We start from the raw sequence: 126,013 nt of genomic DNA on the forward strand, positions 1-126,013 counted from the left end.
AAAATTCTCAAACCTTTTGGTAGCGCACACTCATTTTCTATCGTCATGAATCCACGCAAAAAGCAACGACAAAGCAAATTCAACAACCAAAAAAGACTTTGCTGAGTAGCATAGATGTTCTCAATAGCGTGAAGAACGATGCTCTAAAACATACTTACCATACATGCTCATGTGTATTGCTCTACGCAGGAGCTCTCCAATACAAACTTCCCATTTTACAGGCCCGCCACTCTTGAGTTCAAATCGCTATCAGAGAACTCTCTCAATAACCTCGTTTGTATACTCAGCGAGATGACTCAGTGAAACAGTGCATTATCGAGTAGAAATCTTGATCTCGTATTCTATAACCCCCTCACCCATCAACGCAACCAAATCCCCATGAATTTCTCCGCACTTAGGTATGTAAAAGGACAACCAGAGATTGAATTCCCGACATTGCACATGAAAACGGATGGTGGCGATAGTGAAGGATGGCGAGGAATTACAAAACCTGCCACCCATGAATTCTAGGCCGAGTCGTTTATACTAAGCTACCACTTGGCTGAAAGAATGTGAAAAAGTCCATCTTTAAAAGCATACTGACGAGATGAAAAAAAAAACCATCCATATGCGGCCTTTTGAGAGGGCAATAAGGACTGATAAAATTTCATTGCTATAAATAAGTGACACGCCGTGTCTATACACCGGCCACTATACAGCCAGCCCAGACAAACAAATACAAGTCTCTCGATCTCTCCCTTCTTCATATGAAACGCCAACCCTGACAAAATGAAAGTCCTTCAAACTTCTCAATCTTCGATCCTAAGCATACATATCTTCTAGAATTCATACAAATATTTATCTCGTCTTGCCAGAAGAAACACCGGCACCGATAACACCAGGCAATTTTTCATCACCGATGCTATATAGCATGCCAATTCCCCAGGCAACAAGTCCAACGAGGACGGAACTGGAAATGAAGATTAACCAGAATGGTCCACTGATATCTTGTTTTTGACAAGCAGATCCTCCACGTCCCGAATCAACGCCACACATACAGGCGAAACAATCACCAGATTGGGATGTGTATTTCTTGTAGCAAGCGCCCATTGATGAGCAGTTATTGGTAGAAGAGATACAAGAGTCCAAGGAAGCGTGGCAAACGGGAAGAGTCGTCTTGATGACGGTATTGTTGTTGCGGGAAGAATTAGAAGTTGGAGCTTCTTGTACTTGATGATCGACAAATTCAGCCATTGGTTCTTCGAACTGTTGTCTGCTGGAGAGCTTCTTTTGCGAGGGCTTAGTATAAGAACCGTAGGAGCCGCTACCTCTGCGGGATTCAGGCATGAGAACGACGATAACGTTCATTTCTGCCTTTGAGGCGAATTTGGTCAATCTTTCGTAAGATGTGTTGATGAACTCCTTATGCTGTCGCAAACATTAGCCATTAACCTCACGCATAGAACAATTCCCATACCTCTGATTTCTTACTCAAGTCAAGGTGCATAATCTTCGATTTTCCATTCCAGCATGGATCTGCGAATGGATTGATAGCATCGTCGAGGGTACATTCCTTCGCCTTTCCAACTTGCAACTCCAAATCATCTGCCAACTTTTGCGTCGTCCTAGCTGTAGGTGGATTTGAGATTGTGAATGCTGGCTTGATAGAAGATAACGAATTTAGTAGTGATCCAGCCGTCTCTTCGGATACACCCTCAACAATGATAACCAACTCAGCCGCCCTGTCTTTTCGCGCATCGTTGAATAGTGATTTCAGTTGACCTCCAAACTTGTTGATATATTTGATGGCCTCACTGCCAACCGATCCGACATCATGGAATTGCGATACGCCCAATCGTTGTGCGAGGACGAGTCGTGCTTCATTGGGAGAAAGAGTTGGAGGTGATACTAGGTTGTTTGGCTTCTGGTGGCCGTCGAGGATATAGGCAAGAGCGGAATCTGAAGCGGCACAGGCTGTACTGGCCAGTAATGGAAAAAGGAAGCTGGAGGAGAGCTTCATATTTGTTGATGGGTTTTGTTGATTTGACTTGAGAGGCTCATGCTAAAGTGACGCTCTGGGAAGTGTTGACGCTGATAACCTCAAGGTGTTTGTACTTCGTACCAAGCTAAGCATAAGTTAGACGCTAACTGCTTTTGCATTAGGCTGATATCATGGAATATGCATTCACGATGCTTGGCTATATTTTGGGAACCTTTGGAATATGTAATAACATTATGTTTTATTATATGTAACTGTGATTGTGTAGACGCTTACCCGTTGAAGCTATTTATTGTTATAAATTACCGTAACTATTTGTAACCCAAATTTGAGAATTTGGCCATCAAAGACTTTCCTTGTGTTTGGAGGCAGGCAGTTATTTGCTGGATTCGGAGATAAAAGGATACAATGCCGACTCAGTATTTTTAGAATATCTACCTCATCCATCTTGCGCTGTTGTGCTTCACTACCAAATATCTTCAACGTTCACACCGACCCCGACGACTATTGTTTGATTATCGGCACTTCTCTCCCATAAACTCTACTGGATCTTGCATCGCCATCGCATTCGTAGCGCCCGAGAATCTACTTATTTCGCCACAGGTTTTCGCTATCAAGGGCTCGCCAGCTCGAAGGCGGGCCTTGACTTCTACCCCTCACGATGTTCCGATTCATTAAACCCCGGTTGGCGAGTACATGGGCAACGAACGTACGGGCGAGATCGGGACCTGGCAGTTTTGTTGCGAATCCATCCTCTATGCGCAGCAATGTTCAGAGATACGCAGGAACAGCATCAAATCCACATGTGGTTCGCTTCAGGAAACCGCCTGTTAGAATGAGGTATATATGCTTGGAGTCTGTCTGCAGGAAGTATATGTGCTGATGCTACATAGAAAAGTCGCCATCAGTTTTATAGTGGTATATGCTTGCTTTGAAGTTTACACCAGGCTAGTTCTCGGCCCCTTAGACAAGGCTGCTGAGGAGGCATCGAAACACATACCGGAGGAGGAATGGCAAGAGGCCGAACCACCATTATTTATACCATTCCCTGGCACCACGAAACAGCTGCCTACTGTTCCTTACAGAGGAACTGATCCAGAATTCCAAGAGTTCATCAAGATTAGCCAGGATACAAAGCTTATGAATAAACTTAGGGGTTCGTCTACTGCCCAATTCATTTGAACTAATAGTTATGATTACTGACATTCTTTAGTTGACTTGACGGAAATTATGCGGGATTTTGCTTGTAAAAGTCCGATCGTGGTACAAATTGCTGGAAAGAATCTAAAAAGCAGAAGGATTTGGCTCGACATTGACTTTCCTTCAATTCCTCCGCCGTCATTTGAAAGATCAGGGTAGGTTGCTCGCCGTATAAATTACATGGATTGAGACTAATCTATATTAGGATCGAAATTTCTGATGATGCAATATCATGGGTCACACAACCCGTCGATGCCCGAATAGTATACAAAATACGCAGTGTTTTATGGCCAACAGCCCTTTTCCAATCTTCATGGAGTTTTATACAAGTCCTGGCCGCAGAAGAATTCAAGAGCATAGCAGAAATATTTGGCGTGGAAGTTCAAACGAGTCCTGCTCAACAATCATTGGAGCAGATGCTAGCTCGGTCACAAAGAATGATGAAGGAGTTGAAAGGACAACAAAAGGTACCAGGGGGTGTTCAAGGACCATTAGATGCAAAGGACGAGCCATCACAACAGCATCTGGATGACAAAAGTAAAGAAATTAGGGACATTACAAGACCCGGGAAATCAACCGTGATAGAGGAGATTTTTCCTGCACTTGTAAACAGCATCAGGGAAATTCATGCAGGTTTTGAAAAGCCCATCATAGCCGCCAAATTAAAGTACGCCGAGGCCAACAGGAAGTTGCGACCAACCCAAAACCTTCATCCGAGGGGTTCTATCATGGTGTCTGGATTTGTCGAACTGGAATCTGATAGAGCTTTCCTGGTCTTCGATGTCATTGCGGCTTGGGATCCTAAAAAGAAGGATTTTGACACTGAAAGCATGCAACTCAAATTGAGAAGAATGCAAAGGAAAAAACAAAGACCTATTGGATTACCACGCAGCCCAGTCAGCTGATAGTACTGTACTTAGTGGATATCGGGTTCTGTTTTGAGGCGTTCATAGTGGGCATCAAGATACGCATGGATATTGTGATAAGGCGTTTGGGTGAGTGGAACAATAGAGTCCCATACTCTACTAACGGAGTTGGATTTTTATGAGTGTTTCACCTTGGACTAGTCTAGAAAGGCAAGGTTTGGGGTAAGGAAGCGATGTTCAGGGGTGGATGAAAGTATTTAATGTACTGCACCCATTTGATTAATTAGCAAAATAGCGAGTCAAAGTAGAATTGATATGCCCTTTGTTGCAATTCTTCTCTAAATCTTCATTCATATACATGCGCATTCTTTCAGTTTGCGTATTGCAATATTATGACATCATTGTGAAAAGTTCCAGCCGGAGTCAATGCGTTTTATTTCGTTTCCCCAAGTGGCCTCCTTCTTCTCCCTCCTTTCAGGATCTCGCAGCGGGCTATTGCGTCTATAAAATGCTCTTTTTCCATCTTTCGCTGCTTTCATTATGAATATGAACTATTTTATTGACTTCTTATTTTGATTGATATATACTTACACAACTTTTCACATACTCCTTCGTGTGCTTTTCAGTGATCCGACTGCAGATGATGATAGATTGAATCTTTCGAAAAGGAATGATTGTGCATTTGTATACAATGCTGCTTGATCAGTGTTGCCGAATAATCATCACACTAACAAGAACTGTGAGTTTTAATAAGAAATGGTAATTAGTCCATTACTTCGTATTGGTGAACATGAAAGAGCCAATTATGATGTCTCTCTGGCCCGAAATTCTTGCTCAAGAGATACTCGACGCGCTCAAAAATGGAACGTGCTAATTGATTTGCTATATGCATGACGAACCTTAGAAATAACAGATTGGCGACAAGACGAAGAAGCATAATGTGAAATTTTACAAAAGAGGGATATTGACTTACTTTCACAGCAAATTTGATTGACGCGAGAGAGAGAAAAAAAGAGACTTACGCTTCAAATCCGGGACATAATTTGTGGCAAAAAAAGATCACTTGACCAAAAAAAATATAGCAAAAGTGTATAGCAAAGGTGTATAGCAAAGAGAAAAGGCCACTCAAAGTATCCATCGACTTGGTAGATTCCGAAGAAACACTCAAAGTAGCGATTGACTCGGTAGGGAATTTTCGATGTGTCGCACAAAAGATCACTCGAAGTAACGATGGACTTGGTAGTTTCGAAAGAAAGACTCAAAGTAGCTATCGATTTGGTATATCTGATGTGTGATGAAGAGAAAAGAAGAAGGAAAAGGAAAAGGAAAATGGGCGTGGGGGATCAAGTTTATATAGGGACTTTGGAAAGAAGTGATCGGCATTGTTGAATTTAGTATGGTTGTGATATGAGTGAATATGTACACGTGAGGTGACTGCGCTAGTGCGCTAGCGCAAGAGCGTATTACATATAGTTCTTGTAGCTCTGAGACTAGAATAGATGGACATGATACAATACGTTGAACAGTGCCCATTGTGAAGACGCCATAATCATCGCCGGGGTGATACCAACAAGTGTAGAGCTATTGGGTGGTTGGGAGATACCCGAAAGTATACGTGAAGAACATCGATTGATGTGGGACTTTTATTAGTGGTGAATTGTGATGTTAGAACGTGATAGTTATGCTACTAATGAGGGCTGGGTTCAATAAATTAGTCGGATACTGTAGTCAATTTTGATTGACCTGATTATATCTTTATTAACGAAACGTGGAGGAATGCGTATTATTGTCTTTACAAAATTTCAGTGTAGCAGGATTATAGTGATTCATCAAAAGGTCTATCTATTCATACGATTGGAAGATCCTATTGTCAAGTGTTTGCGTGTTGGCACATAGCTACGGCATCTAAAATACATTGAAAGGCACTACTAGGTCAGCTTGCTAACAAGTCCTTTGTAATTCGAAGATGTCCGACGAGCAATGGATCTTTCCAGTTACGAATTTAGAGTTACAGGTTTGTACAGGTCAACTGAAGTTGAAAGCGATCGCACTTGCCTCCAATGAGCTAGCATTTCAATCCCGATTATAAATTTAGATCATGCCAGCTTCACACCCTTGACATTTGGTACTAGACCACATTGGCCTATTGCAAATCTGGATCTAAAATCCCAACTAGAGATCTGAATTTGGACCTTAAGGGTATGATATTGGCAGTTACAAGGACACGCCCATCTAGGAAGGAAATAGCGTACGCTGCCAGCTTTATTATCGATGCTAGGTTTTCATTCGGCAACTGCGTATTCCCAAACTATGGGAAGGAACGGGTCTGTGTCATGAACGTTTTATGGCCGAGGTCCTGTGGAGCAGTTGGAAGTGCAAATTGAGAAATACGGTAAAAGGTACTGGTCCCTATCATACTTGATAGATCAGTGATACAACTGGAATGGATCATTTAGACGCATTTCACTGCTTCTATACTGCTTGTGGAGTTGCAGTGAAGCAATCAAGAGATAGATATATAAATACAGCTTGAATGCTCGCACTGAGCAGTTTATCTGACGTTGATGATAACTTCAAGCCAAACAAATTCACTGCCTGCCACCTAGAACAAGGTAACTCTAACACAAAAAGGTACTCAGATTTACGAAAATGCCACCGATCCTTGTTGACAATATTACCTACGTGACCAAGCTTGATCATAGCTACGATGTGAAGGACCAATTCTTTATGTGGCGGGTGTACAAATGTCGTTGAGAAATTCTGGTGACCTTTCGTCGTATTTCGAGTTGCAACTGACTACTATTTATAGTTTAGAAGAATTCCCCTCGTGGGTCCTGTGATATTTTTCCACCTGACCGAGAAAATGTTAGACGTGCAACAAAATCTATTTTACCGCGTCACGGAATAATCATATGCTGGTATTATGATTGGCCAAAACTCTGCCCCAAGTGATATTTGATGACACATGCGACACAGCCAATTAGAGCACAGTGCTTAAAAGTGTATCACATGATCTTTCTGTTCCGAATTTCGATCTTCTCTTGTCGGCAGTGTGCCCAAGTAGACCAATACCTCTGAAGCATGCGAACGAACTCGAACATAGCAAGCTTCATATTGAAGAAATCCAAATATCTACATAGAGATCATGTCATTTATTATAAATGTGGCGACACTTCACGATCTTTGAGGCGCAATGGGATACATGCCTCTGCTGTCCCTCGGTTGAGAGGATGATACCCCCTCTTTCAGTCCAAAGAGATGATATGGCACTCAGTCAGTCGATCTCAGGTATGAAGTCTGAGAAGACACGAAACGGACGACGGAATGACTTTTGCCCATGGTCATTGGATCACCTTCAACCTTCTCCTACAATCAAATCTAATGGGAATCTTGCAGCGCTGTGCTGAAGTCTAACGTTACAGCTTCGATTATTGTCTGGATTACTTCCCAAGCTTTCAATGCCTATGGAATCTATCGATCAAGAATATATGCGAATGTTCAGATAAAACTGTAGGCTGGCCTTGTTCATGGTAGTAGCATGATCCTACCGCTTCCCCTCCCAACAGCTCAGGGGCAGAGGCTACAACACTTGGTTGCTACTTGACGTCTTTTCTTCAACGACTGCTTATTTTTGAACGATTAGCCTAGATGTCCATTGCCCCTTGGACACAGAGACTATTAAAACCATGGACCTGACGCTACATCGCTCTTTTCTGCAGTGTGCCGTTCTTTCGCTCGATACAACTGGATAAGATGGTTCCATTGCTAGATCCTCGTTCTTCGCAGGCCTTCTCTTTGGTTGTATCTAATAAGTTTAGACATCACACTGTCTCATAATGTAAGTAACGATAATGGGTATAGATAGTGATAAAGCCAGTGTTAGGAAGAACTACCCTAGAATGACAGAACCATGTGGACTTATCTCACTCCAATCAATCCGGACTAAAGACCTAGAATTCGATCACTATCTAACCCTTGTGCTTTGTTTGGCATTCTTACTACAATGTATAAAGTTGAATATGCTATGCTTCAAAGACAATATAGAGTGCTGCCATGAGCAGAGCCCAAACATCAAGCTAGTGTTCTTGTGTAATAAAATCACTCGACTGTCTCCCCTCCAGTCAATTTGGAGAGTAGTTTGCAAGACTTCTTTCCCGCCTAGTAATTTGATTTCCCTGTTGTTCCTGCGGTCTCCAGTAATATTGGCCATCATATTATTCCATTTTACGAGAGACAATAGCGTAGACGCCATTGTCCAAAAAAGAAAAGTGAATCTCCCTTCCCAACGATGTTCACTTTCAAGTTTAACAATATTGTAGTCATGGCCAAACGAATCGTTTCTATTAGACGATTGTGTCAGCCATATTCACCACAATAGAACGAATTATTTACTAGTGTATGTAAATGATACAGTCGAGCTGTAACGCAAAATTATATCAGTAGAAATTTTGGTCGTTCTCTCAATCCTCTATTCTTCATCTTTTCTTCACACTAAAGCGATTCAACGAAGTTTTTCATATCAATTCTTGTTGTTTACCAGCAATTTACCTGCTACAATACAACTTCTCGAAGCTTTCTCGTTCTCTCATTTCACAATGAGTCCTGATCTTCCACCCAACGCTGCATGGGCAGCTAATGCTTTTGCTCCAGGAAAGAAGAAGTCCACCATGTCTACTACCACCAAGAACGGACATTCTCCTTTCGGCACTCCAGCTCCAGTCCTCCCTCCTCCCGCCAATCTTCCTCCAGCGGTCGCTCCACCAAAACGCAATAATGGCACCCCATTCTCAATGGCAGGTAGCCAATTTAGCCAACCAGCAACCTCTTCTCTGGCATCAACTCCTCCCGCTAATCCTCCTCCAGCAGTCGCTCCACCAAAACGCAATAATGGCACCCCATTCTCAATGGCAGGTAGCCAATTTAGCCAACCACCAACCTCCTCTCCGGCACCAGCTCCTCACCTTCCACCACCATACGTTCCATCATCCTTTCTTCCAACAACAGCGGCGGCTGCTCCAATTCCATACGGAAATCTTCCTCCTTATACCCCGTCTACCAACCCATCTGCCCTCGTACCAGCTTTCCCGCCTTTCCTTCCCCAGGTCTCTTCGGCACCAGTATCAGCGCCAGCTTTCTCGGCTTCTTCTCCGTTGACCTCTCTTCCGCCTCCACAAATGCCTTCCGCTGTCGCACCCCCAGCGGCAGCGGTAATGTTTGGCTCGACCCCTTTCTCCTTCTCCTTCGCTACTCCCGTACCAGCAACAGCGCCAGCACCGAATCCTGTCGCTTCGAACCTCTTCTCTTCTGTTTTTGGCCAACCCGCGCTGCCATCATCTGTACCTTCGCCAATGCCTCTTCCTCCTTCCTCCCTTCCTTTTTATGCGCAGCAACAACCTCCCTCGCCGTTTTTCTCACCGATTTCGGCTCCTGTTCAGTTTTGTCCTCATCGACCCGCTGCTTCATTGCCCGCTGAGCCTGCCTCTCCTGAACTTCTCTTTGATTCGGAGAACCAGAGAATCACAGAAGAAATGGATTGTAAGTGCCTGACGTCTCCCTCAAACCCATTTCGGAAACTAGCTCCCTCAGTGCGATTCTTTTGGGAAGGTGCAGTCGAGTGTTCCCTTGCGACTTTGTGGCCTCGATTGCGACTCGCCCTTATTAAAGTCAGAGTGTGACGATCGGAAGCCAAATTAGCCAATATTGATGACTACTGCCCTCGAGTTCTAGTGAACTCTCAATTGTTTTGCTACAAGATGGCCTCTCGACTTCTCACCACTTCATCCCCAGTCGACTCTTCACAGACGCCATGATTTGCTACACTTTCTCGATCAAAACCCCCGAATCTCATCTCACAATCTACCTAGCTCTCAATTTGCTTCTCACACTCTTGAACAAAAGTATTCTTTGTCAAGCACGTTCTTTCATCTCTCAAAACAAGTACCTCCACTAACAAACCACAGTATCCATACCCATGGCTTCTCACAGCCTGGCACGCACTATGTTCCTCAATGGGCACATATTTTTCTCGACGACTTGATTCTCGAAATCTCGAATATCGAAATCAAAGAAAGAATTACTGCATACTCTTGTTTTCAATTCTATACACAGTTAATATTGCGGTCAGCAATGTCTCACTGTAAGTCTCCGGCGTTCCATCTTCTCATTACCCATCCATTCAAATCCCAACTAATCCCTCAATAGTGGAATAATGACTATCCCCGACCACCTAGTAATACGCTCCACCATCCCCATTTTCGTCCTCATCCTCTCTCTTCTTTTCCATGTACATACCAAACCCTACTCGCCTCTCACCATCTCCTCTCTCCTCCCTCTCACTCTCGGCGTCCTCCTCGTCTCCCACGACTCCCTCACCCTCACCCTCGACACCACGATACTTTGTCTTCTCGGCGCCCTCCTCTCCGCCTGCAAAACCCTCTCAACCAACTCCCTCCAAACCCACCTCTCCATCCCCGCCCTAACAATTATCCGCCACGTCGCCCCCCTCGCCGGCATCCAAGCCACAATCTGGTCCTACATGAACGGCGAAATCGACGAATTTCTCGTAAAACAGATATCCTCCACTTCTTCTCCCCTCTCGACCTCTTCTTCCGGCATCTGTCTCATCCTCACAAACGGCCTCGTAGCATTCCTATTAAACTGGTCGAGCTTCACCACAAACAAAACGGCAGGCGCGCTTACCATGGCCGTGTTGGGGAATATTAAACAGGTCATCTCGATTGCCATTTCGATTGTGGTTTTTAAAGATGCGAATGCATCGTTCACAGGATTCGCTCATATATTCGGGATAATATTGGCGCTGGGAGGGGGACTTCTTTATAGCTTGGTGGAAGTTGGGACGTTTGAGCATTCGAAGAAAAACATATTTGGCCATTCAAAGGATGGCTTCTGCAGAAATGCGGAGAAAGACATAGGGAATCGAAAGGCGGTATCTATGTTACATGGACTGAAACCTTGTCACTTTTGGGAAGTGAAAAGATGGTGTATCGGGTTTTCTCGGCTCACTATTATTATCTGTTGTAGTTTGGCTTTTGCTTTTACTGTTCTATTATTTTGGGTTTCTTTTTCGTAGGTTTAGTTATTTTGATTTTTGCTTTTGATTTGAACAGAATTCATTTGGTTCAGTATGGATTTGGGTTGGGATTCGGGTTCGGTTTGGGTTTAGATTCAATACTATCTCGCAGCTTTGCAGCTTTTCTCATTTTCAACTCGTATGTGTCTTTATGATTCGCATACATATATGTACATGTGCAGCTCTTTCTGATCCCGCTCACTAAACTCTTACCACGCCCCCCGTATGAAAGCAACCAAAAGATATGATAAGTCTTCATCCATCAGAGGCCCAAGTACACCGTTGAAATAAATACATAAGATGCACCCACCAGTGTATGACAACATAATAATATACCAAGCATACAAGTCATTCCATTCCCTACCGTGTGCTAGGGCACTTCCTGCGGCAGAATACAACATTAACACATCATCTCTCCAGTCTAACACATTTTTCTGCTTCTTTTTTCATATCCCCCATCTCATCATTATACCAATGTCAACTTTTCAAGATCTCCAAGCAACACATCGATTATCTTGGACAATGCCAAACACTTTTCCAGCCATTCAAAAACCGATGTTACGCCCAGTTGCTCCCTCTTCATCCCGCTTTCAAGCTAATCCAGCGACCCTGCCCAGTGTATGACTCCCCATCTGATGAATCCGGCCCTTTCCTCCCGTGCTCCTCGAAATTGTGTATGAAAATTTATTTATGTACTCATTTGATAATTTCTTAACCCAAATTATGAAAATCCGATATAGTGCAAAAATTTACCCTGAATATCAATGGAAATCGTGACGCGTCGGTCGACCCAAGACGTATGTATACCCAAAATTAGATCTATCGAATCTATCGAACCGTCCGCACGAAGTGTAAACTAGACAATTAATCTCTAGGCCAAAATGAATTGTGCGTATGAGGTGTATATGGACTTGGTTATTTTAACATCGAAATAGATTGCCGTTCATTAATCGTACGTATTCGTACCTACAGCCCTTCACCTTTCACCAGATCGAGATGATCAACCTCTTCGCTTTGCGATTGGATTTACCATCTCATTTGGATCTGAGTAATCCCAATGTCGTTTGATTCCGCTTTCATACACATTCGCGACCGATTCTTGCCACATACTTGGGCTCACAAACGAGGGGATGGGCGCTCCAGAATATTGTTGTGGAGGCATAGGTTGTGAGCCTGGTGGTAAGCTCACATTGGGGAGAATTTGCATTTCTGGGAGTGTCGGAAGTTCTTGTGCACCTGAAGAGGGAGTTTTTAGAGGAGGGGTCGTTTCAGAAGCAGAGCTGCTCGAAGCGGGAGGCGTACCGAAAGTGCTGTTCCATTGGCTAGGGTGACACGATTAACGCTTATACTTTCGAGGTACGGATCAGGAATGAACTTACTCAAAAATTCTTGACGGGTTCCATGTCGAGTTATCTGCCATTGGAAGCCCGTTTGTAATTGGAACTGGAGGTCTTTGACCAGTGGCCATCATGACCAGAGACTGTACAGCGGGAGAGTCACTTTTCGTGTCTACGCCCCCAGCTGAAATGGGTGGTGATATGGGGTGGCTTGTGTAACTGACTTGCTGTTGGGCATTTTGATGTCCCAAATTTTGACTCTCCAAAGAGGTGCTTCCTTGACGATACTGTTGAATATTTCCCCTTGCAGGACTAGTATTGGGCGGTGCGGCTGGGCTCCCATAAGGAAAAGATGGTTTCAGAACGAAAGGTTTCCTAATGTCAGCTGAAAATGCCAGCCTGAGTGACTCAATCTGTTGTTGCATATCTGGCATGGGCCATGAGCTAGTACATTTTTCCAGTATTCTCATATGTCTGGTAAAATATTCCCGGGCGTCTGAGTTCAAGTCTGGATCCGGGGATGTGATCGCAACCTATAGGATTGTCAACATATCCCTGAAGAAAAGTCAGTATAATGGCTTTTGTACATACCAAGTGAAGAACTGTGCAAGTCAGAACACAATAGATAGTGAAGTTGATTCCCCGTTGCATGCATAATAGACCAGTCAAGCCAAAAGACTGTAAGACACTTTCTTGGAGTCTGCATAAGAGTTTCGCAGAATTATAACATATGAGCATATGGTGTTTCCACCCGTCCATTCCTGGTTCCATGAAAGTGAGTTGTGGGCGATGAAGCATGATAATACTTAGATAATAATAGGAGTGAAGATTGCCGATGAAATGAGTAGGTATCCATGGAGGGGATCCATCCGTGGGAAAATCAATCTGCAAGTTTTCGGGAAGATCATTCATCCAAGTTTCAAAGGAAGGATTCAGATGTACGAAATCTGGATCGATGCCCCACTCCTTTCTCTTCTTGACTTTTGCATAAACGTTATTCATTCTCCGAACATTGCGAACAACACGCGTGAACCAAGTGAAATTGCGCGTAATAGCGAGCTCTCCGCTGTCGATCCCAGTTCTGGGAACACTTAGATCAAGTGTTTCCATGTCGACCGCGAGATCTGTCCGGCCTTGTGGAGAACCGATCATCAATTCACAAACGAATATGGTTTGCCATATTCGAGTTTTGGTAATGCAATCAGCAAGATCAGAATTGCATGATCGACCTGCTTTGTGATCTTCATAGTGCTCATCTAGACCTAGATCCTTGGCCATTTGAACGCATGCTACTACAGTCATCCATGAACGATAATAATACCCACGCTTTGGAGCGGATTCTCTTGCTTTGAGTATTATGAGATTTGCTTGAAGGGTGCTCAATCGTGGAACATCCATAAAAGCATCGGCATGTTCTATATAAAGTCAGTGGAATGATTCGTTTAGCTGCAAGATGAAGTCTTACTAGAAGCCAGGGCGAGCCACTGGTGGCCCTGCGCTGGTTCATCATCAAGTCTTCCAGCGATTGCAAAGATGGCTTCCAGTATTAGAGGTGAGATAGCATCTCGATTCGTATGCCATTGTTGGTAAAATAAAGTTTTGTTAAGGACAGGTACGTATGGATGTACGTTGGTGAAGTACATCTCAAAATAATGAAGGATAGTCTGTTCATCTGGAAGCAACTCGGGAGGTATTCTGATCTTCATGTCTGCGCTCAATGTGATTGGGGGTAAAGCGTTTTTGTATTCATCAATATCTTCAAAGGCTGGTTCTTCTACCAGCCCTCTGGTCCGGTTCTTGTTGTTCAAGTATGGAGCTGCTTCTTGATCAGAACTGCAACTTAAATTGACGAGCAAAACGCTTACCTGTGCCTGCGGGGTTCATCTTAAGTTCTCCTAGCAAGTCGGCCAAATCCTCCCCGCTGTATTCACTATGGGTATAATTTTCCGGTGAATCATGTGTTTGCTGCTGGAGAGGGGCCGTGGGATATACCGCTTGTGGTGAATATTCCGTGTGTTGGCTGAGTGCGCTAACTGGAGTTTGAAGACTATTATAGTGCATGCTCTGGTGACTATGTGCACTCGAAGGTCCTCCGTATGGAATAGATTGATACATGTTATTCGGATCGGGATATGGAGGTTGTTGTGTATAAATTGGAGGTACCACCTTTGAGGGGCCTGTCATTTGCTGCTGTACTGGAACTTGCTGATGGTAACTACCGCTGGGATTTCCACCATTATCATATTGTGGCGCTTCTGCTTCGAAAGTCTGATTACTCTGCTGGAAATCGCGATCGTAGTTCACTGTTGGGGGGACACATCCCAACTTGAGCCTTGTGCAAGCGGAGCATGGCCAAGTGTTCGTTGTTGCAGCATCACACTTAATTTTTCTTCTTCGACACCCCTCACAAGCTCGCATCACTGCGCTGTGTTAGTAGAGAAATGCGCATAGACTGAGGATATCTCATACCCTTCAAACGCTTATGGCGATTATGTTCGTCAACAAAGACATAATCTAAGATATATCAGCCCATGTCATCTCCAAGATGCCCCAACGAAAGCAAGACCGCGCACTTTTTTGATTCTCTCTTGGGCCAAAGTTTGTTGGCGCAAATGAAAAGTTCTGCATTTGTGAGCTTTGGGGGAGTAGTCTCCTTGTTCCAAGGTCTTGGGACATATCCTATTCTAAAATGAAATTTCGGCTTCCTATACGATGTCGTACCGCGGTTATAGGCGCCTGTTTTTCGAGTATGTGAAGGGGAAAAAAAACCTCTTTCAGTGAGGATCGTCGATATATTGAGAATGGATCTGAGGAAACGGAGTGTCGTGAACCCAGAATTCAATCACTTGGCCACATCCGGATGAGGGGGCGCGTTCTAAGTCCAGAAATAAGCACCAACTGGATTTTGATCGGACTGATTCGAGGGGCCACGAAGCTGAGGGTTTGGAATTGAATGGCGGAGTATCGGAGGTTCAAGGATATCGAAGAATGAAACTGTGAAAGCAGATCAGGGTCAGCTAATCATCTATAAATTGAAGGCATCATGAGTAGCACAACATGCGCCTATTTCTCTCACATACCAATTGCTGAAGGTTGGGGTACACTACTAATGTTGTCTCATAAAACGAAGAAAGCGATGCCCCATGGAAAAAGAAAGAAGATTGGCTACTTTTGACAGATGGTACGATTTCTTTTGATGTGGTATTTGATCAAAATCGATTGAAGATGGTAGTTGTATGTACAGATACTAAGAGAGAGTACTCCGCACTCGATAGAAGCTTGAATTGATCTAGGGTCGCGCCACAACAAAAAAGTATAAATTAGTGCAAGTGATGCCAGAGAAGGATGAACACCCTTCCAGACCAGAATCTATAAAGCATTAGGTATTAGATGGGCAATAGTAATGGGTTGGCCTGTAAATTTGCTGTGGGTATGGATATAGATAGGTGGGTTAGATAGATGTGTAAGGGTATAGACGCAATTCCCAATAAATCCCAAATCTCTCTTACCGAAGGACTAGGTGTGAGGGTGTTTACCTCATGCAGGTGTGGAAGGAGGGATGATGGGTGATAATGGATTTATGGGACCATGGATGGTGTTGTATGGGGTGTCGAGGACTCAGACAAGCTAAGGTCTGACAAGAAAAGACCCGCAAGTAGGTATGCCGGGAGGTGATAGCAGGGAACTCGAAACGGCTGGTTTCCAAAATCCCGGTCAAACATACAGGAGTGATAGGTACCTGTTGCTACAAGTTGAGAAGGCCAGTACGTGTTGTCTAGGCAAAACGAGGGAGAGATGGTTCTGTCTAGAACCGGGAGCTTCCAAAGGGCTTGGAGGACAACTTTTGGAAAAGCGAAATGGAAAATTCAAGGAATCGTGATAGAAGAGACGGACTTATGAATCATGATATAGCATCCTTCTAGTCTCTAAGAGGCAAAAAACATTGTCGTAACTCACTTCCCTGTCGACGCAAGAAAAAACGAGTTGGGAGACTTGAAGACCGAATTTAAAATGATGTTTATATTTGGTAATGATCCAATAAGGTTGGCCCCTCTTTGCCTCTTTCCAATATATTAGTGAAATCATCAAATTATTATCAATACAGGAAAGAACGGGGGGGCCAAGAAAGAATACGGCAGGTCCCCTTACTCCTCACTCATAATCTCGATAAAACTGCCTGACACCTCCGTCTCGACGCGGATACTGCCGAAGACATGGACTCTTGGAATCTTGATTGTGATTCCTGTTATCACATGCATTCATTCATCTTATCTTCATTCGTAATGCTATTGAAATGGTAATTGGTACGGGTACAGACAGGTACAGGCACCCGGTGCTACTGTGAGTTCCCGGGAAGAAGGCTTTCTTGGTGGTTACAAAATAGGGCCTAAATTTACCGAGGCGTCTAAGCCATTCAATCATCATTCGTGTAGGTGTACGGGCTAAAGTCTTGAAGGGAGCCATGGGATCGCAGATGCACAAACACGATTGATCGAAAGGACCATTAGGGTCCCAAGTTGCGCATCTTTCAGCAGGTAAAAGATCCCGTAAAATGTAGCCTTCGGACCGGTGATGCATGGTAAACCACTTTGGGTTGTGTGAAACGGTGATCAGTGGGAAGGATGTGATGCTTCCTCAGTCTGGTACCCACAATAGCCTCCTGGATGATAGGAACCACATTTAGCATGTCAAAATGCAAGATGTTGAATACATTTCACACATTTGTCATGTTCACACATACCGATCCATGAGAAAGCAAGAGAGAAGTACAGAATAGCTCGACAGTGTGGGGCAAAGAAAGCAGGCATTGTACTTGGAATTGACTTTGTGCTACGGTAGCTCGAGAGCAGGCGTAGAAGGCTGTAAGCACTTCACAACGGCACCTACCGACAGATCACAGGTACTTGGATTTGGGGTTCAAATTCAGAAGCATCATGGAACTTCAGGTCTATGCCCATGGTCCGAGGTTGCTTTCATACGGTTAGGCGTTCGTTCTTAGGGTGCTTTAGGGCCTGACGAGGGGTAACCGCGGCAAATAGATACTATCCTTTTCTTTTCTACTGCCTGCACTAGAAAAGAAAGAGGGAAAAAGTATTAATCATCAGTCCGTCGTACTCGCACATAGCAATGGGATATCACTTCTGACCCTAAGCTCGTTTTCATTTGATTGATAACGATGCCGTTGTATCCCCGAAAAGTCCTAGCAATTTAGGACTTAAGGCACACATCACCTCTGTCACGAACTTACAATACAATTAAAGTACTGTATGTCAAGTGAATTTTATACAACAACAAACAGATTGTCTGTTCCAAGACGTCTATAATGATTTCGTGGCGTCGGCGGTGTGCGAAAAGCACTTCCATGCCGAAGTGCTGAGAAGCATGGGCAGGTAAATACGAAAGTACTTGAAGGAAGAACCATTCAATATTGAAAGTCTGGCTGTGCATGGTACATCTGTCTAATGTATTTTTGCATATTTTCAACACATTCTCAGAAAGTTGCCCCATTAATAATACTTCCTTTAGATGATGAGTGGATTCAAGCATCTTTAGACAAATACTGGTGCCCCGCAAACATTGTACTGGCCTCTAAATCGCCCCAGAAAAGGTCGCCAGGTATCAGTTCTCAGGCGATATGGGACGCAGTTGCCAGCAAATGCAGCGAACAATGCACATGCGATACGGCTCTGACAAGGAATATCGGGATTTCAGAACAGGCCAAAGGATTGGATATTTGGACCTCATGATTCCGTGCCACAAAGCCGCAGCCACTCGACAAGCAGAGACGAACCCGGCATTATGGTTCGGTGGTTCAAAGATATCTCATGGCCATTGAAGGTTGTTCACAAGGGAGGAAATGTATGCAGGTTTTGTTATGGGCCAGTAGTTTTTGGTGGAAGTAAAGAAAGGGATTTGATGGCTTTGGGCGCCGATGGACAAACATCCTGCAGATGGCTCGACAATCTCTCCACACCCTCCCCCCTTGCAGTTCCTCGAGCCAGCGATCCTTCGCATAGAAGAATACATCAAAAAGGTAGATATCATGGCCGCCATAAGCTGATTTCAGTATTTGTTTTGCCGACAACGGCGTAGTAGCCATTGGCAATTCGTGAGACGCGCAGGCAGTGGCAGTCTAATTTACCTGGAACGTTCATTAAATCTGGTGTCTTGGAAAGCAAAGCAATAAAAGTCCGAATTCCAGAAGCTACACCGTTCATCACGGACTTTCGGATCATAGCTTGTCTGATCTGATCAGATCATCTGAAGCTACACAGAGGGTCCAGCTTGCCGACGAGTTCCATTTGTCTCGCAATTTGAAATGTGAAGAGACCAGGTTTAAAGATCTTCCGGGACGGAAACGTGTATAGCACGGAACCTTTAACCTTGGAAGCGCAGGATCGCCACGAGATGCAGATGGCTCGTGCTCGTTGATCCTTCATGAATCTTTTTGGACCTGAGGTGAGTTTCTGATACATCCTTGACCTTTCAAGTTCTGGCCATGGGTTTGTGTGCTCCCTCGAGGCAGCCAATATGAAAGTTAGTTTCCATGGGACTCGGAACTTTGTACAAGATGGAGATAGACACTTTATGAAGTAGGACTACTATACAACAACAAAAAGCAGGGCTAAACAGGAAGCTGCATGGGGATGCAATAAGGGACAGTATAAACTCAGAGGTTCTCAATGTTTTCTAGCGAATCTATGATTTACCGTCGTATTTACAATTCCAAGTTCAATACTTGTGTTTTGAACTTTGGCACAGCTTCGATTATCGGCTGATTAGTCATAAACCAATGTGATGCCTCAGGTTTTAGATACATCCCACTTCGCTTTATCGATCGATAAAAGGGAATTTGATAAACTTCTTCGTCATTATCAAACTTACACTCAGGAATTCAAGACACCACAGCGCAAGCTTTTGCATCTCGAACCTGCAATCTATCCCACAACCTGCGGTCTATCGATTCGCAAGTTCAGCTGAATACATCTGCCCCGAGTCACAACGCTGAATTCGTCAGCCATTCAACTAACACAGGAAAGCCATTCTTTTTGGCCAGCAGAGCCCCAAGTGGCCCCCAAACCAGCTCAGTATGGCATCGGCAGACAATGCGAATCCCACGATCCTGAATGTGTCCGAGATATCACGTCGAAGAGAAAAACGTAAGGTTCGAGATTATTCGGCCAAGAAACATGGTATACAGAGCATCTTGATGGCAAAACCCAGCGATGCACTGGATCCCTTTTATATGTCAGATTTCTCAGATGAAGACTCAGATGATTCTGGCTTAGAGCCAATAGATGAACAGGAAATCTACGGTAAGCATTTCACGTATTTTTATTCACTTAATACCAGTTATTCTTCGGGGTCGCGATATTTCCTAGCGATATATCACACACATCATACGTGCAATTATCAGTATCTCAGAATCAAATATTCAAACATCCTGATATCTCTCTCCATAATTCATTACTACAACTAGCGCTATCTATAATTCAGAATTGAGATGGTTCAGTCGCTTTCCAAAGTTTGCATAGCTGACATTTTGAAGACTTGATCGCACCAATCTCTGACCCCGAGCACCCTCTTTCATTAGAGTCTCTCGGAGTAGTTAAGCTCGAGGATGTTCACCTTGCTTCGCCTCCTGATCTCACAAACCCCGCAGCACTGTCTCGCGTACTGGTCGAATTGACGCCAACGGTTTCACATTGCTCCCTAGCAACTGTTATTGGGCTTGGCGTCCGAGTACGTTTGGAACAAGCTCTTCCGCCAGGATACCGAGTCGAGGTCAAGATTAAAAAGGACACACACAGTCAGGCCGACGAAGTCAACAAACAACTGGCTGACAAGGAGCGTGTTGCGGCTGCCCTCGAGAATGACAATCTCATGAATTTGCTAAGGAAGATGATGAAAACCTGCCTTGATGGCTGATGATATCATAACCACAGAAACGAGATTCCTATGAAACCGCTGTAGCCAGTGCAGGAAATTCCTCGTTGCGAGGATAATCGAGAAGACCGTTGCCACATACGAGACCACTTCCGCAATACTCTGATACTTTTTGAAGTCACGCAGATCCGTCCCCAATTGATAAACTACGAACATGAAGTATCACAAGAATCTATACCCCAAGTGCTACATCTCCATTTTGGCATGTGCATGTGCGTGTAATACCACGATATAGGTACTGTGCCCATGAAAGAAGAACTCCTGGCGAACCTCTCTGCACCCTGTTGTCTAATTTGTGTCATAATAGTCTCCAAAGTTCACTTGGGGTGTTCCAAAGAACTTTCCCATCGTCGATCTCCACAAGTGTTATAGACTACCACAAACAACCTTCGTAAATGACATTTTAACAGCCAATCAAACTCCCAATCCCTACTGCAAAGGTGCCACCAACCTATATCTCCACATTGCAAAGCTTGTTAGCCTACATACCAAAAGCCAACTTTCCAACAGGGCTCCCATGCGAATTCTACCCCCACAAACACAACAGCGTCTCCACTTGTTCACAGTATTTCCCTCATTCCCAAGCACTCGAGAACATTCGGCCCACTAGACACGTCCTGGCAGATTACAACCTTAGGGCTTCATCAATCATGCCTCGGGGGTGGTAGTGGTAAAAAAGTGTCATGAAGCTTACGTAGACCCTCGTCTTTTCTTTCCTTTAATGAGCAACTCTTATTTTCATCTGAAGCTTTCTCATCACATTCAACAAGACTGCACAACATCTAACGCCGCCCATTTACTTCATGTTCAGGGGCTAGGTTCAAACTTTTGCTTCCTTTTCGCTTGTCGTTAGCTCTCCACACAAGATAAGCATAATTATCAGAATCCCTTGAAAAGAAGGTTTCGGGGACCTCAAAAGTTTGAATCCTTGAAATCTAGAACAATTCCATCACACGTGCTTAATATGTTGAACCCCCGCCTCTTTGCCTCATCGCCTCTTTTAGGTTTCTTGGGCCCGTCATTATCCTCGTCCATACACTGTCGACACGAGATTTTCACGAGGCACAAAGTTTGCGAGAGAGACGTGCGATGATCCCTTGCTGGATAAGTCAACGTTGGGCAAATTTGCGACGTCCTTCCTCTTTTTCCCAGTTTACCCCCACGGAATTCAAACCCTTCCAACCCGCACTTGCCACCCCCAGCTGCATCGAGTTTCTTCATTGAGGAATTGCTATAACCTAATTTCTCATTGATAAGTGTGTTTTCTGGATCAACCATTACACCCTATCAGCATCAATTTCAGCATTCCACACCTCCGTGTCTTCATTGGCACAGAAGTTGTGCGAACTTCAAAGTTTCCTACCCCAGCATTGATACTCAACTGTTCTCTACCTCATTTAGCCCGATTTACCAATATCCTGGTCTTAGTGCATATGATTTTCCGGGCTCGCCCAGTATTTCTACCATTTCGTTCGTTCGTTCATTGATCAGATGAAAATCTGACAACTTCAGATCGGAAACCTCATCATCCATGTTCATTATGATACAAGATCACTCAACAACAAGTATCCGCTTCTATCCATTCACATTTTCGAACATCATGCATAGTACATACATATCGGCATCACCGAGCCGCATAAATGTATTAAACCTCTTGAACATTTGTGCCACTTGTTGAATTATTTGATTGGATTGCATTGCGTGATACAAATGAAGGATGGAAACATAACACGACAGAGGATTCAAGATTCAAGAAGTGGTTACATTTGCGATTTTAAACTTTACTCTAGCTACTTGGGTTTAGGTCCAATCGATAACTGCGTTGAGAGGAAGAGTGTTAGATCTAATCAATCATCTGTGTATATCCGCGCGCGCCGGCGGATAATCTTTCATCCTTTCCCACTTCTCACTTTTGGGGGGCCGGTATTTGTCGCAAAGGGGAACAAACCTGACGAGCTAAATTTCTCTCCTTATTATACCGATGAATAGCGGTAGTTTTTTGTGGTCTTATTAGCCATACATACTGAAGTTGTTTGTGTGTTCTGTTTGAAGGATGATTGGAATTGGAGAGCCCCAGAGAGAAATCGTTTCCGCTTGATTGTAGCCTTACTACAACCCGTCCATCACATTCCTCTCGTACATGCATTCCATATCTATGCAAGTATATGTACAGCGCCTACTATGTATGCAAATGTACTTGTGATCTTACACATAACATAGCAAGAGCAGTGCAATGCCAAATCCCAGGCAGGCACCAACACCAAAACTTGCATGCCATAATCTTTACAAAGCATATCCATGCATCCATTCAATCGTTCTATGAATCGGGTAATTCAGCTTCAGATCAACAGCCGGGATCCATACAGAAACACATGTACCTGTACGCGCAGGATCGTAAATTCCAGGGATATATATGGAGGGAACAATAGTTTTTCCATTCCCATTTAGTTGTGTGATAGAGCCTTCCTGCCTTCTACGATCTACCCAACAAGTGGGTCAATTGATGGATCCATCCATCCAGAAATACAGAGCTCTCAGTATCTCCGTTTCTGTTGGTATTATCGCGACTCGTGAACGAGTAGAGTTATGGTGGGAACAAGTCATGTAAGGTTACTTCGTGTGCACGGCATTCCAAATTTTCGTATTGATGACTTACTCGGTCTGTAATCACTCAGAGGGTGTCAGGCACATGCAGATGGGAAAAAAAAAATGGAGATAAGAATCATGAGATGAAGAGAGCCTTAAATTTATTCAAATGCATACATACATACATACATACATACATACATACGATACGTGCACGCCCACCTGCAGATATTAGTCAAGCGATTCCATGCCCATGCCCATGCCCATTCTCCATCTCCAATCCGATTTCCATTTTCGAAATGATCACCAATGTCTGGTATTCCTTTCAGCCGGATGATCTTCCAGTTGTTCTTGTCTCACCCTGACCAGCTTTTGAGCTTCGAGCTCCAATATAAAAAAAATGCTGAGTGTGCGCAATAAAAATAAATCGACAGCATTCAAACTACTGCTGTCAATATCACAGTGTAGCTGCAGTAGATGAGCATGCACAGAGTGCAGTGGGAGTCTCACAATCTCCAGTCTCATGCAGAAATAGCTCCTGGGGTTCTTGTGATCTAGCTTTCAATATGTGAATTTTACTACGATTTGATTTCACCTTGATGTAATATTATTAATTGTACATAGTACATACACACCAGAAAGCATGCATATACAGATCTTAATTATTTTTCATTTATTTAGCAGTTTCAATTCGCTATGCACGAACCAGCCAAAACGCCCATATCACTTCCCTTCTAGATTTGGAAGTGCGATCACACCTCATGTAGTATGAGATAATCAATCCCCAGGTTCACAGATCTCTGCCAAGCTCTTCCTTCCCATCAGGACGCGCGTTTGATAGATTTCCTCGATAAACCCTACCTACCCGTCCAAAATACCCGTTTCCTTCAAACTGGCAAAGAGTTCTGGTTCTAAAAATTTAGCCACACTTACATCTTCACTGAGACCCTTTCTTCTTCTTGTCTTGAGGACGAAATCTCTCGCTGTGGCTTGTGCGCCTGCTGGTTCGAGAGGTCGAAGAATAACGTCTTTATCTAATGGATCACCAGGGACGATACTCCAGCGATCAAAGACTAAAGAAACGGTTGCTTGACCTTGAGTGTGAATGCGGAGATCGGTTTCGAAACCGAAGGAATCGATGACAGGGATGAGTCCACTGACGCGATAGAGAGGTGTACCAGCAATGGGTCCGTCAGACAAGACGTGACCGCGACGACGGGCAAGTACAGTGTAGAGCGAAGTGACGGAATCTGCAGGTCCGGTCATGGAACAGGAGTAGACGGGTTCCATCAATCTTGGAGAAGCCATTAGGAAGGAAGAATAGCATGCGCGTCGGGAGGTGGGAATGATTTGACCACCACCCCGGAAGATCGCTTCAGGAGCCAATATCACGTCTGTTATCTTGAATTTACTATTGCGGATTGCTACAAGGTATGTTAGCACTAACTCGGATAGATGAACCAATGAAAACTTGTCCAGGGGTAGGGTGATAGGTTGAAGGTCTGTGCAACAGTAGTGGACGGAAGTTTCCATATTAACTCAATACTATTGTGGTTTGAGGTCGTCCACAATTACGATCTATGATGACCTAGGAGCAATAGGGAGAGAGAAGGCGTCTGGGGAAAAGGGTAAATAAAAAATGAGTGGAAACTTACGTTCTTCACATAATGGTCCTTCTCGAGCAGCCCAACTAAATCCTTGTCGAATAGTGTCCCGTACACTAAGTAGTGATTTTTTATCCACCTGTTGTAGATCAGTCAGCATAAGAAGGGCCGAATAATCCCGTTTGTGCAACACAACGGCTATTTAGCCTATGCAGGCACTCACAGTAGTAGCTCTAACCTGGCTAGGAGGCTAGCTACTAACAAGGGGTAAGCGAACAGGTGCTTCCTGGAATGTACTTGCCTCGGATGGAATGGTATCATCTTGTAAGATGTTTGGTCCCAAGTCGTCGGGACCAAATGCCCAAATACTTCTAGAAGCCAATAAATCCCAACCGTAGTTCTCCTCAAAGTATTTGCCAATCACTCGAGCAGGACTCTTGATGCTGACCTTGCCACTTTCAATGTCTTCAGCAATACCCTGGTCGAGAGGTTCTGCCACCATTGTGATCTTGTTCTTCTTGTTTGGTGTCTGGGCATAACATTTGATAGCTGATGTTTCAACGACTGTCTCACAAAAGCGTGTGACAGGATCGGAAACTTTAATTTCCATCTCTGCATATAATCGTCGGAGATCATGCAGGACACAGTCCATATAGAGTTCTCCCGTGCCTAGAATGACGTGTTCGCCAGATTCTTCTACCTTTGTAGTGATAAGAGGGTAGCTTTTGTTGATCTTTCGTAAACCATCCAACATCTTAGGAAGCTCAGAAGGATTGATCGGCTCCACTGCTACCTTGAAGACCGACTCGGTGAAATGGGTAATAGGTCTAAAAATATATGCCTCCTCTTCATTTGGCAAAACAAGGGGTACAATGGTTGCAGATTTGACAATCGAATTATCCACACCCCCAAGCAGAACCCAATTGCCGGCAGGGACTCCGTCTGTGGGGATGTTGTATCTCGTCTCAGCGATCCACACATCTGATATGGTAGCAACACTCATATCCTCTTCATCATCAATTGAATATCCTTCACCAAGGACTCGTACTTGGGTGCCTGCTCGTGCAATACCACTCAACACTCTTCCGAACGAGTAAAATCCTGTAGCATCGATTGTGTTCAATAGCTTTGTTATTTGAATGACCAATGGACCATCTTGATCGCAATTCTTCATAGCCGTTCCAACCGTTGTATCCAATGGACCAGTATAATGGCGTTCCAAGTTTTTCTCAGCAGCTTCTACCGGAGAAGGTATATGCTGTATAACCATATCGACGAACCCGGTCGATGGGCCGAAGAATTGTTCACAGACAAGTTTCAGAAGGACGTTAGCATCCGTCTTGTATTGTGATGGTTTGAGGAATATTCCAAGCGATTCCAGTGTATCTTTCAAATCCTCTGGGCTCTCACTAATGGTATGGGAGTATAATTTGTAGATTGGTTCCAGGATGAAATTCACGAAGGAGCGTTTTGATCTCTCCTCGACACCCTTTCGAGTAAATGACCTCCTTGAGGGATTGTAGAAAATATCGCCCCATAATCTCCTTGCAAATTCGTGCGCATTAATACCACTTTCCTCGTTGTTCAAACCAGGACCTCGGTTTTTCTTTGGGGTGTAACTGTCCGCATACATTTTTGCGAATGATTGTAACGTGAAACACCATCCCATACTGGTACAGGCAAACAGAACATTGCCTTTTTCTGGACTAAGTCGTCTGCTCTCGCCTTGACCTGGCAAAGTAGCCTCAATCACAGTATTAACTTCTTCAATAACATGTTTCAGCTTGAAATAAGCGTCCGTAGGTGGTAGCTTGAGCTCTAAGATTAGACGATCCATTTTATTGACAACAAGAGTCAAGGGCAGACCTTCCAAAACGGCATGCTTGATAATCCGCTCTGTATTGACTTGTACTCCTTCAACAACGTCAACAACCAAAACCACTCCATCCACCAGCCGTAATGAAGATGCAACCTCATCCACAAAATTTACATGGCCAGGAGTATCGAGGATATTGAGGAGATGCGACTTCCCCTTGGTACTCTGAAGCACCAAGCTCATAGGTGCGGATTTTATGGATAGTCCTCGTTCACGCTCAACAACATGGATATCTGTATAACGCAATTGCTCATCCTTCTTCCTTCCGGTCTTCTTTTCTAATCGCTCAGCAATGTCGTGAGTCTCAAGAACCAACATGTCCATAAATGCGGTTTTGCCGTGATGTAGATGCCCAGCAAAAGCAATATTTCTGATTTGTTCGGGGTAATTCATAAGGTCGGACATGAAACTTCGATCGAAATGTACCGGTGGTAAATCCGCTTCTTGGATGTTGAATTTCTTCTGTTCGACCGGAGCTATAATTGGTTGCGTGAGGGGTTGCGCGTCTTCTTCCTGGACCATAGTTTCTACATCCTCTCCGTACACTTGTTGCGCAGTAGGGTAGTACTGCTTGTCTTCATGTAATATTACGGCATTCGAAGGTCCTTCATCTAAATGTAAAGTTGTTAGTTAGTTGGTAGCCTTCTAAGCTCCAGAAAATGGTTATAACCAACCATCGAGGTCCATCAATTCCTGCCCCGTAGGTTCCTCTGGTGCCTCCTCTGGATATTCATCGTATACGTATGCACTCGCATCATTGCCATGTTGAGATTCCTCGTCCGACTCCTCGGCCTCACCAATGAAGTTTCCAAACCTGCAAGAACGTTAGCTATGACCAAGCTTCCCAAAGAGTTTCAGATGTCAAGGTAACTCACTCATCGTAAAGATCATCCATCGCGGCTAAGTGAAATGCAGAAAAATGGTATGAAAATAAAGGGATGTCAAGAAAATGAAGCTACAACTTCACCGGCCTCGCGTCGAAAACTCGAGGTTTCGCGATGGCACTTTTTTGAGATCACGTGATACAGCCTTGTCAAATTGAGAGTGGAGATGAAGAGATTGATTAGATTAGATCATTCACCGACTTCGGAGATTTTCAGTTTAGATTACTAACCTGGCTGCTTTTGTAAGAGTTTTACTTGATGTCCATTGTCCAAAGAACAAACTTTCACATTGTTCCACATCTATACAAAGCATCGATTCAAAAGTGGCATGAGATTCTGAGGCTGTCGGCGTCGCTTATTAGAGTTCTGCCAGCTCATCACCGCCCTCACCATAAATATTTGGCCCAGCTTTGTTGAGGTTTGTTCCCTCTTCCATAATATTATTCACAAACACCAAATCTTTCAACTTCACTCATAGAAATGTCTTCAGTTCCTCCTGTTTATATTGTGTAAGTTTCTATTCCTTCTATTTCCTCAGGATCGATACCATATGTATGGTTTTCCGGGCATATACGTCCTCTCCTTTTCTCGTGATCGCTTCACAGATGAGAAATACTAACCATTCATTGTTTCTAGCTCCGCTGTGAGAACGCCCATTGGTTCCTTCTTGGGTTCCCTCTCTAGCAAGAGTGCTACTGAGCTAGGTGGCATCGCCATCAAGGGTAAGTTCATTACATCTTTATGGAGTGGAAAGTTCTGGGACTAACGAGTATTTAGCTGCCGTTGAGCGTGTACCAGAGATCAAGCCAGAAGATGTTGAGGAGATCTTCTTCGGCAATGTTTTGTCTGCAAAGTAAGCCAATTACTTGTTTGTAAATGACTGAAAACTAATTTGAGTAGCTTGGGCCAAAACCCTGCTCGTCAATGTGCTATTGCTGGAGGACTCACTGAAGGCGTAGTCTGTACTACCGTCAACAAAGTTTGTGCTTCTGGAACCAAGGCGATCATTCTCGCTGCTCAGACAATCATCACAGGCAACGCCGATATTGTTGTAGCTGGTGGTACAGAGTCTATGTCTAATGTTCCTCACTACCTCCCAACCCTCCGAAATGGTGCCAAATATGGCGACCAAACTTTGGTAGATGGTGTTCTCAAGGATGGTCTCACTGATGCCTACAACAAGAAGGAGCACATGGGAATGGCTGCTGAAGAGTGCCACGTTGATCACGACATTAGCAGAGAGCAGCAAGATGAGTATGCTATCAATTCATATCAAAAGGCCCAAAAGGCAACCGAAGCTGGCCTTTTCAAGACCGAGATCGTTCCAGTGGAAGTTAGCGGTGGCCGTGGAAAGCCTAATGTCAAGGTTGAGAGAGATGATGAGGTCAAGAATTTGAACATTGAGAAGCTCAAGGCTATGAGACCAGCTTTCTTGCCAAATGGAGGAACCGTCACCGCACCAAACGCTGCACCACTTAACGATGGTGCTTCAGCTCTTGTTCTCGTCTCGGAAGCTAAGTTGAAGGAACTTGGTCTTAAGCCTTTGGCAAAGATCCTCGGTTGGGGTGATGCAGAAAAAGCTCCAAGCAAATTCACCACCGCACCATCATTGGCTATCCCTAAAGCTTTGAAGCACGCCAAGATCGATGCTTCAGCTGTTGATTATTACGAGATCAACGAGGCTTTCTCCGTTGTTGCTTTGGCAAATATGAAGATCCTCGGATTGGACGAATCCAAGGTCAACATCAACGGAGGTGCTGTCGCTATCGGACATCCTCTTGGTTGTTCCGGAGCTAGAATCGTCACCACATTGGTGAATGTGTTGAGAGAGCAAAAGGCAAAGATTGGTGTTGCCGGTATTTGCAACGGCGGTGGTGGAGCATCTGCTCTTGTCATTGAATCTTTACAGTAAACCATTTATGAGAAATTGCTTGATGATTTGAATTTGGATGGTACATATTGGGAGTATCATAGAGCATAACTGGCGATAAAGCATAGCATAATAGACTTGAGTTTGGCAAATGTCCCTCGAGACAATTCATAATACCCATAAACTTTTTGATACATTACCTTCGATCTGCACTCACGAATCCTTGAAACTGTTTTTTATTCTGTAGTTGTCAGGCACATATTGATTATATATGATCAGCCTCGTAAAAAGTGTTCTTATCCACGTATAGCCTTGCATATAAACTAGACTCTAAACGCTCTAGCGTCCCAAGTCCCTGTCGAAAAAAAGTTCGAGATAAGTGCAATCGCCAAAAAAAAGTTCCCGGCGCATCAATACCTCTATTTGTTGGTGTTTACATCGCCATTGAATAGGTCTTGATCTCTTAGACAATTGGAAATTATGGTCGGCCAACGAAAAGCAGTGTAAGCTTCTAATCGCCACTCTGGGTTGTATTTATCTCGATAACTGACCTGAACATCAACAGTGATCAGCGCATCCCCGCGCTCATTCGCAATGGCATCCAAGAGAAGAAACGAAGCTTCATTGTCGTTGTTGGAGATAGAACGAAGGATGTCATCGTACATCTACACTATATTATGTCCAGTATGGACATGAAACAGAACAAATCAGTCATGTGGGCATATAAAAACAAGCTTCTTGGATTCACGAGGTCAGTAGCGAAGATGCACATTTTCTTGCGAAGCTGCATGCTGATATATTTGCTACCTATAGTCATCGAAAGAAGAGAGAAACTAAAATTAAGAAGGAAATCAAACGTGGAATTAGAGAAGCAAATACTGAAGATCCTTTCGAACTTTTCGTGTCGCTGCACAACATTCGATATGTTTACTACAAGGAAACCGAGAAAATTCTGGGAAACACTTTCGGAATGTGTATATTGCAGGATTTCGAAGCCATCACACCAAACCTTCTAGCCAGAACTATTGAAACAGTTGAAGGTGGAGGGCTTGTGGTTTTATTGCTGAAAGGCATGAACAGTTTGAAGCAATTGTACACATTGTCTATGGATATCCATTCTCGATACCGAACCGAAGCGCATGACGATGTCACTGCCAGATTCAACGAACGATTCATTTTGTCCCTTGGAAAATGCGAGTCCTGCTTAGTAATTGACGACGAGCTGAATGTTCTTCCTATATCTGGAGGAAAGAACGTGAAAGCTTTACCTCCGCCAGATCTGGACGAGCCAAAAAGCGAATCACAGATAGAATTGGATAGTATGAAAGAAGCCCTGCAAGACACACAACCTGTTGGATCTCTCGTCACTTTAGCAAAGACTGTGGACCAAGCCAAAGCTCTCCTCACTTTCGTAGACGCTATCGCTGAAAAAACCTTGAGGAACACTGTCACATTAACTGCCGGTAGAGGACGTGGAAAGTCTGCAGCTCTTGGTGTGGCTGTGGCAGCAGCCGTCGCGCATGGATATAGTAACATTTTCATCACATCCCCAAGTCCAGAGAATTTGAAGACCTTGTTCGAATTTATCTTCAAAGGTTTCGATGCTCTTAACTACATGGATCACGTCGACTACTCGATCATACAATCTACAAACCCCGATTTTAACAAAGCAATTGTTCGAGTTAATATTCATCGTCAACATCGTCAAACTATCCAATATATCAGACCACAGGATGCGCATGTTCTTGGCCAAGCTGAATTATTGGTCATCGATGAAGCTGCTGCAATACCGCTGCCACTCGTGAAGAAGCTTATGGGCCCTTACTTAGTATTTATGGCATCCACCATTAACGGATACGAAGGTACTGGAAGATCTCTATCTTTGAAATTGATCAAACAACTCCGAGAACAATCTAGAGGATCGACAAATGGAACAGAAGATGTTGAGGTAGCTGATCGATCAAGTGGCAAGGCTGCTGCTAAAGGTGCCGACAATAGCTTCTCGGGAGGTCGCTCGCTAAGAGAGATTACCTTGTCTGAGCCTATTCGTTATGCACAAGGTGACGCCGTTGAGAAATGGCTCAATCAATTACTCTGCCTTGACGCCACTTTACCTCGCTCGAGATTAAACACTCTTCAAGGATGCCCAGATCCTTCACAATGTCAACTGCTCAACGTCAATCGTGATACCCTCTTTTCCTTCCATGATGTTTCCGAAAAGTTCTTGCAGCAAATGATTGCTCTTTATGTCGCGAGTCATTACAAAAATACCCCAGATGACCTTCAATTGATGAGCGATGCTCCAGCTCATCAATTATTTGTCCTTGTTCCACCTATTGAAGAGAATAGCAAACACTTACCAGAACCTCTCTGCGTAATTCAAGTCGCCCTCGAAGGAAAGATTAGCAAGCAAAGTGTCATGAACAGCCTGAGTAGAGGTCAGCGAGCAGCTGGTGATCTCATTCCCTGGTTGGTCAGTCAACAATTTCAAGACGATGATTTCGCTGGTCTCTCTGGAGCACGTGTAGTCAGAATAGCAACAAATCCTGATTACATCAAGATGGGTTATGGAAGCAAAGCGCTTGAGCTTCTTACTGCTTTCTACGAAGGTAAATTTACTAACCTTTCAGAAGATATGAATGATTACGCAGAAGAGACAATCACTCGTGTCACGGACGAGGAGTTGACAAGTTCATCTCTTCTTGAGGATAACATCAAGGTTAGGGACATCAGAAAGATGCCACCCCTTTTCTCAAAATTGTCCGAAAAGCGACCCGACAACCTAGATTATATTGGTGTGAGTTACGGCCTTACTCAACCTCTGCACAGATTCTGGAAAAGAGCTTCATTTGTTCCCCTCTATCTTCGTCAAACACCAAACGAACTGACAGGAGAGCACACTTGTGTTATGGTTCGCACCCTGGAGAATAGTGAAGATAGGGAATGGGAGTCTGCGTTCTCTAGAGATTTCCATCGCAGATTCTTGTCCCTTCTTTCATACCAATTCCGTGAATTTCCTTCAGTTTTGGCCTTGAGCATTGACGAATCTGCAAACGCTGGTTCAAAATCTGACTCAGAAGCCGAACCCAAGCCACTTTCAAAAGAAGAATTAGACAAACTTATGTCACCCTTTGATCTCAAACGTCTGGAATCATATGCAAATAACATGCTCGATTATCACGTCATTTTGGATCTCATTCCAACACTTGCGAACTTATATTTCACTGGTCGCTTGAAATCCAACATTAAGCTTACTGGCATTCAATCATCGATATTACTTGCCGTTGGCTTGCAGAGAAAGGATCTGACAGCCATTGAGTCTGAATTATCTCTTCCATCATCTCAACTCTTAGCCATGTTCATCAAGATCATGCGTAAGATGAGTTCACACTTTGGTGACTTGGTTTCCGGTGCTATTGAAGCTGAGATGCCAGGGCGGGAAAATATCGGTGTCAGTAGAGAAGATGCAAATGAAGCTTTGGACGATGAGGTTGTAGATGATAGATTCGTACCTCTAGAACAAGGACTCGAAGAAGAATTGGAGGAGGGTGGAGATGAAGCTATGAAAGCTTTGAAGGAGAAGCAAAGGGAGCTTATTGACGCTCTCCCTTTAGACCAGTGAGCTTTTTGATCCAACCATCTCATATACTACAATACTAATCCGTTAACCAGATATGAAATCGAAGCAGGAGCACCAGGGTGGGCAGAAGCCGAGAAGCAAGTCAAAAATGCTGCTAAATCTGGAAAGAAGGATATAGTGGTTGGTGTAAAGAGTGCGAAATCCAAGAGAAAGGCAGGGGAATCGGCGGCAGAGATCTATGAACAAGAGATGGGTGAAAAGGCGCATAAAAAGGCAAAGAAGGGTGGTAAAAGGGGTCACTAGTTTTCTCGTTTCAAATTGTATAATCCAACATCCTGTATATACCTCTGTATTTAATGAAAGAAATGATATGGAACACATCCTATACACTTGAGCCCCTTGACTAATGAACGTGAATTTGACAATGTCATTGAGTAAACGTGTGCGATTGGCAAGCCACACATGAAAGAAAAGCTGCCTAATTCATGGCACCACCAGATAAAACTTTTCATACTTTTCATACTTTTCATACTCCTCAAACTTTTTACACATCTTTCATCTCATATCAAAACCACCATGACGGATACAAAAGATACAAAGCCAGAAGCTCCATGGTGGAAAGCATTCCCTGAAGCCAGAGCAAAATGCCCAGAGCTCACTGCGGATGATGTGATGAAGCTGTTTGATGATATGGACATCACATCTGAGCCGAGATCTTTCTTGTTGGTGGATGTTAGGAGAGATGATTGGGTGGTATGTATATTTCTCATATATTACATTGGAGATTCAGTTTGCATGTTCTGAGAGCTTTCTCGAGCGGGAATCTCTATGGTAGCATACCATTCTCTACGAAACTCAGTTCGAGGTTGAGGTTGAGGTTGAGGCTGAGGTTGAGGTTGAATATCTCTGATGTATGTGTGCGTAGGGCGGAACCATCAAAACTTCGCTCAATCTTCCCGCTCAGAGTTTCTATCAAACTCGCAAGTCGCTGTATGAGCTCTGTAATAGAGCGGGTATGACCAAGATCATCTTCTATTGTGGTATGTACTTTTCGTGCCCCGGTCTGAGAAATGAGATATGCTGATGAGATGTAGGATCATCGACTGGGAGGGGACCAAGATGTGCAGGCTGGATGCAGGATTATATTGATGATATAGCCAAGTTTGGGAAAAAGAGTAATATTGAGATTGCAGTCCTGAAGGGTGGTATTAAGGGGTGGGTAAAAGAGTTCGAAGGGATGCTTATGGATGGGTTTGAGGAGGGAAAGTGGGAGGAGATCAAGTAAGAGACATAGATGTTGTTTTGAGTCGCATTTCACATAGTAGTAACCCCAAGTCAATGAAATGCAAAGGTTCCTCTGAAAAGAGCATCAGCTCTAGAAATCATGGTTCATCTTGCCAAACAGATTGTTTTATCTCCTCTTCCGTGTTCCTCCATATGCAATTTGTATTTCATATAGCCTGTAAACGCCCTGGTCCAGATATAATTCTTCAATGTCTTTCCCATTCATCTTTCATCCTCAAGATCTCCCACAAATCAAATCCCTTGATAACCCTAATGCTGTTCACGGTTTTCCCTTCCTCCACCTATTCTCTCCAATGCCTCGAGCATAACGACTGAGTTTCCGCGGATAACCTGAAGGGCTTGTTAACTTTCGAGTATGAATCTGCGAGAAATGCAACAACATACAACCATTCCAATCTTTACTTTCTCACCACCCTCTTTCTCCTCAACTGCATCGTCTAGCACAATGTTTAAGAAAACCTGTTTATGCGCGTTAGCTACAATGAATTGGGATGCGCGCAAGAAGGGGAACTCACATCGTAGCCTCTCAAAACACCAATAACCTTTCTGCTACCGTTCAACTGCACAAATAGTCTCTTATCGAGGTACTACATCGTCGCATAACATTAGCCATCAATTTAAATTCTCCCACATTCCTTGACTCTCGCGCAGTAGCTCGAGTTGGTCGATATACTTTCAATCTACCGCCCTGCTCGCGTTGCCGCCAACTCGTAGAGACGGAATACCAGAAATTGTACATACCTTCTTGAGCTCAGGCTGAGCTTGAGGCATCTTGACGATATGTTTTTGTAGAATTCGTCGGGTAGATGGCGTGAAATTGGAAGCTTGATTGCTTGCGACGAATACACACCAAAATTTCGTGGCTGTCTTGAGGTTTCGTGAGGCTGATGTCTAAGGTCACGTGGCGATAAGATGGTGTAACTGGGGGACTTTTATTTATCTGGATGGCGAGGCGGAAGACAGCTTCATTACACAAGACGCGTCTTTGTTCATTGCGACTTGAGGATAGTATTTCTGGTTGATTGGACATTTGAGGAACCTAGTTGATACGCTTGTTTTATGAAAAGAGAAACTCCAGATTTGAAGAGAGACAAGATGTCAGCAGTTCGCAAACCCCTCAAGAAATCTAATTTGCGCCGGAGTATCGCATTCGAAGATCTAACACAAGATGAAGACAATACCTCGAAAACCGAGATTCCCAGCGACGATAGCTCTTCAAACAAACCTCCGAGCGTCAAAACTACCTCTTTCAAGAAGAAAAAGAGACCCGCATCTTCCCGTCTCTCCTTTGGAGTAGGCGATATAATATCTGGCTCTGATGCCGAGAATCTGGAGGACGATGAATCATTCACATTGGTGAAAAAGCCTCTTTCGAGAAAGGTTACAGAGGGAAATGCGAAGAAGATTAATACGAGAGTACCACTGCCGATGAGGACGAGGGATGAAGATGGGGATGGGGATGGGGATTCAGACATGGGAAGACCTAGTTATAGTAAAGATTACTTGAAAGAACTGAAGAGCTCGCAAGCTTCTGCCATGAGAGAATTGGCCGATGTGGAGATTGGGGGAGGAGAAGAACCGTTTCTGGATGCGAGTGAGTTGGAGGGAGCAATGGTTGTGGATTTACATGGGAATGGAGATATAGTTGGAGGACTTGGAGGTAGTGCTGCGATCATACCTACAGAGGCAGAAATTAGGGAAAAGAAAGAAAGGAGGGCGAGAATGGCGAGGGAAAAAGATTTTATCTCCTTAAATGATGATGAACCAGATGGGGGAAGAATTACATCACTTCTTCCCCGACAAAAGAAACCAGAATCAAGATTAGTGCGCGACGATGAAGAAATCATGGAAGGATTCGAAGAATTCGTAGACGATGGACGAATTTCTCTTGGGAAAAAACAAGAACGGGAGGAGAAGCGACGTCGTAAGAAAGAAATGGCAGATCTAATCCAACAAGCCGAAGGCAGCTCGGACGAAGAAAGCGATGATTCAGAAGCGGAAAGGAGAGCCGCTTATGAAGCTGCTCAAACGAAAGCGGGTATGGACGGTCTTCATAAACATGACGATGCGGCTGCTGCGAGGGAAGAAAATCAGATCCCGGCGAGAATCACACCGATTCCGGTACTATCAGAGTGTTTGGAAAGATTACAGAATACGTTGAGTACAATGGAACTCGAACTATCCAAGAGGAAAAAGAAAATCGAAGAAGGAGAAAGGGAAAAATTGGAAATTGGGAAAAGAGAACAGGAAGTTCAGGTATTGTTAACGCAAGCGGGTCAGAGATATGCGGCGCTTAAAGCGGATGCGAGTATCAAGGAATTGGAAATGAGTGATGTGAAGGGTCTCGTGGATGCTTCTAGCGAGATGGCGAGAGAGAAGATTGGAGCTGGTGATAGGGGACTGGAGAGTTTTGGGAATACACCGGTGAGGAGGGACGAGGTTGTTGATGGGTCTTGAGAGGGATGGGATGTTTAAGGTAGATTATTGATACCATTAACTTATCATACTAGATCAAAATTACCTTACTTAGGATAGGTACTTCTGCTCACTCTTGGGGGGTTAAATTACACACCTAGCAGTCTCAAAGTCGTCAAGTAATTATTCAAGGTACTCTGTCCAATAAACATACATACATACATACATACATACATACATACATACATACATACATACATACATACATACATACTACATACTAAAGATAATAAGAATTTGAATAAATTAATACTTCACTACTAGCAATATCTCCTTCATACTATATCATGTCATACATATACATACATATCACTTATATCTCATAACATCATACCTATCACATCACATTTCCATTTTCACAACCACCTCATCTCGTCTGGACTACTTTCCCCCTATTCCATCTCATCCCTTAATAATTGCCGTTTCATCCCATAGTATAACCAATCAATTAATCAATGTTCACAACAATAACCATCATCACGCGATATGAACAGTTTCCTTTCATGCCTCATAATCATGTTATTTATTTCCATTTCCATTTCCATTTCCATCTTCATTTTCAACAGCTACCTACATACCATACTACACAGTAGCTAGCCCATCAACATAACACACAAGCGCTAACTGCAAAAGCAATGCCCTTCTTACTTTCCCTCTTTGTCCTTTCATACCCAATTTTTGAATTCCGGCCTTCCAGCAAGATACGATCCATCCATCCGTCCATCCATCCATCCATAACCCAGACCGAATCAGATCAGCTTATCCCACCATCCACCACCGTATCCCAATGCAACCAATCAACCGCTAGCGACGCAAGCGACGCAGTACGAAGCTTGTTTTTATTTTATAAAGAGAAAAGGCCTGAGCCTGAGCCCATGCTCAAGTACAAGTAGAAGTAAAGGTGAAGGTAGAAAGGATAAAGTATAAAGCACACAAGTAAGTAAGCAAGCAAGCAAGCAGACACGCCTTAGATGCACCACGACCAATACGCCTGCCAAACAGCCAAAAACATGATGAAAACACAACTTAAAGCCTCTCTTCCGATCCCCTCAGTTACCTAGCCACACAACCCCCTAACCAAACCAAGTAAACCACATGAAAACTGCGCCAACCACCCACAACACTCGCCAAACACTACACCCCACCTCCCTTAGTACTCTTCCCATTGTCGTGGCTCTAAATCCGCCCCACCAGGCCACTATCCTCCAAGGTTTATAATTCCTCCTCCTCTCTATTTCCACTTTCCTCTTCCTCTCCCTTTCCATTTCCATCTCAAATTCCCTCTCACTTTCCCACCTAATCCTCCCCTCTAACCCCCCATAATATCCCGCCTTTTCAATCAACGGCTGAGCCTGTTGATACGGAACTCCATTTGAAAACCCCTGTCCCTGTCCCGGTAATCCATATCCATTCGCCGGACTCGAGGTTCTCGTTCGAGAAGTACGACTTGCGACATTATTAACCGTAGCCGTACTCGAAGTTGAGGAATTCCCTTCACTCCTCCGATCCTTTTCCTCTTCATCTTCGCGTTTGAGATCTTTGATGCTAGTTGGCAAAAGCGAGAATTCGGAATCGATTGGACTACCCGGGCCCGAAGAAGATCCTTTTGAATCAAGAGCGAAAGGGGTAAGATTTGTAAAAGGCACGAGAATCGCTCGAATGATCAAGAGAAGAAGTGAGATCCCCACCAAAATGCCATAATTTATGAGAATACCAATTTGGTCCGGCAATAGACAAAGATGCGATTCCATCGTCGTGGAAGTATGTGTGTTCTCAGCCCCGTGACCTGTAGGAACCGAATGTAAAGGTTTTCCATCCGCACCAACTGGATTCCACATACTTAGCATGAGAAACCCGGGTTTTCGAATTCCCATTGCCCAATTCATACTTTTGACTGTGATTTCTCGGGCGTGATTTTTGTCTTCTGGATGTACCAATTCGCAATAATCATGGTCATCGCCTGAGAAGACAGAAACTACATTGCCAATTTTCGAGATTAGTTTTTTAGAGTCATCATCGCCGAGAACATTTTGGTATTGGTATCCTTTGGATACACTAATGGCATTTCTATGATCGGGTATGACTGGCATGGTCTGACCCTTTGGAGGCGGAGTTGGTGGCCAATGTTCTCGAAGAGGACCGCATGGAGTTCCAGGATTTCGATAGAGCGGTACATGAGTAAGGAGAATGGTAGGAAATTCAGCACCATTTGGTCCAGGATCAAGAGTTGGTAAGTGTGCGTAATCTGCCAATTCAACATCCTGAACTGAGTGAGAATATTGTATAGCTCTTTCCTTTCCAGCCTGAAAGTCCAATTCTCTAGCCACGGCTTTTCGTTTGGAGACTTGGACATTGTTTAGAAATTCCTCAACTGGTTTGGTGATAGGTGCAGTTTCACTAATTGGGCGTTCTGATGCTCCAGCACTCAACGATACCGAATCCACAGAAACAAAGGTATGATTTGCAATGACATCCACTCTGTTTACATCTCCAAAGTAAACCTCGAATCGATCACGAATTGGCACCTTAATTTGTGCGCCGAAACCCAAATCATGATTTCCTGGTAGACTTGCGATGAGCTTTCGTCCTCTCTGCCCAACTCCAGCCTCTGTTCCTCCTAGATTCCAATTGTCCGAGAAGATCCTAGAGAATCGACCGTATTCCTTCAGCCAAAAGTCCTCTCCGTATCTTTTCCCCCAACTCTCCAAGTGTTTCTGCTCTTTTGCTGGTCGTCTTCCTTTTGCCCATGCTTGATCTTCTGAATTTCCATGCGCGGTCTTCCATTCTCTTCCTCCGTCAAATAAATCCCCCAAGAAGAATATAGTATCTGGATGTAATTGTTTCGAAAGTTGTATATAAGACCTCTTCATATAGTTATCCGTATGCCATACCGTAAAAGTCGACAGCGGCCATGGCCTGTCAGGATATGAATGCGGATCCGTCAATTGAGGATCTGCCAGAAAGATTAAGTGGTGCGGCGTAGTATTTGGAGGCTATTCAAATCGAACATATTCATCAGTCTCGTCCCATCAATCTCAAGAATATCGCCCCCTCCTCAAGAAAACTCACCCATCTCTCCCATTCCTCCCACGCACAAGCTCGCACAGCTTCCTCAAAAACCCAACGCTCTCCAGACAACAAAACGACCACCCAAACACACACCAACAAATGCGGTAAACTAAGAGCTCGTCTCCAGCTCCAATCTCTCACCCACCCCCTCACTAATCTCGGTATTCTCGACGTCTTCCCCCCGACCGCATTGAAGTTCTGTTGGTCTGCCATCCTCTGCAAAGCCACGGCCAGATCCGTCGGTAAAACCAATAATAACCTTCTCCAGATCGAAGGCGGTTCTCTAAAATGATCGCGCGTCGAATGGGTGTATTGAGAATGATTTGGAAAAGCTGCCATTCTGATAACTTCCAATTTTGGTTTGCTTCCCCTACCTATGTAGTATCAAATGCCATCGATACCCGAACCCCCTTGGCTGAGATTCGGTACCAAGGAATGATGACCAAAAATTATGTTATATTAAGGTACGTACTCCTCTTGTGTGTAATACAACAACTACACTGGGTATCTGAGGGAGAATTCGTATTCTGCTTTGTGCATACCTGGAATTGGGGTGACTGGCTACTTTGTGTCCTCGATATAAATTATTTGATTACGACGCTGGGAAATTCAAGCTTGATGAGCGGTTGAGCCCTGGAAGGACCCTGTAGATTATTGTGCGATAACAATGGATAAGGCTTGATGGGATATTCAGGGGCTTTGACTAGGATCGTTTAGGAAGAATGAAAGTTTATACATTCATTTATCTACTTACATATCGGGTGTTTATTTGAAACAATGTGAAAAAGAGGTAGGTCTAGACTTTGAGAATTTAGCTGCTTGTTTCTCTATATAGTTATACAAACATTGGCTCAGAAATACATATATCCTTTCCCTCACATTAGTCTGCCTCCACGGCAGTGGCCCCCGGAGGGCCAGCGGAGCGTCATCTATCTAATCAACCACCTGGATTTTATGGTCAAGATATCTAAGGGCCAGCAGAGCGCTATCTGACCTGTCTGTTCGATTATATATCTGGCTCTTCTAGCAGTCAAGTCTTTCATAAGATGCCGTGCTATTTGTATCATGCTATTCATGGAGGCAAGCCTCCAAACCCCCTTTGCTCGCTGCGCTCGAAATAAGACTAAAGTAGAAAACAGCGATATGGAGAAAACGATATCAACCCAGTATAATTTCCGTTCAGTATCTAAGCTGGTCCAGAAACAAACAAAACTCTCGGTCTAAATCAGATACAACAATATAGATCTATATTGAAACATATGGGTATAATCATCATTATCGTTGTCATAAGTATCATAGAACCTCTTCTTCCTGGTCGTCCAAATTCTCTTTCAAGAAGACATGGCTGCTCCAACCCATTCTCCTCACTTGAATCTGCATACTTTCAAGTACTCTCTGTTTAACCCCTTTCTCGCTTCCATTACTACCATCAAACACATCCGTGCCTACAAAAGCTCCATGTGTACTCGAGAAGTCATGAGGTTTCAATACCTCCCACATTTCAGCTACCTCATCCGCACTTAAAGGTATCATATTGGGTATACTCCACATGAAAGCATAACTATTCATTCCATCCGGTCTTGTATTTCTTCCTCCTCCTGGACCTTTACTCCAATCTCCCAATGCACTTGGCGTGGTTACCAAAGTATCCGCTACCAATAGTCTTTCATGGGCAAGACAGACCAAACTTCCCGGAAAATGACCACCAAGCTTCAACATCTTAACGCCAGTCTTCTCGCCTCGTATCTCAAGCTCCTCTTCCTTTCCCTCGATGAATGTCCTAGCTTTGCCCATTCTATCAAGTCGATTCAGCCAACTCTTGTCCTCCCAACTCAAATAGACAGGACAATCGAATATCTCTGCCCAATCCAAATGTGTAGTATAATAATGTGGATGAGATATCACAATCGCTGCCAATCCGCCCAATCCATGAATCCAGTCCACAGTCTCATCATCCAAATAAGTTATACAATCCCACAGCACGTTCCCAAGCGGTGTCTTGATAAGAACTGCTCGCTGCCCTATCGCAAATTTAGGCTCAGTCCATATATTCCAAAATCGTCCATCGTTGTCAAACTGTTTCCATTTGTTCTTATATTGACCCCCAGCTTTCAAGGAAGCAAGTGTAGTGAATGCTTGGCCACCAGGCGGCACGAATTGCCGTGGATCATCGCAGATGCGACATCTGGTAAGAATCGATCGCTCTTCGGCATCGAACTGGGTACCGCAGGCTGTACATATGAGTAGATGTTCTGAGCTGGACATTATGGGTGCAGGCGGGGTTTGGTATTCGTGACGAGGATCTTCGAAATCGTGGATAGCACCGTCGTGGACTAGGGTTGCCGGTGTCGAGATGGAAGAATATGGAGTTGAATGAGTCGACATCTTGAGAAGAAACAGAAATATGTGGCAGTGTTGAACGAATTCTCAAAAGAGGGGTAGAAGGAAATCAGATGATCCGGAAATGGTGTTGACGCTTATCAGCAGCACGTTTGCCAGTACCGGTACTCGTGTGGCCAAGATACGCGGGATAGTTGAGGAGCTTCTTCCTGATATGATTTGTTTGAAGATTTTGGTAGAGATTTTGTTTGACACATCCACACGACACCACACCACCACACAGACAACACCACCACACAGACTACACCACTTTTCCCCGCATTATGCTTGTGCTTGTTTTTTGATTTGATACGTTGGATTCCTGCGCGTTGGCCAAATCAGGAATGTACAGCCGCTTATCTAAAGCGAGGGGTCCTTCCGTTCCAGGCCGGATATCGATGGCTTTACAGTCCCCCGTCTGGCGAGCCAGCGAGCTATAAGCCACCACCCTTCGTCGATTTCTCTTCCTAGTCTTGTCTTTTATATTGCAGACTGCCTCTCACACATCTGCCCAGTTGCTGCGTGTGCATATTCACAATGGTTTTCTTACTGGACTATTTCCAACACAGGAGAGACTGGTAAGTGTTCATCCCGTTCTCATATCTTATCGTTATCAACATCACCTGGGGGGGTTGAGATATGCCAAGCACAGCAAGATCTAACTGTCCATACAGCCAGTTTAAACAAGCAGAACGAACGCAACGGATACAAAACCTCACCAGTTACCATGGAGCATTTACAAATCCAGAAAGACAGGTTCTCTCGAAACCCATTGAAGAGCTAGTCAAAGATGTTCACAGCCAAGCTATCCAGCCAATTGATATCCTGCGAGCATACGGAAAAGCTGCAATCAAGGCTCACGAGAAAACCAATTGCGTAACGGAAGTTATGATTGATGCTGCTGAGGGTTGGACTACAGATGGAAGTATCAACTTCAAGGGTCCCTTAGCAGGTATTCCCATAAGTCTAAAAGATTCAGTAGTAGTTGGCGGTTTCGATACAACCGTAGGATACAGTAGCAATGTTGGTAACAAGGTGGAGAAGGATGGAACTATGGTGAGGTTATTGAAAGATGCTGGAGCAATCCCGTATGTCAAGACGAATCTTCCTATTACATTACTAAGTTTCGAATCAACAAACGATCTTTGGGGACGGTGCACAAATCCTCATAATAACAAATATTCGCCAGGTGGATCTACAGGTGGTGAATCTGCTTTACTAGCAGCCGGTGGTGGAAGAATTGGAATTGGTTCAGATGTCGCTGGATCGGTTAGAGTTCCAGCTCATTTCTCGGGAATCTATAGTTTGAGATGCTCAACCGGAAGATGGCCGAAGAATGGTATGTGCACAAGTATGCCAGGTCAAGAAGGCATTCCTAGTGTGTTTAGTCCTATGACAAGAACTTTGGGAGATCTTTCATATTTCACAAAATCCATGATTGGTATGCAGCCATGGAAATATGATCATAGTGTTCATCCCATTCCATGGAGAAATGAGGCATGGAAGGATTTCAGCGAAAAGAAAAAGTTTAGAGTTGGTGTACTAAGAACTGATGGTGTTGTGGATCCAAGCCCCGCTTGTATGAGAGCTGTAGATGAAGTCGTGGCTGTACTGGAAGAAGATGGCCATGAAGTCTATGATGTTACTCCACCATCTCCATATGAAGCACTTTATCTTGGCTCACAACTTCTCAACGCCGATGGTTGCAAGACATTCAAATCATTTTTCAGAACTGGCGAATGGGAAGATCCAGGAGCAAAAGCAATGAGCTTTCTTATGTCATTACCAAGTCCATTCAAATGGATGTATTGGGCCTGGGTCAAATATGTTAGAAGAGATGATATATGGGCTGGATTGATCAAAGAATGGCATGAGAAATCTGCTTATGAGCAATGGAAGCTCGTTGCCAAGAGAGAAGCTTACAAAGCTAAATTCCATGCTTGGTGGGAAGACGAAGTGAAACTCGACTTCATGATTACTCCACCAAATGCCACACCAGCAGTTCCTCACGACGGAATGAAGGATGCGGTTAGCAGTTGTGGTTATACTTTCCTATTCAACTTGGTGAGTTCCTTGTACAGCCCCTCGTAATTTCAAACTAACAAAAATAGCTTGACTACACTGCAGGTATCATGCCTATAACCCATGTTGATAAAGAACTCGATCAACTCCCATCTAATTTTTCCCTCAAATCCCTGAATGGTGTCGCATACGGTGCTTATAAACATTACGACGCAAATGCTATGCATGGACTTCCGGTAGCAATACAAGTGGTGGGTCAAAGATTGGAAGAGGAAAAGGTTCTTGCTATTATGCATAGGATTGAAGATTTATTGGATGAGGATAAATATGAGCTTCTGGAAATCGATTAGGAAGGTAATCTTGCATATGATGATTGTTTCAATAGCGAAATCGGAGTTGGGAGGCAAGACATTGAGTATTGAGCATGGTTTTGATATCAAAGTGAGATTTAGTTGATAAAATATATCAAGATTTAAAACACCATCTAAGACTATTCTGTTAGCATGAACGTGAAATTCGAAAGCTGTGAATGGCCGTAGCCTGCATTACGTGGGAGGGGTAGATAACTTGAAGCGCGATCGGAGCCATTGTTATATATTGAGAATTTCTTCCAAAGCAGATTAGACTACGAATCAATCCAGTTGTCATGTTTCACATCATGAAAACGAGCAGAAGAAACGCGATTGTGAATTGGTTTTTGAACGTTCGCTTCTGTCCCCTATCTCGCATCGCGCCGACATCGGAGGTTAACATCTGAACCTCAACATTACATTTGATGTCATGTCGCGGAACGGCTAGCAGTATATAAGAGGTGAGATACCTACCCCAACTCATAAATTCGATAGCTCAATCTTATTAAGTGATCATTACTTGTTATTTACCGTTACTGCGTCTCTTGATATCGATATTTAAATTCCTTTCAAATAGACCTATCTTCAAATCGCCACGACGTTCATGACTACAGCCATAACTACGACCTGAACCGCAACCTGAACTCAAGAACAGCGGTCTCATATTCAAAATTCAAGCTGGGAAATATCATTTCTTTATTAGTCGATAATTTTGGAAATGGCTAAGAATCAAGAAGATCATTGGTCTGCTTCGGTACTTTATAATTTCCCCTCGTATTCACCTGCCCCTCCCCTTCTCAATTCCCTTGCATACATAATCGCCCACGCAAATTGAATGATGGAGACTCAAATGAGAAATGAGAGAATGGGAAGAAAAAGTTACTCGGGGGAAGTGAACATTAGAACACAAAGCTAACATGTACGAAAAAGGCCTATCAAAATTCCGCTTCTTTTGTTCCAAAACTTGCGGGGAAAGTTCTGGGCTGGTTGGATGTGCAGAGTGATGATGTGGTGCTGGATGTTGGGTGTGGTGGTTAGTTGTTACTTTTTTTTTCCTTTTAATGTTCGATGGTGAGGTGGATGTATTGGATCGGGGTATTTTTTTTTATTAGGCAATGATCTTAGTAGAGAGGGAAGTGGGAGGGGAACAAGAAGCAAGCAACAAGACGCAATGGAGAGAATCGAGAACTGACATTCTAACTTTGTTCGCCTATGTAGATGGAATTATCCCCGTTCAAATCGCACACACACTTTCCCAAGGATCAGGAAGGATTCATGGAATTGATAGTTCGGAAGATATGATTGCTGCTGCCAAAAAGGCTGCTATAGCAGGGGGTGAAGAAATCTCGGGAGTTTGTACATTTCAAGGTATTTATTCCCATCTCTATTACTATATTTATTCTGCTATTGATCCGTCATCATCACACTCCCTCACGCTGAACCTACACTTCCCTAATACAACCCAGTACTCGACGCATCGTCTCCCCAAGATCTCTCCACCCTCCCATCCCAAACCTACACGAAGATCTTCTCCAACGCTGCACTCCACTGGATTCTCCGCCCGGAACCCATCCGTGAACAGTTCTTCACGGAAGTCAAAAGACTTCTCAAACCTAACGGAATCTTCGTCTTCGAAATGGGAGGCATGGGTAATGTAGCCGAGATGCGCACTGCATTGTTGAGTGTTGTTGGACGTCGCTGTCAAGGGGGGTTAGAGAGGGCGAGACAGGCAGATCCGTGGTTTTTTCCTGATGAGGTGTGGATGAGGAATGTGCTTGCTTCGTCTTCCTCTCTTTCAGATGTAGATCAGGAAGGAGGATGGAGCATCGAGAAATTGGAAAGAGAATACAGGGCTACGCCAGCAGATAAGGGGGGCATAGAAGGCTGGGTGAAGTTAATGGGCAAGCAGTTTTTCGATGTTCTTGAGGAGGGGGAAGAGAGGAGAGAAGCGGAGAAAGAGGTTTGTGAGGTGTTGGAAAGTGTATGTAGGAGTCCTGGAGGCGGCGATTGGATTGGGTATGTGAGATTGAGGGGAGTGGTTAGGAGGGTATAGATCTTGAGGCTTAGGGTTTAGAGCTTAGAACTCGGTGCTTGAAATATGGGGTTGATTGATCATTTTGATACGAGAGTGAATGATGGGGAATGGAATTGGGGAATCGATTATCGTTTCTGCTGTATTGCTTTCATCTTGGTTTTTGCGGAAAAATAAATGGATGTTCACAAGTCCCCCCCAAGAAGGATCTTCTCTGAAACTATAGAATTACTTAACAAATGTGAATTTTGAAGCCCATGAATTTGTACAGTACTTATTAGACCGGCAATCTTTATCATTACAGCAAAACATTTCCGTCCTACTACCCGAAGCTAGTTTGCCACATTAAAAGTTCACTTTTATCAACAAGTTGGGCTGAGCTGATCCCATATTGACTGGTGGGAGAAATAAGCATGCGGTGTTTTTAATCCATATGAAATCTCATCATCATTAAAGTTCTTTTGGTTTAATTCTCGGTGCTCTTATTTCTCAAGAAAATCAAAAACTTAGTATCATAGATTAATTCCTGCCATGACAGTTCGTCTCATCTCACGACTCTTTGACTTGGCACCTTTCTCACTTTGGGTTGTGTCGTAATTTCAAGCTGTCAAATAGGTGAGTGTAGAATACGGCCAGAAATTTAGATACGGACTCCACTGACTTAACCATAGGCCTGGATTAGAGTGAGTTCAACTAATCCGGCGAGTTAGTTTATTAGGGGCTGACGACAGGAAGGTATTCTCTGAGCAGAAGGATGGCGCAACCGAAGTTGAAAGGGTGATATGGAGGATATGAGAGGGGACGGGGAAAAACTAGGTTAGAGATCAAGCTATATACAGTCGAGGGTACAGAGGCAAGATGTATACTCCGATTAGAGTTTCTTTTTGGGCCCTTTTAAACTCTTGAATAAGTAAGATCTTACAAAAGAGAGCAGAGTTCACCTACCAGTAGAAAAAGCTTATACTGCTAGCGAGGAATGATTGGTGAATCAAAGCATGCTTTTTGAGTGTTGCTATCAATGACCTCTTTATCTTCGTTTATCATCACTCAAATTATTTATTGTGAAAGATATCATGTATACACATCTGAGAGCTAATTTACGCCGAAACATACACTCTTTAGATAAATACATCACATATTTTTTCTCCATTATTCAATGTCCAAGGCTTCCTTGTCAGATAACTCACAAGTGAGGATTTGGTTTTTGAATATAAGCGGATTTCAGACACTTACAATCCCCAAATTCCAGTTGTCAATTGAACCAAATTCTACTTAACTACATCTGATGAATCTCCTGGAAGAACCCCAGCGGCGAACCTCACAGAAGTGTCTGGGAAAGCTGGTATATTGAGAATAGCACCTTTATACTCAAATTCAATATTATTTACATCAGAGCTAGAGAGTTCATTATGGTTAAAATGCTAACCATTCAGAATGGAAATGGAAGGGAATTCAACTATATGTAACTTTGCAGCCATGTTTTAGTTCCTCTTCCAAAGCCGAGCGACCGTGTTACACATGGCTATGCTTAAAGAACTGTGTGTGTCGAATTGATATGCGTTTTCTCTCAAGTCTCGTTATTTTCAGAGCTGAGAAGATGTTAGCCTTTTGTTTGACTTAGAATACATGTGTTTGAACTCGAGATTTTCGTGCTGTAATAATGAAGCTGAACATGAATTCTTAACGGGGGTTCACTCATTACGTTCACTGTAACCTAAGGGCTTTCTGGCTCTTGAATAGAAAAAAATATCATCAAAAACTATAGTCATCTTGCAGATATGTTATTCTTATCGGGATATCTCGTTGCCGGTTTGACTCGTCTAATAAACGTTCCCATGTAGTACATTGTTATCAGAATTATTTGAGTCGAAATCCCATTGATATTTCTCAGCATTCCTAGGAGTAATATGTAACGTACAAGAATTTTTCTGACTCTGATATATGGAGCTAAAATACTGATAAATGGTGTTTCATCCCTAGGGTGGGATTTTATACACTTGAATTTGAAGGGACAGGGGCTAGGCTTGGAAAACGAACAACAGGGGACATAAGTTTTGGATGAGGTAGGAGGCAAGCTGGAAAGAAATATTAACAGGCTCATTGTCATTGTAAATGGGTGAAGATATGTTGCTTGAAGACTTGTAATACCCATTTTACTTTTTTCAGGTTTCAGGGTAACCAAGGAGCATGATTCCCTCGTGTGAGAATGCTATCTTTAGGTCTGGAGTCATATCGATGTCTAATTTCTACTGCTGTTTATGGCACTGATGCATTATCGTAGATCATCTCAACGTCATCCATAGATTATACTAAATTGCCAGGGTATCTGTATTCAACCTCCGAGCTTCCCTTGATAGAATATGAGCAGATGTAGCTTGCGCTTGCGGAACGCATCATCCCTAATCATCATACTGATGCCCCTTCGCTCTCTGGATTTATGATATTAACTTATAAATTAGAGACTTTTATCAAGCCTATTCAATCGAAAATCAACGTAAAAGACCATCTTTATTTAAGTGTGCCTGGAATACTCTACTCGGAGGAGTCTGGTTGAATACTTGAAGTAGCCGTTAAGGCTATTGCGCAATGTGAACACTTGCTCGAATACGCTTTTCCACCATATCATGAGCCACATTTACTAGATGAAGCGCGTCCGAAGCCATCCTACTACGACTCTTGACTTATGCCCTCGAGAGAAAGGTCTTGCTCTAGATATATAATAAACGACTCAGACTACCAAGAATCTCAAGTAATCTTGATCAAACTTCATGATTTGCCAATTCCTAACAAAATAAAAGTCATACTGCGAATCCTAATCATGATGCTGAAAGACAAGTAGTACCTCACCCCTGCCATATCGTCATCACATAAGCACAACACCCAAATCCTTCAATTTCCATACGCCGGCTCGGTGAATACTAGGCCAAATGTGGCATAACAATAGTATCAGAATACTTCCCCAGATATCGAGATACAATGTTTCTACGAGCGGTGCAATTATCTCATCGCCTCTTCAAAATTCGAAGTTTGGTTGCACATCTAGAGATTGAACTTTCTCCGGACGCACAATGTCTCATCCCTTGGCTGGAATCATGAAGCTTTGTTGCCTGTCTGGAATTTGAACTTTCTCCGGAGAGCAAAGTTTGATCCTTAGACTGAAGATGTGATCAAATCTTTCCGTGATCATAGTGAGTTGAATGGCTATAATATGATGTGTCAGCAGCCTACATGATATGGGGGTTCACTTTCTCTTCATTTGTAAACATGGTCTGGCTCATCAGTCGGGGTGCAACACGCAAGGTATTGATACACCATTCTTGTTCAATAATGATAAACGAGTAGACTTGGTGCATTTTGACCCAACCTTGAATAGTTAGAAGGCGCAACATCTACTCTTCTTACGAAACTATGGAAAGATTCCTTAATAAGGTAGAATTTTCTGACCGACCTCCAATTCGGCCGGACATGAAGAGATGCAAAGAATACACAATAAATTGTATTCATTGACTTGAATAGGCGCCGGTCAAGTCTCGTATCTGTAGATCTCTTCCCACACCCCTGAACTGACGCGAGATCGGGCCGAGCATACTGTTGATATAAAGTTATCACCATCGTTTTTGCAAAGATTTGGGATAAATAATGCTACCATACTTGGCAGTCAGACGAGGTCCTGACAAAAGTGCAGTAGTCTCTACCTGCGGTACGTTCGCCTTGCCAAATTTGTAGATATTGGAGTAAATCTGGAAAAGGGCCGATTCCCCGCACCTCCGCAAACTGCAGATCAATCCTCTAGTTAGATGCTTCGATTGCTATTCGTGCAATCCACATGAGACTTTGAGGGGTATCTCTGTATTCCTTTCGCGAGATGCTTATCATGTCGCTTGATATACGAGTTTAATTCCATGACATTGATTAGACCACTAGGCTTATCAACGTTGACAGTACCTTGACAGCACATGAATTCTCCGCTAAAATAGCTCGAGTTGCCTACTCTCAATAACGAGAAGTGTCCCGAAAAGCATTGAAACCGAGTCAAGCCATCCAACTTCTAACGTGCCCTAGCAATAGAAGGACTCTGGTGCGAGCCGTGTAACCGGCGGGCTTTGAAATCCACAGGTGAGAAGACAGCATCAAGATGTCCTACGCGAGCGAGAAAGATTGTGAAATTTCCCATGATGTACTTCGTGCATCAAGCTTATGCATAAGCTCCCATCCTACTCTACTGGCATCACTAATCTCCATGCGGGGAAGAAATTCCATCTCCCGTTTCCTCATTCTCAATTTCTCACGGAGTCTAACCTGGAGACTCCAGAATCCAGCAACTTCGTCCATGTGGATATTGTCAAGATTCCACGCGATGGTGGATCATACGCTGACGCGTACCCGCTTTAGCAATTTCCAGCCCGTCACCACAGATGGAAGAGTTGTCAGCATAACGTTTCCAACAAGCTGTCTAATCCGAACACCTATCGGGCCTACTATTGCGCTTATTGACTCAAACTGTGGAAATCGATGTTGGTTCATTGATTCATTGAATTTGTGAGAGCTTTGTAAGGCAAGATGAGCGGGTATCGGCACAAACACGGGGTCTCCAATTTGGGGTTGAAAGTCGGCTAATCATCGGTTATTGGTCTTACTCCCAGAAAATGGGGGGCTTTCCAGACTGTTCAGTGCCGACCCAACACCCGAGTCGGCTTTAGCAGAGAGTTTGCCTCATAAAGAGAAGATTTTTTTTTTTTTTTAAAAAAAAGTATAAAAAAAAAGATGCTTTCTTTAAAGGATAGTCAATGTTTTGGTGAGATATGTACAGGTGTGTCTCTTCTGTCTCCTCCAATAGGGCGTGCTTATTGGGTGATTATGGACGTTGATTAGTTCGCATGGCTGTCAAACTGTAAGGATGCTCGGATATCGATCCTAGAATCCTGTGGTGGTCGGGACCGAAAAGAAGAGAAGTTTGAAGCAATTTCAGAATTTTATGCTCATTTTTCATCATTTACATCGTAATGGACTCGCTATCTACTGATATGATGCTGGTAGGATGGTCTGTTGTGGGAATTGGAATCATCCGATGATCAGGATTCTCGAAAACTTATAGAGCTGGAACTGATATGAGCCCCTTCATCTTCCGGAAAACTCTCCTCTTCTCCATTCTATAAACGTCCCCACCACAACATCTCCACTGGCACTAGGAAAAAATAGAACTATCAAACATGCATTAGGAATCTAGGATATTCTTACCGTATACGAAGTAAAAATTCAATTTCTAGTTGCTCCAAGTCATGTTGGGGTTTCTCCACCCCGACGAACCTTGGGGTCGAACAGTCACTCCATCTGGAGAGAAAGGGCCGAATAGCTACGTAGTCTATCTCACCCGCTGTCTGCAAAACGTTGTTGGCGGTCGAGGAGAAGTCATGTGTGCGGAGTTTGGGGAATTTGTAAACGTTACCTTGTCCGTTACCGACATGTTGGTATTAGCCAGGGAAGTCGTCGAATGTCAATGAGAAACTCATTGATGATCACACTTATTTATCTGATGTCGTTGAGGGCCAAGAAGTCAAGCAAAGCTTGACGATATTGGCATGACGAGCAGCGCTCCAGTCGACGGGTGGCTTGTAGAACCAGCCTGACGCTTGATAGGTCAAAGCCTTGGAGCCCTCACTAAACGCACTATGGCACTACAATCCTTGCATCCAGTTTGATCCGTAGCCTTGGCACACCATGCAGTGATAGAATCCTAGTTAAGACTTATCATTCCTCGAGGTGGCGCGCGCAAGTTTCTAATTCAGACACAACTTCTTGTTTAATGGGAATTCAAGGGATTGAGATATCCAAGAGTGGCTTACGCTCCAGATTTCCTGTTGCCGAATGGCAATCCGAGCTACAAGCAACTAATCCTAGGAGGAAGTTGGAAACTTGAAAGAATGGGGCTCGTCGTGTGCCATCCAGGCTTCTCCAAATCCTCCATGAATTACATCCATCCGTTGATAACCCATGAGTTGGGAGTTAACGCGTGGCATAACTCCCCAGAGCGTCCACTTTTGGAGTGGAGAAGAGATTTTGCTCAAAGAGTACTCATGGATTTGTCTGTTATTTAGCATTTTCAAGTCTAAGCTTGATTAGGAACCCCCGCGGGAAAGGCTTTACCCTTGGATAGCCGTATAGAAAGTTGGAGATACGGTGTACATATATATATATGAGGTTTTCCTTATCCTTTCTCTTCTTTTCTCAGACCGTCTTCAGTTCATCTTCATCGGGCTTCGCCTCCCCTCATCTCGCTCCCCCAACTGTGTTCTCGTTTCACTTTTACGCCGACGACAATGGCCATCATGGCGGAAAAAGGGGCTCCGAGCCAGTCGCTCGTTGCTCGACAGAATGCAGCAAAAGCTCATGGTCTCATGGGAATGCTTAAGAATCCATATGTGTTTTTGACATGTTTATTCGCATCGTTGGGTTGTATGATGTATGGTCAGTACAAGCATTTTCATTTCCTATGACTGCTAAAGCAAGCAAGCACTGGCTAACATTAGAATGACAGGTTACGACCAAGGAGTCATGTCCCCAGTCCTGGTTATGGAAAACTTCGAGAACGAATTCCCAACTCTCACCTCATCGACACTTCAAGGATGGCTCGTTGCCTCCCTTGAACTTGGTGCCTGGTTTGGTGCTCTTTTCAACGGATATCTCGCAGATAAAATCTCAAGAAAATATAGTATGATGGTTGCCGTTCTCATTTTCACACTCGGTACCGGCCTCCAAACTGGCGCTCAGAACCCATCATACTTCTTCGCAGGTCGTATTATCGGTGGTGTGGGTATTGGTATGTTTTCCATGGTCATTCCATTATACCAAGCAGAAATTGCCCCTCCAGAACTCAGAGGATCGTTGGTATCACTTCAACAACTCTCCATTACCATCGGAACTACCATTGCTTTCTGGCTTGACTTCGGCTTCTCCTTCTCCGGGGGAAACAAGTGCAAGCCAGAAGGTATTGCAAACCCATATCTGGCCGATGGCACCTATAATGCTGCTGCAAATCACGGACACCCTTGTACCGGTCAGAACCAAATTTCCTGGAGAGTCCCATTGGCATTGCAGTTGATCCCGGCATGGACCCTTTTCATTGGAATGTTCTTCTTCCCATTTTCTCCTAGATGGTTGATGTTGAAGCATCGTGAGGAAGAGGCCATTGCATCTCTGTGCAAACTCAGACGTCTTGACGCCAATGATCCATTATTGCGAGCCGAGTTCCTCGAAATTAAGGCCGCTGTCATGTTTGACGAGGAAACCCAAGCGGAACAAATTGGCACCGGTGGAATGATGGCCCCATGGAAAGCATTGTTCGTTCCTCATGTATTCAAGAGAATCTTCCTGGGATGTGGCATGATGGTATTCCAACAGTTCACTGGTATCAACGCCGTCTTGTACTATGCCCCGCAAATTTTCGCCAGTTTCGGTTTCTCGAGCACTACCACCACTCTTCTCGCTACTGGAGTCACTGGTATCTTGCAAGTCCTCTTCACTCTACCAGCTGTCCTGTACCTCGATAAATTCGGTCGCAAGACTTTCCTCATTGCTGGTGCCATCGGTATGTGTATCTGCCACATCGTTGTCGCTGCCGTCGAAGGTGTTTACGAAGACCAATGGAACCTCAACGAAGGCCTCGCTGTTACACAAGGGTGGGTCGCCATCGTGTTCATTTGGTTATTCGCGGTTAACTTCGCCTATTCTTGGGGACCTGTCACTTGGGTTCTTGCTCAAGAAATCTTCCCAGCCAGTGTCAGATCCCGTGGTGTTTCCCTTGTCGCATCTACCAACTGGATGTTCAACTTTGTCATTGGCTTGACCACCAAAGACATGCTCGACTCCATGAAATATGGTACATACATCTTCTTTGCTGTATTCAGCGCCGGAGGTGGTTTCTTCATCTGGAAATTCTTCCCTGAAACTAAGGACAAGACATTGGAGGAACTCGATGTGTATTTTGGCGGTAGCATTGAAAGTATTGCGGCTGCAGATAAAGCAAGAATGCAAAGTATCAACGAGAGACTTGGCATCGCTAATGCCGAGAGCCCTGAAGATATCAAGTTGAACAACGAGGAGAAGATTGCGACGACTACTCACCAAGAATTGTAGACGAAGAAGTGGTGTAAATTCACGTGGGTTTTGTGGATTATTTGGATCATAGTTTTGATTTATTCTACTTGAGATAATAATGATTAGCATTTGTAATGAAATAATGAGACGAGTTTCGACCAAAAAGAATCATTTTTCCGGCTTGTGTTCAAAAGATTGTAAATTTTCCCATGCCATCTCTCCAGACCTTTTCTCTTTAGACTGCCTGCTCCACTTTCAGTCTTCCGCCAGAAACGGATCTATATGCGTAAGAGACCCCTTTGACTGACTGCTATACAATTGATGGAACCAAGTCACCTCTTGACAACTAGCCTTATGGGCCCTAAGGTATTTGGGTGATTGGCGATCTGGCCTCGATCTGTTCATGGGCACCCTTGTATTTCACTCTTCGCTACGCTCTGAGATTTACACGACAAGAACATTGGAATTTGATTTTTGTACGAACATCCTGTCTAGAAAATTGCAAAGACGTGAGATTACAAAGAAGTCACTAGCTTCTACCCCCACACTATGCTACATAAGCCTCCTTCAGAGTGAGGCTTAAAAGTACCTAGATGGCTTTCACAACTACCCTCGCTGGTGCGAAGGAAATCCACACTCCAAAACCAATATTCATCCCTCTTAACCCACCCATTGCAGTATATGCAACAGTTCCAGCAACATCTGCGGGATGTCCTCGTTCCTCACCCCAAATCTGCATAACTTCATCCATGCCGCTTTCTTTTATCACTACTTGGTCCCCGGGCGCTGGCATATAGATTTCAAAATCCATGTCATGCTCGGCTCTCATATTCTGGCTGAGACTGAAGGTTGTCTTACACAAATCCAATATGTTTTTATTTAATAGTTTATCATTTGGTTTCCGCAATGGTCTTAGGAACTCTTCTAAAGCTGACGCAAATGCATCCACATTTGTCTTTGCTTCTGTCTTTTGAAATCGTTTCGCGCACTTGTAAGTGAGCACTCTCCATTTGCGGTAGTCAATCTTTTCCGGACTCTCAACTGCAAACTTATCAGCAAGGGTCGACTTTACACTTGACTACACATGATCATTACCTGCAGAAGTAATCTGGATCTTCTGTTCAAACTCCACAAGCCCAGCTTCCATATTTTTACCCTCGTCTTCATCGTCAAGACCGAATCCTGGCTTTAGAAATATTTCATCACATAAGAATTGAAAAACGGCTCTTTCAAGACAGTGTTCTTTCCCACCCGGACCTGTTTTCTTGCCGGAAGCCGCACCCAGCATTAAATCTCTTGGCTTTTGTTTGCTGCCATGCTTTATGTTCGGGTTTTGGTTCAAGTCTAGATGTGTTCTGACAATGCGTTGCACTCCAGCGATCACCGTAGCATATCCTTGCTGCCAGAAAGTCGAGGGCCGAGAGGTCGCCTTACCAACCCCAGCAAGACTCCTGCAAAGGTCGACGATTTTCTTTTCGGCTTGTTTGAGTTCCTGCTGACTATCAAGATTGTCTTTTTGCAAATCCGATTTCTGTTGTTTGAGTTCCTCGAGTTGAGCTTCCAAATCCTGCACATCTTGAGAGGGCTTACCAGCTTTTGCTTGATAGGCATTACGCCGAGCTTGAAGTTTTTTGACCTCTGTTTTTAAATTTTCGACCTCTTTCTCGGCTTGAGCCAATTGCAATTCTACTTCAACTTGCCGGTCTTTGGCTTGATTCAACAAAGATTCTGCTCGGACTTGGCCGCTTTTGTCGAACGCATTAATTGTGTCGCGTCCGAAAGCTTTGAGCTCTTCTGATATCTTCTGGTAGTTGCTTTCAAGGTCTTTGTATCGTTTTTGGGACTCCTCCTTTTCATTTTCAAGAGACTTTACTTCGGGCTGCAGCATGAGGTTCGTTAGCAAGGGAAAACAAAACACAAAGTCGAAACCATGATTCGAAGATCGAACTTACGGGAACTTTACCACCCTGGGATAGCATTTTTTCAAGCTCGACTTGAATCTGCTCGAGCATCTTACCTACCAGTTCCACAGCTTGTTGAACAGATTCTCCATGTTGAGCACCTTGGCTGTCCTCGGGCGCTGGATTCATCTTGAATGATACAGTTGCACCTTTGTGGAATTGGTAAAACTATACCTTGCATCACTGAGCTCATGGCATATATTTTGAAGACACAAGCGTTGCTATCTGACTACTTTCGCTAATTTTGCATTCATGAAAGAAACCTCCACATCATTCATCGTCAAAGAACGAGTGCCTGTTCTCTTTATCAATCTCGATATTAAGCCCGCCATTCCCTTATGACAGTGCTTATTCTTTTCCGTTTGCAGTGTTGGAGTTCGTAAGTATCGAATCTCTCATAAAGTCTTTGTACGTACATATGATGTTTGTTCAATTGACGTTCATCAAACCAATTGTTCGATGTTCTTATGCAATTGAAGGCAACCTTATACATACCAAATGGTCTTTTATCTCATTAAAATTTCTTTTGTACTTTGAATTATCAAAGCTATCTTTTAAGACAGAATTTATGAGTTTCCAAGGAAGAAAATTATTGTTTAGCATGTGTGAGGTTGTCCTCGACTGTACCAATATTGAATAAAACATGACTTGATTAATACCTTGGTGACTTGGGCCTGAATGCTGTGTTTCTAATCATCCCTGCTGTTAATGTAGCACCATAGACTATCCTCGGAAACCGAACCGATGGTGAAATACTCTCTGCATATCCGAGTTGAAGACTCCGATCTTGATGATACTCCCTTCAGCTAAGAGTAGTCCAGTAAGTGCCAAATCTAAGATACCGTTCTGACATTATCTATCGGCGTGAGTTAGATAGAATAGAAATTCGTAATGTCCTATCAAATAAATTAGTGCTGCTTCGATACCAGTGTCAGTAGTGTTCCACTGGGCAGATGGTCACCTCAGCGGTGCAATATTCCACAAGGTAATAATGTTTGGTCTCCCAGCTTACTATGGTTATATCAATAGATGAAGCATCACCTTTGTACTTGCTCAATTGGAAATTGCTGCATTATACAAGTGCAATCTTTAAACAATCCTTGACGACAATTCCATTCAAACCACCAGTGCGCCTCCGTCAGTGCCCTCGTCTCATCACACTACATGGCTTACGATGCCAGATCCAATATATGCAAGAAGATTGCCTCCTCCCTTTTCGTTCTTTCCGAAAGTGTAATTATAACAAGAGAAATTATTGCAGAGTCAAGCTCTTTCCTAACACACAGATCAGAAGGTGCGTCATTGTAAGCCGAAAGCCATAGTACGGAATGGCACCACGTACTTCTCGAAGAAATAGTCGCCAAGTAGTGGCCCGGCCTTCACTTTAATTTTTGGTGTTGTATATCAAGGTTAGATGCATCAAAAAATAGTGGAGGCATGTACTTAGAAAACAATGAAAAAGCGCAGTTTGATGACATACTTCCAGTACTTATTCATGCATCTCAGATGTTTGTGCAATGATTCATTCTAAATCAAGCACCCTGCAAAACCGTTCTCAAAAATTCCAAATGAAATTTGGATTAATTATGCTTTTTGTAAAGTTGAGAAGTGTTTCATGAGCCCATACACCGACTGTCTGGTGAGACCTCCAAATAAATGACAAAGCAAGTATCGCGCGAAGTCCTTCGTATCATCAATTTATTCCTTCGCAATAAAATACCACTAGGTGAAGACCCAAATCAAAGCCTCCTTGAGTAACCCCCAACATCATGTTCAATCATACTTAGCCTCAACACTACCTATTTCCTTGCCCTTGATCTCGAGCGAGAACTTCATCACGGCAGATGAAACGGTGACTACCAAGTCATAATGAACATCCCAGCATGGAGTACCCCGAACTGAAGTTCTTTGTTTGAATGTTGACCGATCCACGCCACTCAAGTCGGCTGTCAAGATACAGTTTTGCTTGATTGTAATTCCAGGATAAACAGGCGCAGCTGTGCTTTCACACTGAAGGAGATGTTCTCGGAATATGAGTGCGCTATTTGTGATGGCTCCTTCAATAGTTCGATAGAATGGAAATTTAAGTTTTTGGTCTCTTCCTAGGTCCTCACCGCGGTGGATATACCAAGTCATCTGGTTTCTAATTAGCAAGTCTGTCTGCTTCAATGAAACTTAAGTCTTACTGTCGAGGTTCGAGTGTCTCCGTAGCAATCAACAGTCTTTGGTCGACCTCGATCTTTTTCCTCGTCATAAAGTGATCGGCCTACTACCCCGTAATGTCTCGTCGATTGCGTTGAAATAATGGAAATACCGCCGGTTTTGCGTGGAAGTCCGCTGAGAACGGCGCCCCTAAAATGACTTCAATGAACATTCGTATGGATTTATACATTGAAAAATTACCTGACGATAGCAGACCACGCGTCATGAGGCTGGATGATTTGAATGGTTGGATGACAAGCCCCGATTCGAGATTTGAGATAACCTGAAGAACCAAATCCACCCACAAGGAAGATACCCTAACGTATTTAGCGAATTTTTCCAAAAGGAGATATAAAATAATTGTGGGTATACTTTTATTTCTGTCGCTTTTGGGTGATCTTCCGACATTCGTTTAACCTTGACCAAATTGACCTGCTCGTCAACCAATCTTTCGATGTCCGTGATTAACGGGTCGAAGATCTTCTTCAAGTCATCACTATATGAAGATTAGTCTTGATACATAGGTGAAAGTAAGGCCCTCTTGCCATTTCATAACCCAGCAACTCGAAACGAGATTTTTGCTTTTGTTATCTTGGAGGTTCACCATAGGAAAGTTCATAAGATAGTCTTCTTCCTCGTTTCCCCGAAACGCAGTCTTTACCCTCAGATCAAACTGCTCGACAGCATGGGCAAAACCTCTGGTTCTTCGGAGGGCGTAGAATTGATCTTCACCGACAAGCTCTTTGACGGCTTCTTCGAATCGTCTGTTAAGGCCTAATGAGCCTGCCATTCCACCTAATACTAATTAGCTTGTGTTTTAATGAAGAAAAAGCTCAGATTGCTGTACCTTTGCCAGGCACAAGTTCTTTCAAATCGAGTTTAGGTGTCAATTGTGTGATTTCGTAGGAAATGAGATCGACAGTTCCACCTCCAGCGTCGCAAATAATGAATGCGTCACCAACCTGTCCACTGTTAGTGAGGAACTCACATAGCTAGCGAAATGACATACAGCTAATGCTTGATCCTTTAGTGTCTGCAAAGTATACAGGGCGGCAGCTTCTGGCTCCTTGATAAGTGTGACTGGATGTATTTTGGCTCGCTTCGCTGCCTTCAGATCGAATAGTCAGTTGATGTCGTAAAGATGCGTATGTGAAACACTACCTTTAACGTCAAATCCTTTGCCTTATCAGACCAGACAGCGGGAACGGAGAGAACAAATTGCTTCTGGCACATGTCGAGGTATTCCTTTGGAATTTCGCCTTCAATGACAGTCATGGCATGCTTATAAATAGCCCCAATAAAGTCCGCTGCGATATCCAAGGCGGACTTTCCTAAAACTTTGAGGTCGTTATTGGTGCCTGAAGCTGGCAGATAGACGGGCATATTCTGAGCGGGATCAAGAAGTAGTTTCATCCCACGAATGACCTCACGCTTGTGATTCTGGGCCCCCCATGTGAAGCCCGAGGCATTTTCAGGGTCGTAACAGATCACGGTCGGAACTTTGGGTTGTCTGTGGCCTTCCAGTCCTGAGATTTGTTAGAGTTTAGGCAAATCATTGCTCATGGTCGAGAAGGAGAGACGACAGATGGTGATGGTGATGGAAAGGAGTGAAAAAGAGAATCGAGAAGGATCAGGATGTGACAAGAGATGGAAGATACCTGGCCAGTCTAAGATCGTAACAATCTCAGGCTTGTCCTTGATGGCGTATGCATATGCAATGCCGCTGAATGTTGTACCAAAATCCAATGCAATAACAATCTGATCGTCAGACTGGTAATTGTTTTGTGTGAAGCATGGTTCCTTGGTGTCTTTTCCTTCCGAATTCATGGTTGCGGCTGGGTGAAATGGTAGAGATTGAAACGCGGTGTGTAGAGTTACAGTTTAGCACCGACCGCGAGAGGTACTTATGAGCAATAGTAAGACTTCGAAAGTAAGCTTTGATGGTTCACGGGGCTTCCTGTTCATAGATAGCATTTCTTTCACAATATTCTTGAACTAAGGAGAATGAGCATGATGGCCCGTTTCTTGATGACCATATTTCACTCATCACAAAGATTGCAAAAATCTAATTAGTGACCTGCGAGCTTGATCAGTGGGAGCTGCTAGAGTTATGTCGAGCCTAAATGGATGAAACATTTTTCGTGAAAGGACTGCCGATTTTTTTTGTGCGCAGTGGCTTCTGATTCGCTAAGTTTAGCTACTCCTGCTTTAGAACCGGCAATCGACAGACAGAACGAGCTTTCTAGCATAAGCTTGCGAATTAGTTAGCGTTTCTCTCCAGTTTCTCCAAAACGATGTTCCCCATTCATAGACAGGGGTCTAAATAGAGTCTATCTACAAATAGATCGTTGAGAACAGGCTTCACTATTTGTCCATAAAGCTCTCAGCAAAGGACTTTCTGACTTGTCCACGACTCGAATTGGATAAATTTAAGATGACCGAGACACACCACTTCCTCAATGATTTACCGGCAATGCAAATTCCAGAGACTCCACATTTAGACAACACATATTTTCATGGTGGAATTGCTGATAATCGTTACCAGGAAGCAGATCATCGCCAAACAGGAGAAGAACGCATTCAAGTCATGCTAGATAGCACCCTCATAGGCATCAGACATCAACTAACGGAAGACCTATACAACATTAGACGTGATATCGAGCTGCAGGTTCGATCGGAACAAATACAAGTAGGTACAATTTACTATCTCAGTCTTGTCTAGAGCCGCAATTTGAGATGACGAAATTCGACACTCAACGCTAACCATTTTAGTTTGAGCAACCTTTCAACGGCCAAGAACCGAACAATCACGAAAGCAATGTTGCTCATTTGCATCACGAAAAAGAAGAACTGGAGCGTCAAATCGAAGATCTCCGAGCACAAATGAGTCAGATGGGGGAGGATTATGAGAGCCGTGAAGACTTTAAGAATACGCTGGGCCAAGAATTGATGCACGCACAAGAAGAGAGTCAAGAATTGGTGCAAGAGATATCTGATTTGAAGGGCCAACTTGCCAAGCTTAAGTGTGAGTGCTGGGATTATCAAAAGATGACGGAGGACCGCATGAATGAATATCGAGCCTTAGATGAACGATTTGGAGCCTTCGTTGGAAAACATGCCAATGTTCTCGGCGACCTTGAGGCAAGCGAGCAGCAGAGAAAGAAACTCCAAAACCAGATCGCCAAATATCGAGACATCATTCAAAAAAATGCCAATGCTTCTGGCAGAGAGCCAGAGGATGCAACAATTATCAAGGCTTTTTGCAAGCTGCGTGAAGGCGTTCAGCGTGTCATTCTGAAATTCTGCACTATGGACCAGCCTCCCCGACAGGGAGCACCTCCTACCCGTTACAAAATTTCTCTACCAAATTTCTGGGACCGACAACTCAACTCTCGGGAGATACAGAATAGAGTCAGGGAGGAGGTTTTTTGGCATTTGAGTCGCAGTCTTCTTTTTGTGAGATCTTTCGGGCTCGAGGGCATAGAAAAAAGATCGGAAGTTGAAGGAAGAACAATAGAGAAGGGACTCAGAGACTTTGAAGGTCAAATTAAACTAGCTGCTTCAGGTATGTCTTAATTTCAGTTCATCGGGTTCAGTAATAATCTAATGGCAATGATTTAGATCCCCAAGACCATGTCGATATCGCCACGTGGAGAACAGCCACGCTCAAGTGTGCCAAATTACTACATGCCAAAGCCGGCTCTGATCATGTAGATTACGTTACCGAAACTGCCAATCAGCTCAATTCTTTCCTGACGCCTATCCGAATTCAACATGATGACAAGAGTATCGACGTGCGTGAGCAGCAGAAACTCAAGGAACACTTGATGCAACTATGCAAAGATTCCCACAGTCTTACATTGTTATTGAGGGAATGCAGAAATACTTATCTTTGCGAGTTCCAAAAACAAGGAGAATTGATAAATCCCGAAGAGGCAGAAGCACATGACAAAGAGAGAAGGCAACCCCCCTGTGGAGAGAATGAAGGAGAGCAGATTGTAGCATATACACTTTTTGGTGCTTTGGTGAGAATCCCAGAAGGTAATCCAAAGAATAGGGTTGTCTTGCAGAAATCATGGGTTGTGGTTCAGTGTGATTGAGGGCTTGCCATCAATATTGACAGTTTACCACGACCTGATCAATTTTGGTGTGGAATTGGGATCTAGGGTCGATGTCTCTTAGAGAACAGAAGTTTTTATGGCCCACTCAGCTAGCTACTATGTTAGTATACTGTTGGAGCGAACTTGTGACTAAAGGTTCGATGAATCGAGATTACCTTCTTCCTGGCCCGCAAGATATCGTTGATGTGACATTGTGCCGGCAGGCTAATAGAGTTGGGTTCTCATGCCAATGCGGAGCCTTCATGGTGCAGACTCCGCTGGTATAATAAGTTTCTAACTTGGGGTATTAGTAATAACTTTCAATTCGGCATGTTGCCAGAGTGGTTAATGGGTAAGACTTGAATGAACAATTCGGTTATCTTATGGTTTCGGCCTCGTAGGTTCAAATCCTGCACATGTCGTGCGTAGCGTTTTGCCATTTCTTTTGGTTCCACGACTCTGAATGATTTGAAAGAATTGCTTCTGGTAAATTCGTGGCTGGCAACTGGGAAGTGATTCTGAGTGGAGAGTGTGGTATGCGCAGCCCCGCAGATAATAGCGGACTGGTGGAGTGCTTAACGCCGTGATATCGACAAAAATTATCGCCGAAATACTGAGTGTTGGCATCACATTCATTTTGATGCGGGCGTTAAAGCTTTCCACGTCATGGTCGGGGTTCTGTTTTGACGTACGTTTCCCTCTGGCTGAGTGAATCTGTTCCAGTGGCTCAATGTGCTGCATTTTATGCTTTCGATGAAGGTGGATGAAACAAGTTTTCGACCAGCATGCAGATATTGGGCACTTTGAGTGAGTGGGTGAAGTGTGTGTTTGTGTGTGTTTGTGTGTGTTTGTGTGTGCCATTCCTTTTTCTTGCTTAGAGCAGAACTGCGGCTTCACGTCAGTATTTTACCGGTTTGCGTCGAGGGTCGGTTGTTATTAGTTTGCTTGGGCTGGGCTGGCTGCAGGACGTCCGTAGTGATGCATCACACGTTCATCGTCTCGTGATGACTTCGTAGATTTTGGTGAGGGGGTATGAGAGCGATGAGGGGGGTACCATAGGTCGAATACGGATAGTAAAGCTGGGAAACCATTCGTTCTCCTGCAAACTCCCCGGACTATTGAGCTCGTCGAAAGTTACATTGATATGCAGCAATGATGCCCGACATTGCTATGGAATCCATGTCTCAACGTGATATTCCAAGGCTCAATGGAAGTCGACCTATTGAGGCGACAGCAAGCACGCGGGCTATGATGGATGTCTACAGGACAACGAGGTAAATTCGTGCGGTCAATCAATGTCGAGTCGTCTTTGCTTGAGATGGCAGTCTTGACAGGAGACGACTAGGTTAGAGAAAGAGAAGAAAGAAGAAAGGTAAATGTTCATATACAGCAATAGGCATTGTTTTACTTGGAGTGTATGTAGATTTTAATTGAGTAGACATAATTCGATCATAATGAAGTTCTCGTCGATGAGCATTCAATTCTTCAATATTTGCAGCTGGTGGTGGGCGAGGCGATGAATTATCAATTATCAAACATGATAGGCATTACCGATAGCGTTGAGATCGGGTCTCGCGAACTTTATTTTCTAGACAAAACAACCTCGACCTACAAACCTACAAACCTTCAACCCTTCAAACCATCACTCCTCAACCTCTCAATCTCTCAACCTGACCACAATCTCTCGACGGCGCACTTTTCCTCGACGATAACCCACATCTTCTTTCAAAGCACCATCGCCATGGCCGATACCGAAATGGATGTCGATGCGCCTTCATCTCCGCAAGAGCAGCGCAATGACACCAAGAATGCCTCCATGACAACCCATTCAAATGCGACCGCTGTACGATCTATCGAAGGCTGGATCATTATCGTCACCAATGTACACGAAGAAGCTAGTGAGGAGGACTTGAATGACAAATTCGCAGACTTTGGAGAGATCAAGAATCTCCATTTGAACCTTGATAGAAGAACTGGATACGTCAAGGTGAGCTCATACTATTACGTCTCTTGCATGGCATGGAAACTTTCCGATCAATTTGGCATTCTCGCCTTGGGATTTATAAGACAATTTCGGACAGCTAACACAAAATGTCTGCAACTAGGGTTACGCATTGATCGAATACCCAACCTTGGACGAGGCAAGGGCCGCTATTGATGGTGCGCATAATACCAAGTTGCTGGAACAGACTGTCGAGGTGGACTTTGCATTTGTTAGACCGCCACCAGGGGGAAAGGGTAGAGGAGGTCGGGCACCTGCCAAAGGCAGAGCCAGAAGCCGATCACGTAGTCCCAATGGCAGAGAAGGGGGCGATTGAATGAGTGCAGGTGACGATAATGTGCCACATGAATCACACATGAATGATTTCTAATCATCCAAGCACATACATTATCAAGGAGCGGTGGAAGAAATCTGGGGAAAATTGCAAGGAATATGAGGAAAATTAGAAAAAGCTACCTAGGCACTCTGTACTCCTCCATTAAAAGCCGATATGTCTTCATGGGAAAGACATATCGGCGTATAATCAAATCATCAGGATTGTAAGTTCATCTAATCGCCTTGGGATGGGGTCGAACATGTCACTAATCTATATTTAGGATTGAGATACCAGAAAGAATTACCATTGAATTTCTCTTTAATTGATTTCACTCTAACGAGTCTGAGCCCCCCCCGCGAGAATTTGATCGTTACATCTCCGAAGTTTTCATCTAACTGTTGGACATCGCCGAGACGTAACACTTGTCTACTCCAGAGTGTTCTTTTATAAAAAGAGTTGTCTTTGCAGAAAGTTAGAGGACCCTACTCACGTTTCTCCAAGCACCTAGTGGACCCTCCCTACATCCAGAGAAAAAAAAGACTCTCTTCCGATTTGAAGAACCTTGTACCGTGGGCTGACATAGAATGATGTGAGCGAGCTTTCCCCCTGGCACCACATTATTTTGACATTTACCAACGATTTTGCTTCTTCCACAGACAAGGCTTTATCCGGGAATCCCACTATACCCTTGACAACCTTACCTTATAGAGATCCTGGAATCCTAGAGGGTCATGCAGGCATATCTGTCGATCTAACAACACTCTCCGACAGCATCTAGCAACACTTGGACCACTACTATATAAGTATCCTGTATCACCACACCTTTGAATCCTCATACCACTTCATTTTGTACACTTTACGCTTTACACTTTACGCTTCACACTTTACATATTCACACCGCTACACACAAAGAAGATCGAGGAGATATCTTCACATTTAGATATTCAATACTTTCGGTGGCACCATCATATATCATCTTACATTTCAAACAACTTGTTATCCCTCCCTCACCTTGGTGAATCAAAGTCACAATGGCTCGTACATTTTTAGACACTCTCCCGAGAGAGATTCGCGATCAAATATACGGATATGTTTTATCATCCCACTCAAGAAGTGTATATCTATCCGAAAGCGTGGTCAATGACCCCGACTACCCTCAAGAAGAATATTCAGCAGCTGGAAAGCCCCCATATGTTATCCGCTCCAAATCCCATGGGGAAACCATACGCCTTTCCTTTTTACGAACCTGTCGTCAAATTTACCACGAAGCCAGAGTTGTTTTCTGGGAGCAGAACTCACTCATTCTCGATGGCATCCTCCCTCGAACATATATCGATCACCCCATACTAGGCAGACTGCCAGGTTCGATAGCCTCAATGGCTACCTCGGTCGAACTCAAGATAGATATATTAGGACGTTCAGCTTTCCGTAGGAAGTCTGAACTGTGCGAAGACAGCCCTTCGCTTGTTCCATTCGAATATCAATTGAAGGATCTAGCACGATGGCCAAACCTAAAGAGAATAAAACTACATCTGAGTCTTGGGGAAGACCCATGGGGTAATTACGATGGATATGGGCATAGTGGTTTCGCAAGATTACTATACTGGAGACTTAGAGGTGGATCAAATGACCATTGGCATAACTTGGTCCGATCAAACATCAAAGCGTTGGAAGAAGCGGGCGGAAAGGATGGTTACCTGTCTCACGTCAAGAAAGAATTGGATATCAACACAGGTTGCGCACTTCCAAATGGCAATGGCTTTCCTCAAAGAATGCTAAAGGTGTCTACTGGATCTCCTGGAGAAGTTCTACAAGAATTAAGTGAGGCATGGTTTGGTACTCTATCAGTTGATGGTAGATTATCTTACCTCGAAGGCGAAGAGAAAGAAGATATGTTTGTTCAACAACCAGCACCCCGTCTACCTATGCTCGACCATTTCTTCTTCTTTAAATACGACATTGATCGTTGGGTGGATGGTCAATCAGGTGTAAGGTTATGGGGCAAAGCAAAACAAATTTGGCCAGCAGGAGATGAGGGCAAACAAGCAAGAAGAGGTGCTTGGGAGGATTCGGGGAGAATGGGTTGCTCCTTTGATGTTATGCGCGAGATTCACTGGCCTTGGAAGCAAATGTCGCCGCCTGACTTTATTCCGTAAACGTTGGGTTTGAGTCTCTTTCTCAATTGTTACATGTATTACGAGTTTTCTTATATCTGTATCACGTATTAGGGAGTATATCCTCAGCTAGGCGTTGTGGAATCTTGCTTTTAAAATCTTTACAAATACATAATTTCTACACACATCTACCTCTTCAATGCAATAAGTTCATGTGCCGTCAAATTCGAACATCTTTTTTTTCTCTCAACTTTTTTCTATGTTTGAAATCTAGCCACCTTGTCGTTGCCGGTTACTATTACGACTGGTGACCCCCATTCACCAGCGCAAATACCCAAACACACGAACCACGTACATACATAACAGCTGCAGTCAGCGCTATTGAATGCGGGGTAAAGAAATTGGGCCAAGTGATACAATGGTGCCTGTCAAAAAGACTGGGCTTATTTGCCCCTTTGAAGTCAAAGACCAATGAGTGAGAAGAGCCAAGAAGAGATTTGGTGGTGGTGGAAACAAAGCTGCAGAATGCCGGACCCGAGTCAACCTCGTGAGATATTGCGGGGCTTGAGTGACGAGATGATAGGAGGAGAGTTCATCGGATGCTTGCCTTGAGTATGGTTTGAGTGTTTATTATAGGGAATGAGTGATGGGTTGAGCATGGTGCTGGGGGAAAGGATAAGGGTAGGCATTTTTGCAGTTGCATATGCGAATGCGGACTAGGTTTTTGATGATAAGGCTAAGAATGAAAGCGAGGGATCCGAGAGCAAAAGCGTGGGATATTATGAGATGAGGACTAGACAGGAAGAGGCGCTGGCCAGATGATGAGTTGGAATTTAATTCGCTTGTCAAGTCGTATTTTCATCTGTCCTTTCTTTCAAATGCGGATCTGGGGGTGGCGAGATCTTTTTCTTGGGAATTGGTGTCACTTGTTATGCTGTGCATGCGGTTTTATTGTTACTTGACATTAATATCTCAAATTGTATTGCTAATTTGATTCCAAAGGCGTTCTAGATATTTTTGAGCTGAATCACCTGTCATGATACAAACACTCGGGGGGAGCGCAGCCACTCACGTGCACCTCAGTCCTCGCTTGAAAGTCCATGCTTTACTCAATCCATCACCCGGCACCCCCAATGAAACTTCCCCGGCGAACACCCCCAATATCCCGCGCGCAAACTTCTTCAACGGAACACTCTTACTCTGCCCCCATAATAGATTTCGATCCGAATTGACTTTTTTGAAAATCGTACCGATCGCAGGAATTGAAAACGTGTGATTTGTCTCTCGGCCTGGAAAATCGTTTTCCAAAGGGGCTTATCGGACCCGAGTTGCGGGTTCGGCGGGTGGTGCTACGAGTGTGGGATCCTCAGCTGGGTTGGATGGAAAGGCTTGGTAGGCTGGATTTGGATGAGTATAGTATACTCTGGATACTTACCCCTTGAAATTTTGCGGTGGAAGAGATTGATTGGAAGATGGGAAGGAAGAGTTGTACCTCCACCCACACCAGTTCGTCCAGCACTCTTAGTACCGCACCCTTTATGCATACGGAGAGTATATTTGCGTCTCCGCTTCACCCTTCATCCTAGCATTTCCAACGCTTATCTCTCTCGCCTTACGATGTGGGTTCTGGGAAGGGGAGTAGCGTGAACTCGGTGTAATTCGGTTGAAGAGACTTACTGCGTACCGGTTCACCGAAAAGATAGGCTGTAGACGATAGGCAGAAGCTGGTAAGGAAGGATCAAATGCCGTCAGAAAAGCCTATCATTGTACTGCATTCGATGGTGATGGTTCTGGAACGCGGGGGTCATGGTTCTGAAGACGGAGAGATAGGGTATTGATGATGGGTGCGCTGGGCTGAGTAGTGCGGTCTCGCCGTTACTTTCTTGTGGTCGAGTTCTTGATATTCAGGGTATTGATAGACTTCGGAAACTAACCGAAACTCGGGGGCGCGGCGTTGATCTTGTGGAGTGCCATGGCTGTGAGGCTTTGACGGAGAACACCAGCTATTCAGATTTCAGTTGAGCCTCACGGAGCGATATCTACGGTTGCTTCCCGATATCAGGCAATCTTATGTCAGCGTAGTTCATCACCTCTTCAAGTCTATGAGCCGAGATGGTTGTGTGGAGCTTCTTTTTTAAGCACTGCAAAGATAGTGGATGTATGTCCTTGGTAATGTGGATACAGCTATGCACACTCAGTCGGAAGATTCTTATGGGAGATCGTCGATGAATCAGCCATGATGATGACTCAGAGATAAAAGATAAAAGATGGAAGACGCAAGATGACATGAAGCCACCACCACCATCGAATCTTACAGCCACGATCGAAGCTTGTCAGAAATGCGCTTGTCGCAGATGCATAATCGCGATCTGATACCTTGAAAATGACCTCATATTACATCTACAAGCCCTCTTGAAACGCATCTAGATAGTTATACACTCTATTCTCGCGACAGATCGTTGATCCTCTGCATGAAAACATGGTCTCAATCATGATTCTCTGCATCCATCACGAAATCGGCACATCTTATTGCAACCATTGCCGCAGGAGCCATGGTATGATGACTCACAATCTTAGGAAAAACACTCGCATCCGCAATTCTCACACCTTTCACCCCATGAACACGCAGTTCGTTATCTACCACCCCAGGAGCATTTTCATCGGTCTCAGAACCCATGCGACATGTCGATGAATAGTGGAACGTATTTCGTACTCTATTACGTATGAATTTATCCATTTCTTCATGGTTTCCATTCTCGACATCGAGATCTTGAGACTCGGATGAGAAGGTTACGGGACGCAGGAGAGGAAATCCGGAAGAAAGCATGGTTTTGCCGAAAGCAAGCGCGAGATGAACGGCGCGTCGGGCGAGGATTATATCGTTTGGATTAGAGAAGATGCCGAAATCAACCGCAGGATAGGAATGCGGGGATGGAGAAGTAAGACGTACGCTGCCGCGAGATAGGGGATTGCAGATTGTAGCGAGGATACAAAAGATTCCCATTTTGGAAAATTTGGATTGGTGTTCTTCCATGTCGTCCGTGGCGCTTACGGCGAGTGGTATTAATTCGATATCAGGGGCTACATTTTGGGGATTTGAGTGATGAAGAGGAGGTGTTTCTGTGGGTGAAGATTTGAAATTTGGGGATGAAGGATTTTTGATGCGTGGTCCGGTGGCATCCTCATTGAGGGATTGCGATCGGATGAAGAAACCAATTGTTTGAGATGGAAGACTCATGATACCGGTTCTGAAGAGAAGATATTTGCCGAGTTCGAGAATGGCTTTGAGGGGGGATACGGCGACTTGGATGATGGATTCGGAAATTGGAATTTCCCATGCAACGGGAATACTTGGATGATCGGTCTGAGGATTACGGTTAGTAATGGTGAGATTGTTGTCTTGGGGATGTTAAGATTGCATACGAAATTGGAACCAACTCCCGGTAGGTCGTGGATGACTTTGATTTTGTCTTCTTCGAGGTGTTGACGAGGACCAATGCCGCTGAAAATGTTAATATTAGACCAGAATCCATTACTTAGGTTTCGGAGCTGAAAATCCTAGCTTACCTCAACATCAACACTTGCGGCGAACCTAGCGCACCAGAGCAAATGATTACTTCTTTCTTCACCGTGGCTTCAAAAGTCTTGGTGGATGTTGGATCAGAAGTACCAAAGATAACTTTACTAGCACGAAGAACTCCGTTGTCGTCTGAAAATTCAATTCGATGTACAGTAGTGTTAGTACATATCGTCAAATGCTTTTCTCGCTCAAGAGCAACTTCTTTCGCAAGAAAAGAATGGAAAGTGGAATTTCGTTTTCTGTCTTCAGTGACTGTGTTGTATATCATAGCCAATCCATCAACCGATGCATTTTCCACGTTCGTATCAGGAATTCGAGAAAATCCCATTTTGTCAGCTGCATCAGTAAACTTATACATGATATACAGTTAGCAAGATAATCCTCGATGCGAAATAAGGATATACATCTCACACTCTCAAACACTTCCATCCCCACTCCTCATACCCAAAAGATTTCATCCCCCACTGTCCCTGGGTGCCTCTCTCTCGCTCTTCCGCCCCCTTAACATCCTCCCCTACAACTCTCTCCATCTTCTGAAAATAAGGCTCGACATCTTTCCACCCCCATCCTTCACATCCCATCTCCTTCCAGCCTTCATAATCTCCCTTCGTGCCTCGAGTATATACTTCACTATTCACTCTACTAGCTCCCCCTAACAGTTCCGCTCGAAAGACCAGAGACTCTCGATCATTGCAATGTTTCATAGGAGAACAAATCCAAGATTTGGCGCCGGAGGAGGGAGAGTAAATGTTAGAGGAAAGAAGCGGGATCCGCGAGAGAAAGGTATCATTTGCGGGACCGCGTTCGAGGAGGAGAATCTTGTGGGTTGTGGAGATGCTGAGTTGGGAGGCGAGAACACAGCCGGAGGTTCCGCCTGTGGGGAATGAATGGGGTTAGGGAGATGGGAGATGGGAGATGGGAGAGGAGAGGAGAGGAAGGAGAAAACAAACCTCCGATTATTATATAGTCGTATTCTTTCTCGTCTGCATATTCGGGGGATTTTTCGGGATATTTGCGAGAGAATGGCCAGGGCATTCTGGAGGGGGTTTAGGAATTACTTGGTTGTGATGGAGTGAGGAGTTGTTGCTAGATGGATTGTGTGAATGATGGGGTCGAAAGAGTGTAAGAATTCATTGGGATATAGGGGGTTGGAAGTAGTGCTTGTTGGATAACAGTTGGTTGCCAAGATGATGTTATTTCATGTCATTTATTTGCAATACAGTCAGCAAATATTGGGTCTGTCGATTATTGTGTTGGTTGTTTTACTTTGGATGGTTCATTGTGTGTGCGTGTGTGTGTGTGCACAAGCTGATCTCGTAGTGGTTTAAAGGTGGTAGTGACTAGAAATGAAGATTGTAGATGCTTTTTTTCTTCTAATTCGGAAAATGCTCCCCGTGCTTTGTTTGTATAAACACAAGCAACATGATGTATCTGTTTGAGAGCGGAAGCATAAAGACTATTGCAAGGAAAATTCAAGACTTGTCAAGTATAGGTGCAGGTACTAGGTACCTTTTCGGTCTGAGGAAAGAGAACCAAATTCCAGACCCAAAAAAATAATAAGGCGTCTGAACGTCTTCTCTTGTATATCGAGTGTATAGAAATGGCTATATATACTCTAAAACAGCGCGACAGCTACAATAACGAAGAGGTAACTTGGCCGAGTGGTTATGGCGCCAGTTTCAGGCTGACCTGATTCATCTATATTACTGGTTCGAAAGAGCGAGGGTTCGAATCCCTCAGTTATCAATTCAAGAAATCTTTTTGCAGTTTTCATTTTGGACGTTCCGATAGATGTGATTAAGACAGATTTGGAGGTTTATATTTTGCCGTCTAAAACGTACGCGATGCGCCTGTGCGCTTACTCAATATTTTGGGTCTGTGCATTGGAAGCATATGGTGGTGGGGTTGAGAGTTTTGCCTCAGTGCCCCTCCCTCTTCAGCCATTAATTCGTTTTTTCTACCTCCATCTACCATTTATATAAAAGGTAGATTGATTCTCTGGATTCAAACAAGTATGATCTTATATTACTACCAACAACCAAGAGAGTGAACTGTCTGACCACATTTTCAAGGATGTAAGTAACTATTAGAGAAGCTGCCTTGAATCGAAAGAAAGTAATGCTGTATGTAGAAAGCACGCCAAGGACATTAAGCGTATTAGGCTCTGTCATAGATGTTGATTAGAGATTAGGGATGTAATGTATATGATGTATGTATGTATGTATGTATGTATGTATGTATGTATGAACATGTTTATTAAAAAAGGGGTTTTTGGAATTGACAGCTCGCCATTTATCAAGTAAGTAAGTACCTAGAGTTAGGAATTCCGAACAACTAAGTACTCTTCGGAATGATATGGAGAGAGTTACTAGTAACTCTAATCTATATATATGGCTTGGTACCGGTATTATTATTCTCTCGAGACCTTAGATAGATATATGAATTGGGATTGGATTGGATTTTGATGTAATATTCATTTACGTTGTTTATAGATTCATTATAGGGGAAGGAAGACATGTACAATATGATATACACAAATTACCGAACCAAACGGTTATTGAAATAATTCGCTGTGCGATCGGCCTGATATCTGGAGTAGAGTGTTTGTTGGAAGTTGGAGGGAGAAATGTGTAGTAAATGTATAGAACGTACACTACCTGGTTGTTTGGAGGTATAATCTGTAAACATTAATTATATCCAGAATTGATCATTGGTGAACTATTGAATGGGTAGTGAGTGAATGGTGGGACTTGAAGACCGAAGCTCGATTTACAAAATCCATTGATATGTATATAGTGTTTTATAAGGTCGCTCTTGTATGAACAAACAGTAATGTCACATGACAAGCCTCGCTGGCACAATTGGTTAGCGCGTGGGCCTTTTAAGCCCAAGGTTGAGGGTTCGAGCCCCTCGTGAGGCGATTCTTTTGCAATTTTTTGCATTTTTAATTAATAACAGGGCGATGAGTATATTTTGCTGTGTAGCATTGTTCATTCGTAATGTAACTTGTGGAGGAAGTTGCAATAGGAAAATTGAGGAATTTTTTTAACATCTTACAATGTTTTGGCGCCATGCATCCATGTTATGAGAGAATCATCGACAACAGGGCTTTGTGATTTAGACTTTCACACTTGCTCCGATATCATGGCGTCAATAATAGTTTTGAACTTTCAATTCTCTGTCAAGCAGTGCTTACGCTTAACAAATTAACAGTTAATTCAGTCATCAACCGAGGGAGTTGTTACTAGACTCCAGAAGCTTTACTCTCCCATGACTTCGCTCATACGACCTATATGTTTACTCCTGGTTCAATAATATGAGTCTTTCGTCTAGTTATGAAATCTTTAAAGAAACTTTCTTATGAGTGAGTGACTGATGGAAATATTCCTGAATCCAACCACTTGGAATGATTGATCCACCTAGACCCACATAGATACGATACTCCATACCCGGCGCGTACGCTTACTGCAAAACGAGACGACCTGGAGTAGGAGGAAGGACAGGTATGTAGAATGCGGAGGGAAGATACTTGTAAATATGTGACTCTTCTTTTGATATCTGTTACTAGCAAGTACACACTAGTGATACTGCTGTGTACATTTGTGATCCTTCCGCTTCGTGTTATCACCCTGCAGTGCAACGCATTGACATCTGATAATCTGCTGTGAACATCTTATCGAGATACGAGAAAGCTTATGGTCTGCTGCCAGTCGGTACTCGAACACTGAACACCATGTCGTGGCTCAAGACAAAGCTTAATGCAGTGTCTTCAGGTCGATTCGAGGCTTACATGCAGATGGGACACTGTGGTAACCCTCGACAAGATTTACACTGCTTGATAATTGAAAGCCCATCGGCATGGATAGAAGCATGACGATCATCGTTCATGAGCATAATGTTCATGTAGTTGTCCTGATACACCAGCGTCCACGTCGATGTGTATATAGAAGAGAAGAGCAATCAGTCCCGTCGCTTATGTAGTTGTGGCTGGAGAGTAAGTGGCTGGATCCACCAATAGCTCCACTTGCTGTCGACCGATTTGGCAGGTCCACACCATTTGGAAAAAGTGTATGGAGAAATTTGATAAGCGGTCAGATTGCTAACGATTAATCGCTGTCAGCACGCCTTTCGCTTTTCGGGGCGACACACCGGTAGTGAAGAGTAGATTCTAAATATATCTGTTGAAATCTGGGTGTATATAAGTAGGAGAAAGAGGTGACGATAGCTTCAATCTTTTAGATATACCTGCCTGCGGATTATTTCTTGTTCGTCTTATTCATACTCAACCCTTCTCTACTTCGACTGATGGACGAGACCCAGCCATTGCTCGCGCCGGTACCACCGCCTACAACCGCAGCTGGGCAATTTCCATACATACCGGATGTCAATGTTCCAAATGATGAATCTTTTGATCATAGAGTCGATTTCAACCCCAATGGAGACCCGGAAAATCCATTGGAATGGCCAAAGGCTTATCACAATGGAGTGATTTTGCTTTTGGCTTTCATGGCTTTCACAGTGTACGCACGCATCTCATATCATCCCACCTTTAATCAGACCTCAATATCTAACACTCCATCAGAACATTCACCTGTATCGGTGTAGTTCCTATCGCCCGACAAATCATCCTCGATCTCGAGAATCAAGAATCAAAATCTGCATCCGTTCTTCTGGTTACGATATGGGAACTCGGAGAAGCAGCTGGCCCGTTACTCATTGCCCCGCTTTCCGAAGTGTACGGTCGAGCGGCGGTTTTCAACGTGGCAAATGTTTTGTTTATTATCTGGACCGTCGTGGCTGCGTGTAGTGAGACGTCTCATTTGTTCATTCTGTCGAGATTCATGACAGGTTGTGCGGTGGCTTCGAATGTCTTGAATCCGGCGGTCATCGGTGATATGTTACCACCTGATCAAAGAGGCTCAGCTATGGCAACACTCATGCTTGCACCGCTTCTGGGTGGTGCTATTGGGCCTGCTATTACTGGAGCAATTGCTCAGTCGATTGGATGGAGGAATGTCCTTTGGTTTGCTGCGGCTATGGCTGGTGTTTGCGAGCTTTGTTTCATTCTTCTCTTTCGGGAAACGTATAAAAGTCGTATCTTACAACGAAGAATTGCAAGGCTGAAAAAGCAAAAGAATGAGGATGGTTTGGCACTCAAGGTGGTGGTCGAGGAAGAGTGTGAACATACAGCGATTGCTATATGGAAAGCTATCAAAAGACCTGCGGCAGTATTTGGGGGATCTTTTGTGCTGCAAATTTTGTCATTTTATGGTGCAATTGTGTTCACATTCTATTACATCATGTCGACAACTTTACCGGAGGTTCTCAAAACTGTCTATGGATTTGCTCCCGCGACAATTGGTTCTTCTTTCATCTCTTTTAGTAAGTTTTCAGCCATCCCTTAGAAAAGTCATACCTCTCACTAACACGAATAGGCGTTGGATCAACCTTTGCCGTCTTTCTTTGTAACATGCTTATAGATCGCGTTTACATCTATCTGCGAACCAAGAACAACAATCAATCACATCCAGAATTCCGCATGCCTCTCACTATAGTCAGCGGTTGCATTCTTCCCATCTCCATCGCGCTTTTTGGATGGACCGCCGCGAAAGGTTGGCCCGTTGCATTGCTTCTCTTCTTAGTCGGTCTTCAGGGCTTCGCTATCTTAACGGGTATGGTTCCATTGATGGCTTATGTAGTGGATGCGTTTGGATTGTATTCGGCAAGTGCTTTGACGGCGGTGCTCATTACGAGATGTTTGACGAGTACATTTTTACCGTTGGTGGTTGGTCCGTTGACTGATCAGTTGGGATATGGATGGGGATTTATGATTGTTTCGGGAGTGTGTTTGATGGTGGCGCCGGTGCCATGGCTGGTTATGAGATATGGTGAGAAGTGGAGACAGTGCTCTGCGTATACGAGGGATGATTGATTATGATTTATGACTGAATTGAATTATGAATGTCGGGATTTGGAATATGTGGAAAATATGGATGTCTGGGAAAACTGTGTTTGATTTGGCTATAAAGGTTTATATAAGAATACATATCATGGTATAGCACGCAGATAATCTTGTCTTTACGCCAAATCTTGGTCCTTTTGGGCAAGGCTAGAGGTGACAAAACCCGAAGCAAGTACTCTAAGATAATCAATGCTTCAAAATACGTGAGAAATCTAATATACCAGAACAAAGCAGCCCATACCTCTCTGTAGAATCAAACGCACCATTTCACGATTGATTTAGTCACTGAATCTAGATCAAATGTGCTATTCAAATCCCCTGGAAAAGATGGAATTGTGTATGATTTTCCTTTGATGAAATAGCTGCTCAAGGTGCAAGCGCAAAATGAAGCACCTCAGACTCAGCAGACCTGAGATGATATTGACGAAACCGCTTTCTCAATCAAGCGATTTATCTTTCATTGCCTGGTGACTAGAATTTCATCTTTAAATTTATTATAAATATCACTACATGGCTTCAGCTGTCAGTGAACTCTTCGCTCCCGAGCCTCCCCATCTTTTGTTGTCCATACAAGAAGATTATGAATATCTCATCATAGCATAAATATACTCTCATAACGATTACATACCTCGAGTCATTTTTGATCACTTCGATTTGGGTGGGGAAGAAAGTATTGTCTTCTCTGATGCTTCTGTCGAATTTAATCTAGTTATATCTTCCTATAAATCTCGGCAGTACTAGTGTGAGTCGCAGATAATCGTATCGTGTTATATAATTTTTCGGAATATTTTGTCGAGATCTCAAAACTAGATGGCGCTTATTCTGCGGAAAAGATACAAGATGTGCTTGAGAAGTTATGGGGGTAGTCGAAGGCGTAGCGGATGTTCTGGCATCTTCAGCGTGGTTTGGAATCTGTGGGGGGGGGGACTGGGTATGGAGCGTTTTTTAGGGGGGGGGGAAATGATTTTCGATTTATGAGTTGGAGGGTGCTGGATTAATGAAGAAGTGTTCTCGTCTATTCTATTTTATAGACAGAAACAAGTGGGAGCTAACCTAGAAATTGAATGCACTGTGCCTTGTGTTCAAATATGTATGTATGTTCTGATCTTAGTACCTCTGGTATGAGCAGATGAATGCAGATTTTCATCCAAATGGTAGAGAGTATGTTGGTTGTATTCTTATATTTTGGAAGTGATCTACGTGCGCAAGGGACCTCCCAGGAAATCAGCAAAGCGATATTCGATTGAGAGTCCCTGAGTGTTGTCTTTGAGAATTGTAATGGCCAAGCAGAGCCATGACTAGTCGATTCAAATCAAAATGGAATACCTCAGTAAGTAAAAACGACAAAGAAGTAGCGTTCAACACAGGATCGAACATGCAACTTGGCAACTGGCGTATGGCGCGCGTATTATCAAGGGAATTCTGTGCGGAACTGATGAAATGATATTTTGACTATTGAGGAACGAAAAGAGAATAATGGATTGGTGCGTATGATATGCCAGGAATCATACTTGCAGAAATATAGCTACTACATATTTTCTACTTCGGAGGTCACTTTAACAGTACTTCTGCGTTGCTTCATCTGGGATTGTCTTGGGATAAAATATATAAAGGGAGAATAAGTAGCTTGAATATCTGTGTCTGAAGCAGAGTAGTTGGCAAGGGGTGTGAAGAAGGGGAGATGGAATCGATTAGTTTTACACCATTTGGAAATACTGTGTTCTGAGCTCGATACATTTGAGTCCGGGTCCGGAACTCTATATTGGGCTACTAGGTAGGAGGTAGTGTATTTTCACACATTGCCTCGAGATCTATCGGTACCATTATCTTCCAGGAACGATGTTTATGAGGAAATCAGATGGAGTCAGGAAAGATGGGGTTATGCTTTTAATACTTGGTACTTGTACAGGTGCTTGAAAGTCCAATTACTGTTCGATGATAAAAAAAAATCTCGACATCTGAATCCACCTGGAACATTTGATCCCTTGCAGATGGTCCCTTTGCTTGGATGTTTGTAACGCCTGGAATCTCTTAATTCAGCTGAGACGCTGATTTTATCCTGATTGTTGAAATATTATTCACGCATTCACATTTAGTAGTATTTTCTAGTGTCAGGATTGCTTTTATGAGAGATAGACCGACAAATGCAGTCTCGTTTGAACCTTGGAAAGAATTACTTGATTTGAATGATCTACTCGCTATTGTTATGATTCGTTATGTCCACGAAGACAGGAGTGCAGGGGAAATAAATGGATTGAATTAGATTTTGTCAGTGGTCCAAGATTTTAATTTCAGGCTTTTGATGATTCTGACATTCTTTGCATGATCTTGATATTTCCATCATGGCTAGTTTCTTACTATATGTATACGTATATACACATACCCCGCGTGTGGGCAAAGGAACGGATCTGATATTCGCTCCTTTCAATCCAGACTGGATAATCGCGTGCTTTCAATGTTCGAATGTAAATCAGGAAATCAGATAGTCTTCTAAGTATAATCTTAGAGTTGACTTCCAGATCATGTGTATGAACAATTCACTCTTTTCTCCTCGTGTGGCATGATCTGGTATTTGAATGAGTAAGGACTGGCTGGTTATATTTGCTACTGCTAACTCGTCTGAGTATGGACATTGACGTTGATCAGATATCCAGTCACCATGGCCTATTCTTACCATGTTAGTTCTTGAACAGTTGATGATAACACCCTCCGCTGGAGAAATATCCGCGGTGTCGCTAGTATGAATGGTTGTTAGATTTGTGGTATTTGTCTGTTTCATGTCGTATCTTCCATACAAGCGCCCCATCATTAGGTCTTCTCTTATATGATACGAAGAAAGCTCAGAGAGATACAGAAACAATATAAGAAGTCGGAATGTCCTACAGCAAAGAAAACGGGGAAATTTGACTACTTCAATGAATATTTAAATAAATCAGCCATGTATAAAACCATCGAGTCTATCAGCATGAAAAGATAGCTCAGCTTGTCTTTAATCAGATGGGCATTTAGAATATCATTTCCATGAACCAAGGCAGGACGATTGTGCTATCAAGGGGCTTCGCTAGTTATCGATCACGACCTTTTCTCCGTTGTTAGTTGTTCGAGGAGGGAATTACGCGGTGGGGCTTACTTGCCATTGTGGATACAGCAGAGGACTGACAGGTGGATAATTTGGAGCTCAGTGAAAGAGGAGAGAAGTGATTTTGTCCAAGAGGTTGATGAGCGTTGGAGTTGCCTACGTTGAAGCGAGGGAGGGTTAGACTACCGATGGGAATTTTGATCGGTTATGGGAGGCGTGGTGGAGGGAGGATTGTAGGTTTATGTGAAGATAGATAGTCATAATAAACTTCGTGTATACCTGTTAGTTTCATGGAGTTTATCCAAAAAGAAATATATGACCAAAAAACGACCGAGTAGTCAAATACCATCCATCCACTACCTAGATATTAATTAACCAAAGATCTAAACCCTCCTTCCCTTGACATGACAAAACATCGGAAAATTCGGCCGCTGGTCTCCGCATCTGACAGCTCCAATGCTTAAAAAACGGTACAACCACAAAATGAAGAAGACCTTTGAAAATCCAAAAATATGATATCAACCATCGGATTTAAACCGATTTTACTATGCGTAAACTCCCTACACAGGACTCGAACCTGTAGCCTCAAGATTAGGAGTCTTGCACGCTACCATTGCGCCAGCAGGGATATTATGTGATGTTGGTGGTCGATTTTCAAACTGATTTATAAAGGAAGTGCTGGGGCTGTGCTAGAAGCGAAGAATTCTAGGTGGGGTGTACCGGCATGGAAAAAATCAAAATCAATTCGAACATTGAGTGTTTTGGTCTGGAATTCTCCACACGGATAATGTTTTAGTGAAATAATCTTTTACGAGAATTAGATTTCGTAACAAATTTTGTCTTGAGGCTCGAATTCTGGATAGATAGATGTTAGACTCTTGATAGGACTGTTCATCACAAAGTTAAATTGTAAACGAGTTGGCGCCTGCATTGTTTCATAGCCTGTGTATTTAGGAGGGAGTTGGAATATAGATAGAGAGGGGCAACCCTCTGTGCCTCTAAAACATGGAAAATGTTACACTTGAGCCTTACAGATTTCCGTCAAAACTTCGGCAGGTTTCTTCGCAGGCTCTAAAACAAACTGGCCATTGCTGACTGCTCAAGTCCAGAGCAAAAAGATGAATCTCTGTGCACAGATTCAAACTGAGCAAGGTAGAAGATTCAACATTATCTGTGAACCTCTCTATAGGAATCGAACCAATATCTCCGGAATCAGAATCCGACGTGCTGACCATTACACCAAGTGAGGATTTTAAGAAAATTCGGTATGTAGGCACGACAAGCTATATCAAAATATATTCAGTTTTTTATTTCGTCGACGGCGGTGGAGTTGGTGGAGAATAGCATGGGGAATCTTTTTGTCACGCAAGCGAAGTATTGGTCGAAGCCCCCTTTTCCCCACTTGCTCCTGCCTAGAACAGAAGAACAATAGTTCCAAAGATGTTGTCAGACTTTCAGAACTTCAAAAATCTCATGAGTGTATTTCAGTACTTAGAAAATGATCCATCACATGTTGAGCCATCGATTAGCCAATCATAATGTTTTAATTATCAAGATCTTCACTCTGCATCATTTGTTGCATATCGTAAAAAGGGCGAAAGAAAAGGGCCTCCAGTTCCAAGTCAAACGCCCTTAAGATGCCCTTTTGTGCAAATTGTTGAGCAATTTTGTCGACCAATCCAGTGGCAATCAGATCATGCATCTTACGTATAGATGTGCAACACTACGTCTCAAGGCATCTCAAAAATAATTGTGATTGGCGCAAGACTGTAAGCTTGCATACTTGTATGGGATATGATTGGATAATATGTAGGGCGTTAAAGCTCCGCCTCAAATCCAGGTTTATCAAACGATTTGTTGCACCTCTAATCTTCAATGTGCCCTTTTGCTGCTGTGCCCTCCTCTCGCCCTCCCTTTGCCCTCGCCCTCGCCCTTAGCCCCATCTTTGAATACTTTCACTTCGTTAATCAGTCACCCAATCATATCCACTTACTCCCTCTGCAGATCCAGATTTGAACACATGTTGCACATCGCACCTTTTGTTGCACATCATAATTGATGTTGGTGGTGTCCAATAGCTCAAAGATCCGAGAGCTGAATGAGGTGGATACCCGAGTGTCCCGAGAACGAATAGAAAAGCTGATACGAATGAATTTTGTGGATTGGCTACGGAGACATGGATGACAATATCATGGCAAAAACGTGAAAACCACGCTCAATATTTTCAGATGTGCAACAAATCGAAGAATCAAAAGTTTGAACATAAGAACAGAAAAGAAACGTGATCCCAAGGAAAGTCATGAGACTGGTTATGTAATCAGGCTTTTTTCCATTCGCTGATTATTTTGAAGATTCCTTTCATCTGTCGCGTAATGCTAATGTCAAGCAAGCATCAACTTCATCAAAAGCATCATTTCGTTATCCTTTCTATTCATTAACATCATACGGTTGATGCAAGTCTCTATGACTGCATCTCGTTACTGGCTAAGGTTTCCGAAGTTTGGGCTTGCTTCCGGCTCCGCTTTTGCATGTTTCAGCTAGCAGCAGGCCAAGTCCAACACCACAATGCACGTTTGAACGATGTCGTGAATATTACATGGGAAACCCCATGTTTTACGCTTGACGATCAGGAAGATGAGGGAAAAAAGCGATACAACATCAAGTGTTATTCTGGCAACATTTCTGATATATCTTGCTTGTTTCCCTAGGTGAATACATAACACACAAGGGTTATCGAGCATGCTGTTTGTGCGCAGATAATCATACGTGCGAACTTTGATGCGAGATAGGTCTCCAAAAACTACGCACAAGCAGGTTCAGGTTCTCTACCATTTTGGAAAGGGGCTGTATTATCTAGAAAATATTTGCGGGCTTCATGCTCGAAATTAATTCCGCAAGCAGTCTTTCGGATTTTGATTTCTATACTGTCTGGTGTGCTGGAGTAGTATCAATCGAGAAGCACAAGACAATCGATTTTGGATGGAGCGTCTATAATTTGACTAAAGTGGACAAGGCGGGGTAAACTACTCGGGGGAATACAACCATGCTCGGGAAAGTTTTCTCTCAGTGGACTTCACATACCGATTATTAATCATTCCATCCGAGCTACGAATTTTGTTAGGGAGAGAGTACTTCGCAAAATCCATGAATCTGAAACCAGTCTTACAACAATCTTTGCGAAGTACATGGCTTTTGAGAAGCTAAATGAGACATCTAGCCCTGTCCATGTAATGGTCTGGGTGGTATTGTCGATTCTATATTGTCAAATTTTGCACCCTATTTTAACTCGGACAATCCATAAGTGGTTAGTCATTCTAGTCTTGGGGATCTTTGTTGCACTTCTAAATCTCTAGAATTATAGGATATGAGCTTGATAGTGCAAGGCTTGACGACAGTGGTAGTACCACATACATCAGAATGATTTCTAAATGGGTCCCTATGTGCTTAGATCTTATATAATGGACGCAATCAGTTGACTAAACCGTTCAATTCTTACATGGTACTTATAGGTTAATCCCTCAAGTATCTGTCTATGTCTTCAGATAGGAGGGATCAAACCTTGAACGTGTACTACTTCTACGTACTTGGGGATTTAAGTGCGCATACCGCATATCATACCAGTACTTGGGATGACTGTTCACTGCAGTTGGCAAGGTCTGCATATCTTCAATCACTCCTGTGTAGTCTTTTTTTACAATCATCTTTTGCCGATGCCATAATACATTCATTGTGAATCTGATAATCTACTATTGTAATTTCAAGGGTGCAAGGACCGTGCAACAGTTTTCACATCCGTCATTGGTCTTCCCGTCTACCGTTCTGGAAGCTTAAACACCCGGACGATGAAGATCGTGCGCAAGTGTTGCTTGTTTCACATCACTCTTATTTTTATTCTGAGCCAATAATGACTTTCTTTGTTTACTAGCCCATGGTTAAAAAACATGTGTTGATTTGTTCGAGAATTCTCAAGATCGAATGGTGTCAAACTCCATCTCTCATCGCATCGTTTCTTCAAGGCATGGTTTCAATTGATTGGACCCATCAAAGTCAGACGTTCAAGGGGTGGCTCTTTGTACCCCAATCCCTTTGATTCTCAATCAGGCAGTCATGTCCTTAAATAATGCTAGTTTATCTATCAAATCTTCATTGTTGGTCACTGAAGCAATCCTAATCGAGATTGAAGCGAATTTTGTTGCCCCATCGTTTGTTTTGAGTTTGAAATTTGATATCGATCTATTGTTTCTTAACTACGGATCGCTGGAACGACAGGTGACAAGTTTCAAGGAGAATCTATGTTCCTGTGTCATGTTCACAATATGTACGATTTATAAGAATGATTTATTAATCGATGAACCCATTAATATCCCTTCCAGCTGTCAGGTTCTCCTAAAATAATGAAGGCATCCAAACAATCTTTGAATATACGTTAATCTGTGTGAAAAACTTCTTCAACAATGATTTCTGTTGCAAACTTTCTCCAGGCTGGACAATGGAGACCGTTGTTGGTTTTTGCAACTCTCATAATATGTCTCTTTACAATTTCATCTCTCAGTCACCTCCCACAATCAACGCTGCGGCGTCGAGCATTACATGGTACGTTAACAATACCTCCGTTAACAATTACCCCATTCTCAAGGATATCTCTTCTAAACTAGTACAGCAGATAATTATATTGAAGAACGAGGCTTTTTAGAGGCAATAAGCGGTGCCGCTGGAAAACTTCTGAGCGGAGGTAAGAGTGGAGGCGCCTTATCGACAATAGGAGAGTTGTTCTCCGGGAATATATCAGGAATTGTTAGTGGGTTAGCAGCAGACATAGCTGTACCTGCAGGATTTCTGGGGAATGGCCTCGCCCTGGGTGTTATTGCCGGAATGATGAATATGACCGTACCAACTACAAATGCGAGCGGTTTTAACTTGGCAGCGCAAAATCTTGGCTCTGGACTTACAAAGAGCTTGGTTGGATCCATTTCAATCGCACCAGTCGGTACCGATATGACAGCAGCAAAAGCTGCAGCCAATGATTCAATGACTATGATGATAGGAGCTGGAACAATAAATGGGGCCGCTCTTGCTCTCGCACAAGGTTTAGGAAGTGGAGCTTCCCAAGCATTAAATTTCACAGCACCATCTGAGAAGGCTGCATTTAATACTAGTGGTATCAATGGCGCAGCTGGAAATCTAGGCCAGGGTCTCTCATCCACATTTCTCTCTGGTATTAATACTACCAGTCTTTTATCAAAAGCAATGTCTACTGTCAACATAAACGACCTGATACAAGGAAATGGTACTCTTCTTGGAAGCTCCCTAAGCCAAATCGCCACCGGTGCCGGTACTGGCCTTGGACAAGGTACGTCTGTTGGTCTCGGACTTCAGAATGCAGCTATGATGGAAACATCTCCCAATGGATCTGCTGGAGCTGTGCAAGACTTCACTATGGGACTTACATCCAGCTTTTTGCAAAATGGCACATTGTCGAAATTAATGACTTCGATGATGGGCTCCACAGGTCTCTCAGCTGCAATGGGTATGGGTGTAACGGAAGCAGATATGGATTCGAGCTCCTCTTCTGCGACTTCTTTCCTCTCTAATCTCAACATCGCGGCAGTAGCACAAGGTTTCGCAGTGGGATTTCTTGATGGTGCTGGAAATACTCTGGCAGGATTACCTACACCCCCGATGCAAACACTGATGTTTAATGATTCTATTGGTGGAGCAGCGACGGGATTCGGTCTTGGTTTAGGTTCACAGGGTACTACACTTGTGAAGCAAGTACTTGCAGATCCATCAATTATCTCAAATTTTACCAAGTCAGCGACTACCAAACGCCATATTCTTCAAAATCGAGCCATGATTCCATCATCCCGCGTATCAGTCATTCAACGTCGCGATTCGAGCCCCTCTTCTGGTAATGGTTCTTTCATCGACGCTCTTAATGCTACAACTCTCGACCCGATCCTACAGATGGGAATTGATACTATTGGCTGTGCGGGTGTAGGTGGACTAGCTTCAATTGGCCTTGGACTTTTCGAAACTGGAACTATCGATGTCAATCAATTGAGCGGGATACTCAAAATGAACAAAAACATTACGAATAATCAAACATTTATCCTCGAAAATGGGGGAAATACATATACCATTAATCTCGCCAAAATGGATATCCAGATTAATGGCATGCCAATAGTGAGGGCAATTGTAGCGATTGTTCTACATAGTAGGTTATTTTTCTTTACATGAATTACAGAAACAGAAACAGTCAAGCTAACAACGTCTCAGTTATTTTCGCTATCCTAACCTACTTCATCCTCGCGCCAACATACATTCTAGTACACAGCACCAAACGTGTAACAGCCCTCTCCTCCCTCCCCTCTCCATTCCCAACCTTCAAATCTCCCATTCTCACTACCTACGCTCCGGCTCTTCTCTACATTCTCTCACCAATCCTCATCATCGCTACCTTCATCCTCGGTTTCGTTATCAAAGGATCTTCATCCTCATCCCTCTCCGCCCACGGAATCATCGGTATAATCCTCCTGATCCCTACATTCTTCGCTTTCGCAACATCCGCCACAGCCATCCAACGCAAAAACCCCATTTTGAAGACAGTATACAAGTGGAGCTTCGCTATAACGATGATCGTAGCTGTGTTGGTACTCTTTTCCGGATTTATCGATCTTGCAAATTATAGTTTCTGTGCAGTCCAAGCATTGCCGATCGTTGTGTGGATCGTTCTTGGGGGAATTTTATTGGGGCCGATGGGGTTAGCGGGTGGGGTTGTGGGGATGGAGGGGTTACTTTCGAGACAGAGAGGGAAGAAAGGTGTTGAGATAAGACCGGAGATGCAGACGGGGAATGAGAAGGCAGGGAGTTATTTCGATGATGATGACGAGAGAGGAACGATTGCTGGAGGAAAAGTATAATTCACATGTGCGAGGAGTTGAAGCGAAATTATTTCATTGTATGATTATGACAGGATACCCGGGATTGGGCTGCCAGTTCACTTTTTTCTTTTTCTTTGTGTTCAAAATGAAGAACCTTGTATTATCATTATTATTATTACTATCATTAGATAAGTTACTAGTCTTTAGATATTTTTAATGCAATCGTCTATCAGGTATAGACTTTCAAAGATTATAAGACTGTTGCAAAAATTTGGAGCGAGCAAGTTAAGCATAGAATGATGTGTGACCAATCGAAGAGAAAGACTCTATATTTGAGACTATGTAGAATTATGTACAAAATTCCAACGGTATATGTATACCATGCGTTTCCATCAATCGTAAAAATCCCATTATATATCCAGTTCCTAAGCGCATGTTTCCGTAATTAATATTGTATGGGTATCATCCAACCCTTGGTCTGAAATGCAAATTCAAACTCTAGAATGCAAACCAAGGCCCACGCACGCCATGCAATAAATGACTTTTGTTATTATAAGAAACATTTTCCTGCAGTTTTCTCAAGCGAGAGCTTTCTCACCATCTCCAGCTGCCTGTACAACCGGCACTCCAGCCTCTACATCTCTTGCTTTCTTCGCTTTCTTAGCTTCGAGTCTTAACTTCTCCTGCTCTGCCAATCCCACTTTGGTGGTCTCGTGTTCTTTACTGAGCACATGTTGACCAATAGCAAAACTAATTGCTAAGCCCAGTGCTGCAAATACTACGTATATAATCCACTGTATTTCAATTAGCATTTCTCATTACTTGATGTGGACCTCTCATTAGAGCCCCCCCCCTCGAGAGACTTACCATAATCCTTAAACTTCCCCAATAAGCATCCCTGGCAACTTCTCTTCCAGCAGCAGGTAAGTCCTTAACAATATCCACACTGGCACCCGCACTTCCACCACTCAATTCTGATGCCACGCTACTTCCCAGCGCGTTAACCAATTCCGCACTTCTCTTCTGCATTTCGTTTTGAAATACCACACTTCCTACCACCACACTAATACTCGTACTGAGATTTCTCGTAAATCCAAATGTAGCGGTTGCCGTCGCGATATCCGCCTTTTTAACCAGGGTTTGTAGAGCGATAAGTGGGGATTGGAAATTGGGTCCTACGCCAATCCCGGCGACGATTTGATAAATGATGATTTTAGACCAAGTAGCATTGCGTGGGAGATTGATAAATAGACCAAATCCAAGTGTCATAACCACCAGACCGAAATAAATGGGTGGGAGGTATTTGCCTGTTTTCTTGATGAATATACCTGTTCCCGCTGATGTCAAAGACAAGGAGAGAGCAAATGGTAGCAAATAGACACCAGAAAGTAGAGGGGTAGCGCCAAGAACAGCTTGGAAATAGAGTGGGAGATAGTAAGAAGCCGAAATGAAGACGAATCCATGACAGAAACAGACGCCCAGAGCCGCAACGTTAGATACATGCTTGAAGAGTCTAAGAGGCATGACTGGATATCGAGCAAATTTCCATTCGTTAAGCACGAAGAGACCGGCAACAAGAACTCCAAAGATTATCAAACAGATGACCGTGGCTGAATCCCATGGTTTTGTGACACCTCCGAATTCCAGACCAAGAAGGACCATAAGCGTACCACCGATGATTAGTAAACTTCCGAACCAATCTACGGCTTTTAGTCCATCCCATACTGGCGTTTTTGGATTATCGAGATGGAGGTAGAAGAAGAGTGCTATTGCGACTGTTCCCGTAATTGGCAACTATTAATTTTCAATTAGTATTCAAATTCATTCAAACCTGGAACAGAAGAAGATTGAAAGAGTAAAAACTCACATTGATATAAAAACACCATCTCCAACTAACTTTCTGGGTAAATGCACCTCCCAACAAAGGACCAATCGCACTAGCGAAAGCCCAAGTCATTCCAATCAAACCAAAGTATGCACCCCTCTTCCTCATACTGAACAAATCGCTAATACAGATATTGACTAGAATAATCAATCCTCCACCCCCAATTCCCTGGATTGCTCGCGCCACAATCAACATTCCAATACTAACACTGGTTGCTGCCAACAAACTCCCAATGAAGAATACTCCAGCTGCTATCAATAAAATCGGTTTCCGTCCCCATATATCTGAGAATTTACCCCATGAAGGTGTAGAAGCCGCATTTGCGAGTAGATAGGCGGATCCTATCCAAGTATATCCAGCATTTGAGTGGAAATGTTCGGAAATAGTAGGGAGAGCAGTGGTAATAATCGAGACATCGAGGGCAGCGAGGAAAACTGACGCGCAGAGTGACAACATGATAACAGTGGTTTGCAATTTCGTGCGCGAAGCTTCTGGATCCTGTGGAGAGGGCCCAGGAGGAGTCGCAGCATTGTGAGTTGTGGTGACATCAACGCTACTTTGATTCGAGGTATGATTTTCGGAATCAATGACTTCCTTTTCGCTATCTTCTGGAGTTACGGTGGTCGATGCGCGAGAATTGTGTAAGGTTTGATGTGTAGAAGATTCTGTAGGTATTTCTTGTGCTTTAATTGTTGTATCAACATCGTTTGTCTCGGTTGAAGTAGGCCCTGCCATTTTGGCGTTGTCGTACGTGTACTATGTACCCTACCAAGTACTCGGATACTTTTGTAAACTTCTATTGGTGTCGTCCAATCTCTTAGCTAACTTGATGATTTGAAATCAACCTTTGTCAATCTTTCTATGTATTAGTCGTTAGAAAAAGAAGAGATAGAAATAAAGAAAATGCTGTTGTTGTATATTAACTATGATTATTTCACCATCCAGTGTCCACATAGTCAAACGACATAAATGGAAAGAAGGATTCATCAATCATCATTATATAAACAATCTGCAAACATTAATAGACTAATCGTTAGCTAGTTAGGTACACTAATACACCATCAAAACTACGCCGATGGTACAATAATGCGGAATTCCACTCTACATCCTCCTCAGAAATGGAGTTTTTTGTGGATCCTCGTCATAGATTCTAGATTCCATTTTCTTACATGGAATGGAAAACATAAGGGTTTTATTGGTAGATAAGCACGATATTCTCCAGTTATTATGTCACTGATATCCAGAAGGGCGCTTCTATCGGACCTCGCTACTTATCCTATGCCGATGTTTAATACTCCGTGGATGCGTTCTCAATGAGTTCTTAAACCCGGAACGATTTTTCTTGTCAATTGTTTTCTTTTTGAATGAGGGGTAGTGATTTCGGTGTCCAATGTATCTTTCCAATCTGCTATGGGATGGATATTTGTTAGTGACTACAGGATCAGTTTGAAGCGAAAAATTGAATACTGTATAGCGACACGATTAGTTTCAAGAATCAGGCTCGGAAGTAAAGTTTCGAGCATTCGGTCCCGACGTTTGATGGAGTTAAGAATGTAAAATAGATTTTTCTTGTACCAAAATCTCGAGCATTCGGTCCCGAATTAAGGAGTTAAGGAGCGAGTAGCATATTAATTTCACTTCCACCCACCGCCGTTGGAGCTTGTCGAATTCCTGCTTATCTAGGCGGAGTGGGATTGGTAAATGTTCTAGCCAAGATAAAAAAGCAACTTTCAATCCCCAGATCTTGGCTCTTGGCTTCAGAAAAGCTTTCCTGTGCAAGGAAGAAAGATTTGCATCAAGAAAGTGGAGATTAGGGCGAGTGCCAAGTGTTAGCGGAAGACCGTTTCCGAAAATTGATCTTATCTGAGGTCAAAATTGTGATTTTCATGTTGAAATTGACGATATCTATGGCTGCTAAACGGGGTGAATGTTTGACAACCGATTAACGAATACAGATAACTTCCGGTTCCTGCTTCTGACCGACTACCAAGATGATTCTGAGACTCCAACAGGAACTAATACCGGTAAGGTGCAAAACGATATGCATAAGAGTGGATTTTCGCGAAGGAAGTTTACCAAATAGACAATTGTGAGGCATTGCTGGGATTCATTGTATCCCAAAATCTCGTATTGATAATAATTTTCAGTCCCTGACTCTTGAACTTCAACCGAGTCCCTAGTTCGAGAAAGTCAAGGTTAAAGGCTCCAGTGCCAACTCCCCTTAGGCAATGTACCCCAACACGTCCCACGTGTTCGACGTCTGGACTGTACAAGATGCATTTGTGTATACTCATCGCTTCAATTTGAATCGGGCAGCATGACAACGTTCGCTTTCTTCTACCTCCCATTCTTATCTGCTGCCATTTCTAGACTGCTTATCAGCAGCGTCCAAGAGTTGGAGGAAAATCATAAGAAAATATATCATACAAGTCCTGCTTCGATACAGCACTGCCATGGACAAGCCTATGGATCTGGAGAGGTGCTCCAACATCAAACTGATCGATATACAGCTTAACAAACTTGACTGAAAATCAGGAAAACTCGAGACAGCCATCCAGAAAATGACGCTCCGAGACATTCTTCGTATAGGACAGATGTACAAAATCATTCATGGTTCGTGATGGAATTTACCAGCCATGCGTGGTTGATTCTTGCAAGATTTGCTGTCCTATCTAGCAATCAGTTAGTTGTATCGCCAACCGAACTGTTCCGATTTTACCATGCCTTGAGACGTGCCTATATACTATTGGATGCGGATCATCTGCAGATATATATTATAAACTACCCTCGGATTATGAGAAGAACATTCCCGAATCATTAAGATGTAGGATGTGACATTTCTCGGCTCTATAGAACAGCCGAAGATATGGCAGACACGTGGATTGAGATCTTGAGATGAAAACTATTGGGCTATAATGATATCACTCTCTCATAACCGTAGCTGAACTTCCAAAGGAGTGATACCATGATATATCTGGTAAAAATCATCCGACACATCGCTGCAACGATAGAGGACCGGAGATTCAATGGAATAATCCTTACGAGTCAAATATAAAGGCTGACAGCTTCGATTCCTGATATAATAATATGCTGAAGAGTCTCCTATCAGCGCTTCTGGCTGTTTATTGAAGTGATATAGACAGAAATGAGATGAGCATGGAATTGAATCTCGAAAGCTCAAAGAGGAGTGTCACGTGTAACCCAATCACACCGCCTTTTGACTTGCCGAATCAGCCACGCCCACGCCCCTTCATCTTGAGCGTTCTCTAAGAACAGAACATCAAATCTCCTTGCAATTCTTCGATGTCAAATGCCAACATCGAACCTTGTCCTTTGGGTGCATCTCCGATCTGGCATTATTAAGTGTATGCTTTTCTGACTCTACATGATTATCTTGTAGAATAGGCACAATTCGAAAGGTTCAAGATGGGAAAGTTGTAACCATGTCTGAAATTCGAAGAGGGAAATTTCAGCTCAATCCAAGGGAACTCATACCCTAAAAATCATGCAAAGATAAATTTAACCTTCAAAACACCAATTAACCAGGTTGTATTCATGATGAAGCAGGAAAATAAGGCAACCATACCTCAAGTAACCTCATGAGTTTCGAAATTCTTCGATTCCCTAGTCTGAAACAGCTCAAATCGATTGTTACCAAGCAGGCCCAAACGCTCGACCACCGCCAAGAACATCAAAAATGGCCCCTTCGTCCCAACTCCGGAGTGTCATCTAAAGTGTGAAACTCGGCATGTCAGTAACCGTTAACAAGTTAGATGGGACGGATCTATTTTCAATGCCTTTTCAGAATCCCACCTATAGCATCCCAACTCATGTTACTTTAAGGTTTGATACTTACTCATTGTTAGCCTAGTGGCTTAAGATCTTATCTGATGAATGACAAGTGCTCTTCGGATGAGTTTGAGGATATCAGGTTTGATCAATTGACCCCGACAAAAGATGTTACTTCAGATGTACTTGGCGTCTCATTTGCTGCTATTTTGTACATAGACGCCTTTGTCGTAGGGATGGATGTCATACCCTAGGAGATCAGATGCATTGTGCCTGTCAAAATTACCTTCGACATCAGGAAGTAAGCAAAACAGCGATGGTATCAAGAACTATAAGATCACCAGATATTTCCGTGTTATACTTCTATTTCATTATCATCCTCATCTACACTTTCACTACAAACATTCATTCCAATACTTTCTACAACAGCTGTGCTGTCTATTCAACTGTTAATACATTTATTTCATATTGCTAAAAAATATATTACGAGTTTTCTTCACTCACCACTCATTTCGCCCTTTACAACACCCAACCAACCAACCAAATCAATCAACATGCGTTTCTCCCTCCCAGCTCTTGTTCTCTTTCTCTCCGTCGTCAACGCCTCTCCTCTTCCCAAGAAGGAAAACGCCGCCGCGGCATCTTCCTCCGTAGTTGCATCGGCCACAGCCGCCGCGTCCTCAACTGCTGCAGCCACATCGGCAGCAGCCACATCGGCAGCATCCAGTTCGGCTTCTACAGGTTCGGCTTCGGCCGGAAGCGTTTTGACCTCTTCGGCATACAATGATTTCCAAATCTCCGCCGGAACCGCCGGAAAAGCTGAAGATGAAGCCAATGCGCTCTTTACCGGTATCGATATGAACAACCTTGCTGCGGTTTCTGCATCTGATCTTAAGATCATTCAAGGAATTCATGATGCTGCCGAGGATGCCGAAGTTGATGGGTTTAATCCTGCCATTAAGGCCGCTAGCGGTGATGCTGCTACTGCTCTTCAGGTATGTATTTACATTCATTTTCTGTCATATTTATAATACATAACAGCAACTAACATAAACTCCAGAATGGTAAAATCAAGAACAAGGTTCTCAAACTCACCGCCGAAGTCCTTGCTCTTCAAGTCAAGATAGCTCAAGGAAAGACTGGAGATGTCGCGGCTGAACAGACAAAGTTGGCCAATAACATTAAGTTGGATACTGCGGCTGCAGGACAAGCGAGTACCTCCGTTACTTTCGATGCTACGAGCTAGATGATGAGATGGGAAATTTGATTGATTATTTGAGGATTTGAGATACAGTGGAAATCGTTCGCGTGGACGTGGACTATGGATACTTTAATATCATAGGTCATCTTGGACAGATGTAAACAATGGGCTAATTTTTGGTGGTTGGTGGTTGGTGGGTGCATAGACATAAAGGGACGTTACTCATTACTATATAGTATAACGGTAGTAGTCACATCATAAAAATTATTTACTTACAAAATTCATTGGCTTAAGAATGGGGCTTTGGAATAGTTTCCCTGTAGATCCAAAGAAGGACACATGGCTTTTCATTATCCGTTTTGTTCACCTCCTACTTCTGCGCTTGGAAATTGTTGAAGACATGCCATATTGTGAACACTCAGCAAACTGAGATAAATTTGAGAAACTTACCTCAACTATCAATCAAAGTTCTTATTGGGGGACTGGTTCGGGTGGATCATCTTCTTTCAAGGTTTGCTTTAGTTTCATTGAAGAACACACTCTACCAGGTATACTGAACGAGTCATCTCACTATATACCATTTCATTTTTAAGCTATATGAATCATCATTGTTGTAATCACTTTGCCGATATCATGCGATATGGACATGCTTATGGGTTGAGTCGTGCGTATGTATGTGCCATCCCAGCCTTGCTTATGGAAGGATGGTGGTCAGCAATTTACTTTGCTATTGGCACTGGTAGTCTCATTAACGCCCAGATTGACCACATTGCTAATGATCGCCAGTATTGATTTGTTTTCTTCAAGGAAATACTCGGTACTACGCAAAATATGTGTAGAAGATACTTTAGTTTAAAATTTCGAAGTTACATTTGTTCCGGATGGATTAACTCAACTGAAATTTTATGGCAAACCTGGTGTCAGAACATTTCAGTTTGGTTCTTTGATTTAGCCATACTAGGTGTACAAAATATGTTCTAGTAGAGCTGATATACTTTCGCTATCTCTAACTTGTTTGTGGTCTACTTTTCCATTGAAGAAGTTCAGCGATCCCAATTATATTCACTAGTTATTGGCCCATCTATCACGCTTAACAAGCAATTTGACAGGCGATCGATTGACCGTATTTCCACGATCTGCCCACTCCATACTCCTTGAGTCTGTATCATAGAGCTCTATTTCAAACCGGGCACAGAAAAGCGCAATCACTACATATATTTCTTGATTTGCAAGGCTGAAGATTCGATTAGCAAACTGATCGATTTCATCATTCTGGATGAGAAAAGCGACTTACTTCATGCCAAGACAAGCTCTTGAACCTTTGCTGAACGGGGCAAAATACTTTTCTAATTCCTTCTCTTCGTCCTTAATCCATCGTTCGGGGTCGAATTTTTCGGGCGAAGGGAAAATAGAAGCGTTGTGATGGAGTGAATGAATGCTCTGTGAGATGCTTGTCTGTACAATTTTCGCAGATTTTAGTAGTTATTTCTCTCTGGATATCAAGAAAAGTCTATACTTACACCTGCTGGCATGAAATATCCATCCACAACCACTCCCCCATCGGGCACAATACGCGGAAGAACACCTCCCACTATAGTGTGAATTCGCATACTTTCCTTGACTACTGCTGTCTATTTTAATGCATTAGCAAATTCCCATCCAAAACATTTTCGCGTGGATGCAAACGAATTACTTACCAAATATGGTAATCTCTGAACTACGTTACAATCAAAAGTTTCAGGCGATGTGATGCCATGGGCAGTTAGTTCGTCTAGTATTTTAGAATAAACCGACGGCGACGAAAGAATGTAGTAGAAAGCATTTGTAATTGTATTTCCTGTCGTGTCAGTCCCTGCAAATACGAACAAGAATGCCTCATCTACCAAGTCCGGTATTGAGAATTCGGATCGAGGCTCTCCAGGAGTTGGAGTAAGAAGGAGATCGAACACAGTATTTGATGACGAGTCATTTTTGGTGATTTCGCGGGAATTCTGTCGAGCAACAGACATCCTGGCCCATCTTTCACAATCCTAAAAAATTTATGATTAGTATGAATGAAAATTAAATTCAATGTTTAGAAAATAGAGACAGGAAAGGGAAGTGGAATGTATTTACATCTCTAAGAGATTTGAACCCAGGAATTAATTTTCGGGTTAGCGACTGAGGTAGGTTTATTGCCAACCACCCGATGACGGGGAATGCCCTCACTGCAACGATAAAATCAAGGTTAGAGAGAAAGACCCAAGATAAAAAACGACGGTACATGAGTAAGCAAAGAAATGAGTGAAAGATCTTACTCAACCAAAAAGTACCCAAGAAGGTATCCAAACCTGCCAACAACTCCGGTTGTTCTTCCTGTGAGTCTAGGAGATGCATAGGTTCGTCAAAAAGTATTTTAAATAATACCTCCGACTGTTACTCAAAAATTAGCAAGACAATCTGCGCGATAAGAGGAGGAAATGATATTGAGCTATATCAGTGACTAACAGAAATGGAGCGAGAGAGTCGATACATATCCACAGGTCTTTTCTCTTCTCCACGCTTCATCATGATGTTGGCTGCTTTTTGTGCGATTGCGAGGACATCTGGTGCCATCGAATCTACAGCCTTTGTCGAGAACATAGAGTTGACCTTTTGCCGCCGTAGACGATGTTCATGGGGGTCTAGCATAGAAACAATAGACTCGTTTAAGCTTATTTGCTTATAGAGAGATGGATCTTTTAGATAAGTTGTTCTGTTGTTGAAAATTCTATCACATGTCAATATTTATAATTCGAAGTTGTTTACCCTGGGGGCTTACGTGGAAAAGAAATCCGGATCATTGACATGGACCATATCGGGAGCAATTCGAATGACCGAAGAATCTGAATGATACTATTAGCCAAATGGGAGCCTTAAGTGGAAAATATAGACTGACTATAATCTCTATGCATCTGCTCAAAATTCTTGATATATGATCCATCTCGAATGACGTTATAGTAAAACTCATACCAGGAAGTTGCGGCAGCTAGCCTTGGTCCCGGGATTTTGGATAGTGGATGGAAGTATAGACGTTGAAAGATACAACATAGATAAGTGAAAACCACGGCGACTATAATTATTTGTATGGATAGAGAGATTTGGGGTGGAAAGAAATAGGTCGAGCGAGAATCTGTAGTAGTATCCATGCTTTAAAGGTGTGCGAATGGTAAAGAAAACGAAGTATCTCTGTTTCAACGAAAGAGAGCCAATATAGGCCTGATAAATATATGAATCTGAGACCTGAGGTTAATCATGTGCATGACGGAATACTTATCCGTCCCGAAATATTACGTTGTGTTACATTGAAAATTCGCAGATCTTCCTGTGTCAGTACATGATTGTTCAGCTATTGGAGTACGGTTAGCGAGTACAATGCCATGACGCACCACGTAGGTAGCATTAAGCTAGCTTTTCAGCTCATCCACAAAGCTTATCTCGCAATGTGGACCGGACTACTGTCTCTTATTCTGTTACTGTCCAGTAATCAACCCAGTTTCTCGATCAAAGCAGATGGTATCCATAAGCGAAAAATGAAGGGGCAGCATGAACAACCCCGCTTCGTTTCCAGATCCAGAATGATCTGCTCTCCATAACCACCACTTGCTTTTCTTCAACGGCGGAGAGCTTGTGATATTACATTTGCCGAATAGGATTGCAACAAATAAGCCAAAGAAAAGATGTTGTGTGTGTACATGAGTTTGGACTGTGAATTGCACCTTCCACATTTAATTCTCTTTGCATACTAAGAAAGCGGGGTAGATGACCCCACCACACTTTGAATGAAGAAATCGACACATCAAACCCGCCAAAATCGAGACTCTCTTTAAAACATTCTTATTTCAAAATTAAATAACAATTCGAAAAGATATTATAAATTGAATGAAATAGAGATATACTAGAAATATAAGTCCTTAGCTATTATTTGGTAATTCAAGTTGTAAAATATTGATTGTTTATTTAAATTTCTTTTGAAAGTAGTGTTATTTTTTTAGTGTGTCAATTGTCTCAGATTGTGCCCTTTTGGGCAGTACATCACATTCCCTTTGTATTCCCAAGTTCAAAGTATCACAAATCTCTCTCCAACCACATCTCCTTATGTCTCTTCACTATCTTCATAATGCCCGGCCCATCTTCCTAAATGCTTTGTTTTGTAAAAGATGGCGTGAGTCACTTTCTATTCTATGGAAAGTTCAAGAATACTAAATTCGGCGAAACACAACTTGAGCTATATCTTGGATCTATGATTGTTTTTCCCTGTGAATCTCCATCGATGAACAAGGTACTGATCTCTTGAGGAATCGAAAACCACGTCTGTCGTTCGATATTATACAGACTATTCGCAGGAGAAAAAACAGGCGGAATTTGACCAATGTGATCTGCGTTATTTAGGTGAGGGTGCACGTACTCATTCTTAGGGTCAAATTCCGCCTGTTTTTTCTCCTGCGAATAGACAGACCACCAAATATTTGATATACATCGCACCTCCGAATCTGTTAAACCAGTTATTGATCTCGCTCAGCGACAACCCATCCAATTTCCTTATACTTCTTTATTCTTCTTATAATTTCCTCTACATCCTTCCAAATCCTCTTTCTGTTTTGCAACCCTTTCAATCTTCCCTCCTTGAATCCTCTAGTAATTCCCAAATACAATTGATACCAATCCAAGTTCTTCGTATCAATCCCATCCTCAAAGCCTGTCTTCAACGCCCCTTCAATACTCTCATCAAACACCGGCTCGGCAGCTTTCCATTCATCGTAAAACTCACGCATTTCTTCGAAAATATGTGGACGCAATGCCATTAATTGTTCATTATGCTCTTTCCGTCTTTCTTCACGAGACTTGAGATCCGCCGCAGAGATCGTAGTCCAGAAAGATGGGGGTGTGGAATCGTATATTTCCCACAGCCAAGGCATTTCAGAAATAACAAGTTTGTAGAAGAACATCTGAGAAAGTTGAGTAAAAGCCCTAGATGCAAGACGCGCGGAAGCAATATCTTTGGATGGAAGATAGGATACAATCTCATCTTGAAGTTCTTGCGACAGATTGAGGAATGGATCGGGAGAATGATTACGTCGGGATCGTTGGGGACGAGGTCTCGGAGAATGAACAGGGAAGGCTGGAGAGCTGAGGGAGAAATGGGGGTTTGTTGATTTTGCTGAATAAACAATAGAGGGTAAAGCTGGTATGAAGACAGGATTTGCAGCGAGCCATTCTGTGCCGAAAATATGGTTCCACCATTGTTCACTGCAGTCACTGACAACTCGGTCGTGTGGGAATTGGGTGGTATATTCGTAGCTGGACTCTTCATCGCGCCACTTCATTAGATCTTGAATAGAAGTCTGATTGAAACTAAGCCGCGATGCATGTTTATAGACCTCGAGACACGTTGGATGGAATGGCATTGCCACTTCCCGGGTATTTGGAGGCAACTGTACATCATAAGGTCAGTTTACAAAACTCATCTTCTTAAAATAATGGTATGTGAACAGGATGCTTGATGTAACAGGCCGCAGTCTGGTCATGAAAAAATGCCTGATTCTGGGAATTGTTGAAAACATATCCTTTGTTCAAAACGTTGAATTGTATGTAAATACCCACAGTTCTCTGCAATGTTCAATGTTTTTATGCATTAGATACTTCTAAGAAGTGTGATGATACTCAGACTTAAAACGTAATGCTGCTTACTGTCCTTGAATTCTTTGAAGCTTCAAGATCGAAACTACAAGACAGGACCATGAAAAATTGAAAAGACTTACTTCCCAAATGACAGTATCTGCGGCTACATGGTTGTCAAGTCCATGACGGACTGGCGTTAACTCCACGTCACCCATGTCCCGTGAAGGTACCTGATCACCAAGACCGGAAAGAAAGACATCCCCCTCAAGTTCGAAACTTTCGTCATCAGGGCTAGGACTCCAGTTCTCATCTTTGTAAACGAGACATTGTGCTGTGGTACACCCTCTCATTTCTTGAGCAGTGATGAAATTGCCATTGTATGCTTTACCTCCCGAGCATTTTGGACCTGATAAATGTGTAAAATTGTTTTCCCACTGCATATCTCGTGCTTCTTCTTCAGTGATCATGATCTTCTCGACTTTCGGGGGATTTATCAACTTGTGTTGATCAAATCCTGATAGCCATTCGTGATATAGCTTTTTTTCCTCATCTAAGTCGAAACTGCCATCAACGTTGTCGTCATCTGTTTCTATTTCGCTGCTAGCTTGGATGTTCTGGCTGTTTTCCTGCATTGAGAATGCTTCCGTGATATGATCTTCGAAGGAAGTCTCATCTGCATCTGAACCATACTCCAAGGGTTCATCATCCGATGCACTTTCATAGGAATACGACAAACTATCATCCTCAACCCTGGGAGTGTTATCTTCATAGAAAGGTCGATTGTTCTGTCTATTGAGTTCTCCATTTTGTTCTGAAATCGGTGTTGTACGATAGAACAAACATCCATAATCGGTACCACAATTTTCATCCCCCGCAACATACCCTCCATCCGCATTATACCAGGAAGCACTTTCGTCTTCGATTTCATCTGGAGTCCGGTATCGTCCTATATTAAAGCTGACGCCACAGATTTGACAAGGTATCTCTGAATAACCTGGAGACGGCATGGTTAATATCTTGAAGTATTACGCGTAGTTCTGGTAAAACTTACCCATCTCAAATGGTGAGATTAAGTGAAACTAGAGACGATATTAAATGAGCGATCAGCTTCTGCCAAAATATCTGAATTCAAAAAGCAAGAAATGACGAGTAATAAGAGACTCAGGTGTCTAGACGTTGCTAATAAGCTTGTTTAAATAAGCTTTAGCAACCCCGGAATTCGGGTGGATTAAAGATCCACTCTAGGCTACTGGTAAGGATTTTTAGGCAGTGTATCCACAACATTCTAGGGCCTCAAACACCATTTCCTAATCTCCGATGAAGAAGGATTCTACTTGTCAGTACTAGACATAGCTGCTCTGCCTATATAGTAGTAAATTCTTAACTGATTCAGTCTATCAATTCTGCCTGTGCATCGACTTAGGCAAAAGCTGCTAAATGAATTTGGATATGAGTCGCCAGTGCTACTTTGGTGTGACCTTAAAATCTATAATTCCTTTTATCGGCTATTGGTGAAGGTGGTGTAATTTTGAGGTTTAGTTTGTTGCAGCTTCATCTCAATTCTAACATTAACTCATTCGCAGTTTATGTTATGATACAAAAGTATCAACATGGTTAACTAATTTTCCAGTCTCCCCAGCACACCCTAATTCTGATGCCTCCACAATCATCCCACCGTCAGTCTTCCCCTCCTCAATCCCCAATACCACGCCCCAAGCACAACCGCCACATTCAAGAAATCAAAAACCAACGCTCCCCCAAAAATGATTCCATCATACATCCACGCATTCTCGCTCGTCATGTGAATTTTACTTACCGCAATTGCCCAAGGTAACATCCACAACAAATTACTTCCCAGACTTTGCACAAAATAGAGTTTTGGGACAGTAGCTAGGAGAATGGCGGAGAGTTGTGTGGTGACAGCGTAGAAAATATAACACCAGTCGATTGTTCTCCACATGTGTTCTGTGATTTTTGCTACGGCTGCGGATTCGGAGAGGTAGAAGGAAAATTTACGGATACCCCAAAGGGAGAGGAAGATGCAGAATATGCTTTCGATGAGAAGGGCAATGATACTGGATATTAGGGCGTAGTGAACAATTTCTGGCACCATTAGTATTCTTTCCCACCTCATTTTTAATCCAATAGATGAAATTTAAGACCTACTTAGAACGTCTCCCCTTTCAGCTCTCGGTTTCCTGATCTCAACCCCAACACCCTTTCGCCAAGCTCCCCACGCATGACCTACAAAAGTCGATGCAGATGCCTGCAATGCGTTCACAGGAACCATAACAATACCCCATCGAATATTATTGAACACACCCCATGCAGTGGCATAGTCAAGACCCATCGATACAATCCCGTGGATGAGCCACAGATATATTGCGTTGCGAAGAGCTGATTCAAGGAATGTCCATTTTCCTGGTTTGAAGAGTGTTTTGAGTGCTGAGATTGTGATTTTAGGTCTCGATCTGGCTGCACTTTCGGACTCCGATGGTGATGGCAACGGCGATGGAGACATCGATAAAGATGCGGATTCGCGTGTAATGGGAGGTGAAGGAGTAGACCTTTGCATTTTCAAAGCAAGATAAATAAAATATAGCAAACCACACCCTGCAGAAGCAAGATCACATGTCATTCTGATCAACGCCTGCGTATTAACTGTTGGTGTGAAAGAGCCTACATGGAACTTCGAAATGATAAGCAAGTCCAACAAAATATTCACCGCAAACTGTACCGAACTGATCAACAGCGGCACATCTGGGTGATCCAACGCTCGTGTTGAATTTGCAACAGCAGTGCCCATTGCACTGGATAACGCTTGTACTGACGAGATTCTTACATATGTAAGACTAGCTTTTCTTACAATCTCAGGCACGAAAGCCGCGGCGAGATGTTCAGCACTCGAGAGAAAGATTATCATGAGTAGAGTGCCGAAAAGAATTTGAAAGGAAATAAGGGTGTAGGTAATTGTTAATCGCGAACGGAGACTTCGATTTGATTCATCAGCTATGATAACCCAGACGGCTCGGGGGAGCCCTTCGTTGAGTACCTCTACTATGACACCGATATAGGTGTATACATCTGTGGTTGCTACTTGGGTAGAATCGATGTTGGCTACCCACAGTTTGCTGAGGGTGGAGTAAAGAGCTGGGAGAATGAAAGCTCCCGTATTGAAGAGAAGGGAGCCGGGGTAGCTGGGAAGTATCAGTACTACTGGGCGAGACAAGAGATGATGGACTCAGCTCACGTTTCCCTGTCAAAAATACTTCTCCATTGTGAAAGGAATTCGGTGGCGTATCTCCACTTACCATCGAAACCCGTGATGCCTTCTTCTTGTACCACCTCCTCGGATTCTTCGTCCACTCTCCCTACCGCCGCATTTAATCCATCGTCTTTCGTCGGTATCATTTTGTATCTAATTTTTGAAGATGAAGAGGACGAACTCATGCTGAGCAACGTGAACTAGTAAGCTTCCTTATCACTGCTATTTCAAAAGACAGGAGTGAGGGGAAATCTACAAATGACACATTGTGGAAGAAGCATCGTGATGCTACTCCTGATTGTGGCTTTATGCATGAAGATTTGGTAAAGATTGACAAACCAATGGAATTTTTGAAATAGATAGTGGTGGTGTTTTCATTTGTGATGTTTCTACTTTACGATTCTGCACTTGCGGCTTGCTAAAATCTTCCGGTGATTCTGGGCAATCATATTCAGAACACACAATCAAAACGTTACATCGAGGACTGTCAAACATTGGGACAAAATACACAACTTCTGTATTTGTCCAAATGATATTGCTTTCATTGATCCTTTCCTTGAGATGCGAATTGTTATGAGAAAGTTTCCCTAGATAAAGAGTACCGTAACATCCGCACTCGAATATGTATCACTCTTTGTTTGACAGATCTCGTGATATCTACTAGTATCATAACCATTCATCTCCAGGAAAACAGATGATAATCGATTCAATAAAAGTATCATCTAACCAAGGACGAAACGTGAGACATTTTGATAGGCGAAAAGCCCAGCTAGGATATCCTCGAGCATCCCACTATCGATGTAAGCTTACTTGTAAAATTCATCAATGGCTTTGGACAGAGCCCGAACTCCGGGCTCATGTACTATATTGCGGCCAATGAAAACCCGCTTATGGTGAGGGGCTCGATTGCGGGGTTCCACCTACTAACTATTTTGATAACTGATCTTGCTGCTGTCACAAACTCTAAAGCTCTATTTCTCCATATTCTCACCTGCAAGGCTTTTTATCGCCGACGACTATAATAACCTTAGCTCTTGATTAGTTATTATGATGTATTCGATCCAAACTATATGCAAAATGCGTCCAATCTCCGTGTCGGCTTTAAGGCGGGGTAGCTCTTTCATTTATCTTTCGGATGGTGTCTGCCCACATTCCTAAAACATTTATATCATTCCATCTTTCCTTCCAAAGTATTAAAGATACCGAAGCTTACCTCTTTCCATCTCTCTATCTCTTGTTTTCGTAAGCACAACGATAAAATCTAATCATCAATCTCATGAACACCATAACAACCCTCCCAACCACTCTGAAAAACAAAGCTCAAGCTCTCATCTCCACAATGTCCCTCCCCAAAACCTACAAAGCAGCTGTTTTCGAAAAGGCCAATGCTCCATTCGTCATTAAGGACGTTGAGCTCACGCAGCCATCCGCAAATGAAGTTCTCGTGAAAGTCATTGCTTGCGGAGTATGTCACTCCGATGCCGTCGTTCAATCCGGCGGTTTTGGAAACGGATTTCCAATCGTCCCGGGTCATGAGGTAATTGGCACAGTTGCTGCTGTTGGAGAAGGTGTTCAGAAATGGAAGGTTGGAGAGAGAGTGGGAGGACCTTGGCATGGAGGTCATGATGGCACTTGCAAACAGTGCAATCGGGGACAGTTGTATGTTTCTCTCTCACTTTTCTCACTTTTCCGCAATATTGTGCGTGGAGTTACTGACGATCTGATTCCGCAGTCAAATGTGTTCCAATGGTGCCGTTAATGGTGTCACTCGCGACGGAGGCTACGCTGAATATGTTCATCTTCGAAGTGAAGCCGTAGTGAGAATTCCAGAAGATGTCGATCCTTATGAATATGCCCCAATTCTCTGCGCCGGTATCACTGTCTTCAACAGCATGAGAAAATTACAAATTACACCTGGTGAAGTTGTTGCCATTCAAGGATTGGGTGGATTGGGACATTTGGCTGTACAGTATGCCGCTAAGATGGGATACAAGGTTGTAGCTATTAGTGGTGGTGACAAGAAGAGAGATTTTGCTCACAAGTTGGGTGCTCATGAGTATATCGACACATCGAAGGATGACCCTGTCAAGAAATTGACCGAAATGGGAGGAGCAGCGCTAATTGTTTGCACGGCTCCAAACCCCAAGTCTATTTCCCCTTTAACTGGTGGATTGGGTGCGGGCGGAAAGTTGCTCATTCTAGCTCCTTGTGGTGGTGTGGAGATTAACTCGATCGATCTCATCACGAAGATGGCTTCAGTCAGTGGTTTCCCATCTGGCCATGCGTTGGATTGTGAGGAGGCTATTGAGTTCACCAAGCTGCATACTGTTGATTGCATGATCGAGAAATTCCCATTGAGCGATGTTCAAAAGGCTTATGACCACATGTTAAGTGGCGATGTTAGGTTCAGAAGTGTTTTGGTCATGGATCAATAATTGTCAATGGGAAAACAAAGAAATGAAGGATCGACTGGAGATTTTTATGGCGGTCTGTGGCTTGATGCTCAAAAATGCAAAAACTAATGGAACGAGATTGAGCAAAGTAGCTATTAGAGTTTCAATATCATGATATCGTTCATTTTCGAAAAAACATTTATACTTGCTTTGTGTTACAATAGTTGTGAACATCTCAATTCCTCCTTCGAGTATCTACCTGATTAGTAGTCATGTCAGTGAAAGATAAATCAATCGAGCGAGATGGCCTCGCATTGGCCTTCTGAATGTGCATGGCAAGTTTCTAAAACTGGGTGAGCCTGGACTTGAATTCATAAGTCAAAAAATGCCATTTTGGATTTCGAATTTCAAGGAAGGAAATCCAGTCACATCATCCTTGATTTTTCTAGTGAGTTCTTGGAACATCTTCATTATATGTACCTGGGTACTATATAACTATTTTTGGTGAGCAAAGAGTACATCCATCCTAATTACAACTCGACTCGAGTCAACAGTTGCGGTTTATACTTTCAGATATGCAACAAAAGTCTATGGTGAGTTATTTATGAGTCCAATCAGTTGGATTGCAAGTTGACTAGAGAGATTTTGAATTTTCAGACATGCAACAAAATATCCTGCTGAACCATTCAAATAGCTGGAAATATATAGACGTGAAAGCACATTTTTTAGTCTGGAATCGGAGGAGGGGGTTACTCTCACCCGCAGAATCAACTACCCAATCAACTAGACTGGAAGATATTTTGTTTGCGATGTAGCCTATGTCGTACCTACGTCGTAGAGAAGATGCATGATCTCGAAAGATTAGTCAAGACTCGCGAGCGAATGGCCTTTGAATCGCACCTTGAGCGTGTCTTGAAATCAATCAATTAAACGTTGTGTAACCATTCACATGGTGCCCTGCCCTATCCTGGCTGCTATGCTCAAACCCAATCATTCACCGCCAGCAGTTCATCAATCAGTCCCTTGGAAACCTTGAATTAAATTCGATTATGATAACCATAATGCAAGCATTATCTCTGCAATTCATTTGTCTATTGGTTGTATGATACAGGAAAAAGATGATCGCTGACGTCGCACGATTGACGTCATTGTATGTACCCCCTGTTTCCTCGAAAGAAACTTGGCAAGAAGCGAAATTCTTGTGATGATGGGGAGAAGGGTTGAATGGGAGAAAGGAGATAAGTATCATGAAACTGCTCGTATTCTTGGGAAAAGTTCTCATTATCAAATCGTCCAAAATACTACACATTGTAAGCTTTTGCCAAGTCATATACTCCAAACAATCATTTATATCCTTGAACAAGTAACAATTCTCAAATCAATCTATACCAGCCATCAACATGCCTCTTTTCGGTCGTCACCAGGAAGAATATGAGCCAGAGCCAGTCGTAGAAGAGCCTAAGCGAAGCTCATCTATTTTTCATCGTAACCGTACCGAGTCTGTCTCACCATCCGAACGTTCCATGTCCACCGTCTCCTCCACTCCATCTCAAAGCAGCCGCAATCGCGGATTCCTACACAAGAATCGGGAAGCTCAAGACCCAGTTATTGCAGCTGCGGAGCAAAGAATTATTAATGCCGAGCAAATGGAGAGAGAAGCCGATAGAGCATTGATTAATGCTAGAGAGGCGGTAGCGGAAGCAAGAGAACATATGAGACAACTCAAGTTGGAGATGGAAGCACAGTAAGTTACTCAAACTTTGAAGATAACATGAGCACCAGATACTGATCTGTTATGTAGAGCAAAAGCATTGAAGGTTCGACAAGGACAAGCGAACAACATTTACAAGAGAGCCAAACCTCTTGGTCGTAAGTGATTATCTTGATGCTACTCATTTCTAGAATATCATCGCTGACAGTAGTCACTAGGTCATCAAGTCCCAGGCCTGTGAAGAGCACCGTATCCAATGTGACACTCGTCACGAATCGAAGCATCTTCTTTGGGATGATCTGTATGAAAATTTAGCGAAATCGGTTTTGGGAGGGAAGATGATTGTTTTTCCAGCGTGGAGTTGCGAGGAGCCAGCGAGACTTTTTGTAATACGGTTGGGATGCCAACAGCCAATGAATGTACTATTATTATGATCATGATGATAACGAATGCTATTGATACCAATTTTCTTGAAACATGGCAGTGATGTGTGTCTGGCTGAGAATGTCTTCGTGGAACATTTCATCGTGTTGGCCTCGTGTATAGGCGCCCTCTTGTCAAGATCAAATGGGAAGATATGTTTTCGTAGGTTTGGCCCAAAATGAAGCTATTCCCAAAAATGAGTGATGTGATGATGGGCGAGAATGACAAACATGTAGCATTGGACGGCAGAAAGAGAAACTTCTCCGAATGGCACATGATCACATGACACAACCCCGCGCCTCCGCCTTTTTTTGGAAACAACCTAGCCCTCGAATCGGTTAAGTCTTACCTTGGCACGCTTCCTAAGATCACCGGAGACCAGGAACACGAGGACTCCTACAACCCTCCTAAACTTCATTTCTGAATCACAATCTGCTCCCGTTCCTTTCCTTTCCCCCCTTTCCTTTCTTTTGTGACCGCGTGGACAACTCGATTGTCATTTTCCTCTTTCTTGCTTGAATGTATATGTCTTCGTCTCCCAAGGTTTTCTGAATAGAAGGATAAAAAGGTCCTTGTTGTTGGCATCGTTGCTTTCCTTTTGTCTCAATCGCATTTCGTACATACTACTGTTGCTCTTTGACCCGCGCGGAGGAGAAGCCTCAATCATGATTTCGTTCTCAACACAGATCAATCCACGACCGCGTATATCTTTGCTACTGCTGTGCTTATTCTGCGCACTATCTTTCTCAATTGGCGTAGATGGGAGGCCCAACGATGTTGTGCGACAGAATGATTTGATTCAACGACCACTTACGAATAATGAAGATATCACAATCAATGGGAGCCCTCAGGAGCTCATCAAGCCTGGAGACTCAAAGGTTCTACCGGCAATGTTAAGCGCGCTGGACGTGCTACAAGAAGACTACTTTGCGACATGGCAAGGCATCTATCCAACAGGAATCGATTGGACATCTGCAGTGATTGGTACAATACTTTCTTTGCATGTTGAAACCACTTTAGAGCAAGAGCTAACACCACTCTCTAAACAGGCACCTATGTTGCTGGTGCACTCACCACTATCACCAAGTCCTTTTCTGCACTTTCCTCATCAAAAACGAACGAGAACATCATCAATAAATACTTTGCTGAAGTAATTGGGTTTTATTTTGGCCAGGATGCCTTCTCTCTACGACAGCAAGCCTTCGATGATATGTTGTGGGTAGTTCTTGGCTGGCTGGATACTGTCAAATTCATTGATTTACATTCTGAATTGCACTATTCAAACGACTCTCAGCCAGAATGGTACGGACAACAATATAAACCTGCATTTGCACATCGAGCGCGACTATTTTGGGAATTGGCTTCACAAGGATGGGATACTACTCTCTGTGGTGGTGGGATGATATGGTCACCATACCTTACTCCATACAAGAACGCAATTACCAATGAACTCTATATCGCAGCTTCGATATCGATGTACCTATATTTCCCCGGAGATGACAATCAATCCCCATTTATGCTTTCCAACCCTTCGTATCCACCTCACGATCCGAAATATCTACAGGCAGCTGTTGATGCTTACAAATGGCTGAATGGTTCCAACATGACGGATTTACAAGGATTATATGTCGACGGGTACCATATCTCGAATCTTTCTGGCGGTGAAAACACCCATTGCGATTCTAGAAATGAGATGGTATATACCTACAATCAAGGTGTTTTGCTTACTGGACAACGTGGTTTGTATGACGCAACCGCCGCACGATCATACCTTGTAGATGGCCACAAACTCATCGCGAATGTTATTAATGCCACAGGCTATGACCTGAAACACAATGTTGTCATCTCACCGCCACCCAAAGATGGTTCCGCATTGGCAAAGTGGTTTGGCCTGGGTAGGAATGGAATACTGGAAGAAGGATGCGATTCAAGTGCTTCGTGTTCTCAAAATGGACAAACTTTCAAAGGCATATTCTTTCATCACTTGATTGCGTTCTGTAGTGATTTGCCAGGGGAGCCTATTGCAGGGACGAAGGAAAGCTTAGAACTCGACAGAGTGTGGCATTCTGACAAATGCTCACAGTATACAAAATGGATCAGGCGAAATGCCGAAGCTGCGTTAAGTACCAAGAATGAAGAAGGGAAATTTGGTATGTGGTGGGGTGTACCGGCTACACAGAGTTCTTTAGCGGACTATACACAGGACCAGACATCGAGAGGCTCTGTAGATTATCGAAATACTGGAGTTCCAAAGAACACCGAATGGAGAGGAGAAGAATACCCCAGAGAAGCGAAAGCGAGCAGGACTAAAGAAGGCGCAGATGTATATAGTGGGGTAGAAGATCCCAATGATCGAGGTAGAGGAAGAACGGTAGAAACTCAGGGTGGAGGATTGTCTGTCTTGAGAGCATTATGGGAGGTAGAGCTGAGATGAATGCATATATAGCTATTTTGTTGTATCTTTTCCAGAAGGACGTCTACGATATCGGCGTTTACGTTTATGTTTATGTTTATACCAAGATCTATGCGTTGTATGAATTTCAATGAATATTCTATTCCGCTGCAACTACTTCACCATGTGAGTTTATCGAAAGTATTTTCCGTAGACAAAGAGCTGTTACTGCTCTTGAATTGCCTGTCCAGATATCTAGTGAGGTAGTGAGGTAGTGAGGTGGTGAAGTGGTGATGGTCCCTTGAAGACCCTTGTTTTGTTTGAACCCTTATTTTTATTTTCTATGACTAAAGCAACAAAATATCCCCAAATTTCAGCCACAATCCATTCAAAGCATCAGCCACAAGCGAATCGCTGAAGCTATTCCTTTAGCTAGTGACAACGTTACCATGTTTCACTTCATTCAAACTGTCCTGATTCCTTCATTCCATTTGATTGTCCTCTTGAAAGTTTACATCCCTCTCTTGGAGATAACTCATTGAGAATTTCGAGGACAGGAATGCTTCGTATGCTCTAATGCTCTTTACCTAGGTACTGTCGCATAACGGCCGCGACGCGTAATCTATCGGATACCACAGCTTCCACAGCCCATCAATTACATATACAATCATTCTTTCAACATCTTCACCTAGCGACGATTACCTACGACATTTCATTAGGGGTTGGTTTAGACAAGTAGATAGAATGGTTGGTTTCAATGTATGTCAATCTTGGATTCCATTCAAAGCTGCCTCCCATGATTCGCACACTCCCAGCCCTATTTCTAGCTTTGCATTACTGACCGACTCTCTCTTGTCCTTTTAGTTCTTCCGCATACTGGGAGATATCTCCCATACCCTCTCAAAATGTATCCTCATATTCGCTATTCACCGTAACTCTTCCGCGGAAGGTATGTTCCCCCGCCATGCCCGACCGCTCCGTCCCCCTCTCCTACAAACGACCCCCGAAACTAACATCTCCCAGGTGTTTCCCTCATAACCCAATCTCTCTATGCCCTCGTCTTCGTAACCCGCTACTTAGATCTCTTCTCTGGGATTTTCATCCTCTGGAACTTCGTCCTCAAAGTCTTCTATATAGGTTCCTCTTTCTATATTCTCTTTTTGATGTTAAGAGTGTATGCGAGAACTAGGGAAAGAGAAAAGGCTTGGAAACTTGGGGGGCTGTGCTTTGTTGGGAGTGCGGTATTGGCACCGATTGCGATGATGATTTTTGAGAGGAAGTATGGTTGGGGTTTTATGGAGGTAAGTTTATTCCTCAACGTTTGACTACGGGCAATACTAATCAAAATGAAAAACAGGTCCTATGGGTCTTCTCCATTCTTCTCGAATCAACTTGTATCCTCCCTCAACTTCTTCTCCTTCGTCAAACAACGGTTCCCACAGTCCTCGATTCCTTCTACCTCGTTACACTCGGTTCCTACCGTTTCTTCTACATCTTGAATTGGATTTGGCGTACATTAGATATCAATGATCGTTCTCCAGATGCGATATCAATCATTGGCGGTGTGATCCAAACGGCATTCTACATTGACTTCGCCTGGGTTTATTATACAAGACAAAGAGTCAAGTTGAGGAATGGAGGAGTTGTTGATGCAGATGATATCAGTAGAGGCTGGTTGTTGAATAGAGTGCTGGGGAATAAACACATGGTGGGAACGGACGATGATGAAGAAGGGGATGAAGAAGCAAATCCTGTCGGTAGACAAGAGCCAAGCCGAAATGGTACTAAATGGGGAGCAAGAGGCATTTCAGTTAGTGCAGATGAAGGAGTTCTTGCAGGCGAAAGTCAAAGACAGGCGGGATATGAAGGACAAGAAAGTGGAGTTGTTGATGCGGATGTGGATAAGGATGCGAGAATGAAGGATCCGGATGAGTTGGCGAGGATTTTGGATGAGGGGGAAGAAAGTGAGGAAGATGGTACATTACCCATACCTGGAGAAAGTGGGAGTGGAGTAAGCAATGGATCGGAGTGGAGAGGATAGTGGGTGGTGATCTTATCGGCAATCGAAGTGAAAACAGTCAGTTCCACGAGAGGAATAGGCATTTATGTACTCGTATGATTCAACAGATATGAAATGGGAATTCGGTGGACAGGCAAATGCATTAGGATCTAGGATGGATGATTCATGGATGATGTTTTAAGGGATTATTTCTTTATTTTATTTTTTATTTGGAAGAGAAGTACTTGCTAGCTAGATAGCTATGTAGCTAGTAGTGATGAATATCAAGAACCGACTTGAGTGTAATAGATTGATTGTTGGGTGTGGTGCCTGTGGTTTTGGTTTTGGTTGTGGTTGTGGTTGTGGTTGTGGTTGTAATTATACTTCAGTTTGTCATGTTCGACATTGATTGTTATGTGATAATGATGGGCATGAAGGAAATGATGAGAAGACTGAAGACAAATCTAGAGTTCTGGGAAACTCGATTAATTAGTAATGAGTTTTACGTACATGGACTAGATTGATATATACCGGTAGGCTTAGAAATATGAAAGTTAGCTTGAGAATGAGATGGGTATGAGAAGAGAAGGAAGGAAATATGAGAGATATGTCTGGGAGGGATGGAGAGAGGTAGGAAATATATGGGTTGATGATTGATCGAAACTTGTTTGTTAATATCTTTGGATTTTGGATTTGGGCTTGGGGTATGAGGATATGAGGGAATGGGGAATGGGGAATGGAGGAGGGGTAGTTTGTGTGGGAGATTTTATATGTGATATAGATGGCGATAAAGCGTATGGTGTGTGTATATTGGGTTTCGGTTTGGTGCTGGATGGATGCCCTATGATTTGGTGAGGTGAGGTGAGGTGAGATGAGGGAAGAGAAGGGGTTTATTGTGCGCGGGTGACGTGAGGGCTGGAACGTCGAGGTGGTAGAGTCAAGATGGTTTAGGGAGGGGGGGTTTTCAGTGTGGTTCGAATGGGGGTTGAGATGAGAGACTTTAGGTGAGGGATGAAGGATGAGGGGGTGAGATGATGTTGATTAGCTATGCGTGGAAATCTGACCGGGATATTATTGGGATTGGGGTAAGATTTCTTATTTGAAAAATTGTACTGCATGGTTGGACTGATGGTTTGTATGGGAAGTGGAGAAAAGAAGATGAGATGAGATGAGCTAAGTGAGATGCCTTTCTGCGAGAGGAGATTTGTATACTTGTGAAGTGATGAGATAACATTGAGCCTGAGTAAAGGGATCGTCTAGATCTAACAGCGAGATGAACTAATCTTTCTTTACTAATAAAAGGTCAAAGATTAGGAATTGTAAAGATTTTGGTCGGAGAAATAGGACTTGGGACTTGTATTCTGAAAAGATAAGTGGACTGCAGAGATGAGAGAGATAATGAGAATGGAATGTGCGGTTTAAGATAGAATAGTGACTGCATGAGCTGTGAATTATCATTTCAGTCTTTTTAGACAAGCTACGAGGTTTTGTACTGATTGGATAAGATCTTTTTCTCGATTGTATTATCGATGTTAGGTTCTATTCTGCTAGCACCATAGTTGTCATTGTCATTATCATTATCATGTCAATTGAGGATGATGAGGTCCTGAGTAAAGACTTTGGACGTGAGTTTGAGATCATATTGAGGGATGAGATGATAGGTAGCGAGGAGATATGTACTTCTCATACTGTGAATAGGTACTAGATGTTCAATCAAGAGACAGTCTTTGAACTGATATCATCTGATGATACCTGATTGATGAGATTTCTCCATGATTTATGAGTACAATATACTCGGTGACATTTCCTGACCGGTATCAGATGGCTTTTGAGAGTTTTTGCATGTGGAACGGATAGTTTCTTGCTTGTTTTGAGTTAGTTGAGAGGATTATGTATAGATGGTTTGGATTATGGATACTTGTATAAGTGTTGCTGCTCTAGTTAGGTTAAAGTGGAGATGAGAATAAGGGGCATCATGTTGTTACTGAGAAATATGGCTTTTCTGTCATAGACTGAGTTGAGTATATTACTTTGTGATTTGGAGAAAGTGTGGTACTCCATAGACTCTAGTCTTATCTGTAAAGCCGTGTACTAATACAAAGTTATGCTATTGGTGATAAACTTTCGCATTGGATTTCATACATGTGACAATAGTCTGTACATCTTATGTACCAGATCTCGGGAAATTTTTCTTTCTTTAGTCAAGAGAGTTGGAACTTCTTACGTTATCTGATAAGTATATGAGAACATGAGTTAAGTCTCTGATCATTGATGATCATGAGTGGATATACTCAAAAGTTGAAGTTGAGCTTTAAATGTACTAGTCATATATCCATGAGATGCCTCTTGGCCACTTCTTCAACTCAATTTGGATAAAAGACGTATTATTGATTTTAGCTTGAAGGCATAAGAGATCTAGATACCTGCATGTTTACAGTTTAACTTAGACTACGATCTGATTACCACTACTTGATTGTGAGAGTTTCCCGAGAGAATGTTGGAAATAAACAACTTTCTCCAAGTTTTAACAAAGTAGATAGGGGTTTTGAACTTAAAGATCGGTGTTCATCGAAAGATTCTTCTCTAGTCTACACTAAATTGCTATGGTAGCTCCTGAGTTGTTTCACATCACTCATAGTTTTGATATGATGACCTAACGTCAATATGTCAAAGCATCTTAATCAGTAGAAGCAAAGAAACATTCTCATCGTAGCATGGAACTTGGATAAATTAAGAGTATAAAAGGGCTTTATGTATCTAGCAGTTCCCGCTGACTATAAGTGGCTTCTATTAGACATGAAAGCAAGTGAAATGACATCATTAGCACAGTACATATCAAGCATAATGCGTAACAGAGATGATGGGATGAAATAATATTTAACTTTATAAGATTTCTATGAGAAACTCCCCGTTATCCTCCCGCTATCATTGATGCTCTTCACAATCTACCGCTCTGAATTGGTTGGCAGACATTCTCATCCTTGACAGTAGTTACCTCTTAGAAGTGGAAACTTGTGGCTCGGTACATATCTTAGATATGATTTTATCCCCACAAGTCAAAATTGCTTGAGATCATCTTCAAATCCCGATCCTCTTCCATCTTCATCATTGTCTTTCAGTTCTGACTGAATTGTATCTTCAGTTGGAAAGCCAAACTCAGATGGTTCGTCTAGATCTCGCTGAATTTCCTCAGCAGTCATGACATCGCGAGTGCTCAGTGCGTGATGTATGGCTTCGTAATCATCTTGGAACTGCCGGAACCACGCTCTCATTGCATACAGGAGGGTTAAGAGTTGTTCGTAATTCCTGTAATAACCACAGATTAGCATGTTTACCATTGTGGATTGAAGAGGAATGGCGTGACTTACTCTAGGAGCCAGGACTGATATTCAGGTGCTGAGAGCCTGTCGGTTTCAATAAAAGAAGTTCTCTCATCGCAGAAATCGATCTCTTTGTCTATCCGTTCGATCGCCATCTCGCATTTATCGATTCTGTTTGAGAGAGTTCCTGTAATAGCCCCATTCCAAGATTTACAGTCTTGGTGGCGTTCTCTGATATACTGATCGAAATCAATCTCCAATGCTCCGATCAAGCTATTTTCCACGTTTTGGGTAGGTGTAGTTTGTGACATATTTGCTTCTTAGAGATTATATCTAGGAAGAAGTTGGGTTTCAAAGATGCTGCCTTCTAGAGATCCTATTTATCGAGATGTTTTTTGCGAAGATAAAGAGATGATAAAATAATCTGAGTACTGTAGATTGTTGGGTATGAGATTACCTTGAATGATCAACTATGTAAAGAACATGGAGTTTGAATTTATTCGTCGCTAGGAGATCATAAAACCTTAAATAACCAACTGTCTACTCTTACGGTGAGCAAATAAAGGCTGAATGGGGAGTACGAATTTAAGAAACAAAATCTGCTTAGCGAGCGTGATTCCTTGATTTGGTTCAAGGTAAATCTATGATTATCCAGGCACATGTGGTTCTGGAAATGGTTCTTTACAGTTCATACGGTCTGGTTATGGTTTTTAAGTACCACAATTGGTTATGTATTTATAGATTCAGAAGTAGGGACGACTATAATTCATGATGTCATGGTGTTCAAGATATTGAAGCGCATTTTGGGTAAAGCCTAGCTTCCTCTGTTACATACGCTGAGCGCCGCCAAGGACCGTATTAAATAGTGACAGATAGCTCCCAGTTGTAGATGCATATTTTTCTCATCATTAATAGATCCATCATTAATGCAGGAAGGCAAGATTAGATGATGCAGCTATTCAGTGACTGAAAGACCACTGTGTATTCTATGATAGACGCTATGACCGACGAAAGTTTATTACTCTTCGTGTGATTTTTCTAACAGCTACTCGGACCTCAGATATTATACAATGCCCACTTCTCGATCTCTGCTATTAAGGTACAGGTAAATTGCACAAAAGATTATGCATATCTGGAAGTGATTGTCTAGCAATTGATAGGGTCATTAATTATTGATTATGGTATACATGCCTCTGTGACAAATTACTCTGCAAAGAATTTGCGCATTTAGCGATATCTTTCAATTACTAGCCAGGTTCAGTGTTGAATAAAGTAATGAAACACATATATGATCAAGTCACGGCATTGGAAATCAAAGTTTGTAGATATTGGACAATTGAGAGGTAAGATTACCTCTACGAACATCGCCAAACCAGCCCGGATTCGTTCTTGCTTCCAATATCCCAATATCCCTGACTCCCTCTCAAAATACTGCTAGCATGAAGAGTGGTATGGTTGTAATCTTCTTTCCATCCATTAGCTTGATGTGTCTGAGCCACGTCAACTTCGTCATCAAGTAGTTTTTTTCTGCGCATATATCCCTCCACAATTCGTGAATCAAATATGTCCTGGCTCTAGATCAAGCTCCTCCTCAAGCTCTCTGGCAGTTTCCCAATCTCCATTGCTTCTGGCGGTTTGTAGATCTCGGTAATCATCTCGAATGGTCTCATACCACTGGCGCATTGGATACATCAAGGCCAAGAGTCTCTCGTACTCACTGTCACAACCAAACGTTAGTAGATACCTTGTATTGATAGATATGGAGAATGTACCTCAGAAGCTCAGCTCGAGCATCTGCGGGCAAGCTACTCATGCGTTCAACGAGGGTTTTTCTACGCTCGATAAAGACTATATTCATATGCAATCTATTGAGAGCACAAAACGTTTGGAAGACTCGATTAGCTATTGTTCCATCAATTGCGTTGTCCCAACGTTGAAGATCAGCCACCAGGTTGGTATGATATTGCTCAAAACCGATTGTGAGCTCTTGGACGTGAGCTATTTGAGACATGGCTAGAATTCAATTATGAAAGAAGAAGAGCGCGAGTTTAGATTGGGAAGATTTTAATATGAGGTCTCAATAGGTTTTGACTGTGAGTGTGTGGGCAAATTTTGAAAGTCTCTGCCGCTGAAGGATTCTCACTCTTAATTATCTAGCTACCCAACGGAGGAGATTGCTCTGAGCCTTAGCGTGAATTACAGAACTACAAATGGCTACAAGGATTGGCTTGAATCATCAATGTGACTCAGTGATGCCTAATCTCTAGTGTAAAGAAGGTATTCTGATGGAAGAAGAGTGAATTGATGGGTATGCAGTATGATCGCGCAATTATAAAAGCCAGAAACTCCTTAGAACCTTGATAGTTACAACTAATTTGATTTGGAGATGCCAGATTGTACTGTACCGTGAGATAGGAAATAATGAAAGAGTGAATAAATGTTTGATGTTCTGGTAATAGATCTATTACTGGTCTAATACTGTGATGCGGGTCCAGATGCTTGGAGGATTGGTTGGGAATAGTGCAAACTAGAGTGAGCGTAGTTGAAGATGAATGATGAGTATGAAACTAGGACAGAAGCCTAAAAGATATGTAGACAGGAGTAACAATTTCTTACACCAAGAAATTAAATCAATAGTATATCCAGTAAGTCAGCCTTGTTTGCACTTAATGTGATCTGAGATCTTTTCTTCATCCTCCCACACATAAGTAGTGAGCATACCAATACCTTCAATCTTCCAATCAAGTGATCACATTACAGCTTAATTGTCGTATATAATGAAACAATTATGTATATTTAGTGAGAGCCTGACCTTTAGAATTCTAGGCTTGAGTCTTGCTAGTTAATTGTACAACCTTGTTAGCCACATAATTTTAAAGGATTACCAATAACAAAAAGAAATGCAGCAGAGATTGGATCACACATGAATCTCTGGATAATCCCTGCTTTGAAAACTATTACTCAAAGCTGAGAAATTATCGTTCTAAAAAGATCTTTGTAATGGCATTTCCTAGTCTTTTGATTGAGCATCTAGGGTAAAACAAAACCAGTTATCATAAATCAAACACAATTACAAAATTTTACTGTGCGAGAGGTTCTACATAATAACAATACGTAGGACATGACTGAAAAGTTCAAGACAAAAAAGTCTGGAATCCATAATAATGCAATGAAGGAGAAAAAGTTTTCTTTAACGAGAATAAACGAGAATGAGCACTCTTGGTGGAGCAAAGTCGAAGCGAGAACTTCTAAAAAAAAATAGTCCAACAGCTTCGAGGTATAACACAAAAAACAAGGAAGATACTTAAGTAATTCGAATTCAACAATTAGAACATTAGATTATAAGCTGGAAAATAAAGTGAAGTTCAGTTTCTTGTTACAATAAGTGGATTACTTCATGAACATACATTTGAGCTTTGAAACGTTGCACCATATAACCTAAAGTTCAAATTGTTTGGTAACTAAATTCTGACTACAATCTCTAGTCTCTCAAAGATAAGAGCTCTTTGAAACTAAGGAATGGATGAAATAAATGCAGGAGGAGACATTGATTGTGTTGTAGATACAAAGAAGCCAAAGAAAGCCACCACAGTGTTACCTCAGAAAGAACAAAATACATGAGGCCCTCCATTTATCAATCTTTGTCTCTTAGAAGCCCATTTATGAAGAAAATTCAATCTTGGTTTTGATCCAAATCATCCCTCATACCCTTGACTTTGTATTCTTCCTTGTGAACTGGCACGCCACGCTCTGGAAACTTGTCGCGAGGTTGACGAAGGATGCTTTTTTTGACAGGTTCCTCCGCCTTTGTTTCAGATTCGAGGTCTTCCATCTTTGAGAACAGAAATAGTGGCTCGCCGGGTTTGAGTCCCGTTGAGAATGGGTTACGGACATCAAGCACTTCGAAGTTGACAGTTGATGACGGTACAGTAGGGACTTGTGTAGTGGTAGACGACTCGCGGAACTTCAAAAGAACTCTCTGTTGGTTGTATTCGTCGAGTAAACCCTGGACGAAACGAATTGTGCGCAGCAAATCCTGTTGTACAACACGCATCGATCTAAAAGAAGTATTAGTATTCATCATATCTTTTTAGTCAAGAGAAAGATGGTCGGGAGCTACGTACGCAAGGTCTTCAGCTCGATCTGACGCACTAAGTTCCCCGACATAAGATTCAACCTCTTTGATTCGTGAATTTAAGGCTGGTAGAAGCTCTGAGAGATATCTCTTTCTGCGGGAGAACGACAACGAAAAGAGTTTCTCATTGACCACGGTAATACCGTCGAGGACTTGCTTTTGATACGTCTCAACGAGACTGCCAGTGGTTTTTGTAGTATCCATGATAACTAACGAAAATGGTAAGAGACTAGAGCTTGGTTGTGTGAGGAATAAGAGGTTGAGGCTCTTAAGAGGTAGGTTAGGTCGGTGATGGATTGTGGAGGAACTGGACAGGCAAAAGAGAGAGGTGTTTATTAAACTTGGTTAGCCTCCTCCGGTCTGAATACGCCTCGGTTGAGTGAATGGTTTGATGAGCGAAAAAAGTGGGGGTACTTGTAATATACTCGCGATGGTGAGTTTTTATATGAAGAAGCGAAAGACGAGAAATTTGACCTTTGAAGGTAACTCTGGTGCTATTCGGATATGAAAGACTGTGTTTTATGAATCTACAAAAAGATCTGGTGACTTTGTGTGTAGCGCTTATTCTGTACGGCAAGTATCTTAGTGAGGGTTGACCTGGATGGTAGTGGCTACGAAGGTGAGGTGAGAAGTATCATTCTTCAGAAACCCTTAAACATGAGTGGAATATAGAATACATCAGATGGTAGCAAATATCAAGAATATAGAGTATACAGCTGAGTATATCTGGAACGAAACGCAGAGTTCAAAACTATACATTATGCGAGCTCTTCAATGTGTCTCAGTATTTCAATGAATGAATTTGGTTCGGTTTGTCATCTCAAATGGTTCAACTTCTGTATATTGATTATGGACAATTGAAATGGGTTTAAAGATATTGGCTTCTAATTGATGGGCTACCGCCGCAAATGATAGGAGCTGATAAATCCAAAGTTCTAAAGACAAAAGTGCAAATATTATACAGTGAAGCCGTGATCTAAAGGTAGGCTGTCTTTCATGCTCCTCAAAATCTTTGAAACTAATATTCTCGTAGGTTTTACGTCTCATGAACGAAAAGCAGACACTTAAATGATATTTGGATAATTGAATCGAGGCACGTATACAGGTTATGAGTTTAAGACAAAACTTAAAGAGTAATTTGTATATGGCAGATCATTTAGGATATCTAGCATTTACTAAATAGTTGTAATAGAATCTGTTTCCCCTGTGGCTACAGTGCAATAGTTATGGTTTGAAATGCCATCATATTTGCAATCAATGTGAAAAACTTCGTGAATATAAGGAACAAATGATCATCGAGAATTCCTTCATGGCCACCAAGTCACTCGAAGTCAGCACCTTCTGAGAGCTGCTGCAGCTTTATACATTTTTCAGTTGCGAGTGTCTGGAAGTCACCTTAGACCCATGGGCTTTCCCCTTCAATGATTCAATATCAAGCAGCTTACAGTATCTGTTCTGGGGGAATTTGTTATGGTCTCGGAGACTCTGTTATCGAGAAAGTATTAGAAAAAACCTTGGCAACTCAATTCTATCAAAGATACCAATGGATTAGGATTCTATGACTCACAAGTGTGCTCCCGTAAGTCCCATGGCGTATTCCTAGATCAAGCATAATTTCCCTCCTACTCTCTAAGCTTAGATTATCACTTGTCGCCTCGGAAATAAAATTTTCCACCTCTTGGATGCGAGCCTCGATGTTGCTGCGCATGGCGGTAGATTCAGTCATAAGCTCAGAGGCGATGCTAGGTAGTAAACAGTCAGCGTTAGATTCAACTCACGACTCAGACTTGTAGAGGGCAGCATTCAAACTTACCTAATCTTTTGTGCCCAGTTTTTGTCATTCTCAGGTTGTAGTTTTCTTAAGAGAAACAAATATTCCTCAATTGTTTTGATATCCACCTGAAATTCCTGACGATTTTCATTCAGGATCTTCAATCTTGCGTCTAAAGTATAACGGAAAAGATTGTTCAATTCTTTATTGACTGCGGAAATGATTTGACGATGCTTGAGGACTACTATTTCCAACTCGAGTCTAGTATTTCCAGATTTTGGACGCTTTTGAGAGTGGGATTTGAAGTTTTTTGGCTCATCATTCTCGTCTTCAATACCGACTCTTCGGCTTTCTGCCCAACTGAGGGGGTTCTTGTGTATCATCAGGTGCTCTAAGGACTTTGTTCGTGTTTGTATGGCATTGACGGCTTCGCTCCGAGTCATTGTATCAAATTCCTACAAAGTAATTAGCACTTGCAGGTAAATGGAAGTCTTTTTCATAGGTTGATTCGTACCTTTGTGGGACACGATTCCCGACCGCGATGAATATTGGAAGGCATATCGCAAGTTATTTCACTTGAGATGATAGGTCTCGGCTAACGGTGAGATATATTCTAGAGCTCTGAAAGAGTATTGAAATTGATGAAAAAGAGTGCCTTGGTGGTATTGAACGTTTGATGAAACCAGTAATAGTGTCAGAGGGTGGATGAGCTTAGGTTGCAATACTGTTATTCACGAGAAGAAGATACCCATTTATAGATAAGCGTATCAAGATCCAATCAGTGTATTAACCCGCGCTGAGCCGCAATTGATTTGAATCTTGTTATCATCGCCGTATTACATCTACTGTATTCAAACATAGGAGTAACTAGGAGCAAGTGGGCTGTGTATCAAAGCTTTCAATGGCTCATCTGCACGGGCCATGTTTTATAAGCTGTCGTATATGGATGGGCTAGCTGTAGGGCACCAAATGTCAAGTATAAATACAACATAAGAAAGATGTGAGAAAGCTACCCTCAATAAATCATCCAAATTCACTACGTCATAATAAATGGCCGGCTTCAAACTCAGAAAGGAAAAACCAGTTTTTGACAAAAAGGGCAACAGTGAGAATAAGGAGCGCACCAACTTTTACACCCCAGATATTGAAGCAATACATCGAAAAGACAAAGAGATACATTTTCTCAGAGTTGTTTCTTTTACCACAATCTTTACAACACTCATCATACTTGCATATTATAGATGGAAAGTTTCCCAACTAGAAAAGACACTGAAGATAAAAGATGAGCAATACATTGGGACATTGACTGGTGGAGTAGTATTGACGGGGGAAGATGATTCCATGTATGTCCAGATCATGGATCAGTTTGTGTCTCTGATTTATGTTATCGCCATTTTGGTCGCAGTCATTACCTGGTGGTAAGTAAAGATCCTCGTATGCGCAGTTCACCTAGTGTGTGTTTGCTAACATGTTATTAAAGTATCAAAATCAGTGAATATTAGTTGCGAGTCCTGACTCCACTTTTAAGAATTCGATCTCATCCGATTTTCATTTTCATGCTATGAGGCGACAGAAGCTATTCTAGACCGGGCTGAGAATGACGGTTTCCATACTAAAAGAAGCTCGCAGTTGCAAGAAATTGGTACCGGAGTCTATCGCTTTGTATTAGCAATGTCAAAACGTCTTTCGAACGAAGAACTCACTCAGCACGTTGAAATGAAAAAGAGCATTGAGATTTATCAGGGGTCATCAACTACTGAGGTGCTGATCTGTCTCCGGCGGATACTTGGGATGAAAAATAGCAGGCGAATACTTTAGAGATGATCTACTCACAGACTCATAAAATCCTATAATGTATTTCATGGACGATTCAGTTCACAAATGTTCATCAAGTGCAATTCATAATCTACCTCATCCTGACAGGACTATTAGTGAAGAACAAAAAGCTGCATTTAGAATCTAGTTGTTATGGATAGTAATTGTGATGAAGCAAGAATTTTCGGGTTAAAAAAATGTTGACAGTTGAATGTTGTTAGGAGATCACTTCACGTCAGCATGATAAAACATTACATGAAGGAAAGAAGCTCTATGCTGATAATATTTTATCAATCTTATGATATGGATGTTATATGTTGATCCCATAGTCACTAATTATACGTTATCGAGCAGTGTCGCAAATTTTGGCTACATGTGGCTGCTCGAATTGATATCTTTCCTAACTTCCAGTCTATCCACGTGTCCCAATGAATACTGCCCATCTCATTCCTCATAACTATTATTCACAATAACATATGATGATACTAGATCTTGTAGCTGAGGAAGAAGTAAATGGCTTCGAAATGATAGGTAATTCATCCACACCCCTATAATATCATCTTAAAGGACTTCTTCACCTCCACCTATTGTGTTTTCGGTATCTTTAGGTAACTTTGTGCTTTTTCTGGGACGACCGCTATGAACCCACGTCAAAGATTCGATAGCATCACCAAGCGCGGCGATGAGCTCGCCAAAGGTTGCTTTGCTCAGGAGGGGTATCTCGGCCGGAGATTCAGCGATTAGAACTGTGACAGAAGCCACAAGAATTGTTGGCGTCTCAATTTTTTTAGAGTTTTGGGCCTAATTAAAGTAGGGGTAAGAAATAGATCTTTCTCCGCACAAATGATGGGGTACTAACAAAGTTTGGATAGCGAGTAGCCTCCGAAGCTATTGCTCTTGCCGGCTCTATGCATCCAGGATGTGTTACCATTTTATCTGTGGGACCATGAAGTCTAAGACCATCGAATCTTATCATCTCCGGATCTGGCTGGAATAACTGATTGTGGAGTCCTACGAGCTTGACATTGTGAATAGAGCGAGAGAAAGTGATAGGACGATGATTGCGAGTAAGGAAGGCAGCGATTGCGCTACCGCGAGTGTGGTGAACCATTCGAAACATTCTATGATTCTGATAGACCAGAATGAGAACTTTATTAGGAAATTTTTGTACTGATTTTCGTATTTGTTGATAAATGATGTGTTGTTGAAAGTTTCGTAATTGTGAATTTCTGCAAAAAAAAATGAACTTGTGCATGGAAGTATGAAAGAATTTACTTTAACAAACGTGGGGACAGCTGTTTTATGTCTAGGTGTATGAATCTGTGACTATAATTTTCAAGCTTAAAACTGTGTAGACACAGGAGCTACTGTAGATCGATGTGCCAAGTGACCAATCAATCAAAATTCAAGGCAAAGCTTATTTGTCTTGAAATTTGACGCTTTTTAGTGCCGATCAAACTCAAACATCACAGGATAAAGGCGTTTGATTTCAAAAAAACGACCTACCATGAATACTGTCTTATATCTCTTCTCCCGTATTTGTATGAAGGCAGCTGCAGATGTACATTGTCTGTCATCACTAACACATTGCAGTATATATCTGAGATAAAGACCCTCCTTAGCTTAGCGCCTCAGTTACGATGGTGCGTACCCTAATAAAATTTAGTTCAATTTAGTAAGCTTTTGGATTTTCTAACAAAAATCATTAGTATGTAAATCACATGAGGATAAAATTCTGTGTCATTGATTTGTCAAGATTCACCTAACAGATGAGTGGTACAAAGATGCGTGAATGTGCAAATGTGTAAAAGTTTTGGTGACAATCTATTACCTCTAGTAGTGTCGATGAATATTCATGCTTAAAAGACGGATTGAATTCTGAATTGACAGAGGTGCCCATTTTACCAAGAATCTGGAAAAATTCACTAAATGCTATTCTTATGAGCATTGTATTGTTGAAGAGATACTCGTAAACTAAGCGAGGCTAAAAACAGCCCAGCTACTTTACATAAACTTGCTCTTTTTCTACATCTTATAGATAAAATTACTTTCTCAAACTCAAAAAACAGCTCACAAAAAGACAACCAAATATCGAGGAAACTTCAACAGGATCTTTGCATTTCGAGATATCTCTAGTCATTACTCGTGAAACATGGCGGAAAACTCGACTAGGAGTCTCGAAGAATTTTTGTGAGTTATCCTTTATTAGAAATTTGATTTAATGGGCTGATTCCTCTAGTGAAAATTACAACAAGATGTTCGAAGTTACGTTCGCGAATAGCGCGATCACGATCATCGCTCCCGCCGAAATGCTATCGCAGTATTCGCAATTCTTCAGAATCGCAAACAATTTCGAATTGCAACCTGATGGAACGAAAAAGATATTGCTGGAGAAAGTAGCGCCAGAGACGTTTGCGATGTTGCTATCTTGGCTCTACAAAGGCGGACCTAGTCAAGGGATCGAATTTTGCCAGCCACCAAATGGATGCTGGGATGAGGAATTGAAGACTGATATTCAAATTCAGATATGGAACAGACTTCTTGATGGGTATCTGCTAATGGAATTCTTGAAATCGCCAGTGCTCGCCAACTCTATCATGGGAAGCATACTCAAGCTATTAGAACAACACGAAGAATTTTCAAAGGCTTGTGATGGGCTTCGTCCAGACTCTCTTTTCACATTGGAAGAGCGAATAAAAACGATTAATCGTGTATGGAATCAGACATCCACAGACTCGCCACTGCGACGTATAGTAATTGACCAGATTGCATATTCGGGATATAGCTACAATACGGACCACAAGAACATCTACTCTCATTCGACGCCAGATGAAGCAGACGCCGAGATAAAATTGAAGGTTCCTACAGATTTCTTCTGGGATTTATTGGAAGAGCTTCAAAATGCTACTCAGATTGCTGCAAGAGATGATCTCGTACCCATTGGGTACCCATGGGAGCGGGGTAGGTGCTTTTATCATTCTCGTTGGTGCCATAACGGTACTTTAACGGATGGAAGAGTCAAACCCATATGTTATAGTTCAGGAACAAAACCCCAACCCAAAGATTGTTCAGGAATATGTAGGACTAGTTAGTTTGTTCATGTTTAGGAATTGGTAGGTTCTTGACGGACTTTATTTGCTGGTTGTCTTTAATTTAAAGTTTCAACCAAATTACTAATGTTTTTCTGCATGACATTTAACTTCTTGATTCACTATGTGATGTAATAGTCCACAGCTTTTGATTTGACACATGGTCTTAGTGGGAACAAGGAGGGGGATTTGCGTAAACTGACTGCAATTTAGCTCCATAATATTATCACTCGGGGAAAGCGGTAAGTAAACGGTTCACAGGTGTAGACAGTGAATTTGACATTTCTGTATTTTTGAAATTGAAATTAATGGAAATATTTTCGAATTTCAAGATCACAACTACACATCGTAAGTATCAGAGGCATCACAACGACTCAGAATTTGAAACTCGTCCTTCATTCATACATATCGTTCAATGTGAACTCCACTAGCTAAGCATCTAGC

At 42.8% G+C, this 126,013-nt stretch overlaps 42 protein-coding genes across 46 annotated transcripts; 23 read left to right on the forward strand and 19 right to left on the reverse strand.

Annotated features, from left to right (window-relative positions):
• Positions 1-200: 200 nt before the first annotated feature.
• On the reverse strand, positions 201-2,211 carry BCIN_05g07360 (hypothetical protein). Its single transcript, XM_001550580.2, has 2 exons — positions 1,457-2,211; positions 201-1,407 (listed from the first exon to the last, which is right to left on the reverse strand). The coding sequence occupies exons 1-2, from the start codon at positions 1,997-1,999 to the stop codon at positions 838-840; spliced, it is 1,113 nt and encodes a 370-aa protein (XP_001550630.2). The 5' UTR covers positions 2,000-2,211; the 3' UTR covers positions 201-837.
• Positions 2,212-2,234: 23 nt separating this feature from the next.
• Positions 2,235-4,409, forward strand: BCIN_05g07370 (hypothetical protein). The gene is made up of 4 exons (XM_001550581.2): positions 2,235-2,818; positions 2,872-3,134; positions 3,192-3,333; positions 3,384-4,409. Exons 1-4 carry the CDS (start codon positions 2,640-2,642, stop codon positions 4,081-4,083), a joined length of 1,284 nt encoding a protein of 427 aa, XP_001550631.1. The 5' UTR covers positions 2,235-2,639; the 3' UTR covers positions 4,084-4,409.
• A 4,012-nt stretch (positions 4,410-8,421) lies between these two features.
• BCIN_05g07380 (hypothetical protein) lies at positions 8,422-9,754 on the forward strand. Its single transcript, XM_001550584.2, has one exon. The coding sequence runs from the start codon at positions 8,640-8,642 to the stop codon at positions 9,717-9,719; it is 1,080 nt and encodes a 359-aa protein (XP_001550634.1). The 5' UTR covers positions 8,422-8,639; the 3' UTR covers positions 9,720-9,754.
• Positions 9,755-9,784: 30 nt separating this feature from the next.
• On the forward strand, positions 9,785-11,186 carry BCIN_05g07390 (hypothetical protein). Its single transcript, XM_024693196.1, has 3 exons — positions 9,785-9,955; positions 10,005-10,180; positions 10,246-11,186. The coding sequence occupies exons 1-3, from the start codon at positions 9,851-9,853 to the stop codon at positions 11,132-11,134; spliced, it is 1,170 nt and encodes a 389-aa protein (XP_024548981.1). The 5' UTR covers positions 9,785-9,850; the 3' UTR covers positions 11,135-11,186.
• Positions 11,187-11,218: 32 nt separating this feature from the next.
• On the reverse strand, positions 11,219-16,473 carry BCIN_05g07400 (hypothetical protein). Of its 4 annotated transcripts, XM_024693200.1 has the most exons (11): positions 15,981-16,473; positions 15,552-15,840; positions 15,045-15,465; positions 14,941-14,985; positions 14,337-14,891; positions 13,937-14,287; positions 13,063-13,886; positions 12,696-13,004; positions 12,514-12,614; positions 12,437-12,456; positions 11,219-12,370 (listed from the first exon to the last, which is right to left on the reverse strand). In XM_024693200.1, the coding sequence occupies exons 3-11, from the start codon at positions 15,145-15,147 to the stop codon at positions 12,135-12,137; spliced, it is 2,544 nt and encodes an 847-aa protein (XP_024548984.1). In that variant the 5' UTR covers positions 15,148-15,465; positions 15,552-15,840; positions 15,981-16,473; the 3' UTR covers positions 11,219-12,134. The 4 variants fall into 4 exon arrangements, with proteins under 4 accessions (XP_024548984.1, XP_024548983.1, XP_024548985.1 ...); XM_024693199.1 differs by having other exon boundaries at positions 11,219-12,456; XM_024693198.1 differs by having other exon boundaries at positions 12,514-13,004.
• A 2,712-nt stretch (positions 16,474-19,185) lies between these two features.
• Bccia2 lies at positions 19,186-20,600 on the forward strand. The gene is made up of 2 exons (XM_001550590.2): positions 19,186-19,787; positions 20,021-20,600. The coding sequence occupies exons 1-2, from the start codon at positions 19,562-19,564 to the stop codon at positions 20,398-20,400; spliced, it is 606 nt and encodes a 201-aa protein (XP_001550640.1). The 5' UTR covers positions 19,186-19,561; the 3' UTR covers positions 20,401-20,600.
• Positions 20,601-23,552: 2,952 nt separating this feature from the next.
• On the reverse strand, positions 23,553-27,514 carry Bcsnu114. Its single transcript, XM_024693201.1, has 5 exons — positions 27,360-27,514; positions 27,159-27,298; positions 24,910-27,095; positions 24,660-24,747; positions 23,553-24,428 (listed from the first exon to the last, which is right to left on the reverse strand). Exons 1-5 carry the CDS (start codon positions 27,377-27,379, stop codon positions 23,866-23,868), a joined length of 2,997 nt encoding a protein of 998 aa, XP_024548986.1. The 5' UTR covers positions 27,380-27,514; the 3' UTR covers positions 23,553-23,865.
• An 86-nt stretch (positions 27,515-27,600) lies between these two features.
• Positions 27,601-29,434, forward strand: Bcerg10. The gene is made up of 4 exons (XM_001550593.2): positions 27,601-27,877; positions 28,005-28,090; positions 28,146-28,221; positions 28,269-29,434. Exons 1-4 carry the CDS (start codon positions 27,849-27,851, stop codon positions 29,278-29,280), a joined length of 1,203 nt encoding a protein of 400 aa, XP_001550643.1. The 5' UTR covers positions 27,601-27,848; the 3' UTR covers positions 29,281-29,434.
• Positions 29,435-29,636: 202 nt separating this feature from the next.
• Positions 29,637-33,207, forward strand: Bckre33. Its single transcript, XM_024693202.1, has 4 exons — positions 29,637-29,741; positions 29,804-29,989; positions 30,052-32,856; positions 32,911-33,207. The coding sequence occupies exons 1-4, from the start codon at positions 29,719-29,721 to the stop codon at positions 33,119-33,121; spliced, it is 3,225 nt and encodes a 1,074-aa protein (XP_024548987.1). The 5' UTR covers positions 29,637-29,718; the 3' UTR covers positions 33,122-33,207.
• Positions 33,208-33,305: 98 nt separating this feature from the next.
• BCIN_05g07450 (hypothetical protein) lies at positions 33,306-34,166 on the forward strand. The gene is made up of 3 exons (XM_001550595.2): positions 33,306-33,571; positions 33,744-33,858; positions 33,913-34,166. The coding sequence occupies exons 1-3, from the start codon at positions 33,395-33,397 to the stop codon at positions 34,101-34,103; spliced, it is 483 nt and encodes a 160-aa protein (XP_001550645.1). The 5' UTR covers positions 33,306-33,394; the 3' UTR covers positions 34,104-34,166.
• A 10-nt stretch (positions 34,167-34,176) lies between these two features.
• Positions 34,177-34,974, reverse strand: Bcsmx2. The gene is made up of 4 exons (XM_001550596.2): positions 34,865-34,974; positions 34,639-34,710; positions 34,508-34,582; positions 34,177-34,453 (listed from the first exon to the last, which is right to left on the reverse strand). The coding sequence occupies exons 1-4, from the start codon at positions 34,892-34,894 to the stop codon at positions 34,373-34,375; spliced, it is 258 nt and encodes an 85-aa protein (XP_001550646.1). The 5' UTR covers positions 34,895-34,974; the 3' UTR covers positions 34,177-34,372.
• A 103-nt stretch (positions 34,975-35,077) lies between these two features.
• BCIN_05g07470 (hypothetical protein) lies at positions 35,078-36,850 on the forward strand. The gene has a single exon (XM_024693203.1). It carries the CDS (start codon positions 35,183-35,185, stop codon positions 36,578-36,580), a length of 1,398 nt encoding a protein of 465 aa, XP_024548988.1. The 5' UTR covers positions 35,078-35,182; the 3' UTR covers positions 36,581-36,850.
• A 235-nt stretch (positions 36,851-37,085) lies between these two features.
• Positions 37,086-40,359, reverse strand: Bccdc1. Its single transcript, XM_024693204.1, has 2 exons — positions 39,668-40,359; positions 37,086-39,591 (listed from the first exon to the last, which is right to left on the reverse strand). Exons 1-2 carry the CDS (start codon positions 40,004-40,006, stop codon positions 37,672-37,674), a joined length of 2,259 nt encoding a protein of 752 aa, XP_024548989.1. The 5' UTR covers positions 40,007-40,359; the 3' UTR covers positions 37,086-37,671.
• A 70-nt stretch (positions 40,360-40,429) lies between these two features.
• BCIN_05g07490 (hypothetical protein) lies at positions 40,430-42,284 on the reverse strand. Its single transcript, XM_001550599.2, has one exon. The coding sequence runs from the start codon at positions 42,050-42,052 to the stop codon at positions 40,961-40,963; it is 1,092 nt and encodes a 363-aa protein (XP_001550649.2). The 5' UTR covers positions 42,053-42,284; the 3' UTR covers positions 40,430-40,960.
• Positions 42,285-42,397: 113 nt separating this feature from the next.
• On the forward strand, positions 42,398-44,551 carry BCIN_05g07500 (hypothetical protein). The gene is made up of 3 exons (XM_001550600.2): positions 42,398-42,624; positions 42,721-44,110; positions 44,158-44,551. Exons 1-3 carry the CDS (start codon positions 42,584-42,586, stop codon positions 44,416-44,418), a joined length of 1,692 nt encoding a protein of 563 aa, XP_001550650.1. The 5' UTR covers positions 42,398-42,583; the 3' UTR covers positions 44,419-44,551.
• Positions 44,552-44,860: 309 nt separating this feature from the next.
• BCIN_05g07510 (hypothetical protein) lies at positions 44,861-46,748 on the forward strand. Its single transcript, XM_001550601.2, has 4 exons — positions 44,861-45,172; positions 45,349-45,451; positions 45,637-45,786; positions 45,885-46,748. The coding sequence occupies exons 1-4, from the start codon at positions 45,137-45,139 to the stop codon at positions 46,469-46,471; spliced, it is 876 nt and encodes a 291-aa protein (XP_001550651.1). The 5' UTR covers positions 44,861-45,136; the 3' UTR covers positions 46,472-46,748.
• Positions 46,749-52,682: 5,934 nt separating this feature from the next.
• Bchex3 lies at positions 52,683-54,705 on the forward strand. Its single transcript, XM_001550606.2, has 2 exons — positions 52,683-52,915; positions 52,986-54,705. Exons 1-2 carry the CDS (start codon positions 52,768-52,770, stop codon positions 54,581-54,583), a joined length of 1,746 nt encoding a protein of 581 aa, XP_001550656.2. The 5' UTR covers positions 52,683-52,767; the 3' UTR covers positions 54,584-54,705.
• A 300-nt stretch (positions 54,706-55,005) lies between these two features.
• Positions 55,006-56,955, reverse strand: BCIN_05g07530 (hypothetical protein). Its single transcript, XM_001550607.2, has 3 exons — positions 56,497-56,955; positions 55,640-56,423; positions 55,006-55,585 (listed from the first exon to the last, which is right to left on the reverse strand). Exons 1-3 carry the CDS (start codon positions 56,632-56,634, stop codon positions 55,134-55,136), a joined length of 1,374 nt encoding a protein of 457 aa, XP_001550657.1. The 5' UTR covers positions 56,635-56,955; the 3' UTR covers positions 55,006-55,133.
• Positions 56,956-58,081: 1,126 nt separating this feature from the next.
• Positions 58,082-60,773, reverse strand: BCIN_05g07540 (hypothetical protein). The gene is made up of 9 exons (XM_024693205.1): positions 60,366-60,773; positions 59,869-60,233; positions 59,717-59,815; positions 59,555-59,669; positions 59,253-59,502; positions 59,080-59,203; positions 58,909-59,024; positions 58,692-58,857; positions 58,082-58,641 (listed from the first exon to the last, which is right to left on the reverse strand). Exons 1-9 carry the CDS (start codon positions 60,532-60,534, stop codon positions 58,279-58,281), a joined length of 1,767 nt encoding a protein of 588 aa, XP_024548990.1. The 5' UTR covers positions 60,535-60,773; the 3' UTR covers positions 58,082-58,278.
• Positions 60,774-61,033: 260 nt separating this feature from the next.
• BCIN_05g07550 (hypothetical protein) lies at positions 61,034-62,449 on the forward strand. Its single transcript, XM_024693206.1, has 2 exons — positions 61,034-61,396; positions 61,480-62,449. The coding sequence occupies exons 1-2, from the start codon at positions 61,142-61,144 to the stop codon at positions 62,281-62,283; spliced, it is 1,059 nt and encodes a 352-aa protein (XP_024548991.1). The 5' UTR covers positions 61,034-61,141; the 3' UTR covers positions 62,284-62,449.
• Positions 62,450-62,749: 300 nt separating this feature from the next.
• Positions 62,750-64,149, reverse strand: BCIN_05g07560 (hypothetical protein). Its single transcript, XM_024693207.1, has 3 exons — positions 63,862-64,149; positions 62,984-63,692; positions 62,750-62,917 (listed from the first exon to the last, which is right to left on the reverse strand). The coding sequence occupies exons 1-2, from the start codon at positions 63,862-63,864 to the stop codon at positions 63,189-63,191; spliced, it is 507 nt and encodes a 168-aa protein (XP_024548992.1). The 5' UTR covers positions 63,865-64,149; the 3' UTR covers positions 62,750-62,917; positions 62,984-63,188.
• Positions 64,150-64,307: 158 nt separating this feature from the next.
• Positions 64,308-65,500, forward strand: BCIN_05g07570 (hypothetical protein). The gene is made up of 3 exons (XM_024693208.1): positions 64,308-64,794; positions 64,913-65,348; positions 65,406-65,500. The coding sequence occupies exons 1-2, from the start codon at positions 64,549-64,551 to the stop codon at positions 65,123-65,125; spliced, it is 459 nt and encodes a 152-aa protein (XP_024548993.1). The 5' UTR covers positions 64,308-64,548; the 3' UTR covers positions 65,126-65,348; positions 65,406-65,500.
• Positions 65,501-65,652: 152 nt separating this feature from the next.
• BCIN_05g07580 (hypothetical protein) lies at positions 65,653-67,472 on the forward strand. The gene is made up of 2 exons (XM_024693209.1): positions 65,653-65,714; positions 65,782-67,472. The coding sequence occupies exon 2, from the start codon at positions 66,157-66,159 to the stop codon at positions 67,279-67,281; it is 1,125 nt and encodes a 374-aa protein (XP_024548994.1). The 5' UTR covers positions 65,653-65,714; positions 65,782-66,156; the 3' UTR covers positions 67,282-67,472.
• A 2,252-nt stretch (positions 67,473-69,724) lies between these two features.
• BCIN_05g07590 (hypothetical protein) lies at positions 69,725-72,366 on the reverse strand. Its single transcript, XM_024693210.1, has 5 exons — positions 71,770-72,366; positions 71,231-71,693; positions 70,807-71,168; positions 70,663-70,741; positions 69,725-70,603 (listed from the first exon to the last, which is right to left on the reverse strand). The coding sequence occupies exons 1-3, from the start codon at positions 71,852-71,854 to the stop codon at positions 71,084-71,086; spliced, it is 633 nt and encodes a 210-aa protein (XP_024548995.1). The 5' UTR covers positions 71,855-72,366; the 3' UTR covers positions 69,725-70,603; positions 70,663-70,741; positions 70,807-71,083.
• Positions 72,367-74,817: 2,451 nt separating this feature from the next.
• BCIN_05g07600 (hypothetical protein) lies at positions 74,818-76,978 on the forward strand. Its single transcript, XM_001550614.2, has 3 exons — positions 74,818-75,339; positions 75,402-76,201; positions 76,255-76,978. Exons 1-3 carry the CDS (start codon positions 75,125-75,127, stop codon positions 76,749-76,751), a joined length of 1,512 nt encoding a protein of 503 aa, XP_001550664.1. The 5' UTR covers positions 74,818-75,124; the 3' UTR covers positions 76,752-76,978.
• Positions 76,979-82,245: 5,267 nt separating this feature from the next.
• On the forward strand, positions 82,246-86,987 carry BCIN_05g07610 (hypothetical protein). 2 transcript variants are annotated; one of them, XM_024693211.1, is made up of 3 exons: positions 82,246-84,453; positions 84,521-86,074; positions 86,137-86,987. In XM_024693211.1, the coding sequence occupies exons 1-3, from the start codon at positions 84,315-84,317 to the stop codon at positions 86,778-86,780; spliced, it is 2,337 nt and encodes a 778-aa protein (XP_024548996.1). In that variant the 5' UTR covers positions 82,246-84,314; the 3' UTR covers positions 86,781-86,987. The 2 variants fall into 2 exon arrangements, with proteins under 2 accessions (XP_024548996.1, XP_024548997.1); XM_024693212.1 differs by having other exon boundaries at positions 84,524-86,074.
• A 65-nt stretch (positions 86,988-87,052) lies between these two features.
• BCIN_05g07620 (hypothetical protein) lies at positions 87,053-89,576 on the reverse strand. Its single transcript, XM_024693213.1, has 3 exons — positions 88,609-89,576; positions 87,609-88,535; positions 87,053-87,535 (listed from the first exon to the last, which is right to left on the reverse strand). Exons 1-3 carry the CDS (start codon positions 89,359-89,361, stop codon positions 87,320-87,322), a joined length of 1,896 nt encoding a protein of 631 aa, XP_024548998.1. The 5' UTR covers positions 89,362-89,576; the 3' UTR covers positions 87,053-87,319.
• Positions 89,577-92,712: 3,136 nt separating this feature from the next.
• Positions 92,713-93,908, forward strand: BCIN_05g07630 (hypothetical protein). Its single transcript, XM_001550622.2, has 2 exons — positions 92,713-93,410; positions 93,476-93,908. Exons 1-2 carry the CDS (start codon positions 92,970-92,972, stop codon positions 93,659-93,661), a joined length of 627 nt encoding a protein of 208 aa, XP_001550672.1. The 5' UTR covers positions 92,713-92,969; the 3' UTR covers positions 93,662-93,908.
• A 494-nt stretch (positions 93,909-94,402) lies between these two features.
• Positions 94,403-97,128, reverse strand: BCIN_05g07640 (hypothetical protein). Its single transcript, XM_024693214.1, has 10 exons — positions 97,024-97,128; positions 96,534-96,955; positions 96,417-96,480; positions 96,104-96,365; positions 95,914-96,028; positions 95,732-95,823; positions 95,314-95,646; positions 95,137-95,247; positions 94,911-95,071; positions 94,403-94,850 (listed from the first exon to the last, which is right to left on the reverse strand). Exons 2-10 carry the CDS (start codon positions 96,781-96,783, stop codon positions 94,682-94,684), a joined length of 1,557 nt encoding a protein of 518 aa, XP_024548999.1. The 5' UTR covers positions 96,784-96,955; positions 97,024-97,128; the 3' UTR covers positions 94,403-94,681.
• Positions 97,129-97,606: 478 nt separating this feature from the next.
• On the reverse strand, positions 97,607-100,419 carry BCIN_05g07650 (hypothetical protein). The gene is made up of 3 exons (XM_024693215.1): positions 100,308-100,419; positions 99,397-100,250; positions 97,607-99,069 (listed from the first exon to the last, which is right to left on the reverse strand). Exons 1-3 carry the CDS (start codon positions 100,309-100,311, stop codon positions 98,140-98,142), a joined length of 1,788 nt encoding a protein of 595 aa, XP_024549000.1. The 5' UTR covers positions 100,312-100,419; the 3' UTR covers positions 97,607-98,139.
• A 196-nt stretch (positions 100,420-100,615) lies between these two features.
• Positions 100,616-102,861, reverse strand: BCIN_05g07660 (hypothetical protein). Its single transcript, XM_024693216.1, has 3 exons — positions 102,507-102,861; positions 101,423-102,453; positions 100,616-101,359 (listed from the first exon to the last, which is right to left on the reverse strand). The coding sequence occupies exons 1-3, from the start codon at positions 102,704-102,706 to the stop codon at positions 100,923-100,925; spliced, it is 1,668 nt and encodes a 555-aa protein (XP_024549001.1). The 5' UTR covers positions 102,707-102,861; the 3' UTR covers positions 100,616-100,922.
• Positions 102,862-103,474: 613 nt separating this feature from the next.
• BCIN_05g07670 (hypothetical protein) lies at positions 103,475-105,105 on the forward strand. Its single transcript, XM_001550625.2, has 2 exons — positions 103,475-104,180; positions 104,254-105,105. The coding sequence occupies exons 1-2, from the start codon at positions 103,798-103,800 to the stop codon at positions 104,954-104,956; spliced, it is 1,086 nt and encodes a 361-aa protein (XP_001550675.2). The 5' UTR covers positions 103,475-103,797; the 3' UTR covers positions 104,957-105,105.
• Positions 105,106-106,077: 972 nt separating this feature from the next.
• On the forward strand, positions 106,078-107,241 carry BCIN_05g07680 (hypothetical protein). The gene is made up of 3 exons (XM_001550626.2): positions 106,078-106,658; positions 106,716-106,783; positions 106,844-107,241. Exons 1-3 carry the CDS (start codon positions 106,315-106,317, stop codon positions 106,864-106,866), a joined length of 435 nt encoding a protein of 144 aa, XP_001550676.1. The 5' UTR covers positions 106,078-106,314; the 3' UTR covers positions 106,867-107,241.
• Positions 107,242-107,400: 159 nt separating this feature from the next.
• Positions 107,401-109,613, forward strand: BCIN_05g07690 (hypothetical protein). The gene is made up of 2 exons (XM_024693217.1): positions 107,401-108,032; positions 108,098-109,613. Exons 1-2 carry the CDS (start codon positions 107,714-107,716, stop codon positions 109,480-109,482), a joined length of 1,704 nt encoding a protein of 567 aa, XP_024549002.1. The 5' UTR covers positions 107,401-107,713; the 3' UTR covers positions 109,483-109,613.
• A 172-nt stretch (positions 109,614-109,785) lies between these two features.
• On the forward strand, positions 109,786-111,891 carry BCIN_05g07700 (hypothetical protein). Its single transcript, XM_024693218.1, has 4 exons — positions 109,786-110,199; positions 110,305-110,389; positions 110,464-110,741; positions 110,798-111,891. Exons 1-4 carry the CDS (start codon positions 110,185-110,187, stop codon positions 111,479-111,481), a joined length of 1,062 nt encoding a protein of 353 aa, XP_024549003.1. The 5' UTR covers positions 109,786-110,184; the 3' UTR covers positions 111,482-111,891.
• A 2,434-nt stretch (positions 111,892-114,325) lies between these two features.
• On the reverse strand, positions 114,326-115,158 carry BCIN_05g07710 (hypothetical protein). The gene is made up of 2 exons (XM_001550630.2): positions 114,808-115,158; positions 114,326-114,745 (listed from the first exon to the last, which is right to left on the reverse strand). Exons 1-2 carry the CDS (start codon positions 115,068-115,070, stop codon positions 114,496-114,498), a joined length of 513 nt encoding a protein of 170 aa, XP_001550680.2. The 5' UTR covers positions 115,071-115,158; the 3' UTR covers positions 114,326-114,495.
• A 984-nt stretch (positions 115,159-116,142) lies between these two features.
• On the reverse strand, positions 116,143-116,803 carry BCIN_05g07720 (hypothetical protein). The gene is made up of 2 exons (XM_001550631.2): positions 116,532-116,803; positions 116,143-116,476 (listed from the first exon to the last, which is right to left on the reverse strand). The coding sequence occupies exons 1-2, from the start codon at positions 116,768-116,770 to the stop codon at positions 116,317-116,319; spliced, it is 399 nt and encodes a 132-aa protein (XP_001550681.1). The 5' UTR covers positions 116,771-116,803; the 3' UTR covers positions 116,143-116,316.
• Positions 116,804-118,184: 1,381 nt separating this feature from the next.
• BCIN_05g07730 (hypothetical protein) lies at positions 118,185-119,394 on the reverse strand. The gene is made up of 2 exons (XM_001550633.2): positions 118,884-119,394; positions 118,185-118,817 (listed from the first exon to the last, which is right to left on the reverse strand). Exons 1-2 carry the CDS (start codon positions 119,096-119,098, stop codon positions 118,433-118,435), a joined length of 600 nt encoding a protein of 199 aa, XP_001550683.1. The 5' UTR covers positions 119,099-119,394; the 3' UTR covers positions 118,185-118,432.
• Positions 119,395-120,099: 705 nt separating this feature from the next.
• Positions 120,100-121,505, reverse strand: BCIN_05g07740 (hypothetical protein). Its single transcript, XM_024693219.1, has 4 exons — positions 121,180-121,505; positions 120,708-121,120; positions 120,462-120,636; positions 120,100-120,379 (listed from the first exon to the last, which is right to left on the reverse strand). Exons 1-4 carry the CDS (start codon positions 121,222-121,224, stop codon positions 120,254-120,256), a joined length of 759 nt encoding a protein of 252 aa, XP_024549004.1. The 5' UTR covers positions 121,225-121,505; the 3' UTR covers positions 120,100-120,253.
• A 164-nt stretch (positions 121,506-121,669) lies between these two features.
• On the forward strand, positions 121,670-122,489 carry BCIN_05g07750 (hypothetical protein). The gene is made up of 2 exons (XM_001550635.2): positions 121,670-122,083; positions 122,146-122,489. The coding sequence occupies exons 1-2, from the start codon at positions 121,716-121,718 to the stop codon at positions 122,165-122,167; spliced, it is 390 nt and encodes a 129-aa protein (XP_001550685.1). The 5' UTR covers positions 121,670-121,715; the 3' UTR covers positions 122,168-122,489.
• A 268-nt stretch (positions 122,490-122,757) lies between these two features.
• Positions 122,758-123,713, reverse strand: BCIN_05g07760 (hypothetical protein). The gene is made up of 2 exons (XM_024693220.1): positions 123,340-123,713; positions 122,758-123,281 (listed from the first exon to the last, which is right to left on the reverse strand). Exons 1-2 carry the CDS (start codon positions 123,598-123,600, stop codon positions 123,042-123,044), a joined length of 501 nt encoding a protein of 166 aa, XP_024549005.1. The 5' UTR covers positions 123,601-123,713; the 3' UTR covers positions 122,758-123,041.
• An 846-nt stretch (positions 123,714-124,559) lies between these two features.
• On the forward strand, positions 124,560-125,648 carry BCIN_05g07770 (hypothetical protein). Its single transcript, XM_001550637.2, has 2 exons — positions 124,560-124,670; positions 124,720-125,648. The coding sequence occupies exons 1-2, from the start codon at positions 124,633-124,635 to the stop codon at positions 125,570-125,572; spliced, it is 891 nt and encodes a 296-aa protein (XP_001550687.2). The 5' UTR covers positions 124,560-124,632; the 3' UTR covers positions 125,573-125,648.
• Positions 125,649-126,013: the final 365 nt, after the last annotated feature.

This window comes from Botrytis cinerea, chromosome 5, assembly GCF_000143535.2.
Source record: "Botrytis cinerea B05.10 chromosome 5, complete sequence".
NCBI lineage: Eukaryota > Fungi > Ascomycota > Leotiomycetes > Helotiales > Sclerotiniaceae > Botrytis > Botrytis cinerea.

Excerpts from the sequence above, each read along its gene's own strand:
- Bckre33 (XM_024693202.1), top strand. The coding sequence starts at position 29,719 with ATGGTCGGCCAACGAAAAGCAGT. Across the intron at positions 29,742-29,803 it reads GTCGGCCAACGAAAAGCAGT|TGATCAGCGCATCCCCGCGC; the intron begins GTAAGCTTCTAA and ends GAACATCAACAG. Across the intron at positions 32,857-32,910 it reads GACGCTCTCCCTTTAGACCA|ATATGAAATCGAAGCAGGAG; the intron begins GTGAGCTTTTTG and ends TCCGTTAACCAG.
- BCIN_05g07530 (XM_001550607.2), bottom strand. The coding sequence starts at position 56,634 with ATGAATCCAGCGCCCGAGGACAGCCAAGGTGCTCAACATGGAGAATCT. Across the intron at positions 56,424-56,496 it reads CCCAGGGTGGTAAAGTTCCC|CCCGAAGTAAAGTCTCTTGA; the intron begins GTAAGTTCGATC and ends CTCATGCTGCAG. Across the intron at positions 55,586-55,639 it reads GATCCAGATTACTTCTGCAG|TTGAGAGTCCGGAAAAGATT; the intron begins GTAATGATCATG and ends ATAAGTTTGCAG.
- BCIN_05g07500 (XM_001550600.2), top strand. The coding sequence starts at position 42,584 with ATGGTTTTCTTACTGGACTATTTCCAACACAGGAGAGACTG. Across the intron at positions 42,625-42,720 it reads TTCCAACACAGGAGAGACTG|CCAGTTTAAACAAGCAGAAC; the intron begins GTAAGTGTTCAT and ends CTGTCCATACAG. Across the intron at positions 44,111-44,157 it reads ATACTTTCCTATTCAACTTG|CTTGACTACACTGCAGGTAT; the intron begins GTGAGTTCCTTG and ends TAACAAAAATAG.
- BCIN_05g07450 (XM_001550595.2), top strand. The coding sequence starts at position 33,395 with ATGACGGATACAAAAGATACAAAGCCAGAAGCTCCATGGTGGAAAGCA. Across the intron at positions 33,572-33,743 it reads TTAGGAGAGATGATTGGGTG|GGCGGAACCATCAAAACTTC; the intron begins GTATGTATATTT and ends ATGTGTGCGTAG. Across the intron at positions 33,859-33,912 it reads CAAGATCATCTTCTATTGTG|GATCATCGACTGGGAGGGGA; the intron begins GTATGTACTTTT and ends GATGAGATGTAG.
- BCIN_05g07470 (XM_024693203.1), top strand. The coding sequence starts at position 35,183 with ATGAAAAGAGAAACTCCAGATTTGAAGAGAGACAAGATGTCAGCAGTT.
- BCIN_05g07400 (XM_024693197.1), bottom strand. The coding sequence starts at position 15,147 with ATGTCCCAAGACCTTGGAACAAGGAGACTACTCCCCCAAAGCTCACAA. Across the intron at positions 14,892-14,940 it reads TCGCCATAAGCGTTTGAAGG|TGATGCGAGCTTGTGAGGGG; the intron begins GTATGAGATATC and ends AACACAGCGCAG. Across the intron at positions 13,887-13,936 it reads GTGGCTCGCCCTGGCTTCTA|AACATGCCGATGCTTTTATG; the intron begins GTAAGACTTCAT and ends GACTTTATATAG.
- BCIN_05g07720 (XM_001550631.2), bottom strand. The coding sequence starts at position 116,770 with ATGTCTCAAATAGCTCACGTCCAAGAGCTCACAATCGGTTTTGAGCAA. Across the intron at positions 116,477-116,531 it reads GCTCGAGCTGAGCTTCTGAG|TGAGTACGAGAGACTCTTGG; the intron begins GTACATTCTCCA and ends TGGTTGTGACAG.
- BCIN_05g07750 (XM_001550635.2), top strand. The coding sequence starts at position 121,716 with ATGGCCGGCTTCAAACTCAGAAAGGAAAAACCAGTTTTTGACAAAAAG. Across the intron at positions 122,084-122,145 it reads GTCGCAGTCATTACCTGGTG|TATCAAAATCAGTGAATATT; the intron begins GTAAGTAAAGAT and ends ATGTTATTAAAG.
- BCIN_05g07570 (XM_024693208.1), top strand. The coding sequence starts at position 64,549 with ATGGCCGATACCGAAATGGATGTCGATGCGCCTTCATCTCCGCAAGAG. Across the intron at positions 64,795-64,912 it reads GAAGAACTGGATACGTCAAG|GGTTACGCATTGATCGAATA; the intron begins GTGAGCTCATAC and ends GTCTGCAACTAG.
- BCIN_05g07370 (XM_001550581.2), top strand. The coding sequence starts at position 2,640 with ATGTTCCGATTCATTAAACCCCGGTTGGCGAGTACATGGGCAACGAAC. Across the intron at positions 2,819-2,871 it reads AAACCGCCTGTTAGAATGAG|AAAAGTCGCCATCAGTTTTA; the intron begins GTATATATGCTT and ends GATGCTACATAG. Across the intron at positions 3,135-3,191 it reads GCTTATGAATAAACTTAGGG|TTGACTTGACGGAAATTATG; the intron begins GTTCGTCTACTG and ends GACATTCTTTAG.
- BCIN_05g07700 (XM_024693218.1), top strand. Across the intron at positions 110,390-110,463 it reads CCGTAACTCTTCCGCGGAAG|GTGTTTCCCTCATAACCCAA; the intron begins GTATGTTCCCCC and ends AACATCTCCCAG. Across the intron at positions 110,742-110,797 it reads ATGGTTGGGGTTTTATGGAG|GTCCTATGGGTCTTCTCCAT; the intron begins GTAAGTTTATTC and ends AATGAAAAACAG.
- BCIN_05g07630 (XM_001550622.2), top strand. The coding sequence starts at position 92,970 with ATGCGTTTCTCCCTCCCAGCTCTTGTTCTCTTTCTCTCCGTCGTCAAC. Across the intron at positions 93,411-93,475 it reads ATGCTGCTACTGCTCTTCAG|AATGGTAAAATCAAGAACAA; the intron begins GTATGTATTTAC and ends CATAAACTCCAG.
- Bcerg10 (XM_001550593.2), top strand. The coding sequence starts at position 27,849 with ATGTCTTCAGTTCCTCCTGTTTATATTGT. Across the intron at positions 27,878-28,004 it reads GTTCCTCCTGTTTATATTGT|CTCCGCTGTGAGAACGCCCA; the intron begins GTAAGTTTCTAT and ends CATTGTTTCTAG. Across the intron at positions 28,091-28,145 it reads AGGTGGCATCGCCATCAAGG|CTGCCGTTGAGCGTGTACCA; the intron begins GTAAGTTCATTA and ends ACGAGTATTTAG.
- BCIN_05g07380 (XM_001550584.2), top strand. The coding sequence starts at position 8,640 with ATGAGTCCTGATCTTCCACCCAACGCTGCATGGGCAGCTAATGCTTTT.
- BCIN_05g07620 (XM_024693213.1), bottom strand. The coding sequence starts at position 89,361 with ATGGCAGGGCCTACTTCAACCGAGACAAACGATGTTGATACAACAATT. Across the intron at positions 88,536-88,608 it reads GATGGTGTTTTTATATCAAT|TTGCCAATTACGGGAACAGT; the intron begins GTGAGTTTTTAC and ends GAAAATTAATAG. Across the intron at positions 87,536-87,608 it reads GGGGAAGTTTAAGGATTATG|TGGATTATATACGTAGTATT; the intron begins GTAAGTCTCTCG and ends ATTGAAATACAG.
- Bccdc1 (XM_024693204.1), bottom strand. The coding sequence starts at position 40,006 with ATGGCAGCTTTTCCAAATCATTCTCAATACACCCATTCGACGCGCGAT. Across the intron at positions 39,592-39,667 it reads GGGAGGAATGGGAGAGATGG|CCTCCAAATACTACGCCGCA; the intron begins GTGAGTTTTCTT and ends CGATTTGAATAG.
- BCIN_05g07490 (XM_001550599.2), bottom strand. The coding sequence starts at position 42,052 with ATGTCGACTCATTCAACTCCATATTCTTCCATCTCGACACCGGCAACC.
- Bchex3 (XM_001550606.2), top strand. The coding sequence starts at position 52,768 with ATGGCCATCATGGCGGAAAAAGGGGCTCCGAGCCAGTCGCTCGTTGCT. Across the intron at positions 52,916-52,985 it reads GTTGGGTTGTATGATGTATG|GTTACGACCAAGGAGTCATG; the intron begins GTCAGTACAAGC and ends TTAGAATGACAG.
- BCIN_05g07710 (XM_001550630.2), bottom strand. The coding sequence starts at position 115,070 with ATGTCACAAACTACACCTACCCAAAACGTGGAAAATAGCTTGATCGGA. Across the intron at positions 114,746-114,807 it reads TATCAGTCCTGGCTCCTAGA|GAATTACGAACAACTCTTAA; the intron begins GTAAGTCACGCC and ends TGGTTATTACAG.
- BCIN_05g07390 (XM_024693196.1), top strand. The coding sequence starts at position 9,851 with ATGATTTGCTACACTTTCTCGATCAAAACCCCCGAATCTCATCTCACA. Across the intron at positions 9,956-10,004 it reads ACAAAAGTATTCTTTGTCAA|TATCCATACCCATGGCTTCT; the intron begins GCACGTTCTTTC and ends AACAAACCACAG. Across the intron at positions 10,181-10,245 it reads GCGGTCAGCAATGTCTCACT|TGGAATAATGACTATCCCCG; the intron begins GTAAGTCTCCGG and ends ATCCCTCAATAG.
- BCIN_05g07580 (XM_024693209.1), top strand. The coding sequence starts at position 66,157 with ATGGCTCGTACATTTTTAGACACTCTCCCGAGAGAGATTCGCGATCAA.
- BCIN_05g07510 (XM_001550601.2), top strand. The coding sequence starts at position 45,137 with ATGGCTAAGAATCAAGAAGATCATTGGTCTGCTTCG. Across the intron at positions 45,452-45,636 it reads GCTGGATGTTGGGTGTGGTG|ATGGAATTATCCCCGTTCAA; the intron begins GTTAGTTGTTAC and ends TCGCCTATGTAG. Across the intron at positions 45,787-45,884 it reads GGGAGTTTGTACATTTCAAG|TACTCGACGCATCGTCTCCC; the intron begins GTATTTATTCCC and ends AATACAACCCAG.
- BCIN_05g07610 (XM_024693211.1), top strand. The coding sequence starts at position 84,315 with ATGATTTCTGTTGCAAACTTTCTCCAGGCTGGACAATGGAGACCGTTG. Across the intron at positions 84,454-84,520 it reads GCGGCGTCGAGCATTACATG|CAGATAATTATATTGAAGAA; the intron begins GTACGTTAACAA and ends AAACTAGTACAG. Across the intron at positions 86,075-86,136 it reads TGTAGCGATTGTTCTACATA|TTATTTTCGCTATCCTAACC; the intron begins GTAGGTTATTTT and ends ACAACGTCTCAG.
- BCIN_05g07660 (XM_024693216.1), bottom strand. The coding sequence starts at position 102,706 with ATGAGTTCGTCCTCTTCATCTTCAAAAATTAGATACAAAATGATACCG. Across the intron at positions 102,454-102,506 it reads AGTATTTTTGACAGGGAAAC|CTACCCCGGCTCCCTTCTCT; the intron begins GTGAGCTGAGTC and ends GATACTTCCCAG. Across the intron at positions 101,360-101,422 it reads TGAAAGGGGAGACGTTCTAA|AAATTGTTCACTACGCCCTA; the intron begins GTAGGTCTTAAA and ends TAATGGTGCCAG.
- BCIN_05g07680 (XM_001550626.2), top strand. The coding sequence starts at position 106,315 with ATGCCTCTTTTCGGTCGTCACCAGGAAGAATATGAGCCAGAGCCAGTC. Across the intron at positions 106,659-106,715 it reads AAGTTGGAGATGGAAGCACA|AGCAAAAGCATTGAAGGTTC; the intron begins GTAAGTTACTCA and ends TCTGTTATGTAG. Across the intron at positions 106,784-106,843 it reads GAGAGCCAAACCTCTTGGTC|GTCATCAAGTCCCAGGCCTG; the intron begins GTAAGTGATTAT and ends AGTAGTCACTAG.
- Bcsmx2 (XM_001550596.2), bottom strand. The coding sequence starts at position 34,894 with ATGCCTCAAGCTCAGCCTGAGCTCAAGAAG. Across the intron at positions 34,711-34,864 it reads CTCAGCCTGAGCTCAAGAAG|TACCTCGATAAGAGACTATT; the intron begins GTATGTACAATT and ends GCGACGATGTAG. Across the intron at positions 34,583-34,638 it reads GTGTTTTGAGAGGCTACGAT|GTTTTCTTAAACATTGTGCT; the intron begins GTGAGTTCCCCT and ends GCGCATAAACAG.
- Bccia2 (XM_001550590.2), top strand. The coding sequence starts at position 19,562 with ATGGCATCGGCAGACAATGCGAATCCCACGATCCTGAATGTGTCCGAG. Across the intron at positions 19,788-20,020 it reads AGATGAACAGGAAATCTACG|ACTTGATCGCACCAATCTCT; the intron begins GTAAGCATTTCA and ends GACATTTTGAAG.
- BCIN_05g07760 (XM_024693220.1), bottom strand. The coding sequence starts at position 123,600 with ATGTTTCGAATGGTTCACCACACTCGCGGTAGCGCAATCGCTGCCTTC. Across the intron at positions 123,282-123,339 it reads CTACTCGCTATCCAAACTTT|GCCCAAAACTCTAAAAAAAT; the intron begins GTTAGTACCCCA and ends TACTTTAATTAG.
- BCIN_05g07550 (XM_024693206.1), top strand. The coding sequence starts at position 61,142 with ATGACCGAGACACACCACTTCCTCAATGATTTACCGGCAATGCAAATT. Across the intron at positions 61,397-61,479 it reads TTCGATCGGAACAAATACAA|TTTGAGCAACCTTTCAACGG; the intron begins GTAGGTACAATT and ends TAACCATTTTAG.
- BCIN_05g07650 (XM_024693215.1), bottom strand. Across the intron at positions 99,070-99,396 it reads CAGATACTGTCATTTGGGAA|TTGCCTCCAAATACCCGGGA; the intron begins GTAAGTCTTTTC and ends TATGATGTACAG.
- BCIN_05g07360 (XM_001550580.2), bottom strand. The coding sequence starts at position 1,999 with ATGAAGCTCTCCTCCAGCTTCCTTTTTCCATTACTGGCCAGTACAGCC. Across the intron at positions 1,408-1,456 it reads ACTTGAGTAAGAAATCAGAG|CATAAGGAGTTCATCAACAC; the intron begins GTATGGGAATTG and ends TGTTTGCGACAG.
- BCIN_05g07590 (XM_024693210.1), bottom strand. The coding sequence starts at position 71,854 with ATGCCCTGGCCATTCTCTCGCAAATATCCCGAAAAATCCCCCGAATAT. Across the intron at positions 71,694-71,769 it reads CGACTATATAATAATCGGAG|GCGGAACCTCCGGCTGTGTT; the intron begins GTTTGTTTTCTC and ends CATTCCCCACAG. Across the intron at positions 71,169-71,230 it reads GGATGGAAGTGTTTGAGAGT|TTTACTGATGCAGCTGACAA; the intron begins GTGAGATGTATA and ends ATCATGTATAAG.
- BCIN_05g07740 (XM_024693219.1), bottom strand. The coding sequence starts at position 121,224 with ATGCCTTCCAATATTCATCGCGGTCGGGAATCGTGTCCCACAAAG. Across the intron at positions 121,121-121,179 it reads GGGAATCGTGTCCCACAAAG|GAATTTGATACAATGACTCG; the intron begins GTACGAATCAAC and ends ATTACTTTGTAG. Across the intron at positions 120,637-120,707 it reads AACTGGGCACAAAAGATTAG|CATCGCCTCTGAGCTTATGA; the intron begins GTAAGTTTGAAT and ends TTTACTACCTAG.
- BCIN_05g07540 (XM_024693205.1), bottom strand. The coding sequence starts at position 60,534 with ATGAATTCGGAAGGAAAAGACACCAAGGAACCATGCTTCACACAAAAC. Across the intron at positions 59,670-59,716 it reads TAAAGGATCAAGCATTAGCT|GTTGGTGACGCATTCATTAT; the intron begins GTATGTCATTTC and ends AACAGTGGACAG. Across the intron at positions 59,025-59,079 it reads CAAAAGCGACAGAAATAAAA|GGTATCTTCCTTGTGGGTGG; the intron begins GTATACCCACAA and ends TAAATACGTTAG.
- Bcsnu114 (XM_024693201.1), bottom strand. The coding sequence starts at position 27,379 with ATGGATGATCTTTACGATGA. Across the intron at positions 24,748-24,909 it reads ATGATACCATTCCATCCGAG|GTGGATAAAAAATCACTACT; the intron begins GCAAGTACATTC and ends GATCTACAACAG. Across the intron at positions 24,429-24,659 it reads AGGACCATTATGTGAAGAAC|CAATCCGCAATAGTAAATTC; the intron begins GTAAGTTTCCAC and ends CATACCTTGTAG.
- BCIN_05g07770 (XM_001550637.2), top strand. The coding sequence starts at position 124,633 with ATGGCGGAAAACTCGACTAGGAGTCTCGAAGAATTTTT. Across the intron at positions 124,671-124,719 it reads AGGAGTCTCGAAGAATTTTT|TGAAAATTACAACAAGATGT; the intron begins GTGAGTTATCCT and ends TGATTCCTCTAG.
- BCIN_05g07640 (XM_024693214.1), bottom strand. The coding sequence starts at position 96,783 with ATGGATACTACTACAGATTCTCGCTCGACCTATTTCTTTCCACCCCAA. Across the intron at positions 96,029-96,103 it reads GACTCTCTCGCTCCATTTCT|TCGGAGGTATTATTTAAAAT; the intron begins GTTAGTCACTGA and ends TTTGAGTAACAG. Across the intron at positions 94,851-94,910 it reads AGAGCTTGTCTTGGCATGAA|CCTTGCAAATCAAGAAATAT; the intron begins GTAAGTCGCTTT and ends TCGAATCTTCAG.
- BCIN_05g07600 (XM_001550614.2), top strand. The coding sequence starts at position 75,125 with ATGGACGAGACCCAGCCATTGCTCGCGCCGGTACCACCGCCTACAACC. Across the intron at positions 75,340-75,401 it reads GCTTTCATGGCTTTCACAGT|AACATTCACCTGTATCGGTG; the intron begins GTACGCACGCAT and ends ACACTCCATCAG. Across the intron at positions 76,202-76,254 it reads TTCTTCTTTCATCTCTTTTA|GCGTTGGATCAACCTTTGCC; the intron begins GTAAGTTTTCAG and ends TAACACGAATAG.
- BCIN_05g07670 (XM_001550625.2), top strand. The coding sequence starts at position 103,798 with ATGAACACCATAACAACCCTCCCAACCACTCTGAAAAACAAAGCTCAA. Across the intron at positions 104,181-104,253 it reads CAGTGCAATCGGGGACAGTT|TCAAATGTGTTCCAATGGTG; the intron begins GTATGTTTCTCT and ends CTGATTCCGCAG.
- BCIN_05g07730 (XM_001550633.2), bottom strand. The coding sequence starts at position 119,098 with ATGGATACTACAAAAACCACTGGCAGTCTCGTTGAGACGTATCAAAAG. Across the intron at positions 118,818-118,883 it reads GATCGAGCTGAAGACCTTGC|ATCGATGCGTGTTGTACAAC; the intron begins GTACGTAGCTCC and ends TACTTCTTTTAG.
- BCIN_05g07690 (XM_024693217.1), top strand. The coding sequence starts at position 107,714 with ATGATTTCGTTCTCAACACAGATCAATCCACGACCGCGTATATCTTTG. Across the intron at positions 108,033-108,097 it reads TTGGACATCTGCAGTGATTG|GCACCTATGTTGCTGGTGCA; the intron begins GTACAATACTTT and ends CTCTCTAAACAG.